Below are 144,179 nucleotides of genomic sequence, written 5' to 3'. Positions count from 1 at the left end.
CATTGAGCCGAGATTCAGGTGGGGGCATCCTAGGCTCAGAGTTTGTACTACCTGACCCGTTGCGCAGGTTACTGGTAGGAAACCAGTAACCCCCGCTGTCAAAACCATCACTTCACCCCTCTCTGGAGTGCGCATTGTCTGACCTTCGTATGTTGCAGGAGACTGACCCGTGATCCGGGAGTTTCTGCCCTTTTGGAGGCGGAGGCAGGGCCCTGACGCTAAGGAGCATGGTCGCACTTCAAGGCTGGCCCTCGGGTTGGTCAGGCAATGGAGTAGGCTAGTGGGGCGGAATGGGGTGTTATATCGGAAGGTCTGTCATCCAAGGAGAGGAGAGACACTGCAGGTATTGCTGCCCAAGTCCCTTCAGGGTCAAGTTTTGCAACATGTGCCAGGAGCATGGTCATCAGGGTGTTCGGAGCACGGTAGATGTGGTATCTCAATGGTGCTACTGGGTAGGGATGTATAGAGACATCCAACGTTGGTGCCAGGAGTGTGAGCGATGCCATTTGGCTAAGGATGCACCAACCCATTGTAATGTGTGTGGGGGCCATTTGCCTGAAACCCAACCAAAACAAATCCCTGTAGCTGATTGGCGTAAGATGCGCCACGACCAGCAAGCAAAGGATGCTCCCCTGCGAGAAGGTCAGCTGGTCTATTTGAAGAAAGTTGGGCTTGGAGGTTGTGATAAAAGTAAGGGTGCTTTGAGTTCATTGGCGTATAAAGTGCTAAAGGCCCCTGACCAAAATGGGTCCATGGATACTACTGCCCCTGTAGAAGAACCGATGGAAGGCGGCGAGTGGTTTTTATTGGTCTCTGAACCTGTTTCAGCCCCAAGCAATTGTCAACCAAGACCAGAGAATCCTAGCCCTCGTAGATCAGATGAGCTAGAACCCTCAACGTCCTCCGCCGGGTCGGCCTGCCCTGATCAGCTGCCAGCTATGGCTGGTGTTCATAACGATATAGCCCCTTTACGCAGGACAAATCGTGGTAATGCTGGGACGCACCCAAATCCGCACCATTTGCCCCAGGCAGCAGGAAGTAGAGCAATAGAGGCCGTGAACTCACAGGCACCTGTGCCTAATACAGTTACCCTGTTTAGACCTTGGCAGTGAGTGTCAATCGTCGGGGACGACGATTCAAATCTCGGGGTAGATTGTAGTGAAGTAGATTCTGGGGTTAGGATGTTACATGATGTCCCTAAACGCACCACTGACATCCACGCCTTTCAGCCGACAATTACCTGGCTATAAGAAACAGCTGCGCTTCACTACTGAGAGAAGGCATTTGGCAGTTGTGGCAATCCATGGTGGCTGCGAGCATTAGGCAGTCAAACACTGCATATCTCTTAAGGAAAAGCTACTTAGAATTGCCCTTTAGAGCAGGGGTGGGCAATTCCAGGCCCCGAGGGCCGGTGTCCCTGCAGGTTTTAGATCTCACCTTGGGTCAACACACCTGAATCACATGATTAGTTCGTTACCAGGCCTCTGGAGAACATCAGGACATGTTGAGGAGATAATTTAGCCATTTAAATCAGCTGTGTTGGTTCAAGGACACATGTAAAACCTGCAGGGACACCGGCCCTCGGTGCCCACCCCTGCTTTAGAGAGTGGTAAGTGTAACCTTTGTGTTTATCATACTGTGGCATAGTAGGGTGGACTCTGACTACTGTTTCCCTCTCTTGTTGCAGGTGTGCATTATACTGCTGCTGTCTTGTCAGATGCCGTTTTGTTTGTTATGCACTACTTTTATAACGTATAGTGATTTGGGATGTGTTGGTTTTATGTAGATCTTTTGATTGTTTAACATTTTATCTTTTCTTTTATTGCTTTAGTGGAGGTGCGGCCGCTTGTTCAGAGGCTAGGCACGTGAGGTGGAATCCCTCCCGATGCATGCGAGTGTACACACCGGGCATAGGCAGATTGCACCATTTAGAGTTTAGTGTGAGTGAGGTTTGCTGTGAAATCACACGGGTGAGTAATTGGTGGCACCCTTGGCACTCCTCCCTGTAGGTTGCCTCCTCAAGTGGCTGGTCTCCACCATTTTGTTTAGTTGCTTCTTTTAACATATTGTGCTTGTTTTAGGGTAGCATTGTGGTAGGGAGTATGTCGTTTTAATCATTGTTTGGTAATAAAGTGTTTTAATTAATTATTTTACTCTCTCATCCCTGCTACCCTAGGTGCTTTTTGATCTTAGTTATGTTTTAGTAGTTCCTCTTAATAAACTTTTGAATTATAAACTAACTTTGTCTCACCTCTGCCTTTAAATAACGAGTCTGTGGGCTTTGGTAGCCAATGCAATCTTCTCATTGGCTAGAGAAATCTTTCCTGGGGTTTTAGCGCCCTCCCCCAGGTGGCGTTGTCACTACTTTAGTAACCGTCTCCGGTTATCTCATATACGCGACACCACATTAATCATCATCTTGGCTCCTCTGACGACCTGTTTGCTGCTGCCTGCTGCTGAAAGGCAGTGGGGAGAGGGGACACTTGGGCAGTGCATTTATTGCAGCATATAATGTGTTTCCTGAATACACTGCTGGTTTCTCAGCATTCAAAGATTGATGGCACCGTGTCAGAGCTGGCTATGAATTTCAGATTGATCAGGCCTTAACTTAACACAAAAGTTATCAATAGTTCTTTTCATCTTTTCTTATTACCCACAGCTACATCCACTTCTGTCAGGCCTAGGCTGCTCACTAGGGCTGGGTATCATCACTGATTTCTATAGTCCATTCGATTCTGGTTCTCAAAGTCCTGATTCGATTCAATTTAGCCTCAGACAGTCAGAAATATTATAATTCTGATCATTTATCAGTACTGATACACATGAGACTTCATCAGAATTGTGAACATCACAGCAGATGCCTTTGTGTCAAAGTAACTGAGAATAAAACACAGAAAAACATGAAGGAGATTTTCCTGGTCTGGCGTTTATAGCAGATAACCTTAAAAATATTCTGCAATATTCTGCAATTTTGCATAATTTTAAGTAGTTTAAATTTCTTCACTATTGAACAGCAGAAATTAGGCTTTCTTGTCCGAGGTCATTTAAGTGAAAAAAAAAAAAGAAAGAAAAAGACAGCGGCCGACAGCGCTGTAAACAATGGTAGACTGGTGGGTAATAAGCCAATGAATAATGCAGAAAACAGAGATTTGAGACGGGAAACTGTTCTTGAAGTACAGAGAAAGAGAGAGAGGGCATGAAGTGTGATTTTTATCTAGGTGGAAGCAAAACAGCAAAACTCAGAGGGAATTCATGACGACATTGATCAAATGTGAAGTGTAGTTTGCTGCTTCCTTTGCTGCTGGCTCGGCAAATTTTGGTTGGAGAGACAAAACCTGCAGCTCAGAATCTAGCGCAAAAAGGACGGAAACACAGCGCGGACCCGACGCATGAGAATCGCTAAGCTCCGACAGCGTGTCCGTGTTCGGGCCGTGGGGTGAGAAAGCCGAGAAAGACAAAGTTGATTCTGATGCGTCGGGTCCGCTCTGTGTTTACGTCTTTGTGTGGAATCCGTTAATGAATTGATATCGCTTTATTCAAGCTACTCACCTCCCTCTTCCACCTGCACTTTCAACTGGACCACGGCCGATCAGAGAGGTCCCGCCCCTGACTATCTCTGATTGGTTTAGTCCACGATAGGGGCATAATGTGTGTCTGTTGTTGACCAGACGGAGAGTTGCAGAGATTTTTTTTTTCTTTTGTTACCCGAACAGTTGGTCGCACTGGTGCGACCAAAGATTTTTTTTAGTCGCACCACTGAAAAATTGGTCGCACGCTAGAGCCCTGGCACGTATCCTGGTCAAAAATGACTTCAAGATTACAGATCATATTTAACCATATAAACATTAAAATGATGTGTAACAGCTGGGGGAAGTACAATGGAAGGCTCCAGTCACTCCAGGCTCCCTCATGGTTCTGGAAAAAGTGGGCTGCACACAAACTCCTGCCTTGTACCTCTTGACTCGTATCAGCAAATTTCACTCCTGCTGGCGTTGAATAACAAGTTTCTTCTGCACTGATTTAAAGTCAAAACCAGAGTCACAAAGCCAATCTGACAATAAAGTTGGTATAAACAAAGAGCAGCCATAAAGAGAGAGGAGCGGAAGCTGAGTACAGTACCTGCATCAAGAAGTCTGCAGTGTAGATGGTGAAGAGGAACGGAGCCAGAACTGTTGGTAAATAGTAAATGGTCTGTATTTGTATAGCGCTTTACTTTGTCCTAAGGACCCCAAAGCAATTTACACTATACACAATCATCCACCGATTCACACACTGGTGATGGCAAGCTACAGTGTAGCCACAGCCGCCCTGGGGCGCACTGACAGAGGCGAGGCTGCCGGACACTAGTGCCACCGGGCCCCCTGACCACCACCAGTAGGCGTGAAATGTCTTGCCCAAGGACACAACAACCGAGACTGTCGGAGCCGGGGCTCGAACCGGCAACCTTCCGATTACAAGACGAACGCCCAACTCTTGAGCCACAATTGCCCCGATCGTTCCCTGTGGGAACCCCGTACTGCAGACGACCCTGTCCGACACACAGCCCTGAGTTCTCACATACTGTGGTCGGTCAGTGAGGCAGTCCAGTATCCATGTTGTGAACTCCTGAATTCTCCAGCTTGTCCTCTAGGACTGTGGGAAGAATGGTGCTAAAGGCACTGGACAAATCAAAAAACATGATTCTCACAGTGCTCCCAGCGGTCTCCAGGTGAGAGAGGGAACGATGTAGGAGGTGAATGACGGCATCATCCACTCCAGTGCCAGGCTGGTAAGCAAACAGAAGTGGGTCCAGTGATGAGCTCACCAGGGTCCAAAGATGAGCCAGGACCAACCACTCCAGGGTCTTCATCAGGTGGGATGTCAGAGCCTCCGGCCTTTAGCTGTTGAGGTCCTTGGGACGTGGAGTCTTTGGCACTGGTACAACACAAGAGGTTTTTCAGAGCTGTGGGACTCTCCGAAGCCTCAGGCTCAGGCTGAAGATGTGCTCCATCACCCCACTCAGTTGGTCTGAGCAGGACCTGACGACACTTGAGCTGATGCCATCTGGACCTCGTGCCTTCCTGGCTGTGAGCCTCTTCAGTTCCCTCCTAACCTGGATGGTTGAGAGAGACAGGCTGGAGCTGTGTGCTGGATGTGTACTGGATACTGTGGTTGGGGGTGGGGAGTAGTGACCAGGGTGTGTGGAGGAGGTGTGAAGTGGCTGAGGTGTCAGGGGTGGAACAGCAGCAGTGGGAGTGGGTGAGTCTGATGTTGAAAACACCCTCCTGGATGAATCAAACCTGTTAAAGAAGTGATTCCGTTCATTTGCCCACCTCACACCCCCGGGCAGAGAGAGAGATGGTAAATGACCTGATTCTTATATAGCGCTTTTCTACTCTGTCGGAGTACTCAAAGCGCTGTATACAACATGCCACATTCACCAAATCACACCCATTCTCACAAGCACTGACACTAAACCGAGTGCTTTTTCTAACAACATTTACACACATTCACAGTCCGATGGATGCATCGGAGAGCAACTTGGGGTTAGTATCTTGCCCAAGGATACTTGGCATGCAGACTGGAGGAGCCAGGGATCAATCCACCAACCTTCCTGCTCTACCTCCTGAGCTACAGCCACCCCATAATCTGTCAGATCTGTCACGTTTGTCTGTGGACTGTGGGAGAAAGCCAGGGAACCCTGAGAAAACAACCCACACAGGCAAAGGAGAACATGCAGACTCCACTCATTGAGAGCAATCAAAACAACTGCTGTATAATGCCCTCCGGTATTGTTAAGGTTCATTGTTGAGAGAGGAATCCATAAATAACCACAGATCCGGTCCAGTGTGCAATTAGACAGTATTTTAATAAACACATGTGTGAGCTCAACAACCCAATCAGTATTGAACTGTCTTTACCATATTCAGACAACAGTTTTATAGGGTTAAGATAGTACAGCCCCCTTTTCTGTTGCTAGGCAGATTTAATACAGCATACGTCAACTCAAAACCACAAATGTTCTGTCAACAACCTTTAACATAGTTTTAAAAGAACATAGTCTTCGGGTCGGTGCTTCCCCTCAGCTCGTCTTCGCTGTCGCTTCCCTGTGGGAGATCTGTTGCACTTCCTCTAAGTACGTCGGCACAATTCTGCATTTGCAGCAAAAACACATCTTCACTTCTTGCTTACCAAAATAGATCTACTATGGTGTGTATGTGTGTGTGCGTGCACGCGGCGAGGCGGCGCGTGCATGCTGTGTACTGCGTCGTGTCATGACCTCTCACTATTTGTGTCTGTATGTGTGTCTCGCCCTTAAATGCTCTCACATCTCACCCGTTACACTTCTGACCTTCACGTGACCAGGAGCCACAGCTCTTTAATAAGCTCAAATGCAATCATGTATAAAAGATTAAAATCATTTTCATAACACAGGTTTTCCTTCTCAGATCTGCCAATATGTTTGCTCCTCCTAATATAGTCTAAAAGTAACACCAAGCAAAGCAATTTGAACTTTCCCCTATCAGTGATCCCTCTAACTAAGCGTGTGTGTGTCTCGTCTATCTGTGGGTGCACAGTTTCACTTCTGCAAAAGCATGGCTTGCAGACGCATTTCCTGTCAGCCTGCAGTCAGCTTCTCCCCCACTGAAGACTTCAGTATAAAAATACAAAAACACCCAAAAGCCCCAAACCTATAGACCCAACTCAACAATCTGAAGTGAAAATAAAATAATAAATCAAAATGACAAAACATAATACTTCCTCTCTTGACACTTCCTCTCTTGACCTCTGGATAACATCCAGAGGTCACCAAAACAAATAAAAGCATGACCGAAACTAATAATTCACGGAGTAGATCCTAGTCTAAGACTAGATTCACCTTAACTGTGATGGATAAAAACCTTCTCCCTACTATGCTCTAACTTACTCTGTTCCTCAAGTGCTCTCTTTATTCAAACTTGATTCAACCTAATATTACACAAAACATGAACCTAATTTCGTATTTGGTTTTTGACTTTTATTCCTATATAATCTTAAACATCACTCATCTCAATCTACAGCATTTTAACAGTCTTACAGCACTGCTGTCATATGTTTCCTGTTGTTCCTTATCTGATCACCCACATCCTGTACACAAACTGTCACTGCTGCAAGGGCCTCTCATCTAAAGTCCCCTGTTAAAAGCTGAACTCTAACTGTATTTTAAAAACTCACATTTCCTGTGTTTAACCTGTTTTAATATATCATTTTATTTCATTTTGCTGCTCTTAATGTAATGACTCATTCTAATTTATACTTTATCAGACTTAACCAAAATATATAAGCTTTTTCCTTTGCTTCTGTTTTAAACAAAAACTTAGTCACTTCAACAGGCATTTGTTATTCTATAACTGCATTTTATATAATAAGACTAATTTAGAGCTGCAGGTGTTATCTCAATATTTTATATGTCACTCAGATTCATTTAAGTCAGCGAGACTTTTAACATCCTCATAAAAGCTCTCCTCTACCCTAGAAATAAATCTATTTACTATCTGTTTCTAAAGCTTACATTATAACAACATTCTAGCATTATGTCACTGTTACAACTTATCCTAAAAATCAAAAAGAAATCACACATTTTCTACTCATAAAATGTTCACTATTTTCCCCAAAGCATATCCTTTATTCCCACAGTTTCCCTTTAAGTTTTATATACCACTTCTTATTAACACCAGCAATTTATCTTCTAAACAGAATTCAGTTCATTTTAATCCTCTCTTTAAAGAATTTAAAGAATTTTACCATCTCTAAATTATCAAAAAAAACCCAATCGTTATAAAATCATACTAAACCCATTTCAAATTAAACAAATTAAATCTTAAATCCTCTCTTTTTGACACATCTCATGTGGCAAAAACTCAACATGCTTCACCCAAGCTTAACAAATTAACAAGGGAAAAAAGGTTAGTCATATCATATCATTTCTCAGAACACTTCAGCCATCTTCCTCTCCGGTATTTTGCTCCAGCCCTGAAAACCTGTGTTTAAGGAATAAAATCAATTAAATTATCCTGACAAATCTTCTCAAACTCCTGCTCCATCGAACTCTGGATCATTGGAATTTCCTGAAAACAAAACCTGTACTTTACATTTCATACTCTCCCTCTACGATCCAGTCTGTGTCATGACAAAATAGACTTAAACAGAACAGTTATTAATCATGAGTTACCTCAGTTAATGGTACCTTGAGTTACCTCAAACAATGTTTCCCTCTTAGCATTTGGCATTCTATAATGTAATAACATAATCCAACCCCAGTAAATAATTACCTCAAAGCACACATCAATATCCCAAAATCAGCATCCCCAGATTTAAGTCTTCCACTCCTCCTGTTTGTCAACCTTTTATTTATTTCCCCTCTTGGTCCCATCACTCGCATTCACTCACATGCATTCACACATGATATTTTTTGCTGATACTGCAGCCTTCTCGCGTCATCAAATGCTCCACATCAGCAAAATGAGCTCAATCATTTGTTTTATTTCGTTTTCCTTTTTAGGAAAATAGTTCGCTATACTTTTGACTGGATTGAATCGATCAATCCATTTTTAGACAGAGACTTGCCGCCAATCAGTCTCTGATTGTAATCAATTATAATTCTGTAATGCCCACCTGATTTTCGTACTTGGTAATTTTGTCAGCGCCGTCCGTTCACTCTCTTCCAGGCCTGCTTAGAACAAAAATGAAAAAAGAGAGCTGATTATTAGCTCATCAAAGTACAAAACAAAATCACCTGACAGGTTTTTTCTGAGTGCACTACTACAAAAATTTTTGGGGCCCCTCTCAGACATATCCATGTCTTAATCAAACACCCTCTCTGGAAATAAAACAACAACCTCCAAAATCAGAAACAATCTCAAAGTTCACCCTTTCAACACACCGAAAACCTCGTCAAAAGATCAAAGACCGTTTGCACAATGTCACCCTTCCTCACTTTGCCATGTGTTCATTCAGCACAAGATAAAAACCAATTTCAACAACGTATCATCCTTAAATTATAAATTTCCTGTCCAAATCTGCCCCTCTGAGAAGACCTGACCACCGTAATCAAATATCCTGATACTTTACCATTATATATTTCGCCAAATAATCTTCAACAGCCACCGCTCTCTCTTGAACTGAAAGCCTCCAACACACACGCACACAGGAAGTGTCTCTGCTCATAGACTCACAGCTCAACAGCCAACTTGACAAGAAAAATACATGTTTACACCTTATCACATTATTGAATTATTTTCATTTTCTTTCTATAATAATCACTTGCTTTAATCACTCAGTACGAGAGCACTCCTAAGTCACTTTTTTTTAAAAACTGCTTTAGTCCCTTTTCTTCTGTTAATTCCCATAGCTCCTTTGAGTCAACTTCAACTTCAAGCTTTAAGTCTATTTTATTAAACATTCACACCATTCTATCACTCATACAAGTAGCAAGCTGATCTTCATTGCATATGCTTATGTTCTTAGCCAGGTTTTTAATCAATGTCTCTATGCATTAAGCTTCAGGAGCTTGTCTTTGTAAGGTTAATGCATCTTCTGTTTGTGTGTATGTGTATGTGTTATTTTGCATCTATGGCTTCACAGTCTCCCAGACTCCTTCCCAATTCTCCAGTTAAGCAGTCAGTTTTCTTTTCCCCGAATTACTAACCCAAACTTTAATTTCCCACCTTGAATAAAAGCACTCCTGGTCTTCAGCCAGGTGTTAGGGCTTGCTTTTCAGGTTCCTGGACACATCATGCTGTGAACAATTCAACCAGAAACTTGCCTTAACTTATCCATTGATGTTAACCTCTAACTTTCTTCCGACTGCTGGATCTGGAGAGTTGGTCCAAGTCTGCTTTACTCCTGAAAACAACAAACTAAGACATTTTCATTATTATCACAAGTGCTTAAATGACCCATTTCTCTGTCTCTGGTCAGAAATACCAATTATGCCATGCATGTAAGCGTGTTCTTCCTTGCATTTTATGTATTCATGTTAATGTACTCTACGTGTAAGCTGTTTCTTCCTTGCATCTTAAATTATAATCAGTTTTACTTCAGGCATTTTTCACTGAGGTTTAGATTCAAACTATCTCACTTCTGATTCATTTCAAAAATAATCTCACATGTAACAATTTGTATGTGTTTTCTATTCATTAAGGTAATGACAATTATTTTCTTTCATTATTCTTACCTTTTCTAATGTTTACCTCTTTGTTATGCGGTGGTGGACATCCCTAAACAGTCATGAGTTCAGGTTTCAATTTTCAATCCAAACATATCCTGTATTCTCGCAATTAAACTCGTCCAGCTTCATCTCTCACCGGTCTCTTTTTCATCCACAGTGTCCTGTTCGTGCTTCAAAGCTCCAGCAAACACAGTCTCAACTCAGCTGTTGTCTTCTTCTCTGTTTCTTTACAGTCTTTCTTTTAGGTTAAGTCCCAGCATGGCAAAATATCACTCAATGTCCAGTGCTCTTCCACAATTCTTTATCCCACTGTTCAACTGCCCAGCCTGTATTTTCACAGTACATGTTGCATTACTCTTACATGCTGCTGCTGGTCCTCAGTCGTCATCAGTGTTACTGGATCAGTGGCACTGCCGTTTGCCTGCTGTATTCAAGTCCACGATGTTCTGTCGGTCTTCATCAGGCGATTGACTGGCCTTTAAGCTTCTTCTCAGGGTCAAAGACAAAGTGAGAGATCAAGCTGCACAATTTCGAGCCAAAGCCTGGCTTATTTTCTCCCAATTCTATTAATCTATTGTTCTGGTGCTGCACTCAAGGTTCCAAAGTTGAGAGGCGTCCACCTGTATTAACACACTAAAAGCATACAATTAGTATCATATTCATTTTTCATCTTAAAACCTCCATTTTGCTTCATCTCCTCGAGTTTGACTCGTCTGTCTCTCTGTGTTCTTTCTTTACACACTCAGTTCCTTTTATGGGCATGCAAAGTTCCTGTTCACTATTTCCTGTTCTCTACAGAGTCTGTCTCTCTTTGTATTTATAGTCTAAAACCCTCTTTAATTCTACTAAATCTTGATCTAAAAACAATACACCTTCATTTCACTCACACTTTTAAATAGAGCTCTTTCAAACATAAAAATAAACTCAACCTCTCATACCATCACTCATGCATTTCTTGAATTAAAAGCACTTTCAAACTTTAAAACATCCTATTTTACATCACAAAAGAAATATATTTCACACTCCTTTATTTCATACACACTTTTTAAATGCTCTATCCTCTTTCAGACGCCCTAAATCGTCTCACACGCACTGCCTTTTCTCTCTCAAACTTCCATTTTACACTCACTCAGACAAATCATGCAGAGTCACTTAAATCAAATACTGACAGCATTCACACGGTTAAAATCACTAAAATACGCTTTCATACGAGTATCTTGGACATGCCTTCCATGATCAGAAAGAGCAAGTCAAAAGAAAAAAGAAAAAGAAAACTGAAACCTCTCATCGTCCTCACAGCTTCTCCCCACACACACATAACTAAAAATAAAACACACCACCATTTATTACTCAAGATATATACATCTATCAAAATTCAGTCACTTACTATACATCCACACTAGTATATTCAAACTGTATTTATACAATTCTAATGAGCAAAACCAGCATCTTACTTACAGGCATTTAGCAATATTTGCAAACAACAGTTATGAAGCTCCATACTCTCGAAATTGAAAGCAACACTCTGCATGCGCGTCACCGCTCCTCATTTGCATTTACACACACCATCAGTGCACATCCGGCTGTGCATTGCTGACACAGAGACTGATCTTACTCATAGATCTCATTTTTTATATTACAGACGTCTTTAATTACAACTGCACAGATTTTAGGCCTTTTAAAACCTATATAATTTCGATAATTTAACATAACCGACTCGAACGGGCAAACCTCAGGTTTTTATGACCAATTCATCAGACCAGACTCGAACTGCTCTGTCCAGATTTTCTAAACCTAACTTAATTTACAGGTAGCCAAAAAAGCACAAATAGAGGACTTGAACCCCTAGCAATTTCGGAGGTTCCCAAGTTCTCCCCCGCTGTCGACGGTACTATCCCTACTCTTCAGGGTAGGCCAAGGGTCAGCGTCCTGCCCAGGTGCAAGCGTTACCAAGGAGAAAATGCGCTTCTTAACAGACGCCGCTGTCGTTCTAGAAAAATTTAGAATAATTTGAAACAACAATCTAAGCCCAAAACAGGATTAAGATTGAGGCAGATCTACCTTTGTGGACATAGGGGACTTGAACCCACAAAATGACCATCACAAGATAAATCCAATGTCCAGCGGGACTTGAACCCACAGAAATGACCAATTTCCCTACTTTCTACGTGAGACTTGAACTCACTTTAATTCTTTTTCCTTTTCTTTGGGACTTGAACCCAGTACTTTTACTTATCACTTATCATTACTTCAACCAGCATGCTCATGAAATTCCCATCAAACTCAAAACAGACATTCACCAGTAATTACAGTGACCAGGCTTTTAATTTGACATGCCCAATGTGACACTTTTTGGAAATATATTTCAACAGGCAGTGTCTTACCTTTAAATGCTCCGGGAATGCCTGCTCACTTTCACCACTGATTACCGTCTGCCCGTCCAATTACCACGGACCCCGGATCTCTCAAAGTTCCTCCATCTCTCTCACCGGACGAAGCCCCCAAATGTTAAGGTTCATTGTTGAGAGAGGAATCCATAAATAACCACAGATCCGGTCCAGTGTGCAATTAGACAGTATTTTAATAAACACATGTGAGCTCAACAACCCAATCAGTATTGAACTGTCTTTACCATATTCAGACAACAGTTTTATAGGGTTAAGATAGTACAGCCCCTTTTCTGTTGCTAGGCAGATTTAATACAGCATACGTCAACTCAAAACCACAAATGTTCTGTCAACAACCTTTAACATAGTTTTAAAAAGAATATAGTCTTGGTCGGTTGCTTCCCTCAGCTCGTCTTCGCTGTCGCTTCCCTGTGGGAGATCTGTTGCACTTCCTCTAAAATGCGTCGGCACAATTCTGCATTTGCAGCAAAAACACATCTTCACTTCTTGCTTACCAAAATAGATCTACTATGGTGTGTGTGTGTGTGTGTGTACGCGTGCGAGGCGCGTGCATGCTGTGTACTGCGTGCGTGTCATGACCTCTCACTATTTGTGTCTGTATGTGTGTCTCGCCTTAAATGCTCTCACATCTCACCCGTTACACTTCTGACCTTCACGTGACCAGGAGCCACAGCTCTTTAATAAGCTCAAATGCAATCATGTATAAAAGATTAAAATCATTTTCATAACACAGGTTTTCCTTCTCAGATCTGCCAATATGTTTGCTCCTCCTAATATAGTCTAAAAGTAACCCCAAGCAAAGCAATTTGAACTTTCCCCTATCAGTGATCCCTCTAACTAAGCGTGTGTGTGTCTCGTCTATCTGTGGGTGCACAGTTTCACTTCTGCAAAAGCATGGCTTGCAGACGCATTTCCTGTCAGCCTGCAGTCAGCTTCTCCCCCACTGAAGACTTCAGTATAAAAATACACAAACACCCAAAAGCCCCAAACCTATAGACCCAACTCAACAATCTGAAGTGAAAATAAAATAATAAATCAAAATGACAAAACATAATACTTCCTCTCTTGACAGTATCTTAGTTTAATTGGTCACGTGACTGCATCATATGGCAAACATGCGTCATCATTTTAGAAAGTCTCTGTTTTCGCTGTCTACACTGCGACGCGAAAGCACCGTTTTCAAATGTATGCAATTTCGAGAGCGTTTTCAAAATGCTGCATTTTCCATGAGCGAAAACACCATCTCAGTGTGGAGGGGAGGCCAAAACGGAGAGAAAACAATACATTTTTAAACAAAAACGCATTAGTGTGGACGTAGCCTTAAAATCAACAACATAATGAGACGTGTTGCATCTTCTGTGGTGATACATCTCCAGACCTTCACTGCTGACACCTTCAGCTCTGCCTTGTTGTGGTGTCACTCTGCCTTTGCTCTTCAGCAAGGGGACATCATCTAACTTTTCTAGCTTTTTCTATCAAAATGCCATAAAAGTTGCATAATTCTAAAAACAATTCTGACTAATTAAACTGTACATTGGAGGATGAACAGGCTTATAACACTCAGACTCAGATACTAATGTTGTTGAACCTGTTCAAAAAAATTCAGTTTCAACTGTGCAATCATGCATAATTACCACTACAACAGGGTTATATTTATTTTTTGTAGCCTGAAATCAGTGATTTTTGCACACAAGAAATAAAATCAGTGTCTGAAAACAGGAAGCTGGTTCTAACAACATGCTGACCTTTTGGGCCCCACAGGACTTTTCAGTCTCCTATATGTGGCTCCGTGTCCCTTCAATTGATTAGAACAGTAGGGAAGGGCTTTCCAAGGCATTATTTGACCAATGAATTACATTTTTTGTGGTATTAAAAAGAACTTCAAAGGTTGTGACTTATTGATCCTGCTGACTGTGGTACTGAGTCATGGCAGTGTTGACTCCTACCTAAAATACCCAGTACCTGGAGATAAAGAAAATAACAGAACTAGGATTTTTCCTGTGGCTTTTCCTTTTTTGTACACGTAACAGTGCAAACCTTGACAAGTCTTAAATAAATATGTCCAAACTCAGATTCCTGTCAAAAAGTCCTGGAGAAAGTGGTGTCCACACAGCCATTCAGCTATAACACAGTAGAAACATTTACATCAGTGTTTGTAATGGCCTCCTGCTGGTTTTAGATTAGACTAGAAATGGTGCCGCTTCAGTTCTTAAAGATCTTACTGCAGCACTTGATTCATTCTTTAAAGGTACCTTAAGGATCAGTTTGCCAAGTTGAGGCTGTGGGAGTGTGTGGGTGGGGTGTTTGCCCGCTCTCTCTGCCTCCTCCTCTCTTGCCACTCCTACCCCCTCTGTCTCTCTCATTCTCCTCTCTCCCCAGGACACAGCTGCTTTTGATTAGCTTCATTTGCCACCTGGGCCCAGTCAGCAATCACCTCTGAGGCTATATAAGCAGGGGATGAACTGTGAGCCAGGTGGTTTTTCCCCTCTGTGGCTCTACACGTTTTTCTGCTAGGTTTTGGACAGACAGCCTCCTTCGACTAGTGAGTAGACAGGCTTGTGGGCCCCAAGAGTGTCTCCCCGTAGTGAGGAGTTAAGTAGCAAGTGCCTCCCTTAGTTGTTTGGTGGTTTTCTTTTGTTGTTGGGACTGTTTCCTTTGTTTCTTTGGCATTATTGATAAAACGGCGTTGCCGGCTCTTTAAGTTAAGGTTATTTGTAATAAAACCATATTGTTTGTATTAAAACTATATTATTTTAGAACAACTGTCTGTTTTCCTTTTTATTCTATTTCTGGACACATTTGTTACTGGTCCCCACACTCACACCCCTAGACCTCTTCGTGGGGACGTAACAATGTGGGGGTTCATCCGGGAGATGAATGGAAGGAACGGCGATTGAGTTTTGGTGTGTTCTTTGCCGGTCGCTTGTTTAGTTGTAGTGTATCTGCTACGCTCTCTCTCCAGTAGCACAGGGGAGTGTCTAGCTGAGCGTAAGCTCCTCCTTCAGGCACTCATTTTTTTATTTTGCCTTTTTATTTTTGGAGTAATCCCGGGTGGGGATTAGTTCCCTGTCGGGGGTAGGCTTGTCGGTGCTTTGTGCACCTGATGCTTAGCCTTTAAAGCTGCTGGTACACTCCAGAAGCTAAGTAGGCTAAGATTTTAGTAGGTAGGTCTGGGGAGAGGGTCGGTGGTATTTTTATTTATTGGTTAACCCTGTGGCCACACATTTCCCACCTGTCTTTGATTTGTGTGTTGGAGGTGGTTCTCATTTGTTATTTTTGTTCGCCTCAGGTAGTTTTTTGTTGTAGTTTTTAATGGCTACCTTTGATATTGCCGTGTTTAAGGCAAAACCTTCGCTTGTCCAGCTGGATGCCTGTAAGAAGAGGGATTTGCATGAGGTGGCATCATTTTATGGCATTTGTGTCTCCACAGTTCTGCATAAGGCTGAGCTGAAAGCTGCTCTTGTTTCTGGCTTGGTGGAGAAAGGGATAGTGGCCTTGCCAGTGTCTGCCAGTCCACCTGAGCATGGTGTAGCATCTCAGCCTGTTCCGCAGGTGCCAGCTCAAGCTGTAGCTCCATCAGTGTCCATGCCTGTTGCTCAGGGGCTGCCTGAGGACAAGCCGATGACACTGCCTCACTTCGAACCACTCTCCATAGAGTCATCAGTAGGTTCAAAGCAGGATGCTAGGCTCCGTGTACGCCTGGCTCGTCTCCAGTTGGAAAGGGAGGATCGTGAGAGGGGTTCCAGCTGAAGGAGGAGTTGGAGCTTAGGCATTTAGAGGCAGAGCTTGCAAGGGCTAGGGAGGTTGAATTGAAAAAGGTGGAGGCAGAGACAGCTGTCAAGTTGCGACAGTTGGAACTCCAGCAGGCTTCCCTTCCTGCGACTGCCTCCATTCGACAGGCAGACGCACCGTTTGATGTAGGGAAAAACAGTCGTCTGGTTCCAGTGTTGCTCGACACTGTGGTTGACAGTTATTTCGAGTCATTTGAGCGAATAGCCACAGCCTTGCACTGGCCACAGGATTCATGGGCCATTTTGCTGCAATGTAAGCTGGTAGGTAAGGTTCAGGAAGTTTGTTCCTCGTTGTCAGCTGAGGACAGCCTGGACTATCACAAGCTGAAAAGTGCTATCCTGCTGGCTTATGAGTTGGTCCCAGAGGCTTATAGGCAGCGGGGACAGAGTCAGTCCTATCTTGATTTCGCCAGGGGGGAAAAAGTGTCCGTTTCGATCAGTGGTGTGCGGCCTGCAAAGCTACTGACCTGGCTACAATACGTGAACTAATACTGATAGAGGAATTATATATTAATTATTAATTATATATTAATATATACTGCTATGCAATATGTACTGCTATGCAGTATATATTAATGAACAAAAGGTTTCCTTGCTACAGCAGGCTGCGATACTGGCTGATGAGTTCGCGCTTGTCCATAAAACCAGTGTCAGTAGGTATGACCGATGCGATGCCCCAGTGAAGGCTAGCGAGGTGCCAGCTGCGCAGTACCCGAAGAGTGAGGTACTTGTGTCTTGTCCCAAGGCAGACCAAAAGTGTTTTTTCTGTGTTAAGTCTGGCCACTTGATGGCAGATTGTGAAGCTTACAAACAGAAACAGTCGGTTTCAACTTCACGTAAACCAAAAGGGGTGGGGTTCATTAAAACCACGCCCCCTCTCAGTAGGCCCCCCCACCCCTGAGACCCCGGATAAATGTTTTAAGCCCTTCATTTTTAAGGGGACAGTTTCGCTGCCTGGTAAGCCTGAGGACGAGCATGAAGTGACCATTCTGCATGATACTGGTGGCTCACAGTCCCTCATACTAGCTAGTGTGCTTGCATTTAATGAGAAGTCTGACTGTGACGCTAGCATCATTGTAAGAGGTGTTGGGATGAGTTTTGTGCCTGCTCCCCTCCATCGTATTTGGGTACAGAGTGAGCTGGCGAGTTTTTTTTATTTGTTTGTTTGTTTTTCCAGTGGCTGTGCGACCTTCTTTCCCCATTAATGGGGTGGGTTTTATAATGGGAAATGACATAGCGGGTGGGAAAGTTTATCCTACCCCTGAGATGACCAACAATCCTGTTGTAGAGCCTGTTTTAGATGCCCTGAGCCAGCAGCACCCGGATGTGTTCCCGGTGAGCATTCTGACTCGTTAGCGTGCCCAGCAACAAGGTGGGGGGGTTGATTTGTCAGGATCAGTGATTGGCTCTATTCTAGAGAAGGATGTAATGCCCTGTACTGATGAAAGAGATAATGGAACCTTGGAGTCGGCTCAAAGTGTGGTTGAGCCAGGTCCTGAGTCTGAAGCTCCTTTTCTGCTCACTCGGGAAGCACTTGTGAAGGCTCAAAAAGAGGACCCATCATTAGTCAAGTGTTTTACCGCTTATTAAATCTGGTTCTTGTCATTCTTTTACTGAATAGAGAGAACACGACTCAGTTAGTCTAAATATTTATTTATTTTATTTAATCATCTTCCGGAAGAGAGAGACATGCACAGCCCAAAGCCAGTTGCGGATCTCTAGCATTAAAAAACCAACAATGTGTATCATATAGGTGTTATTTTGGTCCTTTACACGTCACACATAGTTTCGATAAAAACAACTCCTTCTATATTACTTAGTTCCGCTTTTTCTGTCTGGTTTCCTGTATTTTATTAATATGCCTCTGCATCTCTGCACTAAACTTCCTGTTTCTTAACTTCCTCTAACTTAAGCCTCTGTTGTTAAGGCGACCTGTCACCCTCTGACCTAGTTGTCTCTCACAGCTGGCCTTCTCAGAAATTGATCTGTTATTAAAATTCATAAAGCAAGCTATAGTACTAAATCAGCTCTGGGAAATATAACTACCTCTCAACACGCTGCAGCTCAGGATAATGGTGGTGAGGGGAGTAAGAAGCAGACATTTTTCATTTGGGAAGGTTTATTAATGCGCAAGTGGACCCCAAGGCCTGGAGAAGACTGGAGTACAGTGCAGCAGATAGTGGTTCCGACAAGTCTGCGGCAGCATGTGCTACAGTTAGCACATGATCATTCATGGTCAGGTCATGTGGGTGTCACCAAAACGTATGACTGTATACTGCAGCATTTCTTTTGGCCGGCAATGAAAGCAGATGTAGTGCAGTTTTGTAACACCTGTCACACTTGCCAGCTTGTGGGTAAACCGAACCAGGTGGTGCCCCCCGCCCCTCTACATCCTATACCTGCTGTCGGTAAACCATTTGAGCATATCCTGGTAGACTGTGTTGGCCCCTCACCAAAGACGCGGGCAGGGAATCAGTTCTTGTTAACCATAATGTGTGTGTCCACTCGATTCCCCGAAGCGATTCCGCTGCAGAGAATCACTACAGCAAGCATTACCAAAGCACTACTCAAATTCTTTACCACCTTTGGCCTTCCGAAAACTGTACAGACAGATCAGGGTACCAATTTTTTGTCCAGGGATTTTAAACAGACTTTACAGTCCCTTGGGGTTTCTCATTCAGTGTCTAGTGCTTATCACCCAGAGTCACAAGGCGCACTGGAGCGGTGGCATCAAACTCTCAAGGCAATGTTGAGTAAATATTGCCATGACACAGGAAAAAGCTGGAATGAAGGTGTCCCTTTTGTATTGTTTGCTATACGTGATGCGAAGCAGGAGTCTTTGGGGTTCAGCCCAGCTACCCTGGTGTTTGGCCATGATGTGCGGGGTCCACTAAAAGTGCTGAAGGAGATCTCCAAAAGTTGAATCTGTTCATCTGGATGTAGCGTTTTGTGGGAGAAATCTTTCGTCACTGATCCAAGTGACTTCTTCAGTCTCAGCTGACTGCAGGTTTCCCCAGTCTTATAAACAGTATATTTGCATAATGACTGAAACCAGCCCACTGAAGGAACAATGGGCTGGGAGGTCAGTTCCTTAATCATAATTATGCAAATTCTCATGACCGTTGATCAACAACCACTGACCAAAACCCACTGATCAAAGACCACTGATCAATGGCCATGAGTACCATTCACAGAGAGTTGGGGAATGGCTGCAATCACAGCATTGTAAGATGGCGAAAATGTGTACCCTTAGGCCCCCTCCTCGATTCAGAGATGGTCTTTCCCTTTTCACGTAAATGGCCTCCTTGACTCCGCGCTCAAACCAGCGTTCTTCCCTGTCCAGGATGTGTACATCTCCATCATTGAAAGAGTGTCCACTGGCCTGTAGGTGTAAATAGACTGCAGAGTCCTGGCCTGACGAGGTAGCTCTTCTGTGTTGTGCCATCCGCTTTGCCAGAGGTCGTTTGGTTTCCCTGATATATAAATCCTGGCAATCCTCCTGGCACTTAACAGCGTACACTATGTTACTCTGTGTCGGGGGACCCGATCCTTGGGGTGGACCAATTTTTGGTGCAGCGTGTTTTGGGTTTTAAAAGCCACAGAGACCCGGTGTTTAGAAAAAATGCGTCTCCGTTCTGATACTCCTGACACATATGGGATCACTATGGGTTTTCGCTTGGGCAGCGGTTGTCCTTCTCTCCTCGATCGGCTGGAGCTTTCTTTAGGTGTCTTTCCAGCTTTGACAAAAGTCCAGCTGGGATAACCACATTTACTCAGGGCCTTCTTGATGTGCTGTTCTTCTGCCTCCCTGGCCGCTGTGTCTGTGGGGATGGTGTTCGCTCTGTGTTGTAGTGTCCTAATAACACTCAGTTTGTGCTCCAGTGGATGATAAGAGTCAAACCTTAAATACTGATCCGTATGTGTAGGTTTACGGTACACGTCAGCTTTTAGATGTCCCCCATTACTGATGGAAATCTCACAGTCTAAGAAGGCTAACCTGCCACTTTTCATATCCTCCCTGGTGAATGTGATGTGTCGGTCTGTAACGGAGGGAAGGTGATTTTTGCACAGTGTTATTAAAAGGAGGGAAACCTTCCTCAAAACGGACAGAGCAGTGGAGCAGCCAAGGGAATGCACGCCAATTAAAAACTGTAAAGCTAAAATATAATTTATTATGATTAAACAGTTAAAAATATAAAATGAATTAAAACAGCCCTGGCCAGGGGACAATACAATAAAAATCAATAAAACACAACATTAAAGTCCAGTGGCGACCGCCCGCGGTATAAAAAAGTCACTAAGAATTAAAAATCCAGTGAAGCGGTGCAGAAGGAAACCCGACAGCGTCCCCGCCTTCCTCTCCGCCCCGGTGCACTAAAGAAAGAAAGGCAGCGGCAGTCACTACTCTTTTAGGCGGCTATCATTCATTAAAGGGACAAGTCAAAAGACTTACCCGGGTGGGCAGAGCTCTCAACTCTGCCCGCCGCTTCTTTGTAACCGCCTATCAGCACTGGCCCGCCTCGCCGCCTCTAGTTCCCACAGACGCGTAATCTAGCCTCCTGTTGCTGCAGCAGTCGGACCGCTCGCTCCGCGTCCTTGCTTGACGGCGCTGTATCCTCCTGCCCGCTTGATGCCTAGCTCCACCACACTGCTGTGTCACTGAGCACTCCCTGTAAATTACCACTCACTCCTTTTCTCTCAGGTGTGTCCAATCAGTAAAATGGGAAAAAGGGCAGAGTCTCTCCAGGACAGATTGATGGTGTAACCAAAAACATGCAATATAAATAAACACTGCACAAAATATAACCAAAACATGCAATATAAAATAAATAAACACACTTCACATTAAAACACAACAAAGCAAAACAACATCCATCCTTCCCTGGATGACATCCCCCCCACACTGAAATATTAGCAGTCCCTGCTAATGCTCCATCTCCCTATAACGCTCTGGTGGAATCCCACGCGTGGTCCTAGTGGACCGGCTAAGGGACATACCTGAGTCACTCTGGTGAGGTGACACACAGTCAGTAGGGGGTAAAAACCCATAAAACACTGGCACTGGGAAATCCGAAGTGCCTGTGGTCGGCTCCTCCGCAGGAGGGGTAAAGTCTGTTTGAGGAGCAATGCACACTTTTAAGGCATTCCTATGTAAAGTTTGTATATTACCCCCCTTTTCTGGTTTGACCTTATACACTAAGCCCGTATCTCCCACCTGTTCCAACACTACATACGGGCTCAGCAGACCACCAGGAACACAGTTTTCCTTTGCCCTGTCTGTTTCGGTCACGTACCCAGACTCTCTCCCTGGGCAACAATGGGGGGGTACAACCTCTCTTCTCATACTGGCTTTTGTGTTGGGAGGCAGCACTATACATCCTCTGCCCAGCCAAACAATAAGCTAGGGAGAGTTTCTGTTGATGAGAATACACCCACTCACTTACATCCTGCCTCGCCTGCTGGGGGGCCATGCCTAATGCCACGTCCACGGGAAGTCTCAGGTGTTGACCAAACATCAAATAGTCAGGCGCATAACCTGTGGAACTATGGATAGTATTGTTATAAGCATGAACGAGCTCTGGCAGATTTTCTACCCACCGACTCTGTCTAACTGATTCTAGTGAGCGAAGTATGTTCAATAGGGCCTGATTGAAACGTTCTACAGTACCATTCCCTGCCGGGTGGTAAGGTGTCGTGCGGCTTTTAGTTATACCATAGGTATCACAGAGTTGTTTCATTAATGCAGATTCGAAATTAGACCCACGGTCGGAGTGGAGTCGGCCTGGGCAACCGAACGGCTGTATCACATACTTCCACAAAGCCTTTACTGTAGTCTCTGCTGTTTGGTTTATTATAGGGATAGGCCAAGCAAACCGTGTAAACAAATCAGTAACCACAAGTATGTTTTGATAAGTGTCAGTGGGTCGGCCTAAGGACAGGAAATCCATACCTACAACCTCCAAAGGGTATGAGACTGAAATAGGGTGTAGTGGAGCCCTAGGTTCTACCCTCTCCTTCTGTAGACTACAGGGCACACAACCCAGATGAAACTGACGTACCTGCTGTTAGGGTTCAGAAATTGAAGGAGGAATACAAAATAATGATCACTGATCCGGCCGGGTGAAGTTAGACGAAGATTTAATGACACACGTGCGGAGAGATCTAACCCTGTTCGCAGACAGCATCAGGTCTCTATCTCCAAAACTTCAGAACACAGTTTTATACATCGGGGTATTAGAACGCCCCCTCTTGCGTAAATTACATGGATACGTCAACTCAAAACCACAAATGTTCTGTTTGACAACTTGTGACACAGTTTAAAAAGAACATCGCGTCTTCGCCTCCATGCAGATGTTTTCCCCACAGCTCGTCTCACCGCTGTCGCTATCGCTGGAATCAGCAGATCGGTTTCCTGAAACAGCTCGATCGCGTGCGCCGGAACTCTTGCAGTTATAGCAGAATTAAATCTGAACTCTTTACCACAAAATGAGCCTACTACTATGTGTATGTATGTGTGTGGTTATGTCATAACCGCAACTGCACTTTGTCTCACCTCTCACCTTCTCCCCAGACAAAGGCCAGCACATCCACAACTGAAACTGATGTGTAATATATTGAATAAATGTCTTACTTAAATGGTACTACTTAAAACTTAATCAAAGAATGTAAACAAATAAGAGATCACAAAAATAACCTGATATACATGTCTTGTAAGCGTGTGTTGCGATCCTTCCACAGCTCCAATCAAACTCACAGTAGATTGGCTGATCATAACGCCAACCAAAAGTTTTTGACCCTCACTTGACCAAGGAGCGACAGCTCTTTAATAAGCACAAAATGCAATTGTGTATATATGCTTATAATCATTTTCATAACCAAAGTTTCAAAGGTTGCCAATATGTTTGCTCATCCTAATATAGTCTAAAAGCAACCCCAAGCAAAACAGATTAAACTTTCACCTATAAATGATTCCCTCTAACTAAGTGTGTGTGTGTGTGTGTGTGTGGTTACGTGTGTGTCTATGTGCTAACCACAATCGCACCCCATTTCACCTCGCCGACTAGCTCCTGACCTCTCACCAGACAGAGAGACAGAAGCCGCTCTCGTGTATGTAATAACCGAACCGAAACTATGTATGTGTACTCTACTGAATAAATGTTTTAATCAAGAACCTCTACTAAAAGCTTAATCAAAAGATATAAAAGTATAAAAGATAATAGCATCATCGAAACTGCTCCTCAGACTAACTTTCACTCAGACTCTGGTTTCGGTTTCACTTCCTGCAAAGCATGTAACTTCAAAAACATGTAACTTCCTGTCTTATTTTGGCACAGAGTTACTCAGCGTTAGGCCTTTTCTTTCACCATGCAGTCTGCATATAAACATTTAAGATTATAAACTCAACTCAACAGTTTAAAGTGGTTATAACTGCACCTGTAATAAAAGCTTAATTGGGTGCCAATATGTTTAAACATCTAAATGCAATATCACTATTAATAAATGCGTCAATGCAAATGCTTGTTATATGATTATGATGCAATAGCACTAACAAAATAATGAAACTAGAAATAGTAAAATGAAATAATAAAAATGGCAGAAAAATAACACCTCATTTCCTTCCATGTTAACCCAGTAAAACCACTGCCATATCCGAGAGAGGGTTCGATCTACCCCCGCATGGGCAGCAGCCTCATGGATCTTCCGCCACACCTCGTGGCACCTGGAACTAGGGCACACAAATTGATAACGAATCTCCTGAGTATATTCGTCCAACACTTTACGGCACAGTATTCCGTCTTTAATCAAAAGTCTTTTTTGTTGCTGCAGGAGTCGTCGCACACCATGTGACAATGTCTGATGTTCTAACTTTGTGGGTGCGACCTGAGCTTCCAGAAGTTGCTTTACCACTTGAATATCCAGATCACCAGCTTGTGTTTCTGCCCAGTCACTCCCTTCTACCTCACAGGTCGGTTCAATGGCTGCTGAAGTGACTCCACGCTCTGATCCAGCCTCTTCCAGGTGCTCTGCTGGGACAGTGGGGAATCGGGAAAGGGCATCAGCATTAGTATTGCTCTTACCCGAACGATACTTGATCTCGTAGTCGAAAGAGGCCAGCTGGGCAACCCAACGTTGTTCTACTGTGCCCAAGCGAGCAGTCTGTAAATGGGCCACAGGGTTATTATCAGTATACACAACAAATCGTGCACCAGTCAGATAGTCTTTAAACTTTTGGGTGACTGCCCACTTAAGGGCTAACAGCTCCAACTTGAAGGAACTATAGTTGGCGTCATTCCGTTCCGTGTGGTGTAAGTTTCTGCTGGCGTACGCTATTACCCTTTCTTGGCCCTCTTGAACCTGGGCCAGAACGGCTCCCAGCCCACGACCACTGGCATCAGTATACACAATAAATGGAAGAGAGTAATCGGCATATGCTAAAACAGGTGCTTGCGTTAAAGCTGCTTTGAGGGCCTCAAATGCCGTTTGACATTCTGGGGACCACTGCACTTTGCGACGGTCTGTTTTCTTGTTCACAGGGACCCCTGTCAATAATGTATTTAAAGGGCGTGCGATTTTAGCAAAGCCAGACACAAAACGTCTGTAGTAGCCAGCCAGGCCCAGAAAAGATCTTACTTGTCTGATAGTATCAGGGACCGGCCAATCTATAACTGCAGAAATTTTATCAGGGTCGGGTCTTACACCACACTTATCCACTACATGCCCCAGAAATTTCACCTCCTGTTGCAGGAACTTGCACTTGTTCGGCTGTAACTTCAACCCATGACGCCACAGCCTCTGAAACACTTCATCTAGATGCTGTAAATGAGATGAAAACTCAGGTGAATAAATGATAATGTCATCTAAGTACACCAATAAAGACTCTGCAATCTGTCCACTCAAACAGTGCTGCATCAGCCGTTGAAATGTAGCGGGTGCATTTCACAGACCAAACGGCATCCGCTCGAACTCAAACAACCCGACTGGGGTAGTAAAAGCAGTCTTCTCCCTGTCTGTCGGGTCCATTTGGACCTGCCAGTATCCACTGGCTAAGTCCAGCGTGGAAAACCACTGCGCTCGAGTAAGGCTTGTCAATGTCTCTTCTATTCGTGGCAGGAGGAAAGCATCTGTATGTGTCACCGCATTCAATTTTCTGTAGTCCACACAGAACCTCCAGGTGCCATCTTTTTTCCTCACCAAAACAATGGGTGCAGCCCACGGGCTACTGCTTTCCCGGATAACTCCCTTTTCCATCATATCTGCCAAGAGGCTCCTCATTTCTTTATACATTGCAGGGGGCAAAGGACAATACCTCTCTCTAATGGGGGCTGCGTCACCTGTGGGGATACAATGATGCACCAGGTCAGTCCTCCCAAAATCTTCATCATCCTTAGAGAACACCTTCTCCCATTTAAGCAATAAAGCACGCAGCTTGCCCTGTTGCAGTTCAGACAGATCAGGTCTTTCGATCAGTTTACTCATCTCCTCAGGTAATCTCTCATCCTCCGCGGGGGCGCCACTGTCGACCAGAGCCACTTCCACCACACCATCTGTCCCAAGGGACAGGCTCAGGTCCTGTGAGCCATGTACATCGGCTTTGTCCACGCTGGATAGCTTTCCCAGTTTCTGGTAGCGACCTATAAAAAGAGGATAGGGGTGTGGGTTACAAATCCTCACTGGCACTCTCCCGGCCTTTACCATGACAAGGGTTCTCGCCACCCCCACATCAGGGGTTTCAGGCAGTGCCTCCACCAGGGCACAATAATCCGTTCCTTGCGGACCCATCTGAGCCCGGCCCCACACCATTATTTCACTCCTTGGGGGAACTTTAATTTTGCATTGGCCAGCTAGCCGTACATACCCCACCATTCCGTCCTCCACTGTACTTGCTTCTATCCGTCTACATGTTGCGAAGGCAGTCCTCCAGGCCTGTTGATTCGTTAATTGCTGTGGGACAGGGGCAGTCTTTTCTGGCCACTTAAATACATTCCAACAGGCAGTCACAACATTCATACCAACAATCAGTGGGTGCGTGCAATGATCATCTTTTACCACCACAACCCCGCATCCAGGAACCTTAACACCTTCTATTTCTGTCAAGAGATTTATTCTAAAGACACTTCTTCAGCTAAGAGTCTAAGAGGAGAAACACACACAGATGCTGCAGCATTTACTTGTATACAAGGGCGATCACAGAACGCTCACACCAGAGTGGGGGCCCTGTGATGTGCGCTCTGTTCTTGCACTTGTCTTTATTTATACATAAGAAAAATGAATACATTTGATGTGAGCATGTGCGTATGTGATTGTGTGTGTGTGTGTGTGTGTGTGTGTGTGTGTGTGTGTGTGTGTGTGTGTGTGTGTGTGTTTACGAGGTCAGAACTGCTTGTTTGACTTCTTACTATCGCTGTGAGAAGACTCAGATACAAATATCAGAACATGTTTTATAAAGAACAATTAGTCCTGAACAATGAAAAGAACAACCAGTTCTAAGCAAGGAAATGATCATCATGCAGCATTCTATCACAAGCAAACTTATATCATTAAAAGCTTATACTGACTAAAAAATACAATTTTCTATTGACAATTTCCATGTCCAGGACAGCATAGGTGGTATAGGGAATTTCCAGCCCATTGGCGGCTCTCAGCTTAAAGGCAGTTGGAGTTTTTCAAGCTTAGCCTGGGAAAAATGCTCATTAAACAAACTCTCCTGTATCAAAGTCACTTGTGACCCTGTATCTAACAAGCCTTGAAGCTCCACCCCCTCGATCACTATCTTCGCTGTTGGGCACTGCCCAATGAATGTTTCTGTGGCCCTTAATTCCTTAGGTGAACCAAAAGCCCCCGCCCCTCGGACCTCAGCAGCAGGGTCATCTAGTTTAAACTGGGCTGAGAAGACATGGAGGTCTGGCAAAACCTAGCTATATGTCCTGCTTGCTTACACCTCCGACAAATGGGCCGACCTTGGGCATCCCAGCTAACATTTGGTCATCGCGGTCCTCTCCTAAACTGAGGCGCAGGTGGTGGAGTAGCTACAACTGGCTGAGTGGAGCCTCTAATTTCTCTTACTAGCTCTTGTGCCAATCCCTTCATTTGTGCCTTGACATCCTCCAGTATTTCCTGCTTTAATACCTGTCTCCAATCTTCTTTCTGTTCAACCTTAAGAGGAGCATGCGACTTGTTTATAGACAGGCAAGTTACTTCAGACTGGGGCTGTACATGTTCTGAATCTAGCAGCAGTCCCTGGTGTATGGCAGCAAAATCTTGATTTGGGTTACGCCGCACATAGACCTTCAATGCCTGACTTACAGGGCCCTCCCGCAATCCTAGCAACAATTGATCTCACAGGGCTGCATCAGAGGGGATATTATCTGGATCATGCTTTCGCAACCTACAGTATAATTCTCTCAACCGCAAAATAAATGAAGATACGGTTTCACTTAGGTTCTGAGTGCAACTAAAAAACTGTGACCTAAGAACTGGGGTGGGGACACGATCACCATATAAAGAGTCTAAAAAAGAAAAGATTTTTTGTACTTGGTCTCTTTCACTAGTTTCAAGAACACTGACCTGACGTCTAGCCTCACCTGCTAGCGCTCCCAACACAATAGCAACTTTCCTCACTTCAGGCAAATCCTGCAATCCCAGTAGTCCCCGCATCTGCTCCTTCCAATCCTGATCAGGCCCTTTAAATTTCGGCAGCCACGGGGCTCCGGGATATACAGGCATCATCATCTTTGCTATTCCCCTGACTAACCCAACTGCTCTTAACTCCGTATCCTATGTCGACAACACCAATTATGTAATGGAGGGAAGGTGATTTTTGCACAGTGTTATTAAAAGGAGGGAAACCTTCCTCAAAATGGACAGAGCAGTGGCGCAGCCAAGGGAATGCACACTAATTAAAAACTGTAAGGCTAAAATATAATTTATTATAATTAAACAGTTAAAAATATAAAATGAATTAAAACAGCCCTGGCCAGGGGACAACACAAAAAAAATCAATAAAACACAACATTAAAAGTCCAGTGGCGACCGCCACGGTATAAAAGTCACTAAGAATTAAAAATCCAGTGAAGCGGTGCAGAAGGGAAACCCGACGGCGTCCTCGCCTTCCTCTCTGCCCCGGTGCACTAAAGAAAGAAAGGCAGCGGCAGTCACTACTCTTTTAGATGGCTATCATTCATTAAAGGGGACAGGTCAAAAGACTTACCCCGGGTGGGCAGAGCTCTCAACTCTGCCCGCCGCTTCTTTGTAACCGCCTATCGGCACCGGCCCGCCTCTAGTTCACGCGTAATCTAGCCTCCTGTTGCTGCAGCAGTCGGACCACTTGCTCCGCGTCCTTGCTTGACGGCGCTGTATCCTCCTGCCCGCTTGACGCCTAGCTCCACCACACTGCTGTGTCACTGAGCACTCCCTGTAAATTACCACTCACTCCTTTTCTCTCAGGTGTGTCCAATCAGTAAAACGGGAAAAAGGGCAGAGTCTCTCCAGGATAGATTGACGGTGTAACCAAAAACATGCAATATAAATAAACACTGCACAAAATATAACCAAAACATGCAATATAAAATAAATAAACACACTTCACATTAAAACACAACAAAGCAAAACAACATCCGTCCTTCCCTGGATGACAGGTCCACCGAGTTAATGTGATCCGTGAAATGTAGTACGTCCTGAGATTTGATTTTCACCCAGGTGTCATCCACACATCTGAACCAATGGCTTGGTGGTGTTCCAGGGTAGCATAGCAAAGCCATCTTTTCCACTTCTTCCATGTACAAATTGGCCACGATGGGTGAAACTGGGGAGCCCATGGCACACCCATGTTTCTGCCTGTAGAACTGACCCTTGTATGTGAAGTAGGTGGAATGAAGACACAGTTCCAAAAGCAAACACACTTGGTCGATGCTGAGAGTGGTCCTGTTGCTGAGGTTGGTGTCATTCTGTAATCTCTTACGGACTACTTCCAACGCTTCTGTGACTGGGATGCAAGTGAAGAAAGAATGCATGCAAGTGAAGAGAGAATGCATCAAGATGCTGAAGGAGAGTTTTCTCAGCGGTTGTGTGCCTAAAACTAATGTGGTGGAGTTTGAGAAAACGTGCAAGGACAGGTGGCAACAGGCTACTTTGTTAGCAAAAGAGGCTCTCTGTGTATCCCAGGCCAACATGAAGAGACGGTTTGATCAAAAAGCAGTGGAAAGACAATTTCAGCCTGGGGACAAAGTTCTTGTGTTGCTGCCCGTGCCTAATTCTGCCCTCATGGCTCGTTTCTCAGGCAACTACGTAATAGTGAAGAAAGTGTCTGACACCAACTATATCCTCAACACCCCTGAACGCAGGAGGAAGACTCGCCTATGCCATGTTAACATGCTGAAACCATACCATACCAGAGCAACCAGCATGACAGAACAGGCAGACACCGCTGGGACGGCTGTCCCCGGTTCAGTCCCTGCTACCCTACTAAGTGTAGATGTCAAGGCAGACGATGGTCTGGGTACCCTTTCTGAGGGACAGCCTTTTAGCTAAGGCCGAGACCTCTTCCTCCGTCCCAGTGTAAAGATGTACTTGACTTGTTGCACTCCTATCCGTCTCTCTTTAGTGATGTACCCTCCCGTACCAATGTTTGTGAGCATGACATTGACGTTGGTGACGCAGCCCCAATCAAGCAGCATGCATACCGCTGCCCCGTCGCCAAACGTGAGGTGATGAAGGAAGTTGAATACTTAGTAGAAAACGGCTTGGCACAACCTAGTTGTAGCCCCTGGAGCTCCCTATGGTTACTGACGGCTAAGTCTGATGGCACACCCCATTTCTGCACAGATTATCGGAAGGTAAACGCTGTAACGGTCTCTGACTCGTTTCCGCTTCCTCGTATGGAAGACTGCATCGACAGCATAGGCCACATGTGTCGAACTCCAGGCCTCGAGGGCCGGTGTCCTGCAGGTTTTAGATGTGTCCTTGATCCAACACAGCTGATTTAAATGGCTAAATGACCTCCTCAACATGTCTTGAAGTTCTGCAGAGGCTGGTAATGAGCTAATCATTTTATTCAGGTGTGTTGACCCAGGGTGAGATCTAAAACCTGCAAGACACCGGCCCTCGAGGCCTGGAGTTCGACACCCCTGGCATAGGCCCTGCCAAAGGTGCCTCTGACTTCCAGAGCTTCAGATATTTCTGCATTTGTCACCCCTGACCACTTCATGCAATATACAGTAATGGCCTTTGGCATGAAAAATGCCCCAGCTACCTTTCAACGTTTAATGCAGTTGGTGTTGGGAGATGTGCCCCAGTGCAATGTGTATCTAGATGATGTAGTGCTATACACAGACACGTGGGCAGATCATATGTCCCTCCTGAGGACAGTGTTTCAGCGGCTAGCCGAGGCCTCATTGACCCTCAATCTCGCTAAATGTGAGTTTGGTAAGGCAACAGTCACAGGTAAGCAGGTGGGGTTTGGACAGGTCCACCCTGTGGAGGCGAAGATGGCTGCAATCTTAGACTACCCAATTCCAACCACCACACGGGAACTGAAGCGGTTCCTAGGTATGACCGGATATTACCGGTGATTCTGTTAGAACTTTTCTGTGGTCGTGACTCCGCTAACCAAACTATATAGCCCAAAGGTGCCTTTTGAATGGTCAGTTGAGTGCCACCATGCCTTTGACTCGGCAAAATCCCTCCTGTGCAGCACCCCTGTTTTGGCGGCTCCTAATTTCTCTCGACCCTTCAAGCTAGAGGTCGACGCCAGCGCCACCGGAGCCGGGGCTGTTCTATTGCAGAATAACGAGGAGGGTGTGTGCCATCCGGTCTGTTATTTCTCTGCGAAGTTCAAACGCCATCAGCTGAACTACTCTACCATAGAGAAGGAAGCTTTAGCTCTGCTTCTGGCTCTGTAGCATTTCGCAGTGTATGTGGGCTCCAGCTCTTCCCCGGTGACCGTGTTCACAGATCACAATCCCCTCATTTTTCTGAACTGGATGTACAACCACAACCAGTGACTGATGCGCTGGGCACTGCTGGCCAAGGATTATAATCTGGTGATCAAACACAAAAAAGGTACTGACAATATAGTAGCTGATGCACTCTCACGCAGCTCACAATAAGTTTTTTTGTTGTTCTGGTAGAGCTTGAATGTAAGGGGGGGGGTTACATCCTGTGAGGCTGTGGGAGTGTGTGGGTGGGGTGTTTGCCCGCTCTCTCTGCCTCCTCCTCTCTTGCCACTCCTACCCCCTCTGTCTCTCTCACTCTCCTCTCTCCCCAGGACACAGCTGCTTTTGATTAGCCTCGTTTGTCACCTGGGCCCAGTCAGCAATCACCTCTGTGGCTATATAAGCAGGGGATGAACTGTGAGCGAGGCGGTTTTTCCCCTCTGTGGCTCTACACGTTTTTCTGCTAGGTTTTGGACAGACAGCCTCCTTTGACTAGTGAGTAGACGGGCTTGTGGGCCCCGAGAGTGTCTCCCCGTGGTGAGGAGTTAAGTAGGAAGTGCCTCCCTTAGTTGTTTGGTAGTTTTCTTTGCAGTGACTGTTTCCTTTGTTTCTTTGGCAGTACTGATAAAATGGCATTGCCGGCTCTTTAAGTTAAGGTTATTTGTAATAAAACCATATTGTTTGTAATAAAACTATATTTTAGAACAACTCTGTCTGTTTTCCTTTTTATTCTATTTCTGGACACATTTGTTACTGGTCCCCACACTCATACCCCTAGACCTCTTCATGGGGAGGTAACACAAGTAAAGACAGAAGGAATTCTTTTTGGTCCTTATAAACCACAGTGAGTAGAAGTATCCATTTCAAGCCTGTGGATGGAAACGTGGTGTCCTTTTTACTCAGGTTGAACAGGTTTTTAAAGGTTTTTTTTTTTTCAGCACAAGAACATTAATAAATTCCATCCTTTCCCTCAGTGACACAAAGATTGTTAGCACCGCAATAATCTCCTCATGATTAGATTACTGTAACTCGCTATACTTGGAAATCGTTCAGTCACGTTTTCTCGTCTGCATCTGGTGCAGGATGTTGCTGCAAGAAAGAGTGATGGAAGTACAGACTGTGCATTCTTGAACCATCACCCGAGGACTTTACAGTCTTCCTTTCACAGTCAAATATTTGGCAATTGTAATACTCAGTTCTCAGGATACTGACGTTATGAGGAAAAGAATGAAAAACCATTCTCCATGTTTCAGAACAAACATTCAGAGCCAATAAAGTCTGAACAGTCATCAAAAACATTCTGACAGAACAAATAACACTTACTGCAGTTACACAAATGATATCATTGTGTATTAAAATGATCTCTGCCTTCTCTGCAGGAAATATAAGAGCATCATCTTCAAGAGTGATCTGAAATCTGATTGACCTCCTGCTGTCTATCAGCTGAGAACAAAGTAAGAGAAGTTTGGAACTCTGACCAGAATTGTTTCAGGCCCTGCTATAGCGGGCATAAAGACACATTACAATCCTGTGAAACAGGAGAGATAACGAACACAGGAAACATGCTGCTGTGCGCCTGCTCAGTCTTGGCACAATTTATTCACATAAAAACATATCTGCTCCACTTTTTTTGTCACTTTTCCCATAAAAGGGAAAAGATGTGCAGAAAAAAAATGCTTTTAAAGCTCTTGAAGGACATAAAGCATCGAAGGACATGTCTTGGTCAAAAATTACTCCAAGGTTCCTCACAGTGTTACTGGAGGCCAAGGTAATGCCATCCAGAGTAAGAATCTGGTTAGATACCATAATTCTAAGATTTTCAGGGCCGAGTAAAATAACCTCAGTTTTATCTGAATTAAGAAGCAGAAAGGTAGCGGCCATCCAGGTCTTTTTGTCTTTAAGACATTCCTGCAGTTTAACTAATTGGTGTGTGTTATCTGGCTTCATGGACAGATAGAGCTGGGTGTCATCAGCATAGCAGTGAAAATTTATGCTATGTCTTCTAATGATGCTGCCTAAGGGAAGCATGTATAATGTAAACAGAATTGGTCCTAGCACTGAACCCTGTGGAACACCATAATTGACCTTAGTGTGTGAAGAGGACTCTCCATTTACATGAACAAATTGGAGTCAGCCATCAGCCATTCCCCAGTTCTCTGTGAATGGTACTCATGGCCATTGATCAGTGTTCTTTGATCAGTGGGTTTTGGTCAGTGATTGTTGATCAATGGTCATGGGAATTTGCATAATTATGATTACGGAACTGACCTCACAGCCCATTGTTCCTTCAGTGGGCTGGTTTCAGTCATTATGCAAATATACTGTTTATAAGGTTTGAGGAAACCTGCAGTCAGCTGAGACTGAAGAAGTCACTTGGATGAGTGACGAAACGTTTCTCCCACAAAACGCTACGTCCAGATGAACAGAATCAATTGGAGATTTACTTTCCTGGATGATTGAGAATGCATCAAGACGTGTTAAGAGTAAATATCTCACCAAATTTTGTAAAATCATTATTTGAAAATAACACTAAACATCCTTATATGTTTATATGTTTTGAAATGTGTTCATCTATTGGAATGATTGCATATCAAGTGCTCACATTTGCAATTCTGAAGAATTATCTTAAACATCTTTAGTCAGAGATTGCATTACTTTACATATTACTGTTTAACAAATCTAGACTTACATATATATATATATAGAGAGAGAGAGAGAGAGAGAGAGAGGGGGGGGTATTTCATGTCACCAAATTGGTACAGACACCAGGGCCTATCCCCTTTTTAATCTAATAAAGACTTTCCATTGTGTTATATATGAACCTCACCTTTAAAAATTTAGTGTAAATTCAAATTTGTCTTTAACAATCTGTGTGTTTTTGTGTAAAAGTTTTATTTTGGAGAGTGCGATTGATGATAATGTTGCTTCCCTTTCAGTTATTGGAAGATCCCTCAACTTAAATTCAGCTGATCGATATGTAGACTGTGCATTATAAAGTAAGTTGTGATACCATGTTGTATTAAATTAAACTAATGGTTTTGAAATCAAAGCAGCAAAAAATTACCAAGGTGACCCCACTTAATCTAACTTGTTTGTTTTTAAAAAAAAAAAAAATAAGTAGAAAATAATTGCTCATTATTTGTAGGATTTTTTTTCTTCTTCTCTGTAATCTCAACATCAAATGTGTACAGATACCCATGCTCTTACAGTTGTCAAGAAAATCTATTTAGATTCTTAGATATATCTCCTGAAGACCTTCTCCACTCCTGAAGACCTTCTATGACTCTGTGGTGGCCTCAGCCATCTTTTATGGTGTGGTCTGCTGGGGTGGCAGCATCTCTGCTGGGGACAGGAAGAGACTGAACAGGCTGATCCGCAGGGCCAGCTCTGTTCTAGGATGCCCTCTGGACCCAGTGGAGGTGGTGAGTGACAGGAGAATGGCGGCTAAGCTGTCATCCCTGATGGACAACATCTCCCACCCCATGCATGAGACTGTGACAGCACTGAGCAGCTCCTCCAGTGGGAGACTCGGCACCCACGGTGTGGGACGGAGAGATTTCGCAGGTCTTTCCTCCCCACTGCTGTCAGACTCACAACAAAGACTTCAACTGATCAAACACACACATCCACACATGCAATAACACTAATGTGCAATAATCTTTTCTGGCATCGTTGTATTTTTACTCAGTTGTATATAGCATTTGTATTCTATTTTTATCTTATTGTATATTTTATTCTATTTTATTCTACTGTATATAGTATTTTATTTTATTCTATTCTGTACAGTTGTGTACTGTATTTATTCTTATTTTATTTTATTCTAATTTTTGCTTCATAACTTTTGCACTGTCCACTTCCTGCTGTGACAAAACAAATTTCCCACGTGTGGGACTAATAAAGGTCATCTTATCTTATCTTATCTTATCTTATCTTACATATATTTTTCCATCACTTTAGGATCTGGCAAATGGGATGGCAGTGTAAGATATGCAAATCTTTTTCTACTACAAGATACACTGCTGGGATGATCCTGTCTAATGGTTCAACATGTGGACTACCAGAGTTTGCTGAGATAATACAGATAGTCGTTTTGGACGATTGTGTATATTTCATTGTGAAGTTACTTGCTGCATGGTTTATAAAGCATCTGAGATCTTTTCAACTGGAGGACACTGGCAAGCTCAGTCTTTTGGAGCAGCAGAAACTCATTGACATGTGTCCCTTGGCTTGATACAATGTGGGAAGAAAACGCTTGGGAACCCTGAAACGTTACATCTGCTGTGAATAATAGGTAAAAAAAAAAACAACCCAAAACAACAACAACAACAACAAAAAACTTGATAACATGCACATCTCCAAGTCTTTGTTTTTTGCAACTTTTGAAGTCTGATTTTTGTTTTATAGTTTTATATCTCACCTGTTGTATAAATAAAAAGTAACCCCCCCCCCCCCAAAAAAAAATATATATATATTTGATTAATAATCCTTAAATACTGTTATAAAGTGACAGGTGAAATAAAGTGTTGTTTTTATTTAATTGAAGGGAAATTTAACTCTGCCCATTTACATTTTATTCTAGGTTGAACGACATGGAGGCAAAGCTTCGTGTAATTATTGATGACCAAATCGAGAAGTTGGTTCTTCCATCAGGGATTCCACCAACAGTGGAGGAGCTGCAAAGTGTTGTGAAGGATACCTTTGGGATTTCAAACGACTTCAGTGTTCAGTATTTTGACCCAGAATTTCAGGACTACTTCACTCTTCCCAGAACTGACCAGATAAAAGACAAAGACACTGTGAAGGTTGTTGGCATCACCCCGGTCATCCTAAGCTTGACTCCGGCTGATGACAGTTTTGGGAGCCCCTGTGGTCAACTGTCAGCTGACTATGACTCCTCATATGCTGAGTCAGTTGTATCCAGTGCAGACTCTGCTGCAACCACATCTTCTCAGGACGCCATTATTCTCAAAAGGCAGAAGACCACAGAACGTCATGAGCCCTGGCCGAAGCAGTTCCCCATTCCACAGTTTGCATATGAAACTGAGATATACCTGGAAAGAGCCACTGAGGAGTATAAAAAGAATGGAAATCTTCTGCCCACATCCAAAGTAAAGACTGACATTCTCGAGAAGTTGGCTGAAACTATATTTACATTTACGGCCTATCCTTCAAGTGCACAGGTTAGTTATGTTGCTGAGGCACTTGTGAAAAAATACCCTTGTCTCAAGGAACCTGGCTCTTTCTCAGGTTATTATGGTTGGCAATAAAGCATCAAATACAAGATGGCCAATTATCGTACAAAACTTAGAGGGTTTGGTGTTCCTGAGTTGACATGCAATGCCATGAAACACAAGAGTCCAGGTGACCAGAAGTCTGCAAAGAAAGTGAAAAAGCCTCGGAAAGCACAGGTAAATTACCTTCCTCCATATTCAGCAGGTGAAGATGAGGACAGTCAAGAAGAAGAGAGAATTCAGTTGCTTACTGAAGTCAAGAAAAGAGACAACAACAAAGTGATAAAAGAAAAAATGGCAAAAACATTTGCACATAGATGACATGAAATCATTAACCTGTCCCCCAGCATTGAGGACATCAAAGCCAGATGGCCAGCTTTGTTTGAGGCATCTCATGTGAGTTCCAAATTCATTTTGGGTAGGCTTGTGTGTGTGTTTTTTTATGTAATGTTTCAAGTTTCAAATAATTTGAGGCTGTATCATGTTTTATTTGTCATTCAGCTGCAGGATGAGTTCTACAGGATCACCCTGGTACACCTTGAACCCAAATTCATGTCCATGCTGGATGAATACACTCCCAAGCTGTTGGCCCTTTTCCATTCCAAGGGGGGAGCCATGGGATTGAAGTTGTAGGCTACCATAGCCAAGGTATTTTCCACAGACATTTCAGCTTGGAATTTTATTTAAAGAATTTTGTTGTCAAATTTCAAGACTCATTTGCATGGTGCAACTAACTTTTTTGCATGTTTTTGTCAGTGCAAGAGGACATCAGGAAATGTTGAAACATTGATATAATTAACAACACACTTATGGATTTCATGTTTTAACTGTATTATAAATACACGTCTGTTCTTAGTAAAAATACACAAGTACTGGTATTGCTGGGTTTTTGTTTTGTCCTAAGAAGGAAAAACTCATTTTCAGTCACCAAGCAATCCTAGCAATAACATAACCAGAAATCTGGTCATTCAGTGCTTGATGGTGTACCTTGGGGAGTTCATTGATCAACGGATCAAAGAGTACAGTGTAAGTGTTGAAATAGAAAAATGTTTCTGTTTTTGTTATTCAAATGTGTTAGTCAAAGTGGGAAATATTCCATGTGTGCAATTACAGTCAGAAAAACCCATGTTTTTGTTGTTTCAGGATGCTGATGAGGATGGTGTGTCACAAGATCTTTCTGAACAGAGGATGAAAATCTAGAAAATCAAGGCTGTTGGATCTGAGGAGGATGACATTGGCATTGTGCTGGAGGGTGTGAAAGTTATGCCTCCTCTGGGTAATTTTCCAAGAGCATGTGCAATGCTTGTTGGATTGACATATGCAGTCGATCTTGCCTATCCCAAAGAGCTAAAATACACCTTGGAAGTATTCCAGAAACTTTTTCTTGAACTGGATTGTGCTAAGCTCTCACCAAAAGTGAACAGCCTCAAGAATAAGTTAATGGCTTAAACAAGGACTCTGAAAGAATGAAAGGGAAGTAAGCTCACTCAAAACTTTTGGTTTGTCTTTGTTACATGCAGCTGTCTTTTCAGTTTTCAAGTTAATTTCAACTTATTCAGATTTTACCCAAATGACCTGCAATGTGTTACTCTGTATTTGTGCTCCTTATTTTAATGTTTGTTTTTTATTACCTACAAGTTTGTTAGGAATGTGTCTGTTTGAAAGGCAACAAATTGGAGGAATCACCAGTGACACTTTTCTTTGTTTATATTTTATATTACTATAAAACATTAGTTTAAAACAAGAGTTACATTTTTTTTTAAAGTTTTTGTTAGTCAATCATAAATAAACAACAGAGATAAAGGAAACCAAGTAAAGGATATTCAAACTTCAGGTTCATGTTGACATTTTAGTCTAAAGATTTATTTGTTTTTTACAAAATTGATTTAACATTGGTTTTCAGTATAGAAACATTTTTGTGACCTCCAAACACAGTCACTGTCTACATTCATATAGTTACTTCATGTTGCTGTTGCTCTGTACACAGAGCTGTGTGATTAAACTGTTTATCACACTAAAACAAATTTACACCAAGGGAATGTATTTAGGAGATCAGGAGATTGTTGATAAGAATTCATTGTATGCAAGTTAAATTAAACAGAAAAATGTTATATTATAAATTCTCATGTTTTATTTTCCACAGTAAAACCAATTACTGTTTCAATGTTTTCTTTGTGAAATTGATTCATTTTACTCAGAAAAGAAGTTAAATTAATTTGATTTTCTCTTATTATTCAGTCATTATTTATCAAGTTTAATTGGAAAATTATTGAATCAAATTTGAGTTTTACTGAAAAAACAAAAAATGTTCATTTCTTTGTAATGGATATTTTAGTAAGTTTTTACTAAACCTTTGCCAGATAGTTAGTAAATTCAAAGTAATTTTTCTCAGAGATTTATTTCATATGAATTCTTTTTTTTTGTTAAAAGTAGGCCATTTTAACCTTCAATTTGAGATTTCGTCCCTAAATCCAAAACATATTTACAGTTGAATTCTATTAATATCTACTTTTGTTTTCTGTTTGAATTTAATTAACATTTTCTCTACATTTTACATAAATCTTTTGAAATTAAAATCTACTTAATTATTTTAAGTGTCACTTTGTTGCCATAGGTTTTTAAAGTAACCTCTAGTCACAGTTTTTACAGTGTGGGTCTCTGATATATTCATGTAATATATTATGACAGAAAGTGCTACAGAATGCTTTCAAAGTTTCATCCTCCACAGCATGTGTCCTGATCAGCAGGTTCCTCTTTGGCTCAGTGTTAACGTAATTATCTGATTATTCCTATGAAGCAGTGCCAGAAGCTGCATTGCATTTCCACAGTTGATTGAGATTAAGCCGGACTCAACGTGCAAGCATAGCAGATTGGGCTGCAGTTCTGCTGGACCATGACCAGGAAGAGATGCAGCTCCATCAGACATCTCCAGTACAGGACTAGAGCTTTCCCAGGCACTGAGCAGGAAACAGCACTGAGGTAAGACACGCTACACGGACTATAATGCATGAACATACCTGAACTGTTATACTTAATTACATATTAGGGGAAAAGTTATTCTCCATTATTTAATGGGTTTTATGAACATTAGAGTTTACAGTGGAGGGACTACGGCCCTGCATTGGAGGTCTTTCAGATTATTTAACTTCAAGTTTGTAATCTGTGTTTGGCATTGCAGCCGAGTCCAGGGTAAGAAAACTTAAGTTCCACTGTGAGCTGGAAGAGTCACAACTGCGAAGGGTGAATTATTTTAAGCATGATGCGAACAAGTTCTAAATCTGTCTCTCATGCACACACATGCAGACCACACAAATGTGCACCTGTCTAAAGACAGATCTGACTTAAACTACAATCATTTGTTTTGATCTGAAGTATAATAAATGAGGCTTCTGCTCTTTAAACTGTTGTCTCATATTAGGTCAACTTAAACAAATTATATTCATGCCATCTGTCATAAAATATCTGATCTCAGGGCCCACACACATCCGTTGCCTGACATTGGTGTGGCTCTCCAAGCAGCTTTGCAACCCAGTGAAACCCTTCTTTCATGCTGTGTCTGAATTATTAATTACATATCTGTCATCAGTGATGGTTTCATGGATCTTTCTGCTAGTCTCCTCATCAGATTTTCCACCTGATAGAAAAAGAGGGTGGGTGTTGGTTCGTAAGGAGAGACATGCAGCCATATTTAAATGATCACAGAGGGAAACAGTATTTTCCTTAGTGGTCATGATTTGTGGTTGCAGGAAGTGTTGAGATGCTGACTCAGCTGATTCTAGGATGGACTGCATTGCTAAGCAGCCTCCCATCGGCTGCTTCCTCTATTACAACAAGTAAGTCAAACAATAACACTGAATAACAGTTAAGTCCATAAACACTGACACTTTCTTGCCTGCTAAGCTAAAGCACCCACCTCAGTGAGTTTCAGATTAAACCATTAAGATGTGATTGATACTTCAAATGGCAAGGGCCCTTCGTGGTCATACGACAAGTAGTGGATATTGGCTATGAGGCGGTGTGGTCGAACAAGGGAGGGGCCACACAGATATATCACGTTGACCTCCTTAAAGCATGGAGAGAGGCTGAAAACACTTCTGTGTTAAGGCCTGGTGAAGGAGAGAGCTGAGTTGGGGCTGGAGATGCCAAATTAACCAAAAATATTGAAGTAACTGTCTGTTAATTAGCATTAATAATAATAATAATAATAATAATGGATTGGATTTATATAGCGCTTTTCAAGGCACCCAAAGCGCTTTACAATGCCATTATTCATTCACGCTCCCTAAGTAAGTATTGTAAGTATTTCCCTTACCTGGCAGCTCCATCTTGAACGTCCTTTATTGAATATATCCACTGTGCAACTTTGTACATGTCCAAACCATCTCAGCCTTGCCACTTTGTTTCCAAACTGCTCAGGCTGAACTGTTCCTCTGATGAACTTATTGTGGCGTAAATAAGGCACGGCGGGACAACAGATTGTAATTTTGAGCCATTTATTTACACTGGCTGCAGCACCCAGGCTGCCAGCCGCACGTCACACCACAAGACCACTCATAACCCTGCTTCCCCGTGATTTAACACCACGGCCGTGATGTGCAGATGCCATACAGGTGCGTCCGCACGGCACCGCAGACCACGCCCCACCACACTCATATTTAACCCTGTCCATCCTGCTCACTCTGAAAATCCTGACATCTTATGCTCTGCCTTCTGTTTTTTTGTCAGTCCCACCATCTCCAAACGATACATCATAGCAGGTCTCACTAACATCCTGTAAACCTCCCCTTTCACTCTTGCTGCTATTGTTCTGTCACAAATCGCCCCTGACACTCATCTCCACCCACTCCACCCTGCCTGCTCTCTCTTCTTCACCACTCTTGTGCACTGTCTATTGCCTTGGATGGCTGACTTCAGGTATGTAAACTCATCTATCCTTATTACCTCTGCTCCTTCCATGTTCACCTTTCCACCTCTCCCTCTCATTCACACTAGAGATGGCACGATACCAATTTTTTATGACCGATACCAATATCATAAATTTGGATATCTGCCGATACCAATATGAATCCAATATAGTGTATTTTTTAATCAGTAAAACTGGGTTTTTTAATATCTTGCTGCATTTTGTATAAGTTCATACTCAAGTTTAAAAAAACAAAAAAACACTAAAGCTATTCTGTTATACCTGTATGCAAAAAATACACTGCACCCAAAATATTTCATAGTTCAGCAACACTGATCAATCTAATAAACTTAAACCTACTCCATCCTCCCTATTCTGGTATTTTAAAGAGTACTTAGCAGAACTATTAAACAACCTAACTAATAGGGTTGCAAACTCCCAACAAAAAAAATAGGAAACCACCCCCCACCCTCCGCCTCGTGATGACGTAATCAACATAATCAACCTTAATTTAATGCACGTGTAAAAGTAAATGCACAGAAATCAATATTTTTTCAAGAATAATTAAATAGATTCAACATCTTTCTTCAACAGAATTGCAGACTGCACAGATGGTACCGTCCCAAAGGAAAAAGTACTATAGCTTACTAGGGTATATTAGACTTAATAGCTCCTATATACAATAATGGATTTCTATACATTTTACATCAGATTAAAACTTCGATTGTAAGATTCAGATAATTATTTGTTAAAAGCTAGACATTTTAAATGAGAATAAGCATGTTTTTGTACCCCCCCTTTCCCTGTTAATGCCCTACCTGCCCCCCTGCCCAAACTTTGCTAGATCCGCCCCTGCACAGTTACCAGCCGTCAGCTACGTAGAAAAGGATCCTGGTGTAGAAAGTAATATTAAATACATTCTAACAACAGCTTATCAAGCTTAAACGTTCTGCTGTTGTTCAGCCGCTGGTTTCCTCTTTCTGGAGCAAAGTGGGCCAAAAACAAAGAAGAGAGACGGACTCGTGACAGAAATACCGATCAGCTGATCATTGATCAGTTTCATGATTGAAGTAGCAACAGGAGAGGGAGGGAGAGAGAGGCAGTCGCTCGATATATCGATTGTTAAGCCTAACGTGGGAATGCTTTACAAACATTCAGAGATGAACTTACATACTTGCTTTATTTCTCTCTGGGATAACTTTCTTGGAGATGAAATGCCGGTTTGGAAGCACGCAGCATGGTAAATGGACTGATTCTTATATAGCGCTTTTCTACTCTCCCGGAGTACTCACAGCGCTCTATACAACATGCCTCATTCACACCCACTCATACAAGCACTTCTAAACTCAAGTGCAACTAATAAGCATTCACACACATTCACACTCCGATGAACGCATCGGAAGGCAATTTGGGGTTAGTATCTTGCCCAAGGATATTTGGCATGCAGACTGGAGGAGCCAGGAATCGAACCACCAACCTTCCAATCAGTAGCTGATCTGTTCTACCACCTGAGCCACAGCCACCCTCTATGAGCATTTGGAGCCATGCTCCAAATGCTCATAGAGGGTGGCTCGGCAGTCTCAACCAGACCGCCGAGAGGTCTCGCACGCCACAGCGCTCTATCACGTGACGTGGCAAGTTTTGTGAGGTGCTTTCGTGTTATTTAATGGATCGGATTACATTTTTTATTTCTCTCCTAATTTAGGTCAGTATCGGACCGATACGTAATATCGGATCAGTCAATCCCTAATTCACACATATGTACTCTGTCTCGCTTCTACTGACTCCTCTCCTCTCCACTGCATACCTCCACATCTCCTTGGTCTCTTCCACCTTCTGCCAACTCTCACTACGGATCACAATGTCATTACATCCACAGAGACTCCTGCATGACCTCATCTGTCAGCCTGTCCATCTCACAGCAAACAAGAAGGGGCTCAGAGCTGATCCCTGATATAATCCCACCCCTACCTTGAATTTATCTGTAACTCCTACCATATACCTCACCACTATCTCACTATCCTTGTACATGTCCTGTGCTGTGTCCTGTGTGTGTCTCACATACTTTGAGTTCCTCATGCAGCACCTCAGTTCCTCTCTTGGCACTCTATTATCTGCATTCTTGAGAGCCACAAAGAGTCAGTGCAACTCCTTCTGACCTTCTCCATTCTTCTCCATCAACACTCTTAAAGCAAACATCACATAGAGCTCTTTCTTGATATGGAGCCATACTGCTGCTCACTGATTGTCACCTCTCTTCTCAGCCTAGCTTCCACAACATTTTCCTTTATCTTCATAGTATGGGTCATTAACTTTATCCCTGTGTAGTTACTAGACCTCTGCATATCACCCTTGCTCTTGAACATCAGTACCAGTGTCCTGATGCATGCTCAGTCATCCAGGTGAGTAAACCCGAAAAGTTGATTCTGTTCATGTGGACGTAGTGTTTTCAGTGGGAGAAAAGTTTCGTCATCATCCAAGTGACTTCTTCAGTCTCAGCTAGAGTTGGATGTCTCTAGACCAGTCTTGGTCTCGAGACCACTTTTATGTGGTCTTGGTCTCGGTCTTGGTCTCACTGTCTCAGTCTTGCTCTCTCAGATCGACATAGTGCTCGGGAGATTTTTTGGAGTGTAATTTGTTTCATAGATGTCTGACTGACAACTGTATAAAACAAAAACTACTCACAATATTCGAAGCACATAGCGCACCGTCATAAATTCCCCCTAATTTTGGTATGATCCGAGCTCAGGCACTAGGCAACTGAGCACAGCACTTATGCCTGTGAGCGAGGGGGGAGAAGCTGCTGCCTGTGAGTTTGCTGCAGGCAGAGGAGAGCTTACGTTTGAGCAGGTACCAAAGCAAGGTACAAATAATGTACATATGACGGTGTATCACAAAAGATTGATATAAACTGATCACTTGGCCCATATTGTGTTACTTGCTCTTCGAGTGAATCAACAAATGGCGAAATGAAAAGCTGAACAACAATGCTGCTGTTTTTCAGAGAGTCTTAGCTTACATGTGTGTTTATTTCATATTTTCAGTTGTTACCCTCCACGGCTAAACAAAGCACGAAATCGGTTTGTCAGGAGTTTTCCTGTAGTGCAACAGTTATGTACTGATGAACACAACAATGGACATAAGGAGCTTCTTTCAAAGAAAAAATTTTATTTTATATATTATGGTTTGTATGTTGTTCAGTATATTTCTTTGCAAAACAAGGGGAATTTCAATACACAGCAGTATATTCACAGTTGAAACCAGATATTTACATACACTTTAGGGAAAAAAACAAGAACATTTTTTTTTACTGTTAAACATCAATTTAGAGTAAACTTGTTTTGTTTTAGATAAATAAATATTGAAATATCTTTTGAATTAGTTTAATGTCAAAATAAAGCGAGAGGGAGCTATTTTTTATCACTCTCATCAGATTTCAGAGTACATATACACTAAGTTTATTGTTAATTAATAAGAAAACTCCAGACGATTCCATTCTGAGCTTAAGAAGCTTCTGATAGGTTAGTAGAGTCCATGTGAGTAATTTGGTGGCACACCTGTGGATGCATATAAGGCACACAGAGCCTGTTTCTTTGACATGGGAAAATCAAGAGATATCAACCAAAACACCAGGAAAAGAATTGTGGAGCTCCATAAGTGTGGCTCAATTTTAAATACAATTTGGTGCCACTTGCAATTAAGAAATACTCTCTTTACTCTTAAATTTAACAAATATGTTTTTATATTTATCAATCTAAAAAAAATAAACATTTAGTCTGATTTGATGTTACAATTAAAAAAGTGTTTGTGTTTTTATCTGAAGAGTATGTAAATATCTGGTTTCCACTGTATATTTGATGATGTTGGTGTTTGGCTTGATTGTCAGCACAAAGAGGGAGAGACAGGAACAGAGATGGAACAAGAGCCAGCTGAGAGAGACGTGTTAGTCAAATGGTTGTTTATAGAACATGTATCTCGTACCTAGTGTAACTTTTTAGATACCATTTGTTACTTTTCAAATTCTATATTTATTAAGTTTTGCGGGCTTGTTTGCACAACAAGGCTAAATAATTATATAAACTTTTCTGAATCTAAATAGTGTACTTTGGTAGAATTAAAAAATAAGTGTAGTGCAGGTCTATGATGATTTTCAGTGCTACTATCATCTAGTTCTGATTCTGGTTCTGTCTTGGTTACTGTTGTAGTCCTGTTTTAATTCCGGATCAGTTCTGGGTCTGGTTGAATTGGGGTTTAGTCCCTGTGTCTTGATACAGCCCGACTTTGTTCTGCCTTGCTGCTTAATTAAAAAACTAGTTTAAGGTGTCCTGCATATGTGATATATTTTTTTTTTTCCTATATGAAGGCATTCTTTTTTGAACAAAACTCAAAACAGAGCCTATTAATGTTTCAGTCATTTCTACCCTCACTTAATTTCCTTTCGCTGCTCAGCTCTCACACAGTGGCTCAGCTATGCTCCAATCCCTCCATATTGTGGCCAATCACATGCGAGGATATAGGATAATATCATTATGTGAAAAACACCGAGGGTGAGAGACGCAACAGTCAAGTGGAGCGTGCGTCTGTCCTCTCAGTAAGTGAGTGAGACAGTAGACAGCGGTGAGGAGGGCTGTGCAAAGGCAAAAACACATAAATATGCCTGACACCTGTAAAAAACTGCAGCATCTGGCTGCAGTTTAAAGAATTTTTTTGTCTCGACTTGGTCTTGTCTTGGTCTCGATACCCTCTGCTCTTGGTCTTGTCTTGGTCTCGGTTTAGGCGGTCTTGACTACAAGTCTAGTCTCAGCTGACTGCAGGTTTCCCCAATCTTATAAACAGTACATTTGCACAATAACTGAAACCAGCCCACTGAATGAATGTGAGGTCAGCTCCTTGATCATTAATATGCAAACTGTCATGACCATTGATTAACAACCATTGATCAATGGCCATGAGTACCATTCACAGAGTGTTGGGGAATGGCAGCATTGTCACATGGTGAAAGATGTTGCTATGGTTAGTGCTGTGGCAGGCAGAGTGTGGGCCGACACGCAGTACTTGAACAACAGAATGAACTAAGGAAGGCCTCCTTGACTCCGCGCTCAAACCAGCGTTCCTTCCTGTCCAGGATGTGTACATCCTCATCATTGAAAGAGTGTCCACTGGCCTGTAGGTATGAATAGACTGCCGAGCCTGACGAGGCAGCTGTTCTGTTGTGCCATCCAGTTTGCCGGAGGTTGTTTGGTTTCCTCGATGTATAAAATATGGCAGGACTGGAGAAACGCTGGTCTTTGATCACTAGCTGTTGATCAATGGTCATGACAATTTACATTTTAATAATCAACGAACTGACCTCTCAGCCCATTGTTCCTTCAGTGGTGCTAGTTTCAGTCATTATGCAAATGTACTGTTTATAATGTTGGAAACCTGCAGTCAGCTGAGACTGAAGAAGTCACTTGGATGAGTGACAAAACATTTCTCTCACTGAAAACGTCCAGATGAACAGAATCAACGTTTTGGGATCGGTACCAGTACATTTCTTTTCCATTCCTCGGGCATCTTCTCTTTCTCCAAGATTGTGGTGAACAGTCTGGTTAAAACGCCCACAAAAGGTCTGCTGCCCTCTCTCCTAGAAATCTGCCAACCACCTTTCCATTCTTCATTCTCTTCATAGCTGCCCACACTTGTGCAGGGCATTAGCAAGGATGAAGTGTGGGCTGCTTTGAAGAGAATAAAGAGTGGAAAGGTGGTTGGTGACTGCACATGCAGCAGCATGACTGCTGTGCAGGCAGTAGTGCAAGTCAGACAGTGAAATATACAAATCAAGAATCAATGCCCCACAATATTTAATGCCTTAGCCACAGAGCCTTGATCATAGGATCTCTCTGGATAACATGATGTCATGGATGGTACGTAAAATCACAAACACAAGATGTAATTTGTATTTAGAAAGTGTTCATGACCTTCTTTGTTAAGATTTTCACTTCACATACTGCCTAAAACCTTCACTATGTCATGACTATAGATCGGATTGATCTCAGTGCCCTCCTTTCCCAGAATACACAGGGAACACAGTAATTAACATGATTTTTGTACTGTCTGCCTGTGCAGGATTCCCATCCAGTAGAGGTAGCAGGTGGTCAGTTTCAAAATGTGAAGTCTTCATCCCTCCTCCTCTTCCACCACCTATGTTTCCTCCAATCAAATGGAAAGCAGAGTTAATGGTGATGATCTCCCCCCTCTCTGTCACCCACAAATTAGCTTTGTTTTAAAATAATTCCTTTAAGACTTTCTTCAGGAATAAATGTTTCAAACCCTTTAGCCTTTAGCCTAACCTTTAGCACCCACATTGATTCATTCAAAGAAAAAAAAGGTTTGAAAATTGAAGCAAGATGTAAAACAACTAATTTTTTGTAATTTCTCTGTAACTCTCCAGGTTGACATAACAGAACACATCACAGGACCTAAAGGAGAAAAAGTATGCAGGACCTTCTTTTTACATATTTAAAAACACCCACACCCCCACCCATTTGTACTATTTCAGTAATGGTACTGTTACTGTTACAGGGCTGCAGGGGAGCCAAAGGACCGAAGGTACAGTGTAAGACAGTTATCCCATCTTTTCAGGCACATAAATATTGCATGTAAGACTTCATAAAAGCAAAAGCTAACTGGTGAGTGTATTTCAGGGTCAGCTTGGTGTGTTAGGTCCAGAGGGAGAAGGTGGAATGCAAGGAGCCATGGGACAGCCAGGTCAAAAGGTTATACAAAGTCCGTCCATACAGACATACACCACAACACTGAATACATGGTAATATGGGGGTAACAAGGAAAGACTTGCTCTGATCAAATAGAAACAGAAATTACTATTTAATTCAAGAACTAAAAGAAGTAAAATGAGGAGAAAAGAAGGAGGAAGTTCTGTCAGAGGTTAAAAGGGAGTTTTTCCTTCCCACTGTCACCAACGTGCTTGCTCATAGGGGGTCATATGATTGTTGGGTTTTCTCTGTATGTATTATTGTAGGGTCAATATAAAGCGCCTTGAGGTGACTGTTGTTGTGATTTGGCGCTGTATAACTAAAACTGAACTGAAATGTCAGGTGTAAAAGTAATGGATAAAGAGACCTAACATGTAAAATAAAGAATTCCAGAGAATTGAAACAGTGGTGAAAAAATGAAAAAGAAAGTCTTTGTGTAACACCTCCAACCCCCCACAAATGGGTGGGGGCATTTGCTCTTGGTTTGCTGTTGGCTGCCAGGGTTGATTTTGTTATTAATTATGGTTGTAATGCTTGTGCTACCTTTTATTTCTTGTGCACACCAAGGTCTTTCAATAAGTATAAATGACTCATCTTATACAGTTTAGGTCATCCTCTAAAAAGGGGCAAAGTTTCATGTTTTTACAGGAAACACCAAGCATAGAAAACATATCACTAACTGGTTCTCAGGTGTATCAGTTGCCTTTCCATCCAAAGCCAGATGTCATCAGTATTTAGTTTCCTTTTACCATTGTTATAGGTTTTAAGAATATTAGATGTGATAGACATCATCAATGTTGCATTTATTGAAATAATGTATAAATCTAAATTTTTACACAGTGAAAATATGAGCTGATATGAGTCAATCTTTCCACAGGGAGAGAAGGGAGACAGAGGCTGGAGGGGCCTGTATGGAGACATAGGAACTCCTGGGATGATGAAGGTACATTAAAGCCTGGATATATTATTTATATGACTAACCAGCCATTGCCATAGTATATACTACCTGATTTAGGACACATCCCATAAACTACATTAAAGACTGCGCTGAATGGATGAGTTAGTCCTGACCACATGTAGACATATATGTTATTCACACTCATCCTGACTCCTGTCTGGAAACCAAACAGCAGTTTCCCATTTGCATTTTGTTTTAATACTACTGATACTAACTACCTTTGTGTGTTTTTGTAGGGCAATAAGGGGCAAAGGGGATTCAGTGTAAGTGTTGTTGTTTTTTTAACTGTTATACATTTATACATTTTATACATATTTTCTGATTACACTTGCTATTTTTATTGATTAGGGTGATAAAGGTGTCAAAGGAAAAACAGGCCTGAAGGGAGAGAAGGTGAAGACATCAAAATCAAAATAAGAAAAAACATTGCTCCTGCATTTGTTCCTGTTAGACATTATGTGACTGCCTTGGCTGATGAATCTGTGTGTCTCTGCAGGGGGAGCGCGGCATCCCTGGAAACCCAGGACAGAAGGTGAAGAACTGGCTGAGACACATTCAGTGAAAATCTCCCACTGTGCAGTATGTTAAGGCCATTCTGTTGTGCTGGTGCAGGGAGACCCAGGCCAATGGGGCGCTGCAGGGAAGAGGGGGGAGGAGGGATCCAGAGGAAAGCCTGGAGACAGGGGGAGCATGGTAGGCACGCAGAATGAATGGAAACACAGTGTGTGCATGGTGGAAAACCCTGCAAGGGGTTGGCAATGCTAGAGTCGGAAGTATGACACACAAGTGTGTGTGTGATATTGTTCCCATTGCAGTTATGCCTTTTTGTTTAAAGACCTGCTGGTTGAAACAAAAGCTAGCTGTGAGGTGGGCATCTAGTAAACCTGAAGTTTTGTACCGACTTTGACACACACACACACACACACACACACACGTACTGTTTATATGAATTCTAGATCTGAAAAACTGCTTAGTAGATTCATATATTTAAAAAGGCACCTATGTTCTAAATATCATTTTGTTGATGTGAAACAGCAACTTCTTACCTCTCACTGTCCATAGACATTTGCTGCTTGGTGGGATGTTACCCTTAATAGGATATAGCTGAATGTAAGAAGTTTGTACCTCAGTTTGTCTGCTCCAAATGAATGGAGTGATCACTGTATGCAGGGGCCAAAGGGATCTCGTGGGCCCAAAGGGCTTCGAGGTCATCTTGGTCATGCAGGGCGTCATGGTCAGACTGGAGAACCTGGACTTCCTGGACAAGGTTTGTGACAACATGTTTATCAGTTTTGATGTACTTTATAGTGCATATAAATATATAGTCATGATATTGGTACAGAAGATAAAGATTTAATAAGTTTTATTTAAATTTGATTTCACCAGAAGTCTGATTGAGGTTAGGAAATTCTTTTCAAGGTTCAAGACTTTTTAGACAGTGACAGCATCAGGGAGGCATGAAACTGTGCTAAAGAAACTATGCTCTGTAATGTAATTATTTATATTACAGAGAATACTCCCATCTACATCTCTACACTGTATAAAATTGTATATAATTACTTTTTTTTTTCTTTGGTCACGCCTTTTTGTGTGACATTGCTTTTTCCAGATGTTTGCACAACCAATAAAGCCACAAGAACCATTTTAATGCTGCAGACTCCAGGTTTATATAACCTGTAATAATCCTTTCATGCAGCATAATAATCGGTATAAAACCACACTTTAGTTCACACTTCATTTCATCACGACTGGACTACTGTAATTCACTGTTTACATGTTTAAGAACAAAAACTCCCTGGAGCGTTTGCAGATTGTCCAAAACACTGCAACAAGCACCTGCCTACATCATTAAACTTCTGCAGCCCTATGTCCCTAGCAGGTCATGTGATCAGGGCCTACTTGTCATTCAAGGCTGAGAACTAAGGGAGACAGAGCTTTTGCCACTGTGGCTCCCAGACTGTGGAACTCTCTCCCACTGAGCTTAAGATCTCTGGACTCAGTAGCTTCTTTTAAAAAACAACTAAAGACACATCTTTTTAGAATTGCATTTTGTCTGTTTCTGTTTTATACTTTGTCATCCCTGTGTGAAGCACTTTGTGATCTTTTATCTAGAAGGGTGCTATATAAATAAAGTTTTACTTACTTACACATTATTTAATAGGGCAATGTCGTTCAGGCCAACGACACAGACATGGAGCAGGCATATATATCCAGAGAGGATAAAGCTGTGACCTGATGGCCTTGTTGAAACAACTTGAAATATAAAATTGTTAGCAGAAAGCTGATTATGCCTTGTGTTTTCTTAGTGTATATCCTACCAGGCATGGAGGGAGAAACAGGAAACCCAGGTCCTCCAGCCACATGCAACTGTTCACAGGTTCAGACCCCACAACGATTGGTGGACAGAGTGCACACGGTCAGTGTCACACTCTGGTTAAACTGTATTACTCTGCTGGGGAGTAATCTTTACACCATCTCACTCCAGTGCATTTTTTAAAGCAAGACTTTTGTTTTATTGGACCTGAAACAGTGGGGAGCAGCACACCCATAGTAACACAGACAAATGGACCAGAATTCACACATGCTAGCTTACCACAGACTTTCAATAAAATGTGATTCTAGCTATGATGACCCAGCAGCTCTGGATTCCTTATTTTGAAACCACTGCCACTAGTAAGCTTTTATAGTCTAACTTTGAAGTCACAGAATAGTTCAGCATGCCATGAGGTCCATCTGCTTGTTCAGTTACATGTTCAGTTACGCTGTAATCGAATTTCTAATTTGTAAACAAAGCAATTCTTTTATGGCTGCTCGTGTTGTGACAGCTGTCAAACTAGCAGTAATCCTTGGTCCAAACACAGGAGGTATAAAACGTTTTCACCCCACCTGCAGTTGTCATGAAGAGGAAACCAGCTGGAGACCTGGACTTTGTACCATTGTGTAAACAAGTTCTTTTGACTGTTCATCAGCAGGCTCATGTGTCACTCCGCAGGTGTTTGTTGCGGATGGAGAGAAAGTGATGAGAAGGCTGCGCGTCGAGAATGTGATGGTGCTTCGCACGGACAGAAAGGCTCTGTACATCTACACTGAGTCTCAGTGGATCAACGTATTGGTAACACACTGCAACAATAGAATGGAAACACAAGATCCAACACACAATACACAACTGTCTGATGTTTAATCATTGGTGAACTCATAAAGGCAGTGAAGTCTCTGTGTTGCTCTCTCTCCACACAAACACACGATTTGAGCATTTCTTCTTACACATACTGAAGCTTTAAATTATTATTGATTATGATAATGATTATTCATTTTTTTATTGTGGCAACAAGCACAAATCAGTGTAGCCCATATATCAACAGCTATGCAGCTAGAAGTGGGGGTCAATCACAGTGTCTTCTTTTCTGTGTGTTTTCATCCCTGCGTGGAGCAGCAGGATCCCCGACACTGATGGCATACTGAAGCTGAACAAGACCTCCAACCTCAGCTGTCCATTAGCAGTGAGATCTGTGGAAGTGTCTGACCAGCTCCTCTAACATTTACAAGCATTTCCTTGGATTTATGTGACCACTCTAATATGACCCATAAACATCCTTTTGTGAAAACTCGAGCTGAATGTTTTCACCACCACCATGTTGGTGTTGTGCCATGATGAGCGAGGGAAGGATCATCAGCGTTGTCTAATTGTCCATCACAGACTGTTGGTCACTGAACATCCTCCGGATCACCACTTTAGTAATCACCATCATTTACAAAATTTACATGTTATATTTAAAAAGATCCGACTCTGACAACTGAAAGCATAACGTCATCAGGACTCTACTGTGTGACTCTACTGAGGACACAGAGTAAGGGAGGAGGCTCATTTCCTCACAGACACAAACAGAAGTCACTTAAAATAATGTTCCTATATCGTTGACCTTTTCAGACCCCGAAGCTATGCCTGTCTTTTGTCTCAACTGATGATTTATGCATGCATCATTTAAAAGCACCTAAACAAGTCTTCATCATAACACACCAAAATGAAGTGTTTCTTTCTCGTGATGCTGCAGTGATCCACCTCCTACAAAGAGTTCAATAAAACAAATACTCTGTCTTACTTTGATGTGACCATGCTTGTTTGTTTGTTGTGATTAACAACCTGCTCTGCCACCTGAGCTGCAGCCACACCTAAACGAGGATACATAGCCTTCCAATTTTCAAAACAGTTGTCAAACTTATGATTGTCACATTGAGGTGAGATTTGTAAAACTAACCTGGTTACACCATCTTAAAAAGCAAACATCCATATAACTGCAAAACATGGAAATAGTTTCTTTTGCTTGCCTCTCTTCAGCTTTCTTTGCTGGCTTTAAATGGACTACATTCACACAGTGTTTCTGTCAGTAACATGACTGAGCATAAAGAGTTTCTCAGAGAGAAAGATGGGCAGAGGTTCACCAAGTTGCAAAAAACTGTGTCTGCATCATCAAACACCCGGCAACAGCTCCCCTCAGTTCTCAGATATTAAATCTGGGTGGATCCTACACTGTGCTGAACACGGCTCTCCTCAATGTTTTGTGTTGGTGCTATCAAATTCAAAAGGAGCTGACATTTGGTTTGTTTATTGTTTGTGTTCTCTTATGAACAAAATATGGATTTATTCTATTTTTATTTACATTTTACAAAGCACCTCAACACTTTAATCTTAAGTGAAATTATCTAACAATTCACAAACACACAGCTGTCAAGAAGGTGGGACGTGTATATGGAGACCAAAACCAATTATTATTTTTTATACCAAGGCAAATGGACTGGTTCTTATATAGTGGTTCATGAAATGCCTCATTCACCCAGTCACACACATTCATACACGCACAATCAGATGAGATCGGAGGTGTTTGGGGCCAGAGGCGGAGCCAGACATCTTATACATCCGGGGCTTAGCCCTAAAGGGTAGTATGCATGTGAGATGGGGGGGGGGTGTAGAAATGACTGAAAGATTTATTAGGCTGTGTTTTGAGTTTTGTTCAAAAAAGAATGACTTCATATAGGAAAAAATATATATATCAATATATAAATATAAAAATCATAAAAAAAATATAAAAATCACATGTTAAATTTAAGAGTAAAGAGAGTATTTCTTAATTGAAATGGCACCAAATTGTATTTAAAATTGAGCCACACTTATGGAGCTCCACAATTCTTTTCCTGGTGTTTTGGTTGATATCTCTTGATTTCCCCATGTCAAAGAAACAGGCTCTGTGTGTTGGGGGTGCCTTATATGGATCCACAGGTGTGCCACCAATTTACTCACATGGACTCTACTAACCTATCAGAAGCTTCTTAAGCTCAGAATGGAATCGTCTGGAGTTTTCTTATTAATTAACAATAAACTTAGTGTATATGTACTCTGAAATCTGATGAAAGTGATAAAAAAAATAGACATCTCTCTCTCTCTTTATTTTGACATTTAACTAATTCAAAAGATATTTCAATATTTATTTATCTAAAACAAAAAAGTTTACTCTAAATTGATGTTTAACAGTAAAAAAAAATGTTCTTGTTTTTTCCCTAAAGTGTATGTAAATATGTGGTTTCAACTGTGAATATACTGCTGTGTATTGAAATTCCCCTTGTTTTGCATAGAAATATACTGAACAACAGCATAATATATAAAATAACATCTACCTGAGTTTTTTCTTTGAAAGAAGCTCATGTCCATTGTTGTGTTCATCAGTACATAACTGAAACCGATTTCGTGCTTTGTTTAGCCGTGGAGGGTAACAACTGAAAATATGAAATAAACACACATGTGAGCTAAGACTCTGTAAAAAACAAAACAAAAAAAACAGCAGCATTGTTGTTCGGCTTTTCATTTCGACATTTGTTGATTCACTCGAAGAGCAAGTAACACAATATGGGCCAAGTGATCAGTTTGATATCAATCTTTTGTGATACACCGTCATATGTACATTATTTGTACAGTACGAATGATTTGCTTTGGTACCTGCTCAAACGTAAGCTCTCCTCTGTCTGCGCTTCTCCTACAGCAAACTCGCAGGCAGCAGCTTCTCCCCCCTCGCTAACAGTAGGTGCTGTGGTCAGTCGCCTAGTGCCTGAGCTCAGATCGTACCAAAATTAGGGGGAATTTTGCGCTGTGTGCTTCATATATTGTGTGTAGTTTTTGTTTTATACAGTTGTCAGTCACGCATGTAATTTGTTTCATAGTCTAACTATGAAACAAATTACACTCCAAAAGACCCCGGGGTTCTGAAACAACAACCCGGGCTTAAGCCCAGTAAGCCACCCCCCCCGCTCCGCCGATGTTCGGGGCAGCATGGCTGTGCTTGCTAAAAACACCTGGTAATTCCAGGCGGTCTCCCATTCAAGCCCAACCCTGCTGAGCTTCTGAATAATTATTTACTCCTTTAAATGGGACATTTCAAAGAAAGCCTGGGATGTTTTTGGCCTCTAGACCAGGGGTGGGCAACTCCAAGCCTCGAGGGACAGTGTCCTGGAGGTTTTAGATGTGTCCTTGATCCAACACAGCTGATTTAAATGGGTAAATTACCTCTTCAACATGTCTTGAAGTTCTCCAGAAGCCTGGTAATGAACTAATCATGTGATTCAGGTGTGTTGAACCAGGGTGATATCTAACACCTGCAGGACACCGGCACTCGAGGCCTGGAGCTACCCACCCCTGTTCAAGACAAACTACACTTTTTGCTTTGGTTGTCGGTTTTGATCGACTCATTTTGTGGATCTTTTATAAACAAAGACTACAACGTAAATGTAATATCACATACTCTATCTAAGCATACATCACTGTGTGCATTTTGTGCATCAGTTTACCCTCTAACAGGCATGTTCACAACATGGCTCTAGGGTCCACACACTAACACGGCTTACAGACCTGTGTACAAACGTTCAGATCTGCACACGTTTGAATTATTTCTCCTTTATTTTAAATGCAACAGCAGTTGTGACACCAAACAGCCATGTGCTCTGCTGGGTGTCCTTGAGCAAGACATTTTTAAGACATCAATCAGCGTCAAACTATATCTCGAGTGTCGTTGAAATACACCGAGTGAGTACTTTCCAGCAGGGTAGCGTGTTATAGGAAGTATTTCTCTCAGGTGAATCCCTCCAACCTCCCCAACAATATCACAAAACAGGCGGTTGTAATGTTAAAACGAACTTAAACCATTTTCTCACCATAATTACAAACCGGAGGGGGAAAAAACAACTGATAGCGGAGATGATTGCCAAACTGGGGCAGGAATATTATATTTTTGGCATCTGTGCTGCTGCAGTGGTGGTGACATGTCATGCAGAGGATTTTTATCAGGCAGGATTAAAAACAGGAAGGTACAGACAGAGTGAGGTTAAACGGCACATAAAATACTTAGAAAAAAGAATGATCAGAAAATGGATTTAAAAACTTTATCAAAAATGACAGAGCAAGTTTCAGTAACTATAAGAATGGAGGGATGGAGCAGCAGACTAACTACTCGACTGACCTGAAAAGTCCTGCTGGCTACTCTAACCACATGTACCCTCTGACTAGTATCAGAAGACATGTTGCTAAAACAGAATCATTCATGTGTGATTTTATGTACTGACTTATACAGGCTAACTACGATAGCTGACTGACAGTGTCATGGGTTGTATCCACTCCTTCCTATATGCCATTGCTTTTAGAGTCCTTAAAAATGCCTCTTAGCACCAGAGAAGTGTATTTTTTTAACAGGGTGCTCTTTCCTCGTGTCAGGCAGTGCTGAAAAATATCCACAATGATTTCCCACAGATCAAAAAATATTATTTTAACCAAACGTTAACCCTAAATGTTTAACAACATGTGGGTGGGATCCTGCAACCAGTGAATCTTGTAGGTAAACAGTTCACAGAGCTGTCACCTTAATCTGATAGATATTTCAACTCCAAAGGTTAACATCAGGGTAAGATGTGGATGTTTCAGAGCTCAGTGTGAACAGTGTTACTGTTTAAACAGGGCTCAAAATGCTTGCAGTTGACTGAAGCCCCATCCACTCTTAAAAACAAACAAAAAAACACCACCAGGGGGTGCAAAAGTAATAGAAAAGTGAAATTGTGCATTTAATGGCTCTATGAGTTAATTGCACCTGAACCTGTCCTAATAGAAGCTGTTGTTATTTTCAAAAGCATGTTCCAGTAATGGGACATTAAGGCCAACAGAGCTATGCTACTCTCGGTCATCCTATCTAGTTGTTGCCCCCATAAAAGCTCGTCCTACGGTTTTTCCAGATGAGTGTTTTTTGGCTACATCGTCACACAACGATGCTAGAGAGTATGTCACAGATCATATGACTCCCGGCTTTAGGGTGGTCAGGGTGTGATGTAAACACAATGCTTTTAACAGTTTGAGAATGTTGCTTTTCAGGCACTTGTTCCCAGCATATCCTTTAGTGTTTAATTACTTCAGTGGTAACACACTTTCACTAACTAACAAAGTGACTGAATAATAGTTAAAACAACACACACTCCAACAGTCTTCTTTCATTGCTATTAGGCTTGGGCAGTATTTTTCTCATATTTTACCAGGTTATTTCATGTTAGGAGTTTTTTCTATGTACAAAAACTTTGTCTGCATCTCCGCCCCTACCCTGACCCCAGCTTGCACAGTGGGAAAGTATCTTGTAAATTTCACTCAGACATGGAAGGCTAGCATCACCTAGTGCTAGCACATCAAACATTAGCCACACGCTGGGTGGTTTTCTTACTTTGAGATTGCTGCATCAGTCTACATTTTAATTTCCATTTAACCCCCCAACAACACTACATTCTTCCACATATTGCTGCTAACACACCCACTGACCACTCTAGATCAAAGTGTTACCCTCTTTAGCTACAACTTACTACAGCTAATGGTACGCACAGCTGTCTGTGTTAGCTGGCTCACCTTTATCAGTGGAACGAGTTACACTTTGTTTACTATTTGCATTTGCCAGATTTCACAGCTCGCTGAGCTCAGCTTATCGTTCCACTCAGACAGTATAAAAGACGAACGGAGCCACCGTGATGTCACCCACTGGTTTCTCAGTTCCCATTTTGAAGCTGCGATATTAGCACATTTGATGAAAGAGAGGCAGGTCTGACTGTGAAAGGCTCTTTGGCTAATGACTTGTCAGTTACAAGTATACCTGATAAACACAGCATGACAAGGATTTACATAATGAACTTAACTGTTTATTCAATAGGACCCAAAACGAGTGGCTGAGTGCCTTGTACTAGTACGGGCAAAGACGTTACAGTGTGATGATATTCTGTGAGGACAGTGTGGTGACAGCGGGGAGGATGAACTTCCTTTTAACAGGAAGAGCTCTACAACATTGAGGGAGGCCCACCATCTGCTGTGACAGGGTGGGGGGAATACCACCCAAGCCTTCTAGCTATCACTCACTAATGACACAGTTTCTGTTTAAACAATGTAGTGATTATGTCTGTCATTAAAAGGACAGGTTTGATATTGGAGCACTAAAGCTGAGCTCAGAGAATTAAACCTGACTCATCATAACACTTAAATTCAGACAGCTGTGAGAGAAGAAGTCCAGGTCTATCCTGATGGCCTCTACAGAGGAAAGACGAGAAAACAACTGGCGCAAATATACTTGTGTGACATAATTTCAGTCCTAATTTGTGTATCGTCTGTGCCCAGCATCCCTAGTTGAATGTCTACCTGAACATGTTTTCAATCAGCAGATATTCAACCAATTGGTTTTACCCCCTGGGAGTCAGCAACCAATCAGCCACAAAGCTCTTAATCTCTTAACATGCACCAGGTCACCAGTGAACCTGTGTAACATTAACCTCACATCTGCTCCTTTCCATGGAGGGACTTGATATCAAAAGTAGCATCTTCTGGTTCCTCAAACTCGGCTTGTTTAACATCTGTCTGAAATGCAATCTAACCCTAAATGGTTTGCTGGTTACTTGGTGGTTTGTTAAGAGGCTAAGAGTGAAAAAAAGAGACTTATTTAGAAATGACCCAAATATAAACCCAGTGGAACTGGCTGTATAATAGTTTTGGCAGCCCAGATCTTTAGAGAAGAAGGCAGACTCATCTCCAGTCAAACTTATTCGCTTTGGACACTTCTTAAAATCTTAAAATAACTATAACAACAATATCTTTCCAGTATTAAATAATCTTATATAAAAACACACACAAAAACAGTTGGAAATAAATGGCAAACCTCCCTCTAAGGGCTCCCCGCCTTCCTCACCCTCCCCCCCCTCAGTTCACAATACACATTTACACACCGTGCCGTCCTTCAATTATTCCCTCCTTCCCTTAATCAGTAACATTACTGCCATGGCTCCATGCAGTACCTGTTGTTTTGCAGCAAAAGGTCTCTGTTGCCGTTAAAGTCTTTGTCTCTTGTCGTGTTTCAATGCAAAGCTGCACAGACATTGTGAAAAAAGCTCGATAGGTGACTTTTCTGCTTTGCTTGTATACAGATATATACATATTTCATACTTATTGGATTAAACTTGTATTGTTAATGATAAGAGTAATGAGGTTAATATTAACAATCAGGGTCTGAGATTAAGAGTAGGACACTTGCTACTTTCTCAGAGTCCAAGGGTGGATGGTTTAGGATGGAGAGAGACAGACAAGGAGAGAGAAACATTAATTATTTTTTCTCTTCAGGAACAACTACACCGAATTGGTGAGTTCAGTTCTTTAAGCTCCACCCACAGGGTCCTCCTTCCCCTACCACTCACTGGTCAGTTTGGTGCTTTGGTCCCGTTTCGGCGGAGCAGGAGGCGGGCCTCGCCGCAGTGTTGCATAGCCTGAGATGTTGGTGTGTTTGGCGGAGTGGGAGTGTGTGTGGTGGCGAGATAAAGTCTGAGAGTGTCCTCGGACTCCCTGCTGCTGCTGTTGCTGCAGGAGCTCAGGTGGAGGAGGGGGAAGGAGTGCCATGTCGTCCATGGTGCCCACAAGCTCCATCTTGGAGGAGGAGATGAGGTGGGAGGAGGTAAGCGAGCCGTGGCGAGACACAGACTTCCTCTTAAGGGTTCTGTTTAGGTCTTCCAGGAAGTGAGATTTTAGTGCCAGGGAGCCTGGAGCAACTGATTTGGGGGAGGTGGGGGGAACAGGTGAGGAGGAATAAGAAGACAGTGATGGGGGTGGGGTCTGAGAGAGAGGTGGTGGTGAGAGGGGCATTGAAGTTGTATGATCGTACTGGGCCGTGTTGCTCGTTCGCCGGTTCAGTGTTGGAGGAAGGACCGCCCCCTTTTTCAGTGACCCTTGTTTCCATGATGACGAGGATAGGGAGGAGGTTGCCGGCTGTTGGTGTAACTGCATCTGGGGCTGGGGGTTTACCACTGCCACTTTTGGGGGGTGGTGGAAATCTGATGGGTGGGAAGGAGGAGGAGGAGGAGGAAAGAGCTCAGAGTCACTGGGGGGAGGTGGGAAGTAGTCTGGGGATGAATCGAGGTGAGGAGGCTGGGAAGGAGGAGGTGGGGGCAGAGGACATTGAAAATCAGATGGCTGGTGGTGCTGCCCGGTCTGTAGTCCCTGGAGCGCCAGCGGCAGGTTCGCCAGATTCAATTTCCCTGGTTTGGGTAGCGGAGCAGGAAGCGAGGAAGAGTCTTTAGAAGGCGACCCTGTCGCTGACGAGGAGCTCGACGAGGTGCCCATTTGAGGAGCTTGGCCAAATTTGCTAACCAGGCTCTCAACCGTCTTGGGCCTCTCCTCCTGGGTCTCTCCTGATGAACTGGAGCGGATAGAGGAGGCTCTCTGAGGGGTAGGTGGAGGGCCCCTTTTGGAGGATCCTGTGGACGAGGAGGAAGGCGACTTCTTTATCGGTGAACTTGTCTTGGAGGACGAAGAAGAAGAGGGAGGAGGAGGGAACTCTCCCAGGGAGCTGTCGGGAGGAGGTGGAGGAAACTCTGGGGACTGTGGAGCCACGACACTGCCAGGTTGCCACTTTGGTTTGGCCTTAACTGCTGGAGGAGACAGAGGGGCAGCGATCTTGGATCCCTCCATGTTGGAGTTAGGGGCAGAGTTTCCTGGGAACTGATTGACGATCTGTTTGACCAAAGAGGAGGTAGCAGCTGCAATGGAGACAGAAGAGGAGGTGGAAGAGGGAGACATGGCGAGATTTTTGGAGGAAAGGCTGTGCTGCTTTGGCAGAGTGGGAGGTGGCTGATTTGGGGAGTGTCCTGTGGAGAAACTCTGCTGCTTTTTAAATGATCCGTGTCCAACTTGTGGCTGTGTTGGAGACACAGGTGAGAGCGCGATGGGAAGGGAAGAGGGGCCTGAGGGTTTGGGAGCAGTGAGAGGGGGAAATCCTCCAGTGAAGGTTTTGGGAGGTGCAGGAGGTGGTGCATTAGGTGACAGAGGTCGGAGACCTTGCAGGGAGGCTGGAGGAGACAGCTCAGTGGGAGGCGGAGGAGGAGGTGGGGGAGAGTTATCCTCAGGAACTGCTGGGCTGAAGTCATACACCATGTTGGGAAACTTCTGTGCCAGGAACTGTTGGAGGCCTGTGTTGGAGAGTTGAGTGCATGAGTTAGGGATGGGCTCTGGAGGTGGTGGAGGTGGCAACCCATTGGCATCCAGGCTCTCAGGGTGAGGAGGGGGTGGGAGATAGGAGGGCTCCTGTGTCAGCTCCTCCTCCAGTGGGGGTGGTGGTGGAAGAGCCGATGGGCTTGGAGGGCCAAATTTCAACGCTGCCATGGCTGAGCCCGGAGCTGGTGCCGTGGGTGGAGGAGGAGGGGGAGGAGATGGTGGTAGCTGAGGGGAGGTGCTGTAGGCAGCTGGAAGGGTGTTGTAGTTGGAAAGTGAGGGTGGGGGGGCACCCGCCTGCTGTGTTCTGGATTGGTTCTGGCTCTGCAGGCGAGCTAGCGTGCTGTACTTCACGTATGAGGCGGGAGGTGCCGGCTGATGGGCCACACTCGCTACAGGGGGCAGTGCAGGAGGCGACGGCGGTGACGGGGAGGAATCCTCAGATGGGACGAGGCTGTCAGTGAAGCTGCTCCGGGATGGTGGAGTCTGAGGCTGAGAGAGAGGGAGTGGCTGGGGGGAGAGGCTGGGTATCTGCACAGGGATGGGTCTACTGATCGGGTCGATCTTCATCATCTGCAGAGACAGAGATCAGAGCGGGAAGTGGGATGCAGGATAAAGATGTGGTGAAGGGAAGGAGGAAAAAAAAGAAAAAATGACCAAAGGTTAAGGCACCCGACTCTAAAAATTAAAAAATCCACAAGAAAGCGAGACATCAAACGAGTGCAGAGAACACCCACAGAAACATTTACTGAAGAGTCATTACAAATTCAAATTGTGAGGTCTTAACATGCCTTATATTTTCCATACAAAGGTATTAAATTTGTTTGTTATTAAATTATGTGTTTATACACCAGTTTATATTTAATCATTATTAACATTCTCCTCCACAGTGTTCCTTTTCCTGTCTGGTTTGTTCCTTTGAAAAGGGAGTTTTTCCTTGCCACTGTCGCCCAATGCTTGCTCATAGGGGGTTTGTCTGGTTGTTGGGATTGTCTCGGTATTATTGCAGGGTCTTTACTTTACAATATAAAGCACCTCGTTGTTGTGAGTTGACGCTATATCAATAAAACTGAAAATATGTCTTGTTTGTTTGTTTCTTTTAAGTCAGTTTTTTAATTTGTTACAGTTGTATCAACATAGTTTATTGTTAAATCCCCCAAACGGATTTTATCTCGTATAAAATGTTATAAGTTGTCCTTTTATATTCATATGTATCTTTATTCCTACATCTCTATATTTATCAATTTATGTCAGTATTTATCTAACTTTGTAACTTTGTTTCTACACTAATTACTATAATACGAGTTCTTGTTCGTGTTTGTTGTATATTAGGGGTTAGGGTTAGGTGAAAACTCAATTTCCATCTGGGATTCATAAAATTTCTCTGATTCTAAAGTTACTGTTATGTTAAAGTTTTAGTGCAGAGGGGCATTCTGGACAGGTGTAAGGTTCCTCTGACACGCTTGTCTTGGGCAGTTTGTGGTTTAGCTGCTGTTCACGAGATCCTGTCTAAGTTAGTTCCAGCTTTCTTTATAAACTCTTTGTTTAACGGCCTCTGATCTGGCATCAAACTCAAACAGACGAAAGGAACGATGTCACGTTCATCGTGAACCGGGCTCAAATATGTCTGGTTAGCTTTAGTTAAACAGTGTCATTTATTAAAATGTTTGATAGTTAGGGCATTCACACCACGAGGTTAGGAAGGAAATCCAACAGGTCAGCTGCAGCCGTTTAAAACAGGTGAAAACCAACATGTAGATGTCGCCATTGAGACAAGCCGGCGGGATCGTCCTAACTCTAACCTTACCAGGGTCACCGTGCCCGTGAGTGTGACCACTCCACGTACAGTAATGGCAACAAGCCCGTGTTACATTACATGACAGAAATCTCTGTAAAAATCTTTATTGCTAAATTAAGCCCAATTATAAATGCTGGCACTGGCTGCTGCTCAGCAGCAAAAAGAAAATCTTGTAAAACCCTGACTTGCAAACACTTGTACAACACTTTGAATGATTTAGCTTTGTGTTAGCAGCTACTTGCTTTCTGACGACCAACGAAAAGTCCTGAATCCTAACTATACATCTGCAATATCTACATTTGCTTGTTTTTACTGTAGGGCTTTTTAAAGACTCGTACTGTTTGGGGTATTTTCACAGGTTTTAATCTGAATGTATGACTGTGTGATCCACTAACAGCTTTTCAAGGCCTTCAAACTAATGCACAGAAATGCTGGAGGAAGCACCATAGGCCTAAAGTCGAGGTCACACAAAAGGAAAACATCTGTCACATCTACCAGATTTAATCAGCTGTTCAATCTCATGATTGTCAATTTTTATACAACTGCAGCCCAAGTGTCACTTCAAATAAAACCAGTGTTTTAAAGACTGCAGCCAAGCTGTTAACATGCCGGTTACATCACTTCCTGTCTAACCTCCACTCCCTCCTCCTCCTGCACAAAGTGGAACTGGGATACGTCCCTTCATCTTTGATCACTGGTAGGAAAGCAGAGGGGAAACATGGGCAAAGGCAGAACACAAGCAAACAGATGATGGAAGGAACACACTGTGTGAGCATGACCGCACCTCTCCTTGCGTTCCTCTCCTCCAAGCATCAGAGAAAATGGAGCTGACGACACTCTGGGAGCGGGTGTGGCCCGATGATGTCATCTCTGATACACCACTGTCTGACTGGCTCGAGTGGTTGGACTGGGATTCTGGAGGGTTAACAAAACATTGAAAAACTGATGACAGTGCTTTTAGCGTGTCTACTTGGAGGCCTTTTCTGACGTGAGAGAAAAGATGAGCTCATGTTTGAAAGAATCCAGCTGCAGGGATCTTTTCACAGCAATGTTTATCGGGCTCTGAGTGCTCCTTCAGCCCTAATGTGTTCTTCTGTAGGTGAGATATACATTCATATGTAACAACACACTGCTATGAACCTGCCAGTGAATGATCTCAACCAAAGGAGGCAGACGAACCTGGAAGGCTGGAGGAGCTGGATCCAGACTTGATGGAAGACGAAGAGAGGGAGGACCAATCATAGGCTGCCTCTGACCTCCTCATTGCCTCCTGGAAGTTGATGTACAGCTGCTTTCCGTACTGATGGACACATACACAGGTGACACTTTACACAAGAGAGGCAACTTCAGCAAGTACACAGCATCCCCATAGCGCTCCCACCATGTGCATCAGGCACTGTGGGGCAGGAATAAACACTGGGGGGGTCAGTAACAGCACGCCGATCATAAATCAGTGGTGAATAAGTGAAAATGACTTATTGTAAACTAATAACAGGCAATATAAGGCATGCTTATTAGATCTCATCTGTGGGCTGTCACACACACAGCCTCACACACAGCTCTGTGCACAGTGGACTTCAGTCAAGTCACAGGTTACACACTCTTATAAACAGGTAGGGTGAGAGAAAGAGCACACGGGCAATTAGAGCGCTGAGTAACTTAAAGTTTGGCAAAGTTAGCTGGTACAGGGTGTTAGACCATGGAAAAGAATTAGAGCTAAAACACATCATTTAACAATAAAAACAGGATCCGAGTTGTTGTTGTTTTTAAATACACAACAGCATCCTAAACACTGGCAAACTCCTGGTGCACCAGCATGGTCCTGTGTCCCACAGTCTGTGAGCCGCACTAACATCATATACTACGACTGAATCATCTCAAATTAGAGCCCTCGTGTAATGTAATATGACAAGGAGACTGTGTGAAACTCGCAGCCGTGTCGTGACGTTTACCTTAGCGATGCGAATACTGTTGATCCACTGCTGCAGGGTTCTGACATCATCACAGCAGAGATATTTGATGTACTGTGACTTCTTCTGGATCTGAGGGTGCTACAAAAACACACGCTGCATTATCTCACTGGATACTATTAGTTTTAGACCCATCCAAGCGTCACTACAGTTTTTCACCACTAGATGGCAGTGGAAGATTATGTCCGCCTACCTTCAGCACCATGCAATAGTCTGTGGGAGCCTTGTACTTGCTCTTGTAGTCCTGACCAAGGTAGACATTAACATGATCCAGCTGGAGGAAACAAGCCAGGTCTCTGGATGCCTACACAAACACACATATCTCACAACTTTGCACCCAAACACTGACTATGTGACAAAGTGCTGCCTCCATTACACACCTTGGCCTTGCCCTTGGGAACATAGTAGATGCCTGAAGCCCTCAGCAGAAAGTAGCGCTTCTTCCAGGACTTTTTGCCATCCTCCTTCAGCCATAAGACACCCTCCATCTCAGGGACAGACACTGAGCTGCCCCCGAAACACTCCTGATATAAAAAGCACCATTTTTATTTTCGCCTGAAATTAAAACCAGCACGTGTAGCACTCATTCTACATGTTTAGCCAGTGTTTCATGTAAGGATCCAACAGAAGGGAATCTGATGAGGACAAAAAAATAAAAATAGAAACCAACCTCTAATAGAGCCTCCTTGTTCCTCTCGGCCATCTCGCATGTCTCCTTCCTCCCCAACAAGTAGTTCTGCAGTAGACAGTGAGCATGAGAAACAAAGGGTAGGTGAGGAGCAGTGGCTGGAACTACAAGAGAAGGTTCAGTCGAGAAGTCGCAGCAATCGGCTCATTATTGTCCAACTTCTGGTTAAGGTCAACCCTTATGTTCAGAAAATAGTCCCACTGTGACCTGCATGTTGCATGTGGAGGAGATCTGAGACTCCACTGGGAACCCGGCACTCCAAGCTGGTGCAACTTGCAAGAATCCGTCCCCATGAATGAGAGCGGTGTCCTGCGGCACTGTGAGGGACAACATGCCACTTCTCCAGCTTGCTCATCACCTGTTACCATTTACAAGATTTGCCTGGAAGCTTCTCCACCTCCTCTGACAGAAAACTCAGCTGAACTCTTGCTGTTCTGACAAACTGGATGAGACCCAGCTGGCAAAGAAGAGACACGCGTGACAAAGCGGCTTGTCATGCGTGTCTCTGGCGTTAGATTCTTAAGAGCCTGAACTTATAAACATTGGGTCATAATTGCAGGGTGCTTTACATGTGCATGTGTCTCACCTGGGGGTTTTTGAACAGAGCATACTTCTCTATACGCTCAGTGAACATCAGGCGGTTCTGGCTGTCTCTGGTCCAGTTCAGCAGGTTCTCCACGAGGTTCTCGTGATCCTCAAAGATCCGCTCTGCATATAGTCAAAGTCCAGACCACAGCATGAAAATCATTGCTAGTCCACCAGGTGGTCTAACACTTTCAAACATTTTTTCATGAAGCAAACGATAAAGCACAAAGTGTTTCACACGAGCAGTCAAATGTTAAGAGCTAAAGATCTGGAAATGTCACCACTGGCCTGATACAGTTCAGCTTTCAGCGCGTCCACGTTTAATCTCTACAAATCTCAAAATAGGAGACTTTTTATTTTCTTACAATAACAACCTAAAAAAGCTTGATGTGAGTCTTTTGAACAGTTTATGGATACTAACATCTGATTAAAGTGGAGTGAAGTTGACAGGGAACACGGCAGCTTTCCTTCAATCAGCAGAAGAATCCTCATTAGATTATTCCTGCTGTGCACAAATCAATTGGTTTCATTTGTTTGGAAAAAATACAAAGTGATGAAGCTTGTTATTCCAGGACCACATAATCTTGCTCTAATCACATTCCTACTGACACTACATGGCTCATTTCTGTCTGCCGCTTATTTACTTTCTGGCTCTTTGAAACGTCGCAGCAGAATATTGAGGAAAAGCACCAAGTTTTTTAAATGGACTGACAATGAGGTGGAGTTGTTGCTGCGAGTAACACAAAAGTACAAAGTTGTGAAAGCGAGTGAGAATTAAAGAATTTGATGAAAAGCTATCTGAAGCATGTACAGACTGATATTAATCTTTAATAGGGCTGTCAAACAAAACAACTGCTGTGTAATGCACTCCGCTATCTTAGTTTAATTGGTCATCCCTAGTGGCCTCATCGGGAGGCCACTAGGGATGGGTATCGAAACCCGGTTCTTGTTGAGAACCGGTTCCCACTGTTTCAATTCCTTGGAATTGTTTGCCATTTTTTAAACGATTCCCTTATCGATTCCAGTCGCCCCGAATGACGTCACCACGTTGCGGAGCGTCATTTACCTGGCAGGGCGCCTAAGCGGCTCAAACGCTCAAAAGTTTGGTTATACTTTACGAGAACGGATGACAACGGGGCAACTTGCAATACTTGCAAAGTAGATATTTCATTTAAAGGAGGAAACACTACGAATATGCAAAAGCATTTGCTCACAAAACACGCGATGACCTTAAATGAATGTTGTGGTTTTAATTCCGCTCCGGACTCGTGAATCTCAACCCAGCAGCAGCGGTAACGTTTGCACGTCCTCTCCCGTTAATGCGGCAGGTAAATAATCAGCTAACAGTGAATATTATGTTAGCGCGATCTGCCTTATTACAAAACCTGCCATTACTGTGCATTTAGGTGACCATGATGAGACAGACAGAGTCTGGCTGGCAGTTCTCGCTGCAGTCTACCGGTAGCGTCTCCTTTCAGGCCAGGATAGACGAATGTCACCGAGCAGTGACTAAGTTTGTGGTCAAAGGCTTGCACCCATTTGCCACAGCAGATGTCCCCGATTTTCGGTAAGTGAATGTATTTAATTGTAGGCAGGGACATTACTGGATATTCTTGTGTAATTGCTACAGAATAATTTATGTTATACTTTGTTATTGCTACAGAAGAATATTTATTTTATTATTTCACATTTACATTTTTTTTTCCCGGGGACCCTGTGACACCCCATTGAAGAGCCGTAGGCTGTGGATCTCTTAAGACCTCACTGTTGGGTTTGTAAGGCCATGTTACTCCTAAATTTCTATCTTGTTCAAAGAGAAGATATAAAACAAAGTTCTAAGCTAATCGACCTTAGTGTTCTCCTTTTTAAAAAGAATCGATAAAGAATCAAATCATTAAACAGAATCGAAAATGGAATCGGAATCGTGAAAATCTTATCAATACCCATCCCTAGAGGCCACCATATACTATATATTGTATATGTATACACACATACATACTGGTGGGGAAAGCCTTGATGGTGCTGCAATGTGGGGCTCTTTTTCCTAAAATCAAAATCAGCATTACAGTATTTAGATACTCAGATCATGATTATTCAGCACAATTATACTTTACCAAGTATTAGAGTAACTGAACTGCGAAAGAGAAAACTGAAAGGTATATTTAAGGCAAAACCAGAGCAGGCCAGTGCAGCACAGCTGTAGTTTTTTTTATCTCCATTATCTTGTTTTAGTAGTTGTTGGAAACTGCATGATTACACAGCTGAGCCAGTTTGTCTTCTGCAGGAGGCGACGTTACCAAATCATTAGGAAATGAGAAAACTCACACTGCTACCACAAATAATGAAAATAGTATTTCCTGTTACTTCAACAATAATTATTGTGTGCCACTAGTATTTCCTGCGGGGAAATCAGTGACGTCAGCTCCAGGTCTTAAACAGGAAATCAGTTTCTTGCTAAAGGGCGCCCAGGAGGGTGCTGGTGGCAGTGCGGGTATGTGAGGGGGGTGGTGGGTGGAAATAAATGTGGAAAGCATCACTTACTCGATTAATTAGTACAGCTTGATTTAAATCTAACCCCAGAGTGTGGTTGTAAGCCGAGCTTTTAGACACACGTGGGTAGATTTGTGTAAACGAGGAAGCTTTAGGTTCAGCTGAATGTGATCAAACACACTTTGACGTCCCTCTCTCTTTTATAACACTGCTGACCGCAGTTCAGCAAGAGCCCTGAACATGTAGGTTAGATCACACGCATCACTGCACTGGACCTACAAACAGACTGTGTGTGTGTGTGTGTGTGTGTGTCAAAGTCTGTTAAACTGAGTTGAAGCTTGTAGTACAGTGTGTGCTATATACACACAGTTCAACCCCCAAAGGAAGTGTGTGTGTTTGCAGCTGAATATCTGTGCTGTCACTGATGGTGAAACATCACTAAACACAATTATAAATCTAAGCTAAACACCAAGACTGAGCTTCACTAGTTTGGTTTAACTCACTGAATAAGTCTGGTAGCACCAGATTACGAATCCCAGCACAGCATCTGAGTCTGCTTCACACGGTGAACTCAAATATGTTACACTAATTTAACAACAGTGTAAGAGCATTTTAAAAGGAATTCTCTTGTTGATTGATGACCCATAAAACCAGGTTCAGTTTCTAAGAGCTCACACTGAACACGGACATAGCTACAGTGATGCTAAACCAGATGTGACAGTGACGGTGGGACTGAACCGTAATATCTGTCAACCACTGATCATTAGCCATATCTGATCAAAACATGGTTTTAATGTTCCATATTTTTGTCCCAAAATAAGTGCCTGAGGCTAGGATTTCACCTGGAAGATGTTTACTGGGATCAAGGCTAAAGTCAGTTTTCCCAAAGACTGTATGACTGGAAGTACGTGTGCAGCAGCGTGGGACGTCAAAAAGAAGGCACGTCACGTAGTGTCCATGTGTAAATATGGCAACAGTTTAGAAAAGTATGACTCAGGCTAAGATCTGAGTGTGGATCAGAACACAGTTGGTGTTTAGGGATGAGGTCATCTGCAGCCAGCAGCTGTACTTCCATACTGCATTTTCCATCTGTGACATACACATATATATACACACATATACATATATACATGTATATATATGTATACATGTATATATACACACATGTATACATATATGTATATGTATATATGTATATGTATATATGTATGTAAAAAAAACAAAAAACAAAACACCCATCTCGCCCCTGCGGGCGGTTTATCCTTCAAGCTCGGGTCCTCTACCAGAGGCCTGGGAGCTTGAGGGTCCTGCGCAGTATCTTAGCTGTTCCCAGGACTGCGCTCTTCTGGACAGAGATCTCCGATGTTGTTCCCGGGATCTGCTGGAGCCACTTGCCTAGCTTGGGAGTCACCGCACCTAGTGCTCCGATTACCACGGGGACCACCGTTACCTTCACCCTCCACATCCTCTCGAGCTCTTCTCTGAGCCCTTGGTATTTCTCCAGCTTCTCGTGTTCCTTCTTCCTGATGTTGCTGTCATTCGAACCGCTACATCGATCACTACAGCCGTCTTCTTCTGTTTGTCTACCACCACTATGTCCGGTTGGTTAGCCACCACCATTTTGTCTGTCTGTATCTGGAAGTCCCACAGGATCTTAGCTCGGTCATTCTCCATCACCCTTGGGGCATCTCCCATTTTGACCTCGGGACTTCCAGGTTATACTCGCACAGATGTTCCTGTACACTATGCCGGCCACTTGGTTATGGCGTTCCATGTATGCCTTGCCTGCTAGCATCTTGCACCCTGCTGTTATGTGCTGGATTGTCTCTGGGGCATCTTTACACAGCCTGCACCTGGGGTCTTGCCTGGTGTGATAGACCCCAGCCTCTATGGATCTTGTGCTCAGAGCTTGTTCCTGTGCTGCCATGATTAGTGCCTCTGTGCTGTCTTTCAGTCCAGCTTTGTCCAGCCACTGGTAGGATTTCTGGATATCAGCCACCTCCTCTATCTGCCGGTGGTACATACCGTGCAGGGGCCTGTCCTTCCATGATGGTTCCTCGCCTTCCTCCTCTTTCTTGGGTTTCTGCTGCCTGAGGTATTCACTGAGCACGCTGTCAGTTGGGGCCATCTTCGTGATGTATTCGTGGATGTTTCTTGTCTCATCCTGGACTGTGGTGCTGACACTCACCAGTCCCCGGCCCCTTCCTTCCGCTTAGCGTACAGCCTCAGGGTGCTGGACTTGGGGTGAAACCCTCCATGCATGGTAAGGAGGTTTCTTGTCTTTATGTCAGTGGCTTCTATCTCCTCCTTTGGCCAGCCTATTACCCCAGCAGGGTACCTGATCACGGGCAGGCGTGCGGTGTTGATGGCCCGGATCTTGTTCTTACCGTTCAGCTGACTCCTCAGGACTTGCCTGATCCTCTGCAGGTACTTGGTGGTTGCAGCTTTCCTAGCGGCCTCTTCATGGTTCCCATTCGCCTGCGGGATCCCCAGGTACTTGTAACTGTCCTCTATGTCTGCAATGTTGCCTTCTGGTAGTTCGATCCCCTCAGTTCTGACTACCTTCCCTCTCTTTGTTACCATCCGACTACACTTCTCCAGTCCGAACGACATTCCAATGTCATTGCTGTATATCCTGGTAGTGTGGATCAGTGAATCGATGTCTCGTTCACTCTTGGCATACAACTTGATGTCATCCATGTACAGGAGGTGACTGACAACCGCTCCGTTCCGTAGTCGGTATCCGTAGCCAGTCTTGTTAATGATCTCACTGAGGGGTTCAGGCCTATGCAGAACAGCAGTGGGGACAGAGCATCTCCTTGGTAGATCCCGCACTTGATGGTGACTTGTGCTATGGGCTTGGGTTGGCCTCTAGTGTTATACGCCACATCCCCATTGAGTTCCTGATGAAGGCTCTTAGGGTCCTGTTGATCTTGTACAATTCTAGGCATTCCAGTATCCAGCTGTGGGGCATTGAGTCATAGGCCTTCTTGTAATCAATCCAGGCAGTGCACAGGTTGGTCAGTCTGGTCTTGCAGTCTCGGCTGACTGTTCTGTCTACCAGTAGCTGGTGTTTTGCGCCTCTGGTATTCTTGCCAATCCTTTCTGTGTCCCGCTCATGTATTGACCCATGTGCCTGTTCATCTTAGCCGATATGATGCCTGACAGGAGCTTCCATGTAGTACTGAGGCAGGTTATTGGTCGGTAGTTGGATGGGACCGGTCCTTCTTGGGGTCCTTGGGGATCAGGACCGTCCAACCTTCGGTTAGCCATTCCGGGTGTCTCTCATTAACTAGCAGCTGGTTCATTTGTGCTGCCAGATGCTCGTGGAGTGCAGTCAGCTTCTTCAGCCAGTAGGCGTGAACCATGTCGGGGCCTGGTGCTGTCCAACTCTTCATACTGGAGACCCTTTCTTGGATATCTGCCACTGTGATGGTTACTGGACCCTGTTCAGGGAGGTCGCTATGGTCTGCCCTCAGATCCACTAGCCACTGAGCATTGCCGTTATGGGTTGTGTCTTTCTCCCATATGCTCTTCCAGTATTGCTCCGTCTCCAGCCTTGGTGGTGCTGTTCTCTTATTGTTCCCTTGCCACTGAGAGTACACCTTTGCTGGTTCTGTGGAGAACAGCTGGTTTATTCTCCTGCCTTCTATCTCTCTGGTGTACCTCCTCAAGCGGCTGGCCAAGGCTGTGAGGCTTTGCTTGGCAGTTTCCAAGGCCTCAGGTATGGACAGCTTAATGTATTTCTTATGCACCTTCTTTGTCGCGCCTTTCTGCAACTCCGTTAGTTGCCTAACCTCCCTCCGTGCTACTTTGATCTTGCCCTCTAGCCTCCTTCTCCATGGAGGGTACTGCCCCTTGTGGCTGTTCAACTTGTAGCCAAGCATCTCACTGATCACTGCTGCCGTAATCGTGGTTGTAGGTATCATCTGTAGTGCTGCATTAACATCATCTAGCAGACCTTCTGAGGGTACTTCACGTAATCTTGGTAACCGGCTACGGGGGATCCAGGTTTCAAGCTTGGCCATGATCCTATCTTTCAGGTCAGTTCCTCTCGCACTCAACGATCCTTCTCCTATCGCACTTGGGGCTATGTACCCAATCTCGGGTGGGGTGATGATATCTCCCCCTGACCTGGCGTCCTGACTCCTCCTTGCCGTAGCATTTATGTTGTACCTCGTCAATCTCTAGCTGTGAGAGCAGTCCTTCTTTCGAATGTTGGAACACTGAGCTACTAGTTGTTTGGCCGTCATTGTGGATGTTGGGTATCGAAGAATCCATAGGTCCCTCATCCTATTCATGTAACCCCTTCCGCCAGGGTTACTTGCGTAGTAGCATTCCAACAACGCCCTGTTTTCGTCTCTTGCCCACCGATGCCTTCTTGTTCCAGTAGCCCACTTGTCGTCAGGGTGCCCTGGTTCCTCAACACCTGACGCGACCTTGTTGATCCGGGCGGCGTCCGAGCCGGCATGCCTTCATATTTATCTGTCTCGCTCATGTCTGCGGTTTATTTCTATGCTCCGCTTTTGCTCCCTTCCCATTTCCCTTCCCATAGATAATTGGCAAACCTTCTGGAGGAAACCTGGTCTTGTTAGGAGAGACGGCATCCATCCCACTTTGGATGGAGCAGCTCTCATTTCTAGAAATATGGACAAATTCATTAAACCCCCAAAATATGACTATCCAGAGTTGGGACCAGGAAGCAGAGTTGCAGTCTTACACGCCTCTCTGCAGCTTCTCTCCTCCTGCTACCCCCAAAACCCATCTCCATTGAGACTGTGTCAGCTCCCAAAAGACAAAAACAAACTAAAAACCAGCAATAAACAACTTAAACATAAAAAAATCACAAAGAAAGAACAATACAGTATCCACATCTGAACCAAAGAGTAAAACAGTGAAATGTGGATTATTAAATATTAGGTCTCTCTCCTCCAAGTCTCTGTTAGTACATGACTTAATAATTGATCAACAAATCGATTTACTCTGCCTTACAGAAACCTGGTTGCAGCAGGATGAGTATGTTAGTTTAAATGAATCAACACCCCGAGTCATTCTAACTACCAGAAATCCCGAAGCACAGGCCGAGGGGCGGTGTGGCAGCAATTTTCACACCAGCCTATTAATTAACGAAAGACCAAGACAGACTTTTAATTCATTTGAAAGCCTGATGCTTAGCCTCGTCCACCCCAGCTGTAAAACTCAGAAACCAGTCTTACTTGTTATCATCTATCGTCCACCTGGGCCTTACACAGAGTTTCTCTCTGATTTCTCAGACTTTTATCTGATTTAGTGCTCAGCTCAGATAAAATAATTATTGTGGGTGATTTTAACATCCATGTAGATGCTAAAAATGACAGCCTCAACATCGCATTTAATCTGTTACTAGACTCAATTGGCTTCTCTCAAAATGTAAAAGAACCCACCCACCACTTTAATCACACTCTAGATCTTGTTTTAACGTATGGCATAGAAACTGAATATTTAACAGTGTTTCCTGAAAACCCTCTGCTGTCTGATCATTTCCTGATAACATTTACATTTACAATAATTGATTACACAGCAGTGGAGAGTAGACTTTATCACAGTAGATGTCTTTCTGAAAGTGCTGTAACTAAGTTTAAGAATATAATCCACCCACTGTTATCATCTTCAATGCCCTGTACCAACATAGAGCAGAGCAGCTATCTGAACGCTACTCCAACAGAGGTCGATTATCTTGTTAATAATTTTACCTCCTCACTACGTGCGACTCTGGATACTGTAGCTCCTGTGAAAACTAAGGCCTCAAATCCAAAGTCCCTGACTCCGTGGTATAATTCTCAAACACGTAGCCTAAAGCAGATAACTCGTAAGCTGGAGAGGAAATGGCGTGTCACAAATTTAGAGGATCATCATTTAGCCTGGAGAAATAGTTTGCTGCTTTATAAGAAAGCCCTCCATAAAGCCAGAACATCTTACTATTCGTCACTGATTGAAGAAAATAAGAACAACCCAGGTTTCTCTTCAGCACTGTAGCCAGGCTGACAAAAGTCAGAGCTCTACTGAGCCAACCATCCCTTTAACGTTAACTAGTAATGACTTCATGAACTTCTTCACAAATAAAATTTTTATCATTAGAGAAAAAATTACCATTAATCATCCCACAGATGTAATATTATCTACAGCTACTCTTAGTACCATCGATGTTAAGTTAGACTCTTTTCTCCAATTGATCTTTCTGAGTTAACTTCAATAATTAATTCCTCCAAACCATCAACGTGTCTTTTAGACCCCATTCCTACAAAACTGCTCAAAGAAGTCCTGCCATTAATTAATTCTTCGATCTTAAATATGATCAACCTATCTCTAATAATCGGCTATGTACCACAGGCCTTCAAGCTGGCTGTAGTTAAACCTTTACTTAAAAAGCCATCTCTAGACCCAGCTGTCTTAGCTAATTATAGGCCAATCTCCAACCTTCCTTTCATATCAAAAATCCTTGAAAGAGTAGTTGTCAAACAGCTAACAGATCATCTGCAGAGGAATGGCTTATTTGAAGCGCTTTCAGTCAGGTTTCAGAGCTCATCACAGCACAGAAACAGCTTTAGTGAAGGTTACAAATGATCTTCTTATGGCCTCTGACAGTGGACTCATCTCTGTGCTTGTCCTGCTAGACCTCAGTGCTGCGTTCGATACTGTTGACCATAATATCCTATTAGAGCGATTAGAACATGCTGTAGGTATTACAGGTACTGCACTGCAGTGGTTTGTATCATATCTATCTAATAGACTCCAGTTTGTACATGTAAATGGAGAGTCCTCTTCAGACACTAAGGTCAATTATGGTGTTCCACAGGGTTCAGTGCTAGGACCAATTCTATTTACATTATACATGCTTCCCTAGGCAACATCATTAGAAGACATAGCATAAATTTTCACTGCTATGCAGATGACACGCAGCTCTATCTGTCCATGAAGCCAGGTAACACACACCAATTAGTTAAACTGCAGGAATGTCTTAAAGACATAAAGACCTGGATGGCCGCTAACTTTCTGCTTCTTAATTCAGATAAAACTGAGGTTATTGTACTCGGCCCTGAAAATCTTAGAAATATGGTATCTAAGCAGATTCTTACTCTGGATGGCATTACCTTGGCCTCCAGTAACACTGTGAGAAACCTTGAGTCATTTTTGACCAGGACATGTCCTTCAATGCACATATTAAACAAATATGTAAGACTGCTTTCTTCCATTTGCGCAACATCTCTAAAATTAGAAATATCCTGTCTCAGAGTGATGCTGAAAAACTAGTTCATGCATTTATTACTTCCAGGCTGGACTACTGTAATTCACTATTATCAGGAAGTCCTAAAACTCGCTGAGAAGCCTTCAGCTAATCCAAAATGCTGCAGCAAGAGTACTGACAGGGACTAGAAAGAGAGAGCATATTTCTCCTGTTTTGGCTTCCTTCATTGGCTTCCTGTTAAATCCAGAATTGATTTCAAAATCCTGCTCCTCACATACAAGGTCTTAAATAATCAGGCCCCATCTTATCTTAATGACCTTGTAGTACCATATCACCCTATTAGAGCACTTCGCTCTTGCACTGCAGGCCTACTTGTTGTTCCTAGAGTATTTAAAAGTAGAATGGGAGGCAGAGCCTTCAGTTTTCAGGCCCCTCTTCTGTGGAACCAACTTCCAGTTTGGATTCGGAGACAGACACTATCTCTACTTTCAAGATTAGGCTTAAAACTTTCCTTTTTGCTAAAGCATATAGTTAGGGCTGGACCAGGTGACCCTGAATCCTCCCTTAGTTATGCTGCAATAGACGTAGGCTGCCGGGGATTCCCATGATGCATTGAGTTTTTCCTTCCAGTCACCTTTCTCACTCACTATGTGCTAATAGACCTCTCTGCATCGAATCATATCTGTTATTAATCTCTGTCTCTCTTCCACAGCATGTCTTTCATCCTGTTTTCCTTCTTTCACCCCAACCGGTCGCAGCAGATGGCCGCCCCTCCCTGAGCCTGGTTCTGCCGGAGGTTTCTTCCTGTTAAAGGGAGTTTTCCTTCCCACTGTCGCCAAAGTGCTTGCTCATAGGGGTCATATGATTGTTGGGTTTTTCTCTGTATTTATTATTGTGCTATCTACTGTACAATATAAAAGCGCCTTGAGGCGACTTTTGTTGTGATTTGGCGCTATATAAATAAAATTGAATTGAATTGAATTGAATTGAATTTCTGGCCCACTTGTCAGACGGACGTGCATTTGGAATTTTGGAGGACTGAACTGGAACGTGTTTGTGGTGGAAACCTCTCTGTGTGCTGTGTGAAGGGAGCTCCATACAAATGGAGACATTCGCATTAGTCTGTACACATCAGGGATCCTCAACACGAACTTTTAGCAGTGCTGCACATTAAAACAGCCCAACTTATTATATCATTTTTTAGTATTGTCACGGGTAACTTCTCTCCCTGTGTTTGCTTTCAGGAAACAGGAGTATTTGACACATGACGTCATGAGCAGACAGAACTAAAGAGCCTCTGTGTGCACGTGCACTCACCCATCTGCAACTCGCTGATGGTTTCCACCAGTGACCAGTCCGCACTGTAGCCACAGTGAGATTTCTCCAGCAAACTGTCCAGAACCTAAAGACAGGGACATACTGTGAGACTAGCGCTGTGCTCATACTGTACTGCTTTTTAAACTAACTGCATGGCTACACCAAGCAGCAGGAGCCGTACCTGTCTGACTGTTTGGCGTTCGTCCACCATCATGGTCTTTGAGCTCTCGTCTGACAGATGAACACGAATCACCAGCTGTGAGCAGGACCAGGAGGAGAGAGCAGAGTACGTGACACGGTTAAATGTGAGCTGCCAACATCTCGTAGGCTAACCTTAGTCAGGCTAATGTTGCTAGCAACTAACGTTTCATTTTTAGGCTAGCGCACTGGCTAACGTTAGCTTTTTATGGGTTGAGGAATGGCTAACACAATTTTTTATATAAGCTAATAGTATCATTGTCATCAGCTTCTTGTTTTCACTTTGCTGAAACCGACACTTAACTATACTCATTTAATTAAAGCTTTTCTTGAAATAACTCCAGAAAATTACAAACGTGCCTGATTACTTTATATTTACAGTACTCGTTCATTTAGAGCCTTCCTTTGAATTATTTATTCCCTTAAATTATTGGTTAGCATAGTATAGGCTTGTTCATTTTTTTAATATGATAAAATATGTTGCCATGTGAATATTTCTCCCATCTCCTAGTTCGGTGTATGTCATTCTGTATGCTGCGAAACAGTGCAAGCTTTGCAGACACTTCAGGTTTACCATCATCATGAACTGTAAAATCAATGACAGTAACCAGTTCAAATGTTAGAAAACAATACATCTGAATATACTGTTTTCAGTACGGAAGCTTGTACGTAGGATCTGACACTCATCTTCGCAGAAGCTTGAGGACTGAGCACAGCTCCTGCAGGCTTTCAATATGTCCAGACAGGCTGCTGAAAAGGTGGAATTATGGCCTGTTGTGATTGGTTCTCGTTTTCAGTCCTTTGTGTTAATCACCACCAATCACCAGTGATAGCAGTGTGTTTGAGTCAAAGTAAAGATTTCACTGTAATTCTGACAGTTTCCAAGCATCCAGAAACGTGAGCTGGTCTCTTTGGTGGGTCAGCGCTGCCACATACATCATCACCTTTATTTATAAAGATACATGATTACATTTTTAACAACCTCATTTCAAGAGTCACCTTATATTACACTTCCCTATATAGCCAGTTCTATACAGCCAGTAAGTGTTAACTATTGTATTATTAAAAAACGTGAGTGACTTTATTAAAATGGTTTGTGTGTGATTTTATGGGCTTTGTGCACACAGCTGTTCATACATCTGCCTCTTTCTCTAATGGGCGCTTTTGCAGACATGGTGCCGAAAGATCACTTTTCTGGAGCTTTGTGCAGGATCAACATACAGATGATTCAACACACACACACACACACACACACACACACAGGTAGCTGGGGTCTGAGTGTAGTAAATCCAGGTTGGTAATCCCTCTCTCTCTCTCTGGGATTGAAATGTAACTTGCAGCGGTCATTATGTTGAGTGCATGTGTGTCGACCCCAGCTGTTACTGACTAGAGCTTTCAGTGTGGAGTAACACTGACTTGACCCAGAAAATAAAGTGTGGGAACACGTGCCACAGACGCAGCTACCAGACAACAACACGCGTGGCTCACCTTCTTCACCTGGGCCTCCTTGATCTTCTCGAGGGCCACTCGGATGTTCTCTGCCTTCAGTTTGGCAGCCTGCTCCTCCTACAGACACACACACACACACACACACACACACACACACACACACCGGTCAGTCAATCCAAACTGCCAGCAGTCACTCAGCATCAAGCCCCGTCACCTACCTGATTCCTCCAACACGAGTTCATCGTTTATTTCCCTCAAACAGCCAACACTTCTGTGTCTGCTTAATGTCAAATAATATTTGCGTGGTTTAAATAAAGAAAAGTCCAACTCCTGAAAATGCCGGCGTTTAATGTTTGGGTAGGATCGATGCATTCCCAGCTGGCTGTGTGCCAGCTTCCCGTCTCATCAGGCTTTGGATACGCTGATGTAGAAAGAGCCAAACAGATTAGTCCCACAGCAGAGAGCCACTGTCCAGGGAGCCCAAACTACGAGGAACCACGGGAAGAGTTTGGCTGGCAAGCGTGCCTCTCCTCCTGCGTCTCTTAATTTTCATCATCGTCATCAGCGCGTTATTGGACAGCACAGGAAAATGAGACTGGATTAATGCACGGCTGCTGGATTATCCAAACTGAGTGCACGCAGCTACTTCAGCCTGGACAGACGCCGCTTTATCACGTCAAAACAAGGAAGAGGAAGGAGTGGAGGAGGAAGACGGTGGATTGGAGCAGCTTCAGGCACAAGACCTAGAATCAAACATCGAACGAGTACACAGGAACAGACTGATCGTTTACGCTCAGGCTGACTAATGCAACCATCAGCTGATTTGCACACTAATAGACTCGTGTATCAACGAGCTATCAGACTTACTGAGTCGATCCCAGAGTGAAAGATGCTGCGCTGTCCTGTCACATCCTCCCTGGCCAAGCGAGACAGAGAGAATGAGAGGAGGAGATGGAGGGAGCGACGCACCCGGCTGGGGGGAGGGGCATTGTTGCTGTGCCAGCTTGAACAGCACTGATCTCTTTATCTCAAGCTCTCATGCCCCCTCCTCACAGACTCTCCACACTCCTGCTGTCCTCTGCCCAACACAGTCATCTCCTCTTTCACTTTTCTCCTGCTGTTGGCTTCACCTCACCACTCTCCCTCTCAAATTCTCTTTGAGTGGGATCCAGTGTTAGGGGCTCTGACACGAAGCACCGAGTATGGAGGCGCTCTGCTGTCAGTCAGGTTGCATGAAATCAGGAGCCATGTGGTGAGTGAGTGAGGAGGAGGAGATTAGCAGCCACTTTCCTTCATTCTTCATCATTCCCCTTCCCCCACCCCCCAAAACACACCGAAGGGGACACACGCACCAAATTCTCCAAGCAGCACTGAAGCGAACAGCCTAAGCTCATAAATAGCTTCATAATCCCGTGCCCATATTTGACTGACCTTAATTATTCTACTTGGTCCACAGTTAACTGTCATGAAAACACATATATGGAAGCAGACAATCATTCAGAGGTACAGTACTGTGCAAAAGTTTTGAGCCACCCCTTATTTCTTTATATTTTGCCTAGAAAAAAATAAGTGCGATGAATGACCAAATGTGCACAGATGGAACTAATATGGCCTGACAGCCACCGTTCCACTGAGACCACGTATTCACTGCTAGTGGATCAGTTTTAGGGCTCCTGTCAAACCTTTGACTGGACTCGACTAAAGACAGTGAAACAAATGGTGGGTTTTTGTGATGGGCTGTTAGTAACAAAGTGTCTCTGGACATCATTTAAAACTGGTTCTTTGCTGGTTCATCCTTTCAGTTGGGGCCGTTTTGATGCTTGATTAACTCAGAGAGGCTCAAGTGGTTCTAACAGTCTGATGCGATGGCTTGACTGAAAGTCAAGACAAACAACAGCTAATGCCCAAAGAAAGCCCGGAGAGCTGCTGCCAAACACCACGTATTAAAGATGTAAGGGGTTGTTCAGGCACAGTACTGTACTGAGGCTGACATTTAATAAATGGTAATAAATCCTGATGAATGATGAAGTTTCCCAGAAGATGGCTATGGTTAGCTTAAAGTGCCAGTAGACTGTTAGTAAAATATGTTTCAGTGTTATTAAAAAAAGCTTCATTTTTGAATACTTGTTCATTTGTACTGAACACGCCCGACCTCTGTCATCACTGCATTTTCCATCTTGCAGTATAATCATCGTCTCTCCGTCTCACAGATATTCAGCTGGCCTACATCATGAAGCAACTAAAATGAGCTTGTGCTCAGGGAGAGATCTTCTGCCTTTGAAGTTTTCTAGGATGAGTCCCCTCTGAGCTGCAGCACTCTCAAACCAGAGCGCAGAGATGAAATGCACAACTGGGCCAGCAGTGTGTGTACGTGTGAACAAGAGTGTGGGTGGACTTATTGCTGAGGCAGTGTAACACTGACACAAAAACAGTATGCAGACCTGCTGCATCCACACACACACACACACACACTAATGACTGCAGATAATTGCGCCCGCAGTGTAATCACTGCTGCAGGAATTAGACTGGCCCAGAAGCTCATAATCTGCCTGGATGGTCGGGGCTGTTATGCGTCCTCTAATCTGGGACTACAAATGAAAAGAAAACACGGACTGTTTCCATTTTCCCAAAGACAGCTCGAGCATGTTGTGTGAATCAGAGTCAGAAATAGTGCAGGGAGGCAGCAACGAGACGGGTCTGACCCACAGCGGTGTGAGAAAACTGGTAAAACATTAGTCCGAGTATATTCAATGTATTCTTAGACACAAGAGCCAGGAACAGTACAAATACTATCCAATGAAATGCTGCATCGTTAGAAAGTTCTTCAAGTATAATTTGATCATTCAGGACTATGCACTCGATTTCGAGGACTAGGATGATATTCCTTTTTCCTCAAATCTGAGTTTTTGAGCTGCTATTACAAAGACGGCTAATGCCAAGATCTCCCAACAAGAGAGCACAGGGGCAGCTGGCCGCTTTGTGTGCACGTGTCTATGTTTGATGCTCCTAGGAAGGGAATCACCCCCTCTGTCCTCCAAAGGAGATTACCCCTGCAAATTTGGCACATTCCTGTAACATCCAATCAAAATGCCACAGTTGCTTTTTCTTCCAATGAAATCATGTCATTGCCGATCCACTCAGGATAAAGCCTTCTTACTTGCTTCCTATTTAAGCCCCTTCTTAATACACACAAATAAAAGCCTGCAGCTTAAGAACCACAGAATTTCCGACAGTTACGATTGCCACACTTCCGTCCACGGACGTCCACGTTCAGTGTTAATTCAACTTCCACTACAGTTAGTAAAATTATAAAGCGGCTAAATAAAAATAAACAGTAAAACACATAAGACATGAAAATGTTGGAAAAAATAATATAAGAAGAAAAACGAGTTTAAAAAAGAATAAAAAAAATATTGAAAATAAACTAGGAACGCCGGATCTCCACCAGCAGCCGCGATGCTGATCCGAGTAACTATTAGAGCGGGTAGCTAGTCCCATTATCAATACCAGCACCAGTCTCTGTTACTGTTTCTGGCTCCAAACGCTCGTTAGCACAGAGAACACAGCCTGGCCTTTGGTGTTAATAACACCAACCTCAACCCTACTGACAGCCTATGGACCGTGGTTTCTGCTAACAAAGCAGCTAACTTAAACTGTTCAGAAGAGCGGTCACACTCAGCCCGAGTTATGCCACAATATGAAATATTGAAATATTATTACACACATGACGTCTTTTTTACTGGAATGCAGCGTCCTGGTTTGAACTTGTAAAAGCGGACACAGAGGAGTTGGCTGTCACACCTGCTTACCTGTGCTTGGTCTCATTATCATAAGTAATCCTACATCCTCATAATCCCCAAGATTTTACAATTACAGGCAAATGGGGCAAAAAGAAAATCACACAGGTGGGGTGTGCTTCAGCGACACAATGACATGCCTCACTGGTTTTTATTTGATGTTTCTGAGCACTGGTACATCACCACTACCAATGAGAGGCAACACTAAAGTTATATCAGGTGAGGGTTTATATTCAACATGCACACAGAATAAATGTATGACATAGTAGCAGGTACATACAGAGTTTATGCCAACTTTTTCCTGTGCGGTCTTATCCTTCAAAGACTTGGTACACCAGTAAAACGTACATATATCACACGTAGTACACGTCCAGTCAAGCAGCGTTTGCCTTCACTCATACATGAAGCAAACCTTAATTCAAAACTGTCTCTGCATTTGGCTGCAGGTATGACTGAAGGCAAACCAGCTTTTGCATCACCGTAACACATACAAACCGAGCAAGTGCTGAGTGAGATGCACACACAGCAACATCAGAACGAGCACAAAGCTTTGCAAAACAAGGTTCAAACACAGAGTTAGAAAAGGAAGGCATAGAGCGAGGTGAACAGAGTTAACATGCACATTGCCAAAACATGCATGTTTATTTGACTTATGTAGAAGAAAATGGAGGAGAGGTTGGATGCTGACATATGAGGGCAGAGGGGCAGTGTGCAGGAGTATGTGGGGTGTCACCTTGGTCAGTAGGTGAGAAGGTTTTCCCGCTATGTTTCTCAAAATCAGCGAGGTTTCCCTGTCCAAATACGAGTGCTTGAAAAAGAAAGAGAGAGTGCCGGTGAATCGATCTGGTGTTGATTGGTTGAACGTGGTAGTTTAGCAGAAAGCTCAATGGTCAGGCAGAGATCAGAGACAGAAACCTGTGAAGGAGAACTGCACACACAGCAAACACATTAAAGCATTGATCAGCTCTTAATGGGATGGATATCCCAGTGACCCATGTGAGGTTGGGGTTAGGTTAACCCTGACCACAACCGGTTTATATGGAGTTTTCCCCTATTCGCCTACACCCAAAGTTCAAAAAGCAGCTGACTTCAAAGGTTACACCTTCAAATTTCTTCATCTTAAAGTGTTTTTGTGGCATGTAGCACAAATACAAAGTTATTGCTGATGCCAAGAGATTAAGACACATGTCATTTGACAGTCATATGCAAAAACTTTTCATAAAAATAATCCACACTGCCGACGGTACCTGTACTCACAATTTCAGTTCAGTACGGTTTACTTTTACGGCTCAACAGCAGTATGTAAGTCGCATTACTGGAGGCATTTCTGGTCAAGTTCAGGAGGGAAAACGTGAATGTCGTCTGAAGAGACCAGACTGAGCTCTGTCAGACACTAACAAAATCATTACATCATGTTGGACGGACCCTGGGTGAAGTTTGAGGGTTTTTAAAATAAACTACAACACAGTCACATGACCACAAAGCTCAGGATAGGGGAACTAGAAATGCAAAGATACCAGTTAATTTAGGACTTTGGGCTGATTTTTGTGGCACTCTGTAAAAGATCTGTGTCGTTGTTTCTGGATTTGAAAGCACGAGATTAAACCTGCATTCTCACAAATAGTCAGCAGGAGGCAACACAAGCAGAAGTCGCACAGATGTCCACTAACGGGCTCCAACACTAGCTAATACAAACCAATGCAACTCTTATTTTGTAAACTGTGTCTGTCTCAGAATGAATATGGAGCATGTAGCAGCGTATTCTTAAGAACTGCATGGAGACGCTGTGGTTTCACAGGACCACGATGGTGATGGCAAAGAGCACTTAGCATGAGGCTTTACACTGGCAATCGATGTCACAGTCGAGACATTCAAGTTTTATATGTCTCTGCAAATGTCAGCACATATTCTCTAAAAACCACAATAAATACAGGATATAGCATAATGAGACTGTTCCTTTGGTTGCAGTTTTCCATAAAGGAGAGGAAAATGGTGCCAAACATGCTGAATGGATTCAAGGAATGACAAACTGTAGTATTTAGTTTGCAGTTTGGGTAATAATGTGCAAAACTACATCAAGATTAAATCATCTAAACAGAGACGAGTACAGTGAGTCACAGCAGCTCTACGGTTCAGGGCTGTGCAGTAAAACACACAGTGTTTACTACTGATGTATTAAATGTACTACAGTATTACTCATATTTAAAGGCAAAGCTAAGAAAGAAACTGCAGACAAGTCTGTGGCATGGTGAGACTTCCTACACATAATCAGAGCCACTTCACCCAGACTGAGTGTGGCACTACAGTGACCTCTTTGACCAAAGACAAACCATGTGTCAGAGTAAATTATTATATGTTGCCATTGTTGTACTTAAATTTGTAAACCATGCCTTAAACCGCATGGTTAGATATGGTCTTCTGTTCCTCCCCTACACATCTATGATGCTGAAGGAGCTAATTAGCTGTAACTGTTTAACTGCAGGCACATTCCATGTGAGATTCTGGTTTCCTTATCTTGTGAAGGATGTCCACTCCCAGCCATTTAGGGGCTCGCTTATGCTTGGATATGGTGAACCATTAAAGTTAAGCCGTGTGGGGAGATGACCTTTGGATAATTAGGAAATGTGGTTAAACAGCTGTAAGCATATATTGTGTGCCAGGAAGTCATGTGTACACACACACACACACACACACACACACACACACACAGTGTTGTAACCTTTTGTGACCATATGGGTGTTACAATGGGTGGTGCTTGTATTCACTGAATAAAAGGCTGCAGTTTCTTTGAAGTTGGCTGGGAAACAGGTGAGGAGCGTTCAGCTCCAAGAGCTTGGTTCCGACCAGCCTCCCTTGCTAGCAAGTAAAAAACCGGTTAAGTTGTTGTCTTGCTTTCTTCATGGGTGATAAGTCTCTGAACTAGCGGGCCTGCTGAAGTGCAGACCCAACACCATGAGGCACTTTAAACAATGACACAGATTCTTTTATCTGATCTGTTATTTTGGGGGTAATGTTAAAATCTGATGCTTAACTCATCCTCTCTCTTCTCATCTTTAATAATCTGATGAGAGTGCACATTCGCTTCAATCTCTAGAAACTATTTTATAGAAAGCATTAGGTCTGTCATGATAGCCGCAGATTAAAAAATAATATTTAGGTCAGACACACATAACTGATCTGACCCGTCCACAGTGTGTGTGATGAAAAGAGCTGCTACCAAGAAACAACCAGATCACGCGTGTCCTGTCACATGTAGAGAGGTGAGGCTGGAAACTGGAAATCTGACTGAAATATTAATATTCTGAATGGACAGCTCTGGGGAATTATGACAGAGCTGACCTGTATTGTTGGGGCCCTTTAGAGCAACTCAGTGTATTTACAGGACAATAATGATTTACTGTCCTCCAGTTATAGACTCGATTATCTAATAATAATAACTGCTAACTCAGCTTTATCTAACCAGAGTACGTGGTGAACCCAAAGGTGTCAATGTCTGGTCATACACACCAGTTACAACATTGTTAACTGAGAAACTTCTTAGTACAACTCCATGCGTTACACTATATACTTACTAGCATAGCATGTAAATGCTATGCTAGTAAGTTTATTTTTTAATCTAATGTAACATGACGTCATGTGCTTAGTTAAAATGATGTTTTTAATTTTACCACATATAAATCTTCTGTACTGAAAGTTACACGTTAACATTTAAAGCTGCATCACTGCCTCAGAAGCTGCTGCTGTTTGCTGTTAGCATGATGAAACACAACATGTGACTGTTTTCATGAGCTCCAGGCTGAAGGATTTCATCCAAGTATTAAAAACATTCCTTATATTCATGCTGAAGTTAATGACTGATTCCTGCAGCTCCTGTGCTTCAATCACAGTGTCAGTGTTTTCTATTGAAGCGAGATGATGTGTCACTGCCCAAATACTGACTTAACTGTGGTTTCTACGATCAGACCCCCTTTCAAACATTCAACAATACCCATCAATATATTTCTGCTGTGTGGTGAAAGAGAAAAGAAGCAGCCGTGTCCTAAACTGAACAACAATCAGGTTCCCACCCATCATGTCAGCGCTAGCTGACAGCACTAACTCAGAGCTCATACCTGACTAAACCTTTGTGCGTCCACGGGAGAGCAGCCATAACTAGAAAGCTCAATTTACTGAGTCCAGATACGGGGTTATTTTTACTGCCCTTCATACACGGTCAGGGTGAGAGCCTCAGTGATTCAGACTGCACCAGTCCCACTTTCTAATGAACTCGTGGGAGAAATGCTCTGGGCAAACACGGTACAGCACTTCTCTTCCTCCTCCGTGTGTCCTCTTCCTCAGCCCTCTCAGTATTTGGATGTTTTGTGTTGCTAACATTTCTTACTCTCACATGCTGACTCACTCTTGCTTCTTTCTATTATTCTAATATTATTCATTCTTCATTCATTCCCTGTTTCCTTCTCTGCTCTCTCAGACAAACTGGAGCAGTAACCCAGTTTCCTCACAGTAACAGGGTTTGTGTTTGCAGTGGAGCTCATTGGTTTTTGTTAAACAAGGTTTGAGGTTCAGCTTCCTCAGCAAGGAAGAAAAAGAAGCTGGTATTTGTGGTGGTATGTGCACGTCACTGAAGGTTTTCTGTTGGAGCAGTGTGGATTATAAAAGAGGTGAGGACAGAGCCTGAAGCAGCACAAAGCACCGCAAACAGCCGACTAGGTTGTGTTGTTGGAGAGGAAACAGTGTGACGTTTCATCGTTGGTGCTGGTCCCAAACACTTTGTGTCTCATGGAAAAAAGACGGCTAAAGTTGGTCGTTGGGGGTTTCTGGTTAAAGGCTCATTTTAAACGAGAGCACGATCTCTGTCATTGTGTTGGCCATTTGTTAGTGCAGCACTGTTTGGTAGCGTTTTGACCATGAAGTGAGGGATGAATCAGACTGATAGATACACAACAGTCACTACACTGATCCATTTATCGTCAGTTTGACTTAAATGAGACCAGAGTTTACTGAACAGACACGAGGCTGCAGTAATAATAAGGAAGCCTTAAACTAGTAACCTCACCTGGAAATGTTTACCCAAGTCACACATGAAGTAAGGACAACTGTATTTATGCTGCCTCCTGCTGAACTCCAAGAATCCACGTTTAAGGCTATTGCTGTTATTGTCATAATGTCCATCTTTAACATACAGTCTATGGAAACAAAATGCTTCACATAAAGAAAGTCTTTTTGGAAATCCATGTTGTCCCTGTAGAAGGCAACACTAGAATGTAGGAGAATGTAGAAAGTATGCATCCATTAATAATATCATGCATATGATTCTTTGAGTGTATTTTTACCCTCAAGCCACTAAAACTGCAGGAGTAAACTAAATGAACAAAACTTACCTGTGTGCATTTCTGATGAAATGTTTGGATTTCCTGAGCGCCCCACACATGTTCTATAATTGTGTGTGTGTTGTATAAATGCAGTTTCTGTGTGATGTGCTTAATCGGCTCATTGTAACAAAGGCACACCCAGTCAGTGAATATCTGTACTTTTAACCTCTAACCAACTAAATGACCAACTTGTTTAGTACGTTTACTCGTCATCACATTATCTACAGTAAGGTATCTTATGTTCAGCTAAAGCAGCACAGGACCGTACAAACAGAGAGCCGTGTACCTCTGTGTTGGGATGACCTCGACTGGCTCCTTCTACTGGGGGCATTATTGGCTGGCCATCTGAGTCAGCGCGGAGAACGCTGTCCAGCGAGTCCATGGAAGAAGCCGAGTTAACGGAAACTCCAGATGCTGAGGTGACGGAGGAGCGTGACGAGTGGACAATCGAACGTGCCTAAAGTGGCAAACCAGAAGAAATAAGGAGGAGGAGAGAGGCTCTGTCATCTTCAGACCAGCTGGACACAAACGCTGGACAAGCCAGTAGAGAGATAATACGCTAATGAGCTTAAAATGTTGAGATGATGTGCTAAGAGACAGCAGTTTGCTGTTTAACTACTAACAAGCTGCTAGCTGCTCGTCTCAGAGTGACTGACGGTGAGATCTCGTAGTCTTCCTGTCTTTAAATACTAACCCTGAGCACAATCATCAGCACTTATGTTTACTTATGCTTTACAGTGTAAGGTAGACCCTAAAACAGTGAAACAACAGTCCAGCCTGGAAGTAACAACGGCACGCATTTCAAACATAGACTGTGGTCACTGCGAACTAATCAACGTCTCTAAAGATCAGTGTACAAGTAAATGGCTTGATGGGCTATTTAAATATTGAAAATCACAGTGTTTTCCCCCTAATTCAAAATACTGAAAAGAAGAACGAAGGCAGTCCTGGGAATGTGTCTGGTATAAAAAAGGTTCACATTTGGTAAAGTTTAGGTACCCATGAAACGTCTGTTCATCAAATGCTTTCAAACTACAGTCTCTGTGTAACAGAAGTTACACCAGTGTATCCAGCACCGCTGTGTAATTGTACTGAACACCGTACTCAGCTTTGTTTTTATTAAACATACAAATATCTTTTATTTTATATGACATGGCTCCACGTAATCACAGCCAGGACACAGAAACTGAGTAGACGGGATTCGAGTTCCTACAGCAATCGCTCTCACACCTGAAGAGACCGATAACCAGTTTACTGAGCTGACTCCATCCTCCTTCTTTCCCGCTCTTTTTTTCTCTTTTCTTTTGTTGCCTTTGTAACGCTGATGTTGTGATGAAGCCAGAGTGCAATCAAAAGCACGAGCTGCGCTCTTACCTCATGTTCGCTGACCGTGCCGACCGATCCTGTGCGTCGATGCTGCCTCTGAGAGGATCCGGGCCTTCGCATCGTGGCTGATGATGCGTAGGAAGAGGCTGAGCTAAGAGAGTGGGAGGAGGTCTGACGAGCAGCTTCGTCCATACTCAGCGAAGCCTGAAGGAAACACAAACAGAAGAAAACAGATAAAGGACGGACCGAGTACGTCTGCCTTAACAGCAGGAAGGGAGTGCTTTGGTGGTGCTTGTCATCACTGACAATGATACAGGTGGTGCTTGATAAATCACCCCTTAAAGTTTTACCCACTAATATTAGGGCTGTGTCACATCTTATTGTTAGAAAACTAGAGAAATATTCAGTTTTTACCTCAGGGTATCCAGGACTGTCTTATGTTCAGGCCTAACATCTGCACACATCAGTGCAAAAAACTAACTAGGAAGTATTTGGAGACCGACCCCTCCCCACTCGCCAATGCTTAGATACAGAAAAGCAGGAAAGGCCTTTATTTGCTGGTCAGTCACACGTCTGGCTTATCACGCTAAAGAGGAGTAACAACGCTAACATCCTTAACTGGTCCAAGGGCTGGTTCCAACCTGAAGCCCTGAGCTGTGTTAAAGGCCACCGGAATGAAGGGAGTGGCAAAGATGACATTAATGGCAGCACAGCGAACATGTACATGAAAGATGGATGTGGTCACTGTGATGCCACCTGTGGGTTTTGAAGCATCAACATGTCCACAGCCATGTTATCTTTTTGGAGCTCGAGGTGACCGAGGTGATAATGGAGACAACCAAGCTAGCAGCAAGCTGCATCAGCCTGCAGCTACAGCTGTCGATCAAATCAGCCATGGCACTTTGAAGAGTATCCAAATGGGCGAACTAAAACAAAGTTTACAGTTGTTAGGAAGCTGAAACAGTCCACAGAGACCAGCATTACATCTGTCGCAGGCTGCAAACGTCTTTATCTGTGCTGTGAAGTTGGAGACCTGGACTCGAGTGAGTCCAGAGTCATGCATGGAGCTTCCAGAGGATAAATTATAAAGTCATACTATAAAACAAAACATAAAACATGTGTCTACTTGACTTTGAATCTTCCTTTAACCCGGACGTCATTGGTATTAATGTGTTAAACTGTTGTACTGTGATGTCTGGAACTAGTGTGACACTCATTTCTGACGACTATCACAGGAACAAACAGAAGAAACAGACCACAGCTCAGAGAAACGGGGGTCAGCCTCCAGCTGTCCTCCCCTTACTCTCTCTGCATCAAGTTTGATTTTTCAAGTCTCAACATTTCTTTCTAATAAAACCAAACGTGTACTTTTTACTGTGTCTCACAGACACACCTTCTCCAGCTGGGCTGTGATGTCATCCAGACTGAAGTTAGAAGCCAGGGCTGGTCTCCCGTGCTGCCCAGCGGGAGCTCTGATGGTGCCGGCTGGTGACGCCCTGGTGCTGCTGCTGCTACTGCTCGCCCCGCTGCTGCCCCCCCCACCACTAACGCTGTTACTACCACTGCTGACAGCACTGCTGCTGCCCCCTGCTGGCTGCTGCCTGCTGCTGCGCCCAGCTGGGGGCTTCTGGCGAACCTGGAGAGACGAGAAAAGAAAGTGTTAGCGTAAGAGTAGAGCTGGGCGATATGACCCAAAATTCATATCTCGATATTTTTTAGCTGGATAGCGATATAAGATATATATCTCGATATTTTTTTAAAGCCATAAAGTAAGAACAAAAAGAGAGTTCTTAGTCATGAAAAAAAACTACTCAAAAATAAATTACGAGCATTTATTAAATAATAATGCTCCATAAATAAAATAAAACAATGTTGTTTTGTGCATAATAAAGAGCTCACAACTGTGCAGTCAAAATGTAAACTAAAAGACGCTGAGCATAATAACAAAGACAGATTTCACAGCTGCTCTGTTCCCAACTTCTACTGTGTGACTGACAGCCTGGAGTTTGAAATCCGCTTCGTAACCATGTCTCTGAACAGGAGCCATTTATGGTCCTTATACACACACTGTCTGGTAATATTACGTTGACGCACAGTACGTATCACTCCGCGAGGCTCCTCGGTAGCCGTAATGCTCCGACAATCCATCAAGCGGTGCAGCTCCGTAGCTTACCAAAGTCGAACTAAAACATTTTTTGACAGATTGCTGAGCGCTGTGTATCACATAAAATCGGTTCGGGGTCATCAAGCACAACCAGAATTCATACAAAAGGCGTGCTGTCAACTTTTGAGAAAATGAAAGGATTTCAGGCCGTGCATGGCGTTAGCGTGGCTAGCTCGTTAGTGTGGTTAGCTCGTTAACACGTTGACACCGTCCAGCCCCGCACGCACGGGCGATGCGCGCAGTAACTCATTAACGGAGATTTGCCGTGTCCATCTTGTCGCTGCCTGCAGGTGAAGCGATGGGGAGGAGGGGAGTTGTGTTCAGTGAGGGAGAGGCGAGGTTGAGTAACGTTGCGTAAAGACAAAAGTGGACGAAAGAGAGGCAAACTTGCGGCTCCGCAACTATAATTATAACGTAACATAGACTATATCGATATAAAGGATATTGTCACATCTTATATCTCGTATAAAAATATATCGATATTTTTTAAAAACTCGATATATCGCCCAGCTCGTCGTAAGAGGCACAGTCGGTAAATGTACAGCCAGCGACAAGAGGGATGATTGTGCGTACCTTGGTATCGGTTATGCCCAGACGGGCCATGCTACCAGAGCTGTTTGGTTTGGCGTTGATGGTGCTTAGTTCCTGTTCGATGGAGCAGAGGTCGGCCATAAGAGCATCAAGATCCACATTCTCCCTCTGATTCAAGGCCTCTGCAGAGACAGAAGGATGTGAGGCAGGAAGAAAGAGGAAGAAGCAGGCATGGCTGAATAAGAACAGTAGAAACATCAGCGATCTGTACGGAGGAGGTCGTTCATTATGGATTAGAATGAAAAAACGCTTTATGGTAACTGAAAATGTACTGACAGAGTATATCTTTAACCAAACATCAGGGCAAATAAATATGACATGAGAGAGAAAAGCACTTTTTTATTACGCTTTTAAAATTGAACATGCTCCAGATGAGCAAGCTGCTGAAGCTTTTTACAGACTTACGCACACTTGCTAATAATGTGTGTACGTCTGATTAGCAGGACTTCGTTGTTATTTAATTCCTATTGGAAACAGTAAGCGTGGGCTGCATCGTCCTGTGGGGAAAAAAGGAAATCCGAGAGGAAAACAAGAAGACTACAACTGAGAAGAAAAAGAAGAATAAAAATAAAATGTCTGACCGTTGATGTTATACATGGAGAATCTGTAGGAGAAGTTGGCTATGTTGGTCTCCTGTCTGAGCGGAGGCTTCTCCTGAGGCGGCCGTTCTGAGCGACCGTCATCCAGGCTCTGGATTGGCAGGCGAAGCAGAAAGGAGAGTGTTTACATGCAGCTGCATTTCTAACACAGATAACCATGGACCATCCATGCTCTGTGTACCTGCGTCAGTTTGTCCAGCTCTCCCAGCCAGGCACCAAACATCTTATCCAGGTCCTGGTCCTCCTTGTCACTGTCCTCCTCTTCCTCCTCCTCCTCCTCTCTGATCTCCACCTCCTCATCTGACAACTGATCCATCTGAGGATAAGAAGAGTCACGCTTACTAATGCTGCACCTTCAGGAGAACCTGTGATCCCTGCTCCATCTGGTGGTCAATAGTGTGTACTACACTCTTCTTAAACCCTGTCTGAAGCTTGTTGTGTGAAAGCTGCAAATGCAGTGCAAGTGGTTAACGTATAGTAAATAGACGGACAGCAGGGATCTGGCCTTCAAAGAGAGTCCAGCTGGATTCAGTAAAGCAGACAGGATGGAAACTGACGTCCCTGAGACGTTCATCGTTTCCTTTGGGATTTTCCAACAATTCAAATGCACATTAGAAGCTGCTCAGAAGATATTTGTAGTCTGATAATCTCTCAGATTTGATTTATTAAGATGTCTCAGGAAACATTAGTCCCTGCCTCAGCACACCTTTAATAATCCCAAATGATGGCCCTAAATTATTGTGGTTAGTGACCCCCTTACAGATAACCAGTAAATAGACTACAGTTTAAATGATAAGGCTATAAGACAAGTCATCACAATGAGTGTGATCCAGTAAGTACTGCAATCAGCTGTTACACTGTTTGGTCCTTTGACCTTCAGTCTCCACTGTGCCCATCTTGATATTTTTGACATTGTGGTCAAAAACAGTGTTTTCTATAAATCACGTAGAAAGAACTATTTCATTTCTCGACCCCTTTGAGTCTTATTCCCAGGAAGAGTTGGAGCAGTTTGTTTCCACAGAACTAAAACAGTCATCGTAAGCAGGATTTCTAACAAAAGAGTCCGAGAAGCCAGAAATGAAAATCCAGGGGAAAGGTTAAGAGAGATTAACTGTCTGTGTACCCAGACAGAGAGCGAGTCAACACACTTCTGGAGGCAGCGTTGCTTTGATTAACGTCTCTCTCTGAGTTATTTAAATATACTGAGAAACAGATCAGAGACACAGACACGCAGCAGCTGTTAAATACTTTGGTGTGCTGACAACCAGCAGCAAAAGAATTGTATTGTAATGAAACCGATGCTCAAACGGTTTATCAACATGAAACCATGAACTGCAACCAAACATGGATTTAGTCAACAGGCTAATTCCAACTATGAGCTAATTTCTTCGGTAAATAAAAATCCTGCTGACAACACAGTTTAGCTGAATGAATCGCTTAACTTTGAAGAGTATTTTTAGAAATAATTTCAAATATACTTTTATTCCCCAGAGTTACACAAGTATCATATGAGCATTTATGTCAGAAGCTAAGCCATAGTCAGAAGATAGCTAGCATAGTAATAATATTAGAAAGGTATCATGACACATTAAAATGATCTTACCGTGTTTTATTTGCACTGACACTCATGACACCCATATTAACACAGCATATATAGAATATGGGAAAACCCTCAGACAATGAATACAACTAACCTAGCAATGCATCTCATGGTAGACACGCTAATGTCAAAGACTGTCTGGCTACATAATGTGATATCAACCCAATTCAGGAAAAACTGGAAAGTTGTGTAAAATGAAAAGAAACATAGAAAGAAATGATTTGCAGCTCTCAAAAACCCATATTTATTTCACAAAACAACAAAGGAAATGTTTTACTGGCATGTTTAATTATTTCATTGAAAATATTAACTGATTTTGAAGTCAGTTAAAAAAAAGTTTGGAATGAAGCATAAGGACGGAAAGTAAGTGGTGCTAAAATCAGCTGGAGAAACATTTTGTATGTGATTGTAACTGGTCACAGGTCAGCAGCACGACTGGGTTTCATCGACTACATAATATGCTCAGTGTGGCGAATCTGAAGAAATCTTTGTGTGGAAGAGACGAGGCCTAAACTCCATATTGGATGTCGATGATCGTTGGTCCTTCTGGCAGCACTGCATTAAAAACATGATTCAATCACAGAATCATTGCATGGGCTCAGACTTCCAGACATCAGTGAACACAGGTCATCGTGCCATCCACAAATGCAGGTCAAATGTCTGTCATACAAAGAAGAACGTGATCCAGAAATCCTTTTATCAGGGCCAATGCTCGTTTAGAGTGGACCATGAAAAGCAGAAAACTGTTCTGAGGTCAGACAAATCAAAATTTAAAATTCTTTTCAGAAAAAAAAACATGAATGCCGTGTCCTCCGGACTAAAGAGGAGAGGGACCGTCGGGATTGTCATCAGCCTCAGGTCTGATGGTACGGGGGATGCATCAGTGCCTATGGAGTTGGCAGCTGGTGCATCTGCAAAGGCACCATCAGTAGATTTTAGAGCAATACATGCTCAGACAATATTTTATTCAGGGAAGCTCATGAATATTTCAGCAAGATAAAGCTAAATTTCAAACTGCATCTACAAGCTGCTTTGCAACCCACTGCCACCCTAACTGCTGTGCAGCTGTTCTCCCCACCTCTGGCTTTCTATGTATGCATGCAGAAGGAGTCACTCTCTCCCTACATTACACTTCTAAGACCAGCTCATAGCAGGACAGAAGGCCACAGAAAAGATCAATACAACCAAACTTAAAGCGCCTTGAGATGACTGTTGTAAATTGATGCGAAGGAAAATAGTCTTATTTTGACTGTAGTGATCTTGACTCTGTTTGGCTGTTTCTAATATCACATTGAAGGTAAATGAAATCAAATTATCACAGTTGATATTACACACTATTCTTTTCTTTTCCAGTACATATGAAAAAACTGTCTTTTGGTAAAGATTATTAAGCTGCACATACAGCTCATCGAGTTGTACTTAACAGTGACAGTATTGTAGGCCTGAAACTCCGGTCTGATCGATAACTCCAAGCAGCTCCTCCTCCACTCTGTCACCTCGCCCTGGCTCCTCCAGCTCTCCACCCAGACAACCCCACAGTGTTGCCCAGGGCACAGCATGCTATTCCTGGAGAGCTGCTTACTTGTCACCACTCTGAACCCTTTATGGAGATATAGCCAACCAACACACACACACACACACACACACACACACACACACACACACACACACACTAGATTAGAGAGCCGAATAGCACTCACCCACATACAAACACATCGAAACACACACACACACACACACACACAGATATGAGGAGCGCTGCTACAATTAGATCCCTGTGGTTACCAAGGTCTGTCATTTAGACTGAAGGATAGGGCAAGTGTGTGTGTGTGTGTGGTTTGGGGACTGCTGAGGGACCAGAGGAGCGCTGCGACAGCTCTCACAGCTGCACTCTTCTACAACAATCTGCTGTTTCCATGCAGCCAAAGGTTCGACACAGTCCAATTTACAAAGAGGAAAATTCTCCTTACATCAGGTCTGACTCAGCTTGGATTCAGCTTATCTGATGCTCTGACATTTGGTCTCTGCACCACATATTTTAAATAGAGGAAGAAGACATAAAACCCTACTGTCACACAACGCTGTTACGATACACTGAAACTGTGTCAGGATAGTTTTAAGGACGAATCATCACGTAATTCTGCACAAAGAGTTCATTCGTCTAAAAATAAGCCTGAAATCAATATCAAATGTCTTAAATGTGCTATTACTTTGGAAGCAAGACATAATTATTTTTCTCTGACACTCAAAAACTGAAGATATGGTGACCAGGTTGCTGAGGGCAGAAACAGTCTGCTACACATGAAATGTGCAAATCTGATAAAAACGGCAGCTCAGCCAAGCCAAAGTGTAGCAGGTGCAGGGAGTTGACCTTTGTCTGATGGCATCAGGGCAGTGGATCCACGTTCCAGTTCCAGCAGCAGGTTGGATTCACACCAATTATTAGTTACAAAGATAACAGGCAGACTGTCACCGTGCTTCATGTTCATGTTCACAGTGCTTGTAGAGAACAGTTACAGCCCTGATGTACAAATGAGTTGCAAAGCACTTATTTGACCACCATGTGTATCTGCCTCTATCCTGAGAGTCTCCAAATTCATTCTGGGATCAGCGGACACGAGCAGGTTCCTGCTGGATGAGCTGTTAGCTTAGCTTCAAAACAGGAGCAGCAGGCTGAGGAGCTGTGTCAGGCTACTGGTCGCCCACTATGGCTCGTTCTGGCAGTACCGTTTGTAAAAAGCAAAAGGAAACCACTGAATAAACACATATATGAATAACAATAATAATAAAGAAATGGTCACCAGAGGGTCTGTGTGAAACCAGGCCTGATTCAGAGTTCATTGCTGACTCTGTGTCACCCACACAGGCCAATGGCGTCGTTGCCATTCCTGTTCGTGCTGGTGCTTTTGTCTTCATTACTCTGTGGCTCTTTTCCTGTGTCAGCTGATAGAAACAAATAAAAAGCTGATATTTTTCCCCCTCGATTATTTCAGTGGCAAACATATTTGTCCCTCAAGTTTCCCACTTTTTTGTACATTTTCTCACATCCACTCCAACAGTTTCAGCAATCTCACTCCAGAAATGTGCTGACATTTATCATGCTTGATCCTATGACTCTGTATACTGAGGCTCTGATCATTATTCTCTCACAGATTAATTCAGTCTGAACTGTGATGGAAACACCTGATGTGTGGTTCCATGTGCATGAGGTGGATTTCAGGTAAGGCCGTAGGGTCTCAGAGGGGCTTGCAGGCGTAGCCTGGGTTTATCTCGCTCACTCGTTTTCAGTCCATTTTGTACATTTTAGTCATCGTTGCTTCGGTTCTTGCTTCTGACCAGTTGTTAGCGGTGAGTCAGCAGATTCACAGTGACATCAGCAAATCTGGCTTTAAAAACACCAAAATCAAAACACATCACCAGTGTCCTGCTGTGCACCAGTACAGTAGGAGACTGGGACTGATTTAAAACAGCAAACAGCTGGTCCCTTTACTTTTTAAAAAAAAATATCTGTCATCACATCATGAAGGAGGTATGTCTACACTGCATGGCTACATGTAAGTGTCATTTAAAAAGATGAGAGTGTTACCGTCCAGCTCAGCTGCATTCTCTCCACCCTGCAGCGTCGACGTGCTGTCAAATGCACCTTCAGATGGAGTCTTAAAAACAGCTCTGTGTCAAACAGCTGAGACAGCAACTCACTGTGATGGGCTGTAAGTGCAGAGTGTGTGTGTGTGTGTGTGTGTGTGTGTGTGTGTGTGTGTGTGTGTGTGTGTGTGTAAACAGTAATTACTCTGCTGCTGTAGCCACACTCCTCCTGTGTGTCACAATGAAACCATGCAATCATCCCCCCATCCTTCATTCCTCCTACCTCCCTTCTTCATTTCTCTCCCTCATTTATTGTCCCCCTTCTCCCTCGCTCCCCCATCCTCTCTCACATGTCTGTTTACTCAGAGGGAGTGAGACACAGTGTCTCTAGATATCCTGTAGAGACGACAGCGCCCTCACACGTGCAAGATGTCGCTACAGTGTGAACGTTGCGCTGTTGCATGATGCATGCACAGCTCAGCATGTAGGCAGGTGTCTAAGCACATTGTAAACGCTGCTCACCCTGGGTTGTCTCTAACGACCTGTGCTCAGGATGAACTGTGCCCGTTCTTATTATAATTGTGCTTACTCATCGAGAGTCGCTGTTTTGAAGCTATTGCTAGCTAGAGTCCACTAGTCTATATCAACTTTCTGGATCTCAGCACAACACAGACCAACAGAAAGTCTTCATGAAGACAGAAAACAAAAAGCTGCATCAGATCATTCTGCATGTTAACGAGCTGAGGTCAGCCATGTTGGGTTTGCGTTCAGCGCTGAATGCTACTGCAGGTCTTTGGCCGCAATAAAACTGACATTTTTTTTAAATTTTTTGGACATTTAGACAATAGATGCTGTGACATCAGCACAGACAGGACGACGACCTCTGAAACCATCTTGTTTTCAGCAAACTCCAACAACGCTCCCTGTAACCAGCTGGCAAACACTACAAATCATTACAGATGGGAGGGGGCCTAAACCTCTCCCCCACAGCGTTAAATATCAGACAAGAGCAGAAAGATGACTTCCTAACGCTAACATAAACAGCCCCTTCCAGACCTCAAACTGTAGAGCCAGTGTTCAGGAATCTATGTCTGAGGATACAACGGTCCATCTGCCTCTAAGACACACCAGGGCGGCCTCAGACAGCGAATGGCAGGCTCCTTCTGGACGTCTGCTTGCCCTCCAGTTTTCTGTGATTGCATTACACTATGCAGCAACAATGCAGAGTCCCCCAAACAGACTCTGAGTGCTTTTAAAAAACTCATAAGCACACTAGGACTAAAGAGAGGAAAGGAAAGGAGGAGGAGGAAAAAAGGTGAGGACACCAGAAGGATAGAGGAGAGACAGAGAGAAAGGGAACAAGTGGAGAAGTACACAAAGTGAGAAGAAATAAGTGGAAATGAGGCAAGGAGGAAGGAGACAAGGAAATGAGTGAAGAGGAGGTGAGTAAACAGGAAAATGACAAAAGACATAAAATCCGTGGCGAGGAAACTGAAAGTGATTCAAGGAGAAAAAGAAATGAAATCAAGAGAGTGACGAGAGGAGACGAGTTCAAAAGGAGGGAAGAGAAGACAGAGGGGAAAAAGGTTCCAGCCCTTCATGACTTCACCAACATCTGCTGTCTTAGTGCCCTTGAGCAAAATGCTGCATCTGTACTGGCCAGTTCAAACTGTGGCAACACAACAACTGGTCTGCTGCCATAACACAGCAACAACAGAAAAGCCTTTACAGACCCCTCCAGCTCAAGTGCATTCAATGTGGCTCGTTCCCACGGCTCTATATCAGGACATCAAACACACACACACACACACACACACACACACACAGAAAGGACGGTATTTTTAGGCCTGCTTGTTGGGTTTGTTGGGTTTTTGTGAAGCAAAGCTATAAATCAGGTCCAGAGAAAAGCAGCAGTGAGTAAATCCGGGTGGGACTCGTTTCTCTGTGGTACTCGCTGATGGTGCACTCACACTAAAAGGCTCCCTTTAACTCCTCAACAGCTTCAAACGGACAGCGCTGTCTAATTACCACACTTACAAGCACAGTTTACTTTTTCAATGAGATATTTCAGTCAGGGCTGGGCCGGTCAAGAGAAGTTGCACATCTCAAACTGCGGTCCCCGGACCTCCAGCGGTCCACGAGTCATAGATTAGCTACACCCTGGATGATGCACAATTACGACACCAGACAAATATTTTAATCAAGCAATGCAAAAACCAAACCAGCTAAAATTAGAAACAGTTGCCTTGAGTTTGGCTTCTATCAGAACGACGGGGGGGTCCTGGGAAAGTCTTTATCCCCAGTAAAGGGTCCCTGGCCCCTAACAGTTTGAGAACTCCTGGGCTAGGGTAGCTTAAATAGTTCACCCTATACAAGAGCTTCCACTTTGATGGGTTTGATCATGGACAAATACAAACTGTATTTCTAAAATCGAGAGTCAAAGCTGATTTAAAGCAAACAGAGGTGAAGCTTCTGTCTCTGCTATCGTGGAATTCCACCTCAGATTTAAATCCAGGATCTTTGAGCAGATTTGTTTGAGTCATGTTTTGCGGGATGTTTCTTCCTTACTTACTCTCTTAACTTTGCCTCTAACATTTTTGCCAAAGCAGATCATGGTGACGATGAAAATCAGTGTGAATGATTTTACACTGTAAAGTGTTTCACACAGAACTCGATGTGGAATATGACCCAAACACTAGGGAGCTTAATTAGCCCAAGGATTCACACTGCGAAATCAGTCAAAGGAGCTAGCCTGTGTGTGTGTGTGTGTGTGTGTGTGTGTCTCAGAGGCCTGAATGCTGCCAAGTCTAACGCTGATTCTGTAGTGAGGCTCTCTCACACATGCTGGTCTGCCCTCATATAACAGATGTGTATACTGGGAGTCTCCCAGTTTGGCTAACATGGAAATCAGCCATGTTTCAGCTGTGAGTTCATTGAACTGATCCAAGAGCCGAAGGAAACAATCATTACAAATGTATTCAAAATTCCAAATTAGACAGCAAAAACAAGTATAATGACAAGTGTGTGTTTAAGTGGTCGTCAGTAGGGATCACCACGGGAACCACAGTTTAAAGTCAGTTAATATTTACACAACCTGGTAAAGCTTCTATACTTACTTAATACCGAGATCTTCATGTATTAATAACATGCTGTCTGTAACTAACAGCATGCAAACAAACAAACAAACAGGTGTCATTACCATCATTTACTCCAGTGAACGTTAAATACCGAGGCATCAGGCTGTGAGTCAGACTGATGCGAGCCAGGCTTCCTGTGATTCTCACACTCTTTTACCCCAGAGTGTGGGGAAGGATGCATTCTGTTTACTTTGTTCGATGTGCATCGTTGTGATGGTGACAAAGTGCCAGAATTGTCTGCAGCTCTGCTAACAGCACAGGAAGCACACACAGAGTCATTAGTTCACAACACTGGAGCAGCCTGGAGGGGCGACATGAATGATGATCAGCCTCGTTCTCCTTTCAAAAACTCCCCCACAACTTGGAGGTTAGGTCATTTTAAAACTCTCTACCATGACAACATGTAAACAAATATCTAATCAATGAACATGGCAGCAGCTCAGTGCTGCATGCACACATGGTCAGAATGAGATAATGAATGAATGTGGCATTGTTGTTGGTGTCAGATGGTCTGAGATTTCCCCACTCAGGCACCTGTGGGGTTCACGTTGAACAGCAGGTCCCTCATTAGCACTACAGGGCAGAGGAGAATTGGTAGATAGCTCTGAGCTAAAAGGAAGTATTTTTAACACTCACTACGACCAAAGTATGAAGAAGAGCATCTCTGAATGCGCAGCATGTCGAGGCCACACTCTTGTCAATGAAAATAGCAAAAAATTCACAGACTCACCAAAATGGAGAAGTTTGAAAATGTTTCCTGGTGATATGGGTCTGAAAATCTGCCGTGACATTTGTCCAGTAGGATCAGCATGGATTCATCCTGTCCATGCTGCTGGTGTGGGGGATATTGTTGATGGCCACGTCCACCCACAGACGTTGTTTTTCCATTGATCCAGCTAATATTATTAGATAAGACTTCACACGTTTTTGTTGCTATGCAGATGACACCAGCTGCTATCTGGATGGGGCCAAGGAGTCGCCACAGCTCTGCATGCTTGGTTTCTGACACAACCCCACAAAGGAATCTGTGTCTCCAGCTGCAATCGAACAAGCAACCTTAGCCTTGCCAAGCAAACGCGTTCACCCCTACACCAGTGGCACCCCAGTTTCTTACTTTTGGTGTAACTTCTGCTCGCCTCTTGGACAGGTCTCTCATCTCAACCAGACTCTGACCTGAATAAATACAAACTGAGTTAAAAATGTTAGAAACAATAAAAATAGCTGGGGGTGTGAGCAGGTTTGATCAGGGTGTATTTGTAGGTTAAAGCAAATGACTAATATGTAGGATTTTTTAAACAAATGAAATTACTTTTTTATTTCAGTTTCAGCAGGAGAGGCCATCCATAACCTACATCAGGGGGACGTTCTGTCACCGATGTTACACTTGACAAATTCATTCACCTCATTCAGCCATCTTTAACTTTGTTACATCATCACCAGCTCCAACAGGACGGAGGAAATTACCCCGAAAGACCAAAAAGGCCATCCTGTACTTCCTGTGCTTTGTAAAAAGGTCACTAATAATATAACACACACATTGTTTGCTTCTCTTAGCAACGTACAAAAGGCAACAGCAGATTACATCAGCAGATTTCAAGTAAATACGTCTGAAAGTTTCGAGAGTGTAATTTCTGCACAGCAAACGTTTAGCTCATATCACACAGGAAGAAGAATGGTGGGAGGCAGAGGAAGCAGAGGACGAGCGGGGGGCTGCTGATCCAGCACAATGATATCACTTCCCCTGAGACCTGCAGCACGCATTACATCATTTCCTTTCTGTTTCCCTGCTTCGTATTGACACCTGCTTCTGTTTCTCAATACAAGGAAGGGAGATGAGATGAATCCGGAGAAAGAGTGGGAGGTGGAGAAAGAACGAGTGCTGTGCTGCTGCCTCTTACACAGGCTGCTGTAGCCTTTCCTGCTGACTTACACTGCTTATCACAGCTAATGACTCTACTACATGTTACTGAGTGGCCACTGTGTCTGCAGGTGTCGTGCTGGAGGACAAACCCTGTGTCACAGAAACAGAGACAAGCAAATAGATACATGTATGCATGTATGTGGTGGAAATGATGCTCCATGGTGAGTGTCTATCTGAACCTCAAGACCCTCAGCTGCAGCCATGTAACATGATACTGCACACACACGCACACACAAGCCCGTTCAGCTATCTTAGTGAGGACCTTCATTACATAATGCTTTCCCTAGCCCCTTACCCTAACCATTAAAAATGAATGCCTGACCCTTACCCTAAACCTAACCATAACCTAATTGTAACCCTGACACTAAAACCACATTTTGAGCCTCAAAAATGCCTTAAAATTTGTGTGTCCTCACAAGTGACTGTTAGTTCTCACAAGTATAATAGAATGCAGATTTCGGTCCTCACAAAGATAGCTAGACAGGAACACACACACACATGCATGCACACACACGCACGCACGCACGCACACGTGCACGTACACACACGTGCATGCACAAAGAACAAATGAGTTCTATTTTTGCTCCCATAGAAACAAACAGGAGGCAGCAGGAAGTTGATTCTATTGTACGACTGAATGGATTAAGCTGGAGAGCTGGTGTGGCACACTCACTGTCCTGAGTAATTCCCCTGCACACAAGCAGGCTGAACACTGAAGTGAGAATACAAGGACCAGGCACAGTGACACTACAACAACATGACTAACAAAGACAACCCTGACCCTGCAAAGACACAAAGCTGTGTTCCTTGTAGTTTATTGTTTTTGGCCTAAAGAACTCACAACAGGACAAAAACATGAAAAAACAACAACTTTTACTCTTGCATGCTTTCACCGACAGTATGTGGATAGAAGTTTGTATGCCAAACACCACTGAGTGAGACAACCTTTATAATTACACTTTTTATATTATATTATATTTTTTATTTAGGATGTTGTTGCCTCTGTCAGTGCGCCCCAGGGCAGCTGTGGCTACAATGTAGCTTGCCATCACCAGTGTGTGAATGTGTGTGTGAATGGGTGGATGACTGGATATGTAAAAGCGCTTTGGGGTCCTTAGGGACTGTTAAGGCGCTATATAAATACAGGCCATTTACCATTTACCATTTGTAAGGTCTTTACCTCACAGCAATAAATGCTGCTGTGATCTGATGAGCCTGTATTGAACTGAATATTATACAGTTAAATGTTGTGTTGGGTGCTGTTCCCACATCTCTGCTATTCTAAATATTTGTGGTTTGAAAAACAAAAAAGGAAAGATGAGAATTTAAAAATCCACCTTTAGTTCTCTCACACACACACACACACACACACACACACACTACTCATTACAGCATTCATTTTTTAGCAGGTTACAAATCCTAAAGCATTTAAAACGTTCAATACTGTATTTCATTACCCTTATTTACACATGTGTAATGACCATAAAGTTGAATCCTAATCTGAAACCATTGGCACAAGCTAACTGGCACATATGAAGCAGCAACATAAATGCTAGCTGTGCTTCAGATGCCAGAGAAACGTAATAAAATCAAAGCTCAAGTCACATCTGGCCCCGCCCCTCCCAGAGTTTTTCCTTCCCACTGTCACCAAAGTGCTTGCTCATAGGGGGTCATATGATTGTTGGGTTTTTCTCTGTATGTATTATTGTAGGGTCTACTGTACAACTTCTGGCTTGGACTTCTGGCTCATGATCTAGGAAGGCGTTCACACTGAGCACACATTTATACCACCAGCACTCAGAACTGGCTGTGGGTAAAGGCTGAAGCCACTCGCTACAGAGCTGTTCAGTTTTCCACAGAGCTCAGAGTGGACCAACAAGAATACAAGAAGCCCAAGAGTAAATGGTAAATGGATGGACTGATTCTTATATAGCGCTTTTCTACTCTCCCGGAGTACTCAAAGCAGGTGTGGGACTGCTATTCCCTTTTTTTATTTTGGAAACCACAACAGAACTTTGCACCATCAGTTGGGCGCCACCCATTTACCTTTAAACAAATTTTAAGATCAACTATGAGACTGCAGTTCATAAACTTTTGGACATGTGTGACAGAAATAGAGAGGAGAAATACTTTATGTCTGGGAAATAAATAATAAATAAATACATGAATAATAATAATAATGCTACTTTTGGCTGCTCCCTTATTCACGAGGGGCTGCACAGCAAGAGGTTCCCATTTTGAACGGGCAGAGTTTTTTATCCTTCCTGATGAAACCCCCGAAGGATCTGAACTGGAGCTGGTGTAAATGTGTGAACCAGCACACTAGAGAGGCAGCAGGCAGAGGTGAGTCTGTCTCTGCTGATGTGATGCTGATGGCTGCAGAGGACGGTCGTTTACTTTACAGCTGTGTAAAGTGAACCCATTCAAACAAGTACAGACAGCACATAAATGTGTCAGTGCGATTTAAAGGGCTCAAAGTGCTTTAAGGCCAATTACCTTTGGTCTGCTAACAGCTCAGTCCAGCTGGAGCGCAGCACACAGGGATGATTCAATCAGCCTGCAGACACAGACAGAAAAGGCAACAAGTACAAGAGCAGACTTCCTTCAGATGGACGGAGACTCACATGCAGTGTTGTTGAAAGCACGCTGGTCCTCTCACGGCTGGTTGTTCGTATGTGGGACCTGCTTACAGTCTAAATGTGGTGCAGGAAGAGAGCAGTGTCAATCCCTCTGTAGTCCTACAGAGAAGACCTTTGGCTTAGAGGGAGACCGACCAGCTCCGCTACATGTGATAACACACACACACACACACACACACACACAGTGGGTGTCTCCACACTAGATATGTTGTCAGCAGGTGGCACTAATGTGTGCATCTGCCATGCTGAGCAGGCTGGATGTGTATGGCCTAAAAATAACTGACAGGCCACAACATTTAAAGACGCTGCTGCAGCCTCTGTCCATGCTCTGGTCTCCATCTTCATCCTGTGAGCCTCTGTGCGTACTTACTGAAACAGCCACACTCGGTGGTTCAGCCCACTACATCACTGCGGCTCATCCGGTCAGACCCAATCATGCTGTAATCACTTCAGGCCTTTTATTAGGGACTTACACACAAACACAACGTGTGAAACTATGTGTGTGTTCTCGGATTCGCAGTGCTCACCTGTCACATGTATATGTGTGTGTTTGTGTGTCTCCACAAACTGAACGGACAAATGTATAAAAACGTCAACATCTCACCGAACAAAGTTACACCAACGCTGTGATCTTACTTGTATAAGATCATTAGTAGCTCTCATGTGATCAGTAGCTGAAAGCTGAAGCAACAAGGAGACTGTTGTTGGAATGAACAAAGAGTAACACAGTGCTCACAGGCACATCAGCGGCATTTAACCCAGCAACTGTTCACTGGAAAGCTTACATGTGGAGCGTGTCTTATTTTAGGACCAGTGCTGGTGGCATAGTTACTAACAAAACAGCTCATAAACATGAATAAACCGTAAGTTTAAAATCAGAAACGCCTTCTATAGTTTAGTGTTTGTCACATTTTGAAAGTTCTAGCTTGTTTATTAACCTCGTTAATCTCAGGCTCACACATTCATTTCAGCCTGTAAGCTTTTACATTTGGTTATGACAAATAAGCAAAAATCCATAAAACTAGACGGATGTTGAGATAAACCTGCTGCTCACCCCAGATGGGTTGCTGGTGACTAGGTAAATGTTAAGAGGACCTTCCCACTGCTGTAGGGTAAATTAACTCTGTGATGTCCACGTCTTTATCGATGATGACATGTAATGCTAACTGTATGCAGGTTTTCTTTAACGTAGAGCAAACACAGTGGTAGCAGTTATGAATGAGGAGGAGCCCTTTACTAACACTCAACAATGTTTCCCCATCAACAGTGTTACATGACTCAGAGGTGTACATCCTCCACCAGTCACATCGACCTAGAGACCAGTTAGCCAGCAAATAGTTACCACTGGTCACTAGTAAACATGTGTGTTGCCAGACCGGTTGTCAAGTACTGACTGTGGCAAGCTGCTCGCAGTTTCTGGGTGAAACTGATTGAAAAGAGGTCTACTAACCAAAGTACACCAAATACCTCCTCACAGCTGCTTCGGTCACCAGCAGATTATGGTCTACTTTACTTATCGAGTGCTCGCAGATGAGTCGGCATCTTATCTACAGGTAAGTAACCTCCTAGCAACTAAGCAATCACAAGGTTGTTTTTGGAGCACAACAGTCACAGCAAGTCGATCGGAAGTCGTGACAACTTTTATCCTAGATTTAAACACTTCTCTTCCAGGAAGAAAATGCACCCGTTCAAATGTTTTGATAAGCATGAAAAACATGTTTAGAATATCCTATAGCAAGCACCAAGTGTTGGATAGTGCTCTCTGCCACCATCCTCAAAACACCAGGTCATATCGTTTGGAAAAAGGTGTTCCATCCTTCAACATGTTGTCAAGCTGTTCTGGACACAAAGACATTTTTAGTCTTTCATTTTCATCTGTCTGGTGAGAAGAATGGGAGTATCTGACACACGCAATAAGTGTACTGACTGGTCAGTCTCACAACGTGGGGAATATAACAAAGGTTGAGGCCAAATCATCCCCCCGTTCTGTTATTCTGCTGGCATAAGAGTCACTCAACAGTGAGTGAATCAGTATTCAGTCATTTAGCCACGTTTGTTATACTGGGGGACATTTAACAGGAAGTTTTATCTAGTTTTTTAAAGCTATATGACATTGTAGATAATACACTCCGACACGAAATGTAATCCACTGTGTAAACCCTTGGGAGTGATGTACAGTACACTGGCGTGGGACTGTTTAAACGATTCAACAAATTAAACAGAAGAGTTCACAGTCTGGATGACCTTTGGTTTTTCGTGTACTCTTCCTTAAAGTGGTTAACCTCAGCTGCACTCCCATGTTTGTGCCATATCACTTGGCATTCATATCTTTCAGGAATCAAAAACTGATGTGTCATTTAAAATAGTTCCCCATCCTGCTGTGTTGCAATCGGAAAGCATTAGAAACTATTAGGCAATAACAGTGTTTCAAAACAACTAGTGGCTGAACAAGTCTGGAACATGGACATCTCTAAAGAGTCCTTCTTTGTGATACTCTGCCAGGCCGTTACTCCAGCTGATTTTAATACTTTGTGAGTTTTTCCACTCAGCTCAGCAGGGTTGGAATCATTCTGTTTACTCATTTATTTATTTTTCGGCTTGAATAGTTTTTCATACATTTCACATTTCTATCGCATCGTCAAACACCAGTCATCCATTTCCACTAGGGCTGCCACGATTAGTTGACTAGTCACGATTACGTCGACTATCAAAATCGTCGACGACTGATTTAATAGTCGACGCGCCGCTTGAAGCTTTGTAAGATCACAAAAGACGAGGAATAAGTAGTAGGATTTAAGAGTGTAATAACGGACTGAAACAGAAGATGGCAGCACTGCATGTACAAGGATGCCAGCTGCCGTTACACTCGAAGAAGAAGAAGAAGCAGTGTCCCAGAATTCATAGCGGCCCTGCTCAGTTTCCAACAATGGCGGCAGCTAGTTAGTTTTAATATTACTCTTATTAATCTTTCTGGGTCACAAAATAAACGTTTAACATATTTTTCAGGAGAGAATGTAGCTGTGTAAACCTCAAATATCTGCTCAGTTTATCAAGACACCGCATATTTTCAAAAGCGCTCCGGCGCTTTTCGAGACGTCTGTTACCCACTAGCTCGATAGCTAGCCGGGGCAAGGCTCACTAGAGCCCGTGAGAACACCGGACTCCCGGCAAATCGTTTTCTAACCCACCACCGTCTTTTTGCTACTCAGGTTAAACATATATAAGTCACTTAGATAACTTAAAATGTTATTGTTTGGCCTTTTTTAGTATTTTATTTGTTCCTGAGTAAATCGGTTTGGCTGAGATTAAAGTTATAGTTTATACACGGCTGAATAAACGTCAAGCAGACAACTGATTATCAGAAGTGTGAGATGCTCCAGAATATACTCCGGTGTCCGTTATATTTTAGATAGCAAGGAGTTTATTAAACTTTACCGAAACAATCTGTAAATCTCATTAAATTTAATAAACTATCATCTTGTCTTTATTTTTAGTTAGCACATACCCTAAACACTTAAAACTGTAAGCTAATGTTATATAAGAGCAGATGCTGCTGGTGCAATAAGCTGTACGTTTTACGTCCAATGGATGCATGATCCGATTAGTCGACTAATCGCAAAAATAATCGGTGACTAGTCGACTATCAAAATGATCGTTTGTGGCAGCCCTAATTTCCACCAACAGCCGTACATCGTTTGGCAGATGAACAGATCCTGAGCCCTTCTTTGGTGTTTTTCCAAATTCATCCGTCCACAGAATCTCTTCCACCGATGTAAAGACTTGTATACGTTGGCTTGGCATTCCTGCCCTCACTGTGATTCGTCTGTTACGTCACGTTTTTCAGCCTCATGATGACCTCCCTTACTTACGTTGACCTCACACTGAGACTTCCCATAAAGACGTACCAGCTGAAAATCAGTCATTTAAATATCTTGTTCTACTCCCACCAGTACAAAGCAGAATATGTACCGGACATTTTTCTGTTGGGGATTTCAAAACACTGACAGTGCTGTGCAGAAGCAAAGGTTGAAAAACACTGTGTTACCTCCCCAACCTATGGCCCTGAATGAATTTCTAATATGTTTGTAATATTAAAGCTCTGCTTCTCCTGACCGGCAGACCGGTTATTCCCGGGTTGCCAAATGGGCCCCATTAAAAAGTTTTATGAAACAACATGGGCAGAGACACAGGCTTTAAGCTCTCACACTGGAAACAATGGTGTTACCATTCTCCTACTTCAGTCATAATAAGACTTTTTATTAGGGCTGCTCGATTATGGCAAAAATGATAATCACGATTATTTTCACTGAAATTGAGATCTCGATTATTTGACGATATTTATTTAACAATAACAATTATTCAACAATATTGAATAATGGCTTTAAAGATTGTCAAAAAATAACATAAAATAGTGTGCAAATACTGATTACAGTGCAAATGTTTGCAATATACAAAATAAATGAAAAATGTAAACATCTATGTTTAGTGAACTTCAAAATACTGCATAATATTTATGCATAGAAATAACCAAACATCACGGCAAGCTGTGTAGCCACACAATGCACAATTGCATCAAACGTATGTCACTTGGTGAGCGGTCTTCAAATGATTGAATAAATTTGTAGTGTTGCTCTGTGGTGCAGCTACGACACCGTAGCAAAGTTTCCACACTATGTCTACTTGATCCACATCTGACTCCGCAAACCCATAATGTTTCCACACCACTCAAGTCGTTTTACCTCTCTTTTCAACCAACGGCATTCTTTCTTCAGCAGCCATTATCCTCTCCTCTACAAATAATTTCTGCTTAGCTTTCCGAGCTTCCCTCGGGTCCTCTTAATTGTTGTGACGCGTGTTCGAAATGCAGAGAGGTGCGCTCGATTTGCCACACGGAGCAGCGCGAGAATAAAGCACGAGGGAGGTGCTAATAATGGGCTCAGTCATTTTTAATGATCATTGAAAGCCCAGATCGTAATCGAGATTAAAATTTGATTAATTGAGCAGTCCTACTTTTTATTATAAATATTATTATTAAGAGGACTTAATAGGTCGATGTTATGAATACAGACTACAGCAGAGAGGAACTGAAACACTACTATGCTCTAATGCAGGACTTCATCTTCCAGTCTTCCTCAAACATCCTCAGGGCTGAGGCTCCATCCAGGTTTCCACCCACCGGATTCTGATGATGCAGCATGTTTGTACGTGACACATCAGTGAGTCACATGAATTCAAAATAACAACGCTATGATTAGTGATGCTGCAGAGTTGCTGCTGCAGGTTTAGGAGGTTTGTGGTAGCTGAGATGACTGTCTCATGGTTAGGCTACATCAGTACAGCTGATCTGGCTTTGCTGAGTTTGGAAGGATGTCAAACACATACTGAGGTACAAAAACGAGCATAAAACACAGAATTACAGCAGACAGATTTGAAATCCCAGAGGTCAGCTTAGACCCAGCAGCTGCCAGGCTGGTAATGCTCTCAGAGATTGTGACATGTGTTTGAATACTAAACTGATTACATTAATCTTGGAGCGTACTTTGACACTGTGTTGAATGGAGAAATCTCTCTGCTGTTTTCAAGTTTAAATGTGTGTGTGAAGCATCCACGAAAACATTTAAGAAAAGTGGACATTTAAAAAAGTTTAAACTCATTTATAAGGAAAGCTGCCACTGTTAGGGCGACAGCCACTAGTTGAAGTGTCTTTGTACATACAAGGTGAGATATGATTTGATCCTCTCCTACTGACACACGTGTAAATGCTGCTTTCTCCTTGTAACCAGTCCCTGACGTCCTGCGTCTGCCTCCTCCTGTGTGCAGAGCTGCACTTCAGCCTGTCTCACCACACTGTCACCAGCTCTAACAAGGTTCAGCTGTGGAAACATTGAACTCACCGTTACTCACTGTTAGTGCTTTTGTGGAGCATGTGATATTGATGTTTGACATAAAACAATCACTTCATAATTCAAAAATATCATCAAGCCACCTGTTAGTCCAAGCAGTCGGAGCAGTTCTGAGACATTGTGACAAAGGGACAGACGGACAGACAATACAAAACTTTGAAAACAAAGGACAAAGCGAGCTGGCTCTTCTTGCAGTCTAACAGAGCTAAACAAATGCTCACTCTGACTCCACATCTAATCATTTCATGCAGTTCAGATCTGGCAGTGAAATGCATGACTTATAAATTCCTCACAAAAAGAACGGGATAAAAGTATTCCAAGAAAATAAGAGCAAAGCTAATAAACACATTGTGCAGGTCGACAGCTCATTTCCACAGCTCATCGTGTGCTGTTCCTCAGAAATTCCCTGAAAGCATACAACCTCTAACGCTATTTGGAAAGAGTGCAAGTTTTAACTAGTCCAGCTGTAGAGGTTAGACCTAGACTGAATTCATTAGGCTTAGGCCTTTATGATTAAAAGCTCTGAATCACAGGGACCTGCAAGGACCTAAGATGTGTTATTAGACAGTGAGGCTCAGTGTCTTTGTGGCATGCCTTCCACAAAGACACTGTACTACACACTTCAAAAAAGTCTAACACAATGACAGCTCACGTGTGGCGTGTGCAGCTGTCCAACCAAGAATAATCCCTGCTTTGGGTTTAGGGACTCGGTGGTGTCAGTGAGCATCCTCGTAGCTATAAAAACACCAGTGTGCGTGTGACATGTTTGAAAGTGAGAAGCTTGAGGCAAGGGCTGGTAGAAACCCCCAACGCACCTATTTAGAGCACCATGGCACCCGTCAGCACTGTTCAGCCCACAGCAGCTGCAGGAGACTACTGTCCCACACTGTCAGGAGAACCCGGCCAGGCACACAGAATAAAATGCTTTAAGAATAAAGACATCAGCAGAGTATACACAGGATTATTATTAGACGTGTGTTCCATGAGACAAAGGAAAAATACCACGAGAATGAGATCCTACAAACTGGAAAGGCTGAAGCATGGGCTGCTAGATCCCCTCAACCCACCACACAGCTGTTACAGAGAACACGTCAGACCCACGCTTTAATACACGTGCCTCCAACACCACAGTGTGAAACACAATGAACGGCATTCAGCGCTTTATTAGATGAACGCTTGGTCCAGAAGCACTGCTGTAAACTAATCTGCCCAGTAACCAGCAAGCAAACAAGTGAACCTACACAGTCCTGCTGTCAGGTCACGTCACTACGTGCATCCTCCTATACCGACTACTGAGCTGGCACACAGAAGAGCATGCAGATGAGCACGCAGACGAGCAAGCACGCCCCAGGGTTAAATCTGCAGTGGGCCATTTTTTTTCCTTAAATTGTTATTCAGATGGGTACGCACTGCCAGAGGGCACATCCAATCAGACAGAATGAAACTGGAAACGTTCAAAGTTTTTTTAAATAGACAACTAAATTGAACTCCACATAAACATGAATGAAAAATCATTTTGTCACTGGATTAAAATGACACACATGGATTTACTTTTCTGATTTTCTAACTGCTGTTGCAAAATATCAAGTTTCCTGGAAGTAAGCTGACACCTACACTACAGGAAACCCTGTTCATGTGTCAGGGTATTATTTCCTCTACATCCAATATGACTGCTGACACAGCAAATACGTGCACAGTATTTCCTCAGCGGCACAGTGTCATTTCTCCACTGGTGACCATCGGCACAAGCGCAGCACTCGCTGGTTCAAGCGTGGAAAATGAGAGCATCTGTTGCTCTATTTTAGCTAGCTGTCATATCAAGTCTGAAATATTCCAGTGGGCACTTTCTTAACTAGAATAAGTGTCGGCACAGTTTGAATGAGGACAGAAAAGTTTGTCCCAAGTCACAGTTTTCACTCACACATGCGGGAAGCCAAGTGGCACCTTTAACAATGCCACCTCAATGTACATCCAGGCACTGCAATCTGAAGGCCGGCTGCTGATTGCGACAGCCTGCTGGAGCCGAGCTGAAGGGCAAACACAAGCCTGCTTAGGTTTTAGGTTCACCAACATAGAACTGTTCAAAGGCGCATACAGTGATGCTGCAGTGGTGTCACACTGCAGAACTGTCAGGAAGATTCACAGCACTCGCCTATGCTGCAAACACAGAGTAAACACCTTCTCAGGCACTTAATGCAACGTCACTGAGCTACTGGGTTAAACTGCTGCTAGGAGGAAGAAGAGCAAAGAAGGTGGTCTGCAAACCTGCCTGGGTGGACTACATTCCCAACACTTATATTACCACAACAGGCAGAAAGGATTTGGAGTGCTCATGTTGGACCTTTGATTTTATTTTTTTTGCAGTCAGAGATCGATTGAAAGCAGCTGCAGCAACTAACTGGTTGCCAAGAGACTGAGCAGGCGACACCCATAACCTCGGGGCAACAACTTTCAAACCCACGGCGATTGCCCGGTGGTGCCATCTGCCACATAATCACAGTCCCACTCAGACTATCTCCAATCACTCTGTAAATAACTGCTAATCAATTCAATTTTCAATTCAATTCAATTTTATTTATATAGCGCCAAATCACAACAGCAGTCGCCTCAAGGCGCTTTATATTGTACAGTAGATACAGAGAAAAACCCAACAATCATATGACCCCCTATGAGCAAGCACTTTGGTGACAGTGGGAAGGAAAAACTCCCTTTTAACAGGAAGAAACCTCCGGCAGAACCAGGCTCAGGGAGGGGCGGGGCCATCTGCTGCTATCTAACTTACAGACAGACAGACTGCCATCAGATCGCAGTCAGTATTAACTGGCTGCCAACCAGTTGTACTCTGGTCACAGTAAGTTTACTGCACACAGTCGCAATCATCTCCAACTGTTTGCTGCAGCAGTTTGACTGTAGAAGTTATCAGCAGATCCACTCACAGAAAGTGTCCAGAATTATTAAGAACAATGAAAAATACAAAGCTAATAATGTCAATCAGCCAGTACAGCGGTCCCTCATTTATCGCTGGTGTTACCTTCTAAAAATAACCCACGATAGATGAAATCTGTTGAGTTCAGTTCAGTTCATTTTCATTTCAAACATTCCAAACATGTGCCTTCACAATCATTACAAAATATCATTCCATTATTTGTTTGAAAAGGAGTAGGCAGAAGTATATACTTATTTGTCCCTACCCCCTCAAGTTTTACCTCTCATTCATTTAATTTTCTTTTAGTCTTAAATTAAACAAACAACATATGAAGCAAAAGTAAAGCAAAACAAAACAAACATACATAAATCAAAAACAAGAAATAAGCAAGCCCCACCACAGTATAGTTTCTTTCATATGAAAAAGACAGAATGTGTAAATTTGCAGATTCACAAGTTATGAAAACAAAAAACAAAAAAAACAAAACAAAACAAAAAAAGAACTACAAAACCATTACCAGCAACATTACCGCCCTGGGTTAACCCTGTTTTCTTCATTCTTATAATTATTTAAAATTAGTTTTTTATATGTTATTTTAAACTGGTTTATGTTTTTACTTTCTTTTATTTCTTCTGTTAGACTTTTCCATAATTTAACTCCTGCAATTGAGATAGACATAGTTTTTAAAGTTGCTCTAGCACGTTGTATTTTTAAATTCCATTTCCCTCTTAAGTTATACCCACCTTCTCTTTCTATGAACAATTTATAGATTTCTTTTGGAAGCAATTAATTTCTTACTTTATACATTATTTGCACTGTTTTAAGCTTCACCAAGTCTTGGAATTTAATAGCTTGCATTTTGATAAAGAGTGCATTTGTATGATCCCTGTACCCCACATTATTTATTAATCTAATGGGCCTTTTCTGTATTATAGTTATTGTTTGTGTGTTACTTTTGTATGTGTTTATTCAAGTAGCTCATATACGGCAGTAGTAAAGCACAGTATAATATGTGCAGTGCTTTCTGATCCAATATTTGCTTTGCTTTCCCCAGGACGGCAATGCCCCGTGCCAATTTCCCCCGAACATAAGTAATGTGTGGCTTCCAACAGAGGTTGTGGTCAGTGATCACACCAAGAAATTTTATTTCATTTACTCTTTCTAAATATACATTGTCAACACATATTTCTACTTTGATGTTTTTCTTTTGGTTTCCAAGTAACATAAATCTGGTTTTATCTAGATTCAATGATAGTTTATTTATATCAAACCACTTCTTTAATATCGTTAATTCCTGTGTGATCATCTCCAAAGCCTGTGGCAATTCCACACCTGAACACAGTATATTTGTGTCATCTGCAAATATTACAAACTTTAAAATCTGCGATACTCTGCAGATATCATTTATGTACATAATAAACATTTTTGGACTCAGTACTGAGCCTTGAGGTACTCCACAAGCTATATCCATCAAATTAGATTTATATTCATGTATTTGTACATATTGTTGCCTATTCCCTACTTAGCTTTTTAACCAGGCCCATACCACTCCCCTAAACCCGTACCTTTCCATTTTTTTTATTAGAATTTCATGATTAACAGTATCAAACGCCTTCTTTAGATCTAAGAAACCTCTTATTATCCATACATTCCGTTATCTTTTCCATTAAATCTATCAAACAGAAAACCACACAGAAGCTTGTGAAGTGACATTATGACAGAGTGGCCGTGTCAGTATTACAGAACTGTGTGAAGGAAACAAAACTGAAAAAAATAAAGAAAACAAAGCCCTAACCATAGGGTTAGCATACCCAGCCCGCTTATATAGCAACTGCTGCCTGCTTCATGTACAAAACCAAGAGAACAACACACAGAAAAAAACAAAATTAGAGTTGGAGGGTCAAAGCCACCTGGTTAAGGCTAACAGCTAACAGCAAACAGGAGCTAATATTATCTTGTTTAGGCTGATTGCAGTTAATACCAATAGCCAATCAATACCTTCAGTTCTATGTGGTGTAGTTCTTACATTTAAGGCGATACACTTATTCATGCATCAGTTAAATAAGCAGCCGTCTCATCTGAACAATAAGTATGAAACTTTAACAAACAACGTGTCAGCTTCTTTTTTTGACATCTTTCTTTGGAAAACAGAAATGTTACTTCACAGAATGAAGATGGCCTTCACACCCACACATCGATCGTGGGCTAGTGGGCGATCGTGGGCTCAAGAGTTGGGAGTTCGCCTTGTAATCGGAAGGTTACCAGTTCAAGCCCTGGTTCCGACAGTCTCGGTCGTTGTGTCCTTGGGCAAGACACTTCACCCGTTGCCTACTGGTGGTGGTCAGAGGGCCCGGTGGCGCCAGTGTCCGGCAGCCTCGCCTCTGTCAGTGCGCCCCAGGGTGGCTGTGGCTACAACGTAGCTTGCCATCACCAGTGTGTGAATGTGCGTGTGAATGGGTGGATGACTGGATATGTAAAGCGCTTTGGGGTCCTTAGGGACTAGTAAAGCACTATATAAATACAGGCCATTTACCATTACAAGCACACACACACCCACGCACACAGATTCACGTTAGCTTTTAAAACCTTTAACAACATTACAGATTAATGCTGGACTAAAATACAGTGTAAAGTATAACAGGGTCAGAGTGAAGGTTCCCCAGGTGAGGCCACCCTGAGTATCCACAGCTGTGCTTGACAGCCAGGACCCAAAGAAAGGCTCCAAAAACAGACCATTTTAGCTCCTATTACGTTACAGTGTTTAAAAACGTTCCTTCTACACGTACACTGTGACACCCAAGCTAAACGTACAATAAAACTGAAACTTTCCACTTCGGTCCTCAGCTAAAATGACTCTTGCCAGAAACAATAACTAGGAACCAAGGACAACCTCCTCAACATGTGAGAGAAACAGGAAAAGGGTGAAGACACCGTGACCACAGCAGAGGGGGTTTTTCCCCCCCGACTACTTTCTGTCTTTTTTTGAGACTGTACAAAGAACACACACACACACACACACACACACACACACACACACACACACACACACAAGTACAAGACGGGGAAAGGCAAGCAATACTTACCAAGTGAAAAACATGCTCAGGCACATATTCCCATACATAGAAATGACACACGCTTCTACAGATTCCTGCAGCTTATCATATAATTAACAAAGCAGACAGTTGAGGAGGAGGAGCCACCGAATCTGACTCAGCTAAATCTACCAGAGCGGGTCCAGTTCCAACAAGTTCACAGCAAAGACAGGCAGCAGGCCCCGCTTCACCTCACTATCCCAGTGACCCAGTACCATGCAAAAGTCTTGACCCCCCCATTTCTTTATATTTTGTTAGGAAAATGTGAGATTCATTGAAATGTAGAAATGTGATATTATAGAATATAATCGGGCAAAACCAGAGTTTATACAGTTCTAATGAGCTTGATAGTCAATATTTGGTATGACCACCTTTACTGTGCTAAACTGAGGGGTATAGCATGAGTCTGTGGTGTGAGTTCCAGCCTTTAATCTAAGAACCTCCACAGCTGATTGGTTACACTTACATTTCTGAGACTATTTCTAACCAGTTTTCTTAGTTACCTTTCTGAGAAAGAGAGGAGCTGGAGTTGAACCATCAACTTTTCAGTCATTTAAATCACTGGTACACACAGCCTCTTCTAGGCGGTACAATGCACCGGCATTAATGAACACTTAAAGTGCTTTAGATTAAAGCAACGTATAGAGTTTTCAGACATATTCATACAGGATTAGGATGATCCTGCCCACTTCACCCACACCCACGGTAACCAGTCTAACCTGACTGATTTACAGATGTCTTTAAAGTATGGGAGGAAGCCAGAGCAGAGGTTTCCTTTCATTTCTGTTTTTGTCTGTAAAAGAATTTGTAACAGGTCATCTGGATGCTTTAAACAGACTAATGAGGGATGCACTGCACTGCTGCACTATCACTGGAGCGTGATGACACCTAAAGAGATACATTAGGCCAGATGACAGCCTTGCCTGTTTCCTGAATCCAAAATTGTTGTTCACTAAATATGTGATCCAAATAACATGAACACAATAACTGGAATTTTTTAACAAATTTAGATATTATTTTTCCTATGACGCTTTTTTTCTTATTTTCGCTGTAAAAGTTACGACTTGCTTGTTGTTTAGTCCAACTCCAGCCGAGATGAGTAAAAGAGAGAAAGTTAATGCTCGCCTGCAGCTTTGTTTGTCTCTGCTTTGCTCAGGGTCACCTGGAGCCCCCACCGAGGGCTGTTGACTTCCCGTCACTCGCCGTAATCCGGATGAGCTCCACACCTGGGCTCCCCACACCCCTGTCTGCCATAGCAATTATTATAAATGACTATTAATAAGTGAAGTGAACTGTTTTAAACCCTATAAGGTGACAGCCCTGACCCTGATGTTAATGCAACGATAGCCGAATCCCAGCCTGGTGGAAATCAGGTGATGGGTCTGATCCTGACCTCGGTCCTCGCCACAACAGCAACCCAATGACCACACAGTCACCCCTGCAGGCACCAAAATACCCGAGTCTGTGTAGCATTATATTACACTGTATTATACTCAGAGAATAAAAAGGAAATTAGAATACTGGTGATACTTTCCACCCAGCCTCTTAACCTGGAATCCAGCCTACACTTAATAACAATCACACAGACTGACACGCAGTGAAAACACGATCACACAAACCCTAGTGCTGCTTCCAACATCAACTTTAACCTAACCTGTTAACCCTAATCTACCAGAACCAAAGGCCTTATGATACTGACCCAAGTAAATGTGATTATGGTTTATGACATCAGTACGCACTGACTAAACCATCATAAAGACAAGCTAAATGTTACCACTGCAGCTTATGGAAATATCATGGACCAGCACAGCATCAGTGCTCTATGCTGAGCCACTCTGCATCAGAAGAATAAAGATTTGCTTAACAGGAAAAGAGTGCATGAATCTGTTTTTAACATAGCAAAGAAGTTCCTGCCTAAAGACACCTACAGAGTAGCTGCTGGAGGAGGTGAACACACTCCTCATTCATTCTTTCCATCCCCACATTTTTCCAAAGCAAGCAGAGGATTTGAGCTTCCAACTCCACAGTGAAAAGGCAGCCAGACTTAACTCTTATGTGGATTTCTATTTAGCTTCTGTTTCTCAAAATTCACTGCACAGAAAAAGTCCATAATTATCATATCCAAGTTGGCTAATGCCATGAGCAGCATAGGTCTGAGCGTGGCCCTCTGTTATATCCGAGCGTCGCCCCATGTCCATCCAGACAGTGTTTGGGATCCACACAGAGACAGGAGGAAGGCTCACATACTTTCCATCTGTCCCGGAGAGCTGCCTGGATATAAAAAGGTAGCTGCGGTTTGGTTTGGACGTGGTACACGTATGAGATTGTGTGTTTTCACATGTGATAGAGTGAGCACAGAAAAACAGTGGCTGTTCCAGGAGGACTACGAGCCATAACATTAACACGCAAAAGCACAGGTTCACTGCTTCCTGTACGGAAAACAGGCAGCATCGATACAGTCTTCAAACACACACACAGCTCTGTATGTCAGCATTTACATCAAGACGACCAACCAACAAACCCCAAACCTATCTGTCCCTGTACATTTCTCACTCTGTGCGAGCAGTTAAATGACAGAATCAACACAAGCTCTTCGAGTCAGACGCACAAACACACACACACGTGCTCTCCAATGTCTTCTGCTTCAGACATGAAAGGCTACGGGACATTATCAGCACTGCACTGGTTACCACTCACTACTACAATGAAAAGCTTCTGAGGAGTTAACCTCAGTCTTTCTGCCTGTAATCATACAATCATCACACATCTGTTACGTGTGTGTGTGTGTGTGTGTATGACAGGGAGGCAGGCGTAAAGTTGAAGATGCAAGGAGGAGAGGTAGTGAGCTTAAACACCGCTGGTCACCCATCTAAAAGCATGGACCGCACACAAGACGAGGGCGGAGCCAGGGTCAAGTGGGCAGAGACTGCTGTCAGAAAGAGTGAAAGGAAAGATTTACAAGATGGTAGTGAGACCAGCTATGATGTGTGGGAGGTCAAACCAAGACCCCCTTATGCAGCTGGATCCAGCAGGTGGTCCACTGGGTGTACTGGGGTATCCAGTGGGTCATGTCACGTAACCCACTCAGCTGGACAGTTTGATGCATTTCCCTTTGACAGCAGCTTCTGTTCATTTTCAGTGAATAAGTGAAAACATCTTCACTGTCACACTGAGTGTTGAATGGACACAGAAGTAGAGTTTCACACTAACAGTATCATTGCTGCTCTCTCTTTGAGCCGAGCTGTCACACTACAAACTATCTATCACAGGCCACAGCCCACTTTGATCTGGAGTGGACCAGTGAAACCCTCCTTTGTGTCACATGTCATTGTTTGGGGGAAAAGAAAACAACGATGGCCTGGTGCGTAATAAGCAAGTGAAGAAGGCAGAAAACAGAGATTTTTGAAGCACACTGAGGGACAGAGCTGTGCAGAAAGTGCGATCATGATGGAAGCAACGCAGCCGAACTAAGAGGGAATTCTGTTTTTCAAACGTGAAGTTTTGGTCTCGTTTTGCTTATGGTTCAGCAAATTTCAGTCGGAGAGTGACGAAATCTGGACTTTCAGAATCTGTGAGATTTGGGCTTTCTGCACTCGGTGGGCGTGTCCTGTACGTGGGAGCCACGCTTTGCGTCTCCATTTTTTTGTGAGATCTGTTTAGCTCCTCTTTAATCGTTTGCCGTTTTAGCTTTTTGGTGGTCACTGAAATGGTTTTATGAGCTTTCAGTGGAGATTCTGACGTTTCCGTGGATACACATCTATATTTAAATAAAAGATCCGGCGGTACGTCACGTTAAACTAGATGTTCTCCCTCTCGCCCGCCGTACCGGGGGCATTGGAGTTCACATGATCGAAATGCATCATGGTAGATGTAGTTGACGGTCAACGTGCACTTTCAAGCAGCATACAGGAAACCGATTTGAAGACAATCATGCACAAGCTCTCGCGCTAGGGCTGTGCGATATGACCAAAATCTCATATCCCGATATTAAGACATCTATCGTCGATATAACGATATAAATTACAAAAATGTAACATTTCCTGTAAATTCTGTGAATCTCGGGCATCTCGACTTGGGTGAAGTGTTTCCAGCTGGGCGTCGTGTACCTGGAGTCGAGTGTTTTAACTGATGCATGGAACTATACATTTTAGACGTAAGTTGTAACGGCCGCCGTTTTCTTTGTGAGTATTTATTACACGGCGTGCTGCGGAGAAAAGTCTGTTCTAACGTTTGAGTCTAAGGTTTATTTTTAGCACCTGGCGGCTCTTTTTGCTTCTCATCCGTTAATACTCTGCATCTTTCACGTGACTCGTTTTATTTTGAAAAGTCTCAACAGGATCTTGAGCTTTATTGTGAAAGGTTTATGTGGAAAATAAACAAGCGGACACGCTGTGGTTTTACCGTCGTTGTTGCTAACGACAACGCATAAAAAACAAGCGCTTGTCCGTCCGTAGTGTGGTTATATTAAATATAAGAGAAAGAGAGAACTTTAAGAAATTCATATAGCCACTACAGTGACCATCAAAATGATGAAAAAATATTGCCGTAAACAGTTTATTTTGCGACACCACGAAACAAACGATAGCGTAAAATGAAACGATAGACGTTTTTATATCGTCATCCGATATATATCGTTATATCGAACAGCCCTATCTCGCGCCTCACATAAATGAGTTGGCGGGCCACATTTGGTTTGTGTTTCAAAGGAACACAAATTGTTTCTGATGTCTGATTATTATTATAAAGTTTTGCAGTTTTTTTATTTAAGATATTAAATGATCTCTTGTGTAAAATGTTGTTTACAATGTAACAATCATGCAAAATTAATTAATTACATGTAATATACTTAATTGTACTTCCAAGTATTACTCATAGTCTTACTAACAGATTTTCAGTTCTGTCATAAAACAGATGCCCAAATCAGAAATCAAATAAAACCCTGAGAAAATGATTCTTCACATTCATAATAGATGTGTTTCACAAGTCATTTAAAGTGTAGCCACCACGTGCGTCTGTAAAACCAAACAAATCTACTTTTACCTGATGTCAAGCTCAAGTCTTTAAGCCTTACTTTTGGCTCCACAGTGTAGACCAACTAAATGGCTTGTATTTAGAATGCAGTTAAAGGAGATTGAAATTGTTGTGTCTTCTCTCTTAAACAATCAGGATGACCTGACTTTCACTTTAAGCACCTGACATTCCTGACAGAGGAGATAACGCTGCTTGGTGATGATAGGGAGTGTAAAAACATTGACGTTTATCTGACCATTACTCACTGCATCATTCACAAGTTTCAACCTACGATCCAGTCATTCGAACACATTAACCTCCAGAGTTTGTTGCTGTTCTCAGTAAATCCAAGTTTCCTTGTTCCGTGTACGGAGATCTGCAGATGTGGGGAAACAGGCGGCGATGTGCTGTACTTAGCAGGAAAGCAGAAAAAGAAGTGCAAAGCAGTAAACATGTGCTTTTCCAGTTTTCTCTGGAATCTTCTGTAACGGAATAGTTACTATTTTGTAAATGGCAGCATTCTGTTCTGTTTGAACACGAACTTATTAAAACCTAAAGTCGTGTAACAATTCAGTTTAACATCCAGGCATCCATGAAGACAGGATTTATTCAATTTAACGGAGTTAGAAGTTAGCAGGAAGTTAGCTCGCTAGCTTCCACCTAAACATGTTCTGACTGAGAGGATTTCTGAAAAAATTAAAACTGATAAACAAATGTTGGAATTTTATATATTTTATAAATCTATATTTTATATATCCAATATTTTAAGTTTTCAACATAAATGAAGACAGAAAGTAAACAGCAGTGACGTTTGTCGGGCTACTGAAGTTGGGCTAGCCGGTATATAATGATGTGCTACATGATCAGATTAGAGATTAGATAAAACTTTATTAATCCCTCGGGTGGGTTCCTCTGGGCAATTCGGTTTCCAAATAGCACAGCACTGACAGAGGTTACAGAATGTGAGCAGAATACTATATATACACATATATAAATACAGAGACATATATAAATAAAGTGTATACCAAAGGGATAAATAAAATAAATAGGAATAAGAATACAAGGGAATTGCACATTTCAATTATTGAAGTCTATTGCACTGTTGGATTTTAACAAAAACTATTGCACATTGAAAAGGCACTACAGCTTAGTTGTCCCCCCCTCCTTTGTCCTCCTGTTTCCCCTCCCTCTCCCCTCCAGAGAGGGGTTAAACAGTTTGACGGCGTGTGGGACAAAGGAGTTTATAAGTCTGTTGGTTCTTGACTTTGGGAGAAGCAACCTGTCACTGAACAGACTCCTCTGGTTGTTTATGGCCGTGTGCAGAGGATGCCCAGCATTGTTCATAATGTCCAGCAGTTTCTTTAGTGTCTTTTTCGACATTCGAGGCTGTGGACAGCTACAGGTACCTTGGTGTTCATCTGAACAACAAACTGGACTGGACTCATAACTCAGACGCCCTCTACAGGAAAGGGCAGAGCAGGCTGTACCTGCTGCGGAGACTCAGGTCGTTTGGAGTGGAGGGCCCATTCCTGAAGACCTTCTATGACTCTGTGGTGGCCTCAGCCATCTTTTATGGTGTGGTCTGCTGGGGCGGCAACATCTCTGCTGGGGACACGAAGAGACTGAACAGGCTGATCCGAAGGGCCAGCTCTGTTCTAGGATGCCCTCTGGACCCAGTGGAGGTGGTGAGTGACAGGAGAATGGTGGCTAAGCTGTCATCCCTGTTGGACAACATCTCCCACCCCATGCAGGAGACTGTGACAGCACTGAGCAGCTCCTTCAGTGGGAGACTGCGGCACCCACGGTGTGGGACGGAGAGATTTTGCAGGTCTTTCCTCCCCACTGCTGTCAGACTCCACAACAAAGACTTCAACTGATCAAACACACACATCCACACATGTGCAATAAGACTGCTATATGTGCAATTCTTCTTCTGACGAAGTTGTATTTTTGTATTTTCCTACTCAGTTGTATTTAGTATTTGTATTTCCATTTTATTCTATTGTATATGGTATTTTATTGTATTGTATTTTATTGCTTTCCAGTGTTTTCTAATTTCTGCTACATAACTTTGCACTTTGCAAAACAAATTTCCCACCTGTGGGACTAATAAAGGTCATCTTATCTTATCTTATCTTTTTTCTCTGCCACTGACACCAGAGTGTCCAGCTTCATGCCGACCACAGAGCCAGCCTTCCTGATCAGTTTTTCCAGCCTGGATGAGTCCTTCTTTGCTGTGCTGCTCCCCCAGCACACCACAGCATAGAAAAGTACTCCAGCAACCACCGACTGGTAAAACATCCTCAGGAGCTTCCTGCAGATGTTAAAAGACCTCAGCCTCCTGAGGAAGTACAGTCGGCTTTGATCTTTTTTATACAGGTGCTCTGTGTTGCATGACCAGTCCAGTTTGTTGTCCACCCACAGCCCGAGGTACTTGTATGTGGTGACCACCTCCACCTCCACCTCCAATTCAGAGTTGTAGCAGAAGTCAGAGGTGTACAGGGTGAAGAGAAGAGGGGACAGCACAGTTCCCTGTGGTGCTCCTGTGCTGCTGACCACAGTGTCAGACATGATGTCCTCCAGCCTGACGTACTGTGGTCTGTCAGTGAGGTAGTCGGAGATCCAAGCGACCAGGCAGGGGTCCACCTGCATCCTGTTTAGTTTCTCCTGGAGCAGACAGGGCCGGATGGTATTAAAGGCACTGGAAAAGTCAAGAAACAGGATCCTGACCGTGCCTTTTCCCTTGTCCAGGTGTGAGTGGGCTCGGTGTAGGAGGTACAGGATGGCATCCTCCACTCCGACATCCACCTTGTATGCGAACTGTAGTGGGTCCTGGGAATGTTGTACCTGAGGTCGGAGGAGGTTGAGGAAGAGCCGCTCTAGAGTCTTCATAAGATGTGACGTCAGTGCCACCGGTCGGAAGTCATTCAGCTCATTGGGCCGGTTCCTTTTGGGGACCGGGACGATGCAGGATGTCTTCCATAGGGCGGGCACTCACCCCAGTCACAGACTGAGATTGAAGACTCGTTGTAGCTGCTCCCCAAGTTCAGCAGCACACACCTTTAGTATCCTAGGGCACACCTTGTCTGGGCCTGCTGCCTTTCTGGGGCTAGGAGAGTGGAGAGCGCTCTGTAGTAAAGGTGAGGGTGGGGGGTTGTGGGCTGGTCAAACCTGTTGAAGAAGTAGTTGAGTTCGTTTGCCTCCACAGTCCCCCCCACTGTGCTGTTCTTGGTGTTGTGGCCTGTGATGGTTTTCACACCATTCCAGACCTCCCTCATATTGTTCCTCTCCAACTTCTGCTCCACCTTCCTCCTGTAGGTGTCCTTTGCTTCCCTCAGGCAGCGTTTCACCTCCCGCTGTGCTGCTTTCATCTCCTCCTTCACTTTGCTCCTGAAAGCCTTCTTCTTCATGTTGAGGACAGCTTTGACTTCCTGTGTTACCCACAGTTTGTTATTAGGATAACACCGTACCGTCTTAGCAGGGGCGACTGTGTCCACACAAAAGCTGAGGTAGTCTGTCAGACAGTGTGTCGCCCCCTCTATGTCCTCACCATCTGGGCTCAGAAGCACATCCCAGTCTGTGGTGTCGTAGCAGTCTCTCAGAGCATCCTCCTTTTTTGGGGTCCATCTCCTGATGGAGCGTGTTGTGACAGGCTGCCTTTGGACGAGGGGTGTGTATTGTGGCTGTAGGTAAACCAGGTTGTGGTCTGACTTCTCTAGTAGGGGGAGGGGGGTGGCTCTGTATGCATCTCTCACATTCGCATACAGTAGGTCAGTTGTCCTGTTGCTCCTTGTGGAACAATTCACAAACTGGTGAAAAGCAGTCAGAGTAGAATCCAGTGTGACATGATTAAAGCCTCCAGATATAATAATGAAAGCCTCGGGGTGTTGTGTCTGCAGTCTTGCTGTAACTGTGTGTATTTTCTCACAGGCAGCTGCTGCGTCGACCCTCGGAGGGATGTAAACACACACACAGATCACATGACTGAACTCCCGAGGTAGATAATATGGCTGCAAGCTAACGGCTAGCAGCTCCAGGTCCAGACGGCATACCGAAACTTTAACGGAGACGTGTCCAGGATTACAGTATCTGTTGTTAACGTAGACAATGAGTCCCCCACCTCTGCTTTTTCCGCTGGCCTGTGTGCCCCTATCGGCTCTCACGGATGTGAAACTGCATAGGTCTACATTAGCCTGTGGCGTTAGCTCGGTTAGCCACGTCTCCGTGAAGATAAACAAACTGCACTCACGGTATAGTCGGTGGTTGTTCAGAGCGCACAGTTCATCCATTTTATTCTGTAGCGAGTTCGCGTTGCCCATTATCACTGTCGGGATTGATGGTTTGAATCGCCTCCGGTGATCCGCTTTCCTCGCTCCAGCCTTGCAGCCTCTGTAGCTCCTCTTTATCTCAGCCGGGATGTTGTGTCGCATGCCGGTCTGTTCCTTTGTTCTTAGTGCCACCAGCTCCGCTCTCAAATAGATGAAGGAGCTGGTTCCAGAAGTTTTAAAAAGTGCATTATCCATCTTGTATCGTTATATCTAAGAGGTAGAAGTAGAGTAACTAGAGGAAGGTGAATAAAGTTTTAAAGCCTAGTCTAAAAAAGTTAAAAGTTAAGAAAAGGTGCGGTGTTGCAGAGCTACTTGGAAAGGCTGCCGTCACTCCAGCGCCATCTTGATTTGATCGCTAGCGACACAGCTATGTTAGCATAACATAAACACAGTGAAGCCGGAGGATGAACGCTAAGTTTTTTCCACTCGATAAAAGTTAACGTGAGGGTTCCTGATGGTTAGGGACAAATGCAATCGCATGGCAGGATGCTGTAAACGGACCAAACTTCAGTCAGGAGAACAACTGAGATAATCCATCCACAATACCAGGTTAGTCATTCATATACTGCAACAACATGGGAATAGAGCAGCTGCCAGAGGATTCAACATTAATGAATCAATGGTACGGAAGTGGAGGAAGCAAGATGAATGAGTTGAGTAAAGTTTGACTTATTTGACTGTTTTGTTTCGCTTAGCCTTATGTATGAAAACAGACCCGTTCATCGACAGTGTGCCTTATAATCCAGTGCACCAGATGTGGTCTGGTTACAGTACAGTAACCAGACCCCCTGTGTGTGGAAAACATGAGACTGAGAATATTGTGCTTAATAATACAATTACAATCTGTCTGTGGTTATATTTTAGTTTTGAACTTGTTTAATTAAGTTGATAATTCTTCTATAAATGTTAGCTCCACACAGACAGACCCCGGCCTGATGGTGGAACTGAACTCAGGACCTTGTTGTTGCGAGGCGAAAATGCTAACCACCGTGCTGCCCAGTTTAACACACAACTAAACAACTTGTATGTAGTATATAGTATAGTATGCTGTTAGTATTAATGTTGGTCTAAATATAAATTTCCAACATGTTTCGATGAAAACAAATCTAGTGCACTGACTCACTCTGGGCTCAGGTGAAAGTTTGAAGGTCACAGTGACTAATCTGAACAACAGATGTTGTGGTTGAACATGGTACTCGGTTCATGTTGTGTTTAATAGGGCACCGACGTGGACAGCGCCTGCTGTCCTGGACCATGTAAGCTACTGAGCTGGACAGTGTGCGCGACTCAAGCATGTGTGCAGCTGCCCTGAACAGTGCGACACTCTGCCTGGTTGGTGCAGGTTGCCTGGATGGGCGGTGTCTTATTTAGTCAAACTTTTGGATTGCTCACCTGTAATGAAGTAGGGTTCGGAGTCAGTGGGACTGCTGAAAACATGGGAGGTGGAGCAGGAGGTGCTAAGACTGTTTTGGACTGGTCCACTCTACAGGCCACATTCACCATCTTCGCATGGACTCATGTGCACTTCAGGGCTTTACCTATCTGGGGCACATCGTGGTCCATGAGCTAAGCAGCCATGAGGTGGTGTTTTTTCACCATAAAGTCTATCTCGTGAAGCGGTGGAGTCACGGGTGAAGCGATCCCAAGGCATCGGCATTCTTAGACGCCTCAGCAGACTTGCTTGGTGCCCACAGCAAAAGGACATCAGGTGGTCCTGACCCTGCACTGAGACAAAGGCGGCCTTCTACATAAACCCTGTGAGCTTTGCTTGCTGCACACTCTTCGTCTAAAGCAGGGGGAGTTTAGGCTGGACCGCTCTGCAGTGACGTTAATGTTAACGGGGCGATCGTGGCTCAAGAGTTGGGAGTTCGCCTTGTAATCGGAAGGTTGCCGGTTCGAGCCCCAGCTTGGACAGTCTCGGTCGTTGTGTCCAAGGACACGGTCGTTGTGTCCTTGGGCAAGACACTTCACCCGTTGCCTACTGGTGGTGGTCAGAGGGCCCGGTGGCGCCAGTGTCCGGCAGCCTCGCCTCTGTCAGTGCGCCCCAGGGTGGCTGTGGCTACTATGTAGCTTGCCATCACCAGTGTGTGAATGTGTGTGTGAATGGGTGGATGTCTGGATATGTAAAGCGCTTTGGGGTCCTTAGGGACTAGTAAAGCGCTATATAAATACAGGCCATTTACCATTTACCATTGTAACTGCTATTTTTAATGATTTGAAACTAGGGATGCACCGATACCGATACTGGTATCGGGTATCGGTGCCGATACTGTAAAATGTGTGCGTGCTCGTACTCGTAAAGTTAACCGATACCATGAACCGATACTCATAATTCCCATGGACTTAAACGCCACGGTAACATAAGGTGTTCACAGTTGATGTTATGTGATGTAACTCTACCCTGAATATAATTTGCCCTGTAATATGTCGCAAAGGTAAATACAGGTAATTAGAGCAATCAAACTGTTACGTTAATCATAAAAGTATTATTTTATGGTATGTAACTCTGAAGGAGTTAAAATATTTTCAGAGTTCTAATTTTCTGGAGGCCTGTGAAGGTAGCATAAAACGGGGCGTTGCATGGGGAGATGCACGAGGTTAGCTGAACCAAAGTGAGAGACTCGGCTAGTTTTACTGAGGTTAACCAGCACAAAAGAGTGTGTGGCTAGAAAGCTGACCGTGTGAGAGCTTCACAACAGAGTGTGGGTGAAGCGACTTTTTGTTTCAATGGTCGCACCACCGTGCTGTATTTCCAGCTACGACCGCCGAGGCTACAGGCTAGCCGGACTGCTTGGCTGCGCCTCGGAGGCAGCCGCTATGGACTGTCAGAGAGCTGGACAGTGACTCGCTAACGCGCTGTAGCAGAGACAGCATCGGGTCCGCAGGGAGTGGATTTAGTGTGGGACTGGTGAACGGCGACCTACCGATCAGCTGAACTGTAAGTCAGACTTTTGTGCTCTTACTGGGGAGAAGAGGATTTTTCTCCATCGTCCGGCGTGAGCAACAAACAGGCCTGCAACAAGTGTGAATGTGAGTGTGTGTGGGGCCCATGTGTGAATATTTTATGTTTAGTGGATTTATATAACGTGTTTTGGAGTGTATATTAGTGAGTCACTTACCAAAAGGTGATAACATAAGTTGGGTTGTTTAATATAATTTGAAAGGGAATTATGTCATTTATACAGTGTATTTCATTTGGTTAAGGAATTGGAATATCATTTGAGTTTAAAAAGGGATGTGTTGTACAGTATTTGTCTCTGCCCTTACGTTCAGTAAACGTTTCGTTTGTGTTAAAGAGTTGTGTGGGGTCGTTTCTTTACTACTGGTTAAGTTTAACTTGTGTGGTAAAGTATCGGTTTTTGTACTCGGTATCGGCAAGTACTCAGATCCAAGTATCGGTATCGGATCGGTTTGAAAAAATTGGTATCGTTGCATCCCTATTTGAAACTAAAAAGTGAAACTGGCCTTACACATATACATGTGTTACCAGGAGAAGGCTTTACAGCTGTTGCTGTCGTGATTAGGTGGTGTATAAGACTGAAGTGATTGGTGGAAACAATACAAACTATTTCAGGTGTATGACAGAGCGAAGGTGCAGTCAAATATAAAACAGCGCTGTGTAGGGAGGGCTGAACGTGGCCTCTGCCTGGAAGGGCAACAAAAACTGACAAAAACAAAGACGTTCAGAAAGTTCAGGGCTGCCAGCATGTCTTTGCATTACAAACAATAATAATAAATATAAATAACGCTCCACTGTAGAGATTTCTGTGCTGGAAATGACTTTTCAGGGAATTATTACGATACAGGCACATGCACATGTTTACTTGCATTTAGTTAAAACATGTTTTCTTTGCCTGCAGAAAGCACAGACTGGATTCTGAGTCCAGTCGTTTCTCACTGTTTAACTCTGATCCTGATTATACTGCGTGTCAGACTCCGCCTCCTTGTGACGGCCATGAGCATTTTCTTGAATTTGAATCTCACGGAAAGCATTTGAATGCTTCTTGCACTGTTCCCCAGGCAAGCTTTAAAAAGAAGGAAACAATGTCAGGCTCCATTCAATGCAATCAGAACGATAGTCCTGATCCCCAGCTGCACAGCCGGCCCCTGGATCTCCACGAGGGTCGAGGGACATAGACGCACAAAGACGAGACGGAAACAGAAAGAGAGAGAGTGGCTTGGCCGAGTCGTGCAGCTCAGGGGATAAACATGGAAGGAAAAAAAGGAGAGAAGAAGAAATCACATTCAATTTTCCAAGAATGAGGGCTGTGCAGTAACACAGCAACAGCAGCCTGTCTCCACATCTGTATGGAATTAAAGAGACACAGCACTGCTGAACTTCAGCGTTTGCTGGAGATGACTACACACATCTGCAAACGTCCTGCCACACAGATCCATACCAACACTTCACTGTCCACGTCTCACATTATAGGACAGTACAGGACATGCTGCTGTGCTGTATTTAGAAGCCACAGCTTTATAGTAAATAACTACTGAGCTGTCAGATGCAGGGATTGGAAGTGAAACCATTTAAACTCCAGTATATAAAAAAGAAAGCATTTTTGTTCTTGATGCTCGTGTTGGATTTGTTAACATCTGTGGCTGATGGCAGCAACATGGTGGATAAAGACCAGTAGAGACGGGGTGACGTTATCACAGAAGTGCTGAAACCTTTTGGAACCTCAGCAGCTGCTGCAGCTTCATGTTCTTGCTAAGATAACTAAGATAGCTAACCACTGCTTTCCACAGCAACGGGAACGTGTCCTGAGCTTCCTGTGTCAGGTGTTTCATACCATTTTACTGCTGTTATATGTGGAAGTTTTGGGGTTTTACAAAAACACATTTCTAGTTGTCACATTAGAGACTGATGCAGTATTAGTGTTTGAACCTTATTTGTCTTAATTCTGCTTTGATTTGTGTGAGTCCGTTTCTTCGCCAGAAGTCGGTGTTGTTCAGCCATGCCACTGAAACTATGAGAGGCATGTGTCTCAGAGCAACAGCAGCCTTCTCAACGCCATTCCTGACCTCTGAACCTTGAGTGGCATGGACGTGTTTCCCTTACGCATAATCCAGTAAAAACCACTGAGATTTGCTAACGAGTACAGAAAGGATCATTGTACCAGTCTGTGGCTTACCCACTGGGTTTGGGTGTTTTCTTTACAAAGAAGTCCACTAAGGGGAGACACTGGAGACCAGAGTACTGTTACTCATCTGGATACTCCATTAATACTGTGTGTGTCTATGTGGGAGGCAGAGAAACACACAAAAACAGACACACACACACACACACAGGCTGAGTCATTGCATACAGATGCCAGCAGCCTGTTTCAACAACAAACAGTAAAAACCATTTACTTCTACCAGTGCGCGCACACACACACACACACACACACAGTTTCATCACTGCACTGCCTTCATAAATTCATATGTTTAGTGCTTAAACACTTCCTGCATAACTTGGTCGTCCAACCCTCGTCTTAAACCAGTCTCAAAGTTAACGAGCAGGAAAAACCCAGCTCTTAGTCAGAGGTCAACTTGGAAACCCCGTGTGTGGGTTTGAAACAATATCAACCAACATCAACAACACATACAATCACCAGTGGGTGTGGGCGTAACAGTGGGGCAGATACCATCAGTGGACTGATGTCTACTTTTAGACTTGCTGTTGACAACCAGTGGAAAACAAATAGCTGAGGAGGAAGCTGCTTCCACCAAGCTGTGACAAAGCAGACAGACAGCATGTAGCATCTCCGGGTGCTGACCATAATCCCACTGTGTGATAATGTGTATCTGCAGGCTGCTTCAGCTTCATGCTGACACAGCACCACACACAGGTGGTGTGTAACGATACCCTGCAGCTCACTCTTTGGCCATTTATGACACGGTGTGTGCACACAAGCACATTTCCAATCCAACTTCAAACAGCTGAAATATGTGAGAAAGACAATGTCAGAGGTGCTTCAGCATGAAATCATGTCTCTGTTAAAGGTGAAACGTCTGCATTTGCACCGCGACGTCTGAGGGGTGGTGTTAATGTCCACTTTAGTCCCACTCTGAGGTTTCTAACCATGTGACCTTTGTTTTATGAACAATATCTTGGGAGTTTGGGCGACATTTTTTCCTTTTATTACTGCCGTCAGAGCTCCAGTTAGGGTTGATGATGGCCTCAGGAGTAACCCGCTGTAGTCTGGTGACAGTTTTAAGGTTAAAGAATTATTGAGCTGCTTAGGACTGCAGGTCCTAGAGCCTTCCTCGGCTGTCATAGTGGCACATCAAAGGGCTAACATGATACGCGATCATATTTGTTTTTTGTTATTTCTCCTCTTTAAAGCAAAGAACTTCATGGCTGAGATCCATCCCACGTTTCCAAACGGTGCAACTTTACCACTTACAGCTGATTGTGGGATATCTTGATACTTTCACAGCTGCTCGTGAAGGCAGACAGCGTGGCTGGCTGTTTGATTTTCTACACCAGTGGCAGTGGGACTGAAAACAGCTGAATTCAAAGATTCAGAGGTTTGGTCCAGTACTTTTTGTCCCTGCAGTGTGTGAATCAAACTGTAGTTCTTACTTCCATAGTCCAAGTTAAACTCTCTAATGTCTAAACACAAACAGTTCAATGTGCTGAATAAGAAAGAGTGTCCCTGCTGATGTGCTGTGCTGCTCCTTCACACCCTCTGTCTGTCTCCCCCTGGGATGAGATGGAATTTCCTGAGAGAAGGAGGGATGACTTTTCCATACGCTTGGCTAGAGGAGGACAGAAAACATGCAAAAAAAAAAACCCCAAAACCAACAACATCAGATGGTGACCTAGTTTGACCTCTCTTAGCCTCCAGTGGCGATATACTGACAAACTGCAGTAGAGCAGCTGATACAGATGTAACTGTTGCACTGATGCTTGCACCCTGCACAGCTGCCAGAGGAAACACACAAGGCCAAACGTCGGAAACGCAGATGGGCTAATTCCCATAACAGAAGTCTAAGTGCTGCTGAGCAACAAAGCAGAGCCTCACACAGTCACTGAAAGAGCTCTGGATCATCAAAATAATGATTCCAATCAAATGCATGTCCAACTGGAACAAAATGAGAACGCACAGTGGAAGCAGCAACAGATGACAGGAGAGCTAAAAGACAAACTCGTCTGTGTTATTAATTGAACAGCAACCTGCTCCTTCCATTGTGTCAATACGTAAGAGCAGATCTTTCTTTTATTTTGAAGGTGCGAGGGCAAAGGCGTCAAGGTAGCAGAAATAATAGGTTGACTCAACGTGTCCTCGCTCCATGCTGCAAACTTCTATTCATGGTGGAAATTGAATTTCCTCAAAAGTGTCAGTGTGTGTCTAATGATATGGCCGTGTGTTTGGAAAGCCTCGTGAACTAAACTAATGTCATCTTTGTACAAACAAGTTTGTTTGTAATGTGTAATTGTCCACGACATTCCAAAGCCATGGTTTGATTGACTTAAGTCTAGTGCCATTTCCTGTTTGTGCTAACGGTACACAGATAAGCCCATCATGCTGTAAATGCATGTTATACAGTGGATATAAGTGTGGAAAGGGAACAGCCAATCAAAACATAACTGTTTAGATCATCAGCTTTGAGATCATTCGTCATCAAAACGCATACATTTACCCTCAATACATGTTAAATTATAGTCTTACAGTTATTATGTGTATTATAGTTTATTGTTGGGCATGTAAAGCAGGTACAGTGCTGTGCAAAAGTCTTCCCACATTTCTTTGGATTTTTTAGGAAAATGGGAAATAGGTGCAGTGATTTACTGAAACATGTGCAGACATCCATGGAAATATCAAGTACAAAACAGTTGAGCTTAACAGTCAATATTTAGTATGACCACCTACATTCGTCCATACAGCCTGAACTCTAAGGCACAGGTGTCGAACTCCAGGCCTCGAGGGCCGGTGTCCTGCAGGTTTTAGATGTGTCTTTGATCCAACACAGCTGATTCAAATGGCTAAATTACCTCCTCAACGTGTCTTGCAGTTATCCAGAAGCCTGGTAATGAACTAATCATTTGATTCAGGTGTGTTGACTCAGGGTGTTATCTAAAACCTGCAGGACACCGGCCCTCGAGGCCTGGAGTTTGACACCCCTGCTCTAAGGCAAGCTTTCCAGTCATTTCTTAAATAGTCTTCAGGAATATTTCTCTAAGCTTTTGGAAGGGCGCTCCAAAGCTCTTCTTGGGATGTCTGTTAGATCGCAGAGGAGGGCCAGTCCATAACTGACACAGCTGCATTCTGGTGTTTCAACCCATGTCTGTTTTACTGCATTGGCAGCATGTCTGGGATCGTTGGACCTCATTTACTAACATTTGCTGCAGTTTGTACCGGACTTTTTTGTTCTGACCACCGTGCGTATTTATTAGTCAGTCAATCTGACTCATTCGAACCGACAGTCTAGCAGAATCTCCATACAGTTTACATACCATCTGCATCCTGCCCCGCCCCCATTACTGTCTCCAGGTGAAGCAGATATCGTGGTGACGCTGGTGTAAAAGAGAGGCCAGCACCTCTAAGCCTAACAGTAGAAATGAGTGTCTGAGGTCTAAGGAGGGAGAGGTGCAGTTTTCCAAAGTGTCTCCATTGGAGCATTTCTCATGGATTCAACTAAAGAAATGGGAACAAAATCAAGCTAATGATACAACTGCTAAGTCTGGTACATGTAAACACAACACTAACTCATCTCTCTCTAGTTAGGTGTTTTATGTTTTATGCTCGGATGACTCATGCCTGTACTGCCTCGGTGAGCTGAGGTGGTTGGGTAAGGCAGCCAATGCCCCAAGAAGCCTGCAGCTCAAGACTGCTTTAAAAGATTACAGGAAAGTCTGACTGTTTGGGAGCAAAATATGGAAGAGTGCCTCAACACTTTTGTGCAATGCAGTATAATTATGAGTTATATTTGATCAAAATATCTGGGAAATAAAGAACATCACCTTTTCTCCCCTCAGGCTGTACTTGTACCACGCATGCACAGGTTTTCACAGCTGCTTTGTTTGCCAAGAAAAGCAGTGATGATTACTCAACAATATATTATTGTTTATAATGTTTACGGCTTGGTAATTAGGTGAGTTTAACTGCAATGGTTAGCCAAATGATGTTCACAATATTCAAACAATTTAAACGTGTAATCCACACCTTGCCAGCAATAAGCAGCAACTCGTACTGCATCAATGCTAAAACCATCAAAAATGATGTCACGCTGTTTATAAAGGTGCTAGGCGACTGGGAAGAGCAGTGCTAAATCAGCATGTTCATGTGGGCACAGTGGACAGTGTAGTTCACAGGCTGGTCACACATAGCTGGGGAAGCCTTGAGTGGAATTAGGGCATCTGGAATTTTTATACTCCAGTTCACTCTCAGCACTACCCGGAGACGCGGGATCCTGCCCCACTTTGCCGCATGCGACCGCGTTATCAAGGCAGGACTTCTCAAAACTGCCAGAACGCTTAGACTGGAGCTCTGACGAGCCCAGTTACAGACGGCAGCGTTTACGCCTTTACGAGTGGTTTTAAGAACATTTGGCTGAAATGAGGCATCACACATTTGAATGAGAAATGTTTAAAACTGTTAGTGTGGTGAAATCATTCTGAATTCTTTATATATCATTTCCTGTCTTATGTCACCAGTGGACCCGATTAACTCCTCAATTAAAGAAGAGTTTGTGATCACAGTCTCACTCCCACAAAATCAGTTGAAGGTACAACTCCTCGTTCATGTTGCACTACATCAGTACACTTACATCAGTATACTATCAGAGACATCAGGCTTCTGTGACTGAACATACTACACTGCTCCTACATCTTCAGTCACACTTTGGTACAAAGTCTGTGATAGCCCTTCTTTTTACTACAATGGTGAGTGAATGAAGTTTAGATCTTGTAGTTGTGGAGAGACTTGATGATAAAAACGTGTGCAGCTGTAGCAACAGGTCCACTGAGACATGAGCAGGAAAAACAACATGAGTCTTGTATGGAGATTTAGCATCTGACCAGCAAAAACCAACATGCATCGACACGGACCCTCTGAAACGAAAGGAGGAAGCCTGTCGAAGAACCTTAGAGACGAGTGCGGCAAGTGAACGTGTCAGAATGTTCATACCTGAAATCTTCCCAGCAAAGCTCCTGGAACAATTTCCCATGTGGAGCTGCAGGTTTGCCCTTTCAGTCTGGTTTTCACTCAGGTATCAGAGTTTAAGATTAACAGTAACCACGTTAACCATGTGAGAAACTTCTCCATATTCTGGTCTCTCTCATAGACTGTACATAAAAGACAGACATGAGTAACCATTGGATACTTCAAAAGGAAGATTTTTCGTCATTGCCATCTTAGTACTTTTTGAAGTGGTAAACAGACTGGTTCTTATATAGCGCTTTTCTGCTCTACCTGAGCATTCAAAGCACTTTATACAATACACATTCACCCATTCACACCAGCATGGAACACACAATTCAAATAGTAATACCAGCATGTGATACAAAGTACTGAGCATACTGCCTAGTACTGGTGCTGATGCAACCAGGGATGATATTCTTCTTGGTTATAAAAAAAACAATGAACTAATCACAATTAGAGATGGCACGATACCACTTTTTTATGTCCGATACCGATATCATAAATTTGGATATCTGCCGATACCGATATGAATCCGATATAGTGTGTTTTTTAATCAATAAAACTGTTTTTTTATTATCTTGCTGCATTTTGTATAAGTTCATACTCAAGTTCAAATAAACAACAACACTAAAGCTATTCTGTTATACCTGCAATTAAAAAATACACTGCACCCAAAATATTTCATAGTTCAGCAACACTGATCAGTCTAATAAACTTAAACCTGCTCCATCCTCCCTATTCTGGTATTTTAAAGAGTACTTAGCAGAAATATTAAGCAACCTAACTAATAGGGTTGCAAACTCCCAGCAAAAGAAAATAGGGAACCACCCCCCACCCTCCACATCATGATGCTTAATCAACGTAATCAACTTTAATTTGATGCAGTGTGGAAAAAAATGCACAGAAATAAATTATTTTTCAAGAATAATTAAATAGATTCAACATCTTTCTTCAACAGAATTGCAGACTGCACAGATGGTATCTTCCCAAAGGAAAAAGTACTATAGCTTACTAGGGTATATTAGACTTTATAGTTACTATATACAGTAATGGACTTCTATACATTTTACATCAGATTAAAACTTTGGGTGTAAGATTCAGATAATTATTTATTAAAAGCTAGACATTTTAAATGAGAATAAGAAAGAAAAGTATGTCTTTGTGCCCCTTTTCCCTGTTCATGCCCTATCGGCCCCCTGGCTAAACTTTGCTAGATCCGCCCCTGCACAGTTACCAGCCGTCAGCTACGTGAAAAGGATCCTGGTGTAGAAAGTAATATTAAATACATTCTAACAACAGCTTATCAAGCTTAAACGTGCTGCTGTTGTTCAGCCGCTGGTTTCCTCTTTCTGGTGCAAAGTGGGCCAAAAACAAAGAAGAGAGACGGACTCGCGACAGAAAAGCCAATCAGCTGATCATTGATCAGTTTCATGATTGAAGGAGCAGCAGGAAGGGGAGGGAGAGAGAGAGGCAGTTGCTCCATATATCAGTTGTTAAGCTTAACATGGGAACGCTTTACAAACATTCAGAGATGAACTTACACACTTGCTTTACTTCTCTCTGGGATAACTTCCTCGGAGATGAAATGCTGGTTTGGTAGCGAGGCTACAAATACACACAGCCGCTCTATCACATGATGCATACTGCTCCGATGTGCTACGGTTATGAGCAAAGTTACGCCATGTCGCAAGTTTTGTGAGGTGCTTTTTTGATATTTAATGGATCGGATTACATTTTTTATTTCTCGCTGATATCCGATCCAGTAATTTACGTCAGTATCGGACCGATACTGATACGTAATATCGGATCGGTCCATCTCTAATCACAATAACTGTGATTATTGTCGATAACCATGATACTAAAATATTAAATATTGTGTAATTGCCTGTATATTATAATAAATAATAAGATAATTTTGTGTAATTTTAGTGTTATTATTAACATGGCCTGTTGGGAGCTGTATCAAATCAGTGCCTGCTAAGCCACACCTCTAATGCCTGTAACACAACTAAACCACGCCCCCATATTTAGAGCGTAAATAATATGGCTGGCTGTGTAGGAAAGGCTTCCAATAAGTCGGTGCTTCAGTTTTGCTGATATGTGAATCTGTGTGTTGTACAATTTGTGGGTTCAGCCTGCTAACCACCCTGCTAGCATTTGCTAATAACACTGCACATCTCTATGGACTCAAAAACAAACACGGCACACACCGTAACCACCAACACTGGGGCATCAAAATGTGGAATCCAAAACAAATGGATGACATCAAAGAAACATAATGTTTATAAATATATTGTATATATACAGTGGAATCACAGTTTTAAGGTGAAACGTCATTTAAACACCTGACAGCTTACAGCAACACACATAAAAATGGCTGACCACCACGAATCTTCTAACCCTGCTGGGGTCCCTCACTGTAGACGGACAGGAGTGTGAGCAGGAGGACAGACAGGCAGGTTCACATACAGGAAGTTAGACCCTGACAGTGTACGGGAGGAGGAGGACAGATAGACAGACAGATGGCAGGCCTGCATGTCTAATGATGCTGCATTTGAAATGACTTCTAGAGAAGCCTCGGGGCGAACCTTCGTCAGTCTGCTTATTAGACAAAACATCACGAAAATGGAAACTGATGCTCAAATCACATCAATGCGCGCAATATGTGGATGTGATTTAACCGGACAGCAGTGAGTTGTGAGGCAGCTGCGGGGGACACGCCCATATCTGTGTAATGCTTTATGAAGGCCACGCCTAGCTCGTGTCAGCCCGGCACGCCTGGCCTCGGAGCTACGCCGATATTCCGACTGGAAAGGCGATGTCAGCCGGCTCCTGTTCCCCGGCGACCCTGCGCATCCAGGCCGGGAGTGTGTGCGCTGCAGGCCCTTGCGCAGTCTGACACTACGAGCGGCGAGCCCGTGTGTGCACATGCAGACACTCCAGTGCCTTTTTTTCCTGTCACCCCCCCTCACATCCTTCTCTTTTCTTTGCACACACATGCAGCTTCTAACGGAATTAATGCGCTTTTATTGCAGCGGATGTTAACGAATGGAAATCGTGATGCATTTGTCACAAAATGAAAAAGCTCCGGTGTTTCACCAGCCAGGAGAAACCGCTTTAGTGTTTGATCCACAAAGGTTACCGAGAGAGAGAAAAAGGGTGAATGCGGTGTAACGAAGATGCGTTTAGGTGAGCGAGGAATCGGGCTACTTACTGTGCGGATCCAGGGAGGAAAAACCGCAGCCAGCAGCGGGAGACGGGACAGAGGAGTCCGCCGGGAGCTTCTGCGGTGTCACGGTGGACACTTCGCCGGGATTCTTGCCGGTTTAGTGCCGGTTTTCACCGACTGCCCTTTTCCCAGATGGCCCAGATTCCACTGATTTCCCTTGCTGCCACACTGAATCCTAACACCGCTGCTAATACTGGAGGCTGGCACTCGGATCTCTTCCGGCGTGATTTTCACAATAAAACTAGAAAGACGAGCCCTTTTAATTATTATTATTATTATTATTATTATCATTATTATTATTATTATTATTATTATTATTATTTAATAACTGACAATAAATAATGATAACATATTTATGTCGTGTTTACATTATAATGATAACTCTGTGGTAGCACGCTACTCTAATGTATTTTAATGGTAACTCATTTGCCTGAGGAAAAAAAAGGCACACTGAGCATGCACTTTCTTGTTATTCAGATGTTTCCCCACAGTATCCGGTCTCCATGGTTCTACTCACTCATCTGTAATGATTATTATCACTGTCAGAAATTAGCTGGTAAGATGCGTTTAAAGGACTGGTATGAAAACCAGTATAGATTCCATGACAACAAGATTCCAGTGAAATCTTGTTGTCATGGAATCTATACTGGAATCTTTATTTAATCTATTTGTTTGTTTGTTTATTTTCATGCAGAACATTTCCAGATTTTCCAAATATATATTTTATTATTAGTACTGACATTTGAGAACGCCGCTTCTCATGTTTATTTGGCTAGGCTACACAATATTAGACACTTTTAGGTTCTATTTTTTATTTATCTTAATTTAGATTGGATTTTTTATTTTTTTTTATTTTTGTCGTTGTACATGTTAAACTGAGGGAAATAATCCAGTTCCAGACCCCACGCAGACCAGTGTATATTACATAAAAAAGTTTTTGTTTTGTCTATGTATATCAAATTTTAGATTTAAGGATTGAGAACAAAGTACATATAAGGACTATACAAATAGGAATTAAGCTTTTACTGTGAAGCCGAAAACGCCTCACTTCCGTTATTCTGCAGTTTGACTTGACGCTACACCGGATCCCAAAAAAACTTGTGGGAGCGCGTATCCTCACCCTGCGCGTTCCCGGTGTCTCATTTCCTGTCCTGCCCAACCCTTAAATCAGCCTTAACCAATCGGTGCTGATGAGTTCATTCTATTCTATTCTATGCTTTTCTATTCTATTCTCATGTCATCTGTGTGAAAAGTTCATAATATAATATAATATAATGGGCCTATATGTACCACACACACAAAATAGGCTCCTGGTCCGATTTAAGATAGCGTTTTTTACATCCAAGTCTGATCAAAGATCAGTGTGTGCATGTGTGCACGCAGTGATGTATGCACATCCACACAAGCTTCATATTTTAATTTACTAAAAGGAGACCCGACAGGATGAAATATAATATGTTATATTTTTGTTTGTTTGTTTTATTTTGTCTATAAATAAAAGCAAGTGTGTCTGGGAGCTCATATTAACACATGACCCAACAATTATTATTATTATTGTTATTGTTATTATTATTATTATTATTGTTGTTATTATTATTATTATTATTTTAAAGGGTCTAACACCTGGCACACTTTTATAATCAATCATTATATGTACAAAAGAAAAAAATATTATGCTTTCTTGAAAGCATGTCTCGCAGGAGTTAGTCGAAAAACAATCATGGCTCTCTCCATAGGACAAATATGTACAACTGAAATTAGTTTCCAGAGAGCTCCCTCTAGTGTCAGACTGTCAGACTGTGCTCACACGTCATTCTGCGCAGCAAAATTCAAAGATCTATGTGAAAAGCAAAGAAAGGCAAGGAGTGCAGAGGGTGCTGTAACACCTGTATCAGTCGGCCCAAGTGTTCAAACACACTCTACTCTTCCTTTTGATATTTCTCTGACAATGTGTGACAGAAAGTTTTAATAAATAAATAAAAAATACTATTTTTTCTCTTTATACCGCCAAGCATCATCATCATATTCAAACATGGTGCATTTTTCACAATAGACTACCAGCTAAGTCCCACCAAGAGCCAATATGAAAATATTACAAGTAGTATTATTATTTTCTAACTACCAGCTTGCTACAAAGAGCACAACATTCTCCATGTGGTATGTCAAATCATAGTTATGGTCCACGAGACAATGGGAAAGACTCGCACACCTGTCCCTGATGAATGCCCTCACACATGACTTGAACGTTAAATGGACTGATTCTTATATACTGATGCTTTTCTTTTCTCCCGGAGCACACAGAGCACTTTAAACAACTGGCCTCATGTTTTCCTGTGCTTAAGAGGATTCTTGCCCATTGATATTTGCATATTTGGCATGCAAACTGGAGCAGCCAGGGATCAACCCACGAGCCTTCCAGTCACTGGATGACCCACTCTACCTCCTGAGCTTCAGCCAGCCCCAACCAGTGGACAGTGAAAATGTCCTCATTGCCCTCATGAAGAAACCTGTGAACACAAAGTCACATCTGGAGTATTATTATCAGTGCACCCAGATAAAGGTGCCGCCCAGCTGGTGAACATTAGAACTAGTTTGACACGACTATGCCGTGATTTCGAGCTGGGTAAAAGATGCTAAATTAGCTTTTCTCTCTCTCTCTCTCTCTCTCTCTCTCACACACACACACACACACACACACACACACACACCTGTTAAATACAGTTTAACAGGAGCGGTACAACCGAGTTTTAACAATGTACCAGCTGTATTTCATTTCCTTGTCTTTGCACTCACAGAAAAAAACTTTGTCTAATCCCAGGAATTCACCTGTCAGTGTTACAATAATGGAATTAAAGCATTTTAAATGGGATAGCTGATGGATTCAATAAGACGGTTGATTTTTTTTTTTTTTTTTTTTTACAGCAGAACACTTGGGGCTGCTGCAGAGAGGAAGGAAGAGGAGGCGGTACAAGCTGCAGCTTTAAGCCACAGACTTGCATGTTGTGTTTGGCACTAACTAGTTGAAGAGAGCCATTGCTATAAATCTCTGATGGGGTTAACTTTTTTATTGTTGCTCAAATTTAAGAGCTCAACCCCGCACTTGTTGGGTGCAAAGAGACTGCATGCCAAACAAGAAAACCAATTTTCCAAAGCCAGAACCAACAAAGAGCCGCAGATTAGACAAACAGAGACAGGCAGGCAGTGGAACTTTAACCTGGTGGTGTGCTCAGCGGGAGCGGGACGTCCCCTGCTGGCTTCCTCTGTTGACTTATAATAGAAAGACAATGGAAAAAGCAATCAAAGATTTCCACCCACTTATTACATATATGTATATTTTTCAAATGTGCATTACGTATCTCAGTACTTTGATGAGCTTTCCAACTCAGCCCACGCTGCTAATTTGAAATGTCGGG

General features: G+C 43.2%; 1 protein-coding gene and 1 long non-coding RNA gene across 6 annotated transcripts in view; one reads left to right on the top strand and one right to left on the bottom strand.

Annotated features, from left to right (window-relative positions):
* Nucleotides 1-1,801, top strand: part of LOC120433692 — a 3,858-nt gene extending 2,057 nt beyond the window's left edge. The window contains exons 2-3 of the long non-coding RNA XR_005608701.1: nucleotides 663-665; nucleotides 1,615-1,801. This is a non-coding gene — a long non-coding RNA (uncharacterized LOC120433692). The remainder of the gene's footprint in view (nucleotides 1-662; nucleotides 666-1,614) is intronic.
* Nucleotides 1,802-56,089: 54,288 nt separating this feature from the next.
* LOC116314047 (ras-associated and pleckstrin homology domains-containing protein 1-like) lies at nucleotides 56,090-140,987 on the bottom strand. 5 transcript variants are annotated; one of them, XM_039600075.1, is made up of 22 exons: nucleotides 140,752-140,987; nucleotides 106,003-106,063; nucleotides 102,700-102,758; nucleotides 102,316-102,622; nucleotides 96,288-96,463; nucleotides 93,445-93,579; nucleotides 93,246-93,354; nucleotides 92,647-92,786; nucleotides 91,303-91,545; nucleotides 89,958-90,113; nucleotides 88,870-89,040; nucleotides 79,454-79,531; nucleotides 77,949-78,023; nucleotides 77,768-77,852; nucleotides 66,737-66,858; nucleotides 66,133-66,198; nucleotides 65,843-65,986; nucleotides 65,656-65,766; nucleotides 65,445-65,543; nucleotides 64,672-64,792; nucleotides 64,277-64,407; nucleotides 56,090-62,267 (listed from the first exon to the last, which is right to left on the bottom strand). In XM_039600075.1, the coding sequence occupies exons 4-22, from the start codon at nucleotides 102,374-102,376 to the stop codon at nucleotides 59,898-59,900; spliced, it is 4,593 nt and encodes a 1,530-aa protein (XP_039456009.1). In that variant the 5' UTR covers nucleotides 102,377-102,622; nucleotides 102,700-102,758; nucleotides 106,003-106,063; nucleotides 140,752-140,987; the 3' UTR covers nucleotides 56,090-59,897. The 5 variants fall into 5 exon arrangements, with proteins under 5 accessions (XP_039456009.1, XP_039456011.1, XP_039456010.1 ...); XM_039600077.1 differs by lacking the exon at nucleotides 96,288-96,463 and adding an exon at nucleotides 83,945-84,019; XM_039600076.1 differs by lacking the exons at nucleotides 102,316-102,622; nucleotides 102,700-102,758 and adding an exon at nucleotides 83,945-84,019.
* Between the last annotated feature and the right edge of the window lie 3,192 nt (nucleotides 140,988-144,179).

This window comes from Oreochromis aureus, linkage group 16 (assembly GCF_013358895.1).
Source record: "Oreochromis aureus strain Israel breed Guangdong linkage group 16, ZZ_aureus, whole genome shotgun sequence".
Classification (NCBI taxonomy): domain Eukaryota; kingdom Metazoa; phylum Chordata; class Actinopteri; order Cichliformes; family Cichlidae; genus Oreochromis; species Oreochromis aureus.
The sequence above is the reverse complement of the archived record's forward strand: the minus strand, read 5'-3'. Positions and strand labels throughout refer to the sequence as shown.

What these genes read in the sequence shown, in the direction of transcription:
- LOC116314047 (XM_039600075.1), bottom strand. Translation starts at nt 102,376, where the DNA reads ATGTCACGGCAGATTTTCAGACCCATATCACCAGGAAACATTTTCAAA. An exon ending in AGCTGGACAAACTGACGCAG is followed by an intron (nt 93,355 to 93,444) that starts GTACACAGAGCA and finishes CTGCCAATCCAG; the next exon opens with AGCCTGGATGACGGTCGCTC. An exon ending in TCACAGCCCAGCTGGAGAAG is followed by an intron (nt 90,114 to 91,302) that starts GTGTGTCTGTGA and finishes TGTTTCCTTCAG; the next exon opens with GCTTCGCTGAGTATGGACGA.